This window comes from Ascidiella aspersa, chromosome 3 (genome assembly GCF_963924565.1).
Source record: "Ascidiella aspersa chromosome 3, kaAscAspe10.2, whole genome shotgun sequence".
In the NCBI taxonomy this organism is placed as follows: Eukaryota; Metazoa; Chordata; class Ascidiacea; order Phlebobranchia; family Ascidiidae; genus Ascidiella; species Ascidiella aspersa.
This window is the reverse complement of record NC_139449.1, coordinates 22,756,548-22,871,623: the sequence shown is the minus strand read 5'-3', so window position 1 is coordinate 22,871,623 and position 115,076 is coordinate 22,756,548. Positions and strand designations below refer to the sequence as shown.

Sequence of the window (115,076 nt, the reverse complement as noted above, 5' to 3'; positions counted from 1 at the left end):
TCATATTTTAACGCTGTTATAGTCGCAATATTTAAGTAAATATTATAATTCAAACTAAATAAGCGATTTTTTGCCCCTTGTGCCATTTGACTGGATTCAGTTGCAATTTGCTTACGAGTTCGCTGGATAACAACAAGTGTGCTTAGGTTTTAATGCTTTATGACGTCACGTCAAGACGTAACTTTGTGACGTCCTCTCTAAAACATTTCATGCTTTTCCTCTCTAAAACATTTAAGTTCACAATTTTTGTCCGCTTAGTGCGACTATTTTATGTATTGAAATATTGGGTAAGTAACTTGTCCCGGAAGGGATGTTGTTCTGCTAGCCAGCTCGTACGTAAGAGAATGTTTCTTTTCCGGTTCCTTTAAAATGTTTCCTAATGGTGCTGGAAAGTAAATTTTTTCAATAGAAAATATTTTTATAAAAAATAGCATTTTATAAGGTTCGCCTAATAATATTTTATTATTCGTTTGCATGAAACACTTCCAATGCCCAAGAAAGCTAATGTATTGCGTTTTTACATCACTTTCATAGGCTCATTGGACAAAAAAAATAATTCTATTTAAGAGATGATGGCAAACTTATTCGTCCGATTAGGAAAGAGTGTCAAGTTCTAAAAATCAGGGGAAAAAAGATTATGGAAGAACATACGACTATGCGTGTTAAGACAAACAAATATCAATAATTATCTTAACCTATGTATGTTGTTAAAAAAATGACAAATAGATAAGTGTAGTTTGCATTTCTGTAAAGCAGTTTGTGTCTTGTGTCTACGCCTGAATTAGTATTATTACACAACTAAAAGTTTAGAAAATGAATATTGGTTTGTTGCAGTTGTTTTTCACAAAAATCCGAATCTCTGGAATGAATAAAGCCAAAAAAATTTACTTGCCACAAATTATAAAATGCAGTTGGAATGCCAATTCTATTGGTTGCAATTGCTCAATCTAATTTACAAAGTTAGATTAAAAATTCACATCTATGAATTTCAATCTTTAAGATCTGATATTTTACTTTAAACATATCTACTTTTGATTCTTTATTAAAGAAGGGATGAAAATACATTCTTTAAAAAGTATAACTAAGGTTTTTATTGAATTCAACAATATTTTATTGTGACTAGACCCCTGTAGATACCATCTCTTTAAATGGTGGTTTAGGTAGAAAATAACAACTTGTATTAGGTATGAATTTTTTTGGATTTGGTTCTGTAGAAGAGGTTGAAATTCTTTTGGATGGAGCAGATAAAAGGTTTGCTATACTGATACCCACTCTAAACTTAATCAGTCTTCTTGAAACCTAACATTTAACTATTTCACTGTAGAAAGAAAGTGGAACATCGTGTATCTGAATCAAAGTATTCAGAACTTTCTGTTTATTATGATGGCGAAACCGTATCTGGAGCGGTTAGCGTATCACTTAAACCAGGAACCAAGATAGACCACAAGGGCATTAAGATTGAATTAATCGGTCAAATTGGTATGTGTAGTTAATGGACAGTTAAAAATCCAAGAAAATTAGCTTGGATATTGAACATTTTTTAAAAAGATTCCTGGTCGCAAACATGCAATTCATTAATTACTCATTGCAACCAATATGGAGATTTGCTATTTTTTAAATAGAAAGCTAAAATAAATACTATATTACAACAAAAAGTGCCTTCAAAATTATCGTTTATAGATTTCAGTATTTATAGTAGATTATATATTGGTTATTTTCAGAAATTTTGTATGACCGAACAAATCAGCATGACTTTTCCACTCTCACCAAACAGCTTGCAAGTCCTGGAGTACTTAATCAGAGTAAGGTGTTTTCCTTTCAATTTCCACATGTGGAAAAACCCTTTGAGTCATATTTTGGAAGCAATGTAAGGCTAAGGTAAGGTTCTATTTAGCAGAACTTAATTTTTAACCGGATTGTGTACACCCGTGCTCTTCAACCGGTGTGCCTTTGCACCCTAGGGTGCACCAGTACGAAAGGTATACAAGGGTGCATCACAAACTTTTTATGAACCAATAATATATGATTTCTAATGTTTTTTTGAATGCTATTTTTCTCTCAAGTTTGTTTGAATGCTGTTTTATGACATGCAAAGTACTTGCAAGCAGCCTGCTGCCATATTGAACTCCCACCAACAGTGTGTTAAACTTCGTCAGCTCCGCTCGGTTTAATTGACATGATGATATGCATAATGATTTTTCATGCCTTTTTTTACCTTAGTTTACATTTTAAGTAAACAAGGTGCACGAGTTCGTCACAACAACTTAAGGGCTTACCAAACCAAAAAAGTTTGAAGAGCACTGGTGTACACATTATCAAGGATCTGTAATGTAGGTTGATAAGAAGTCAATCCACTCACCCTTCTTGGCTTTGCAATTCATTATTAGCCACGTTGATTAACAAAAATAACATTAAAGATCATAGGATATATTATAAAATAATATAACAAGTTTGTACTGTATATATGCTTTACTGTGTATTGCAAAAAAATGTGCAATTCTTATTTTCTCTATCGTTTGTTGCCATCCATAGAAGTTTTTAAGAAATAAACCTGGTCTTACATGGGCACAAGGCACAATACTTATGTTTGTCTTTACTTTTTTACAGGTACTTTTTGAAAGTGACTGTTGGCCGACGGATATCTGACCTTACCAAAGAGCTGGAGTTTGTGGTTCACACTCTGAGCACTTATCCTGAAGCAAATAACAGTATTAAAATGGAAGTTGGAATTGAGGATTGTCTCCACATTGAGTTTGAATATAACAAGCAAAAGTATATTACTGAATGTTTATTTAAAAAATATCAATTTTTTTACTTAGCAAGTATTTTAGTATTATACAAATTATATGCTTTTTGTCGTTGTGTTAAATAAATAACAAAACACAGCATGTTTATGTGAAAGAATGTTTACAGTTAGCCATTTTTTTCTTTTTTTTAATAATGATGTAAAAGATTGAAAAATCTTAGGCCTAATTTTTTTTGAATAAAATATGGTGCAACTGCAATACTATGCAATAGGTTGTTAATTCTGTGTACCACGGCAACTTTAACAATAATGTAATATTTAAGTAATATGTTTTAATAAATTAGTAATTTTGTTTTTGTAAAAAGGTTAACTTTACCAGGAAAAGGGTTAACTTTACCAAGTAAAATGACTTTAGGTACCACCTGAAAGACGCCATAATAGGCAAAATCTACTTCCTTCTTGTGAGAGTGAAAATTAAGCACATGGAAGTGCACATTATCAAACGGGAAACAACGGGTACTGGACCTAATGTGTATCATGAAGATGACACAATTGCTAAGTTTGAAATTATGGATGGCGCTCCTGTGAAAGGTTTATCTATTTTTTCTTATTTAATTTTGCTGAATAAATAACTGTTAATTCACTGCTTTGAATATATGAAACATTGCAACCATCTATATAAATGCCATTAAATATAAATTTGTTAGGTTTTGTGTTTTTTTAACATTGTCACTCAAAAAGTTTCATAGTAGAATGCCTTGCTATCATATTAAAGTTTGTGCCTTGTTAAAGTGTTATTAAATATTGCATCTTGTTACACTATTTATTTACAGGTGAATCGATTCCGATCCGCCTGTTTTTGGCTGGGTACGATCTAACCCCGTCAATGAGGGAGGTTAACAAGAAATTTTCTGTTCGTTACTTCATCAACCTAGTTTTAATTGACGAAGAAGACAGAAGATACTTTAAACAGCAAGTAAGCAAATGTAACTTTTGATAATGTATTTTAATAAATCTTTAAAACTCTGTTCGTTTCGGTGAACCAAGCCCAACGTGAATCTGGACAAACACCTTACGTAGGTTTTTTTTGTTGTTTTTTTTACTTTTTGTTTTAAACCTCTTTTTTTGCACCTTATTTACACTTATTAAAAATTCGTATTGGTGAAAAAATCGCGTTTCTATGTACTGCATTAAAAGTTACGTGTCCATTATATAGAGACACTGACATAAAAAAGTTTTACTGGGTATTCGCTTTGTAGCATTGTTGTTCAGGGTCATCTGAACAGGGTTAGGTTCGAAAAATGTAGCCTGCAGTTAGGTTTAAATGTAAGAACCCAACCATTCGAGGACCAATGCTCTGCCAATTAAGTTACGTATTGAAGAAACAACCGTGGCACCCGTTACCTGACAAAGCCTAGTAATATGTGAACTATATCAAAAAGGGTCATTACAAAGGACAGACAACACAAACTAAACTATACTCATATGTTATTTGCGATTAAGCGCAGGGGGATGCAACCTGCAATCTGCGGTTTGCAAAACGAATAAATGAAACACAGACAGGCAATAGTTTCGGGTCCGCCACACAAATACTCGGGTCCGCCACACAAATACTCGGGTCCGCCACACAAATACTCGGGTCCGCCACACAAAATACCGACAAACAGTTTTATGGCACATCCAAGTAACACGTTTTAATTGCACAGTCAATACGTGCTTTTTATCTGCCTATCTACCTTTAATAAAATAACATCTTCAGTTTGATATGTTGTGGTTTAATTTGTTATTGCTTTAGTAATTGACCTCACAACTACCAGGCGATTTTAGATTGGTTTTGTGCTCATGCTTTACCTAAGCAAGCTAGTTAACAAAAACGTTATTAATTCCATTCAGGAAATCGTACTTTGGCGGAAGGCCGACATCCCCCACCGACAGGGTTCGAAGACTCTCGAAGAATCGACGCAGCGCTTCGAGAAATAAGGAAAAGTTTGCCCTTCAAAGCCAAGTTGATTTTTGCCTAATCGCAATTTAAGCTTTGGCGAAGCGTTGTCAGAGAATGCGCTGTAATCACCACGAATCTCTGCGCATGAGAGCTGGCCCGTCTCAATCGCTTGCTTTTTAGTGTCGTAATCTATTTCAAGTTGTGACGCATTGCTGCTCTGTCACTATTTTTAACAGACCGCCGTTGGATGATCAATCTTTAACCGGATCTGAGGAGCTTTTCCGACGTTTGAAACCCGTTAGAACCAGATTTAGTCGCTTGCTATAGCTACCTTTTTGTTAAACTTGTATGGTGAAAAATTAAGAACCTTTTAGCCGATTCAGGTACAAAATTGGCCTCACAAAGTAAACGTAAATTTTCAGCAGACCACATTATTTCATTTTGGCGCCTATCTGGCTTTTCATTTATAGTAGAATTGGCCTCACAAAGTAAACGTAAATTTTCAGCAGACCACATTATTTCATTTTGGCGCCTATCTGGCTTTTCATTTATAGTAGAATATTGATGAACATCTTTTACGTTCTATTTCTATCCACTATATCGCGTTATTTATGCAATGTACTACTCACTTATATACGAACTGATATTAACCCATTTTTTTCACATATACTACAAATCAAAACGAATCATTCAAGTTCTGTAATGATTTCACCCACATAATTATTATGAAGAACGAATTTTTTTTAAGAAGTTTTCAACGTTTCATGGACGGTTTGCCCCCAAAATTACAGCAATTTGGACCAAGGTAGTTGAGGTAGAACTTGGCGGCTTGGAGAACGCGGCTTTGTTATATTAAGCGTTATGACTTGATGTTTGCAATGTAATAGTATAAGCCCGGTTCTTTCATTGTTCGATGAATGTGTGTAACGAGATTTTTACCAGTTTTTCACCGATTCTGGTTCTATGGAGCTGATTTGACATGATAAAATCGTTTTGACTGTACTGTGAAAAAAAAAATTCGTACCAACCTCTACAATATTTGTCATTGAAAAATGTGTAAATTATATCTTGAAATATATATATTTGTTAATATTTCAGCAATCATCATCATTTTTTTGTGTAAGAGAAACTTCTCAATTTCTACAAAGCCAAATTGTTATATATGTGTGATCACGCTTCGGAAAAATATTTACTGACGTCTTAACCGCACATAAAGTTTCAAATCAGTACCTTTAAACTGAGGTATCTGCCTGTCTATAATTTAGTTTAATACTCAATCGAAAATAAGCTTGTGCTTATAGAGTTATTTTGATATTGCATTTTCGCCCCAATTATTTGCTTCAAATGTTCAATATAAACTTTGTTTTTGTCAGAACAAGGATTACCGTAAATTCATGGCAACGATTAATCGAAACCGTTGCAGTTATTGGCAAACCGGTGCTAAAAGTGCAATTTACAGATTGATCACTATTTTCACTCTATGTTTCCATCTTGTGGATGTTTTCGATTTCTATGTCTTTTGCGATTTGTCCGTTTCTGATTTTGTGGACGACATCGTCTTGTTTCATCTCATTATAAGTAAAAGTCAGAATGATGTTTTTTGTATTTTATTTGTAAAAGCCAGCGCAATTTAAACAAAATGCTTTTCTTGTGTGGACAAATTTTACCGTTTGTCACGCATATATTTATACAAGTAGTATTTATACAACATAAATTGCTGTAATCATTTAAACAGCGACAATTCCTGTAATAACTTAATACGACTGATCTTAGTCCCGTGATAGGAAACTTTTATATGCATATATGAATTTCTACGTTCCGGTGTTTTAAACCCTTGCGTTAACACCTTTTGAAACTCGTGTTAGTTCGGAACAAACATTAAACATCTGAGCAGAATCGGGGTTTATTTTAGTAAATAAATTCTACTTTTCCCGACTCTTACTAAAATAAGTTTTTTTTCCCGCTCACGGACCCTTTTGCCTTTATCACATAAAACCCTGTTTTTATAAACATCCCTAAACGTGAATACTCGGGACTGTTTTCGGATTACTAAAAGCAGTTTGCTACAAATGATTTGAATAGAAAAAAACTTGGGTATAGGCAACACATAACTTTACTACTCTCCGTATAATCAACATTATCAAAAATACATTTTACCCCTCACTGCTTTGTGCAAACCAAACCGGCCTGAATTTTGAAAAAAAGGAATATCAGTCACAGACCAGCAGGTAAATGGTGGTGTAGCAATTTTTTCGATAAAATTGAGAGGTTTGTTCTTCCCGGGGATCACTTTCACCCCGCTATTCCAGGCAAAGTTAAAATATGTGTACGCTCACATTTTTGATGTTCATTCTGCTTTAATACTGTTCTATGCTTCACATCCAAATTAGGCCTACACATGTGTATAGATAAGTAACTGAAAAAAAAAAGCTTCATGGTTTGCGATTTGGGAAGTTGGGGCTGCAAACTTTTAAAAGTTTCTCCGATTTTGTAGAAAGTTGACCACAATTGTTACGGCCGGTTTGGAGTATGTTCGATACAAAATAATACGGCTCATGAAGATCCATGTTGTGCAAAGGGGCCGGGTGCCATTCTTTAAACATAATTTGTCCGGTTTAACTGTTGTCCTATATAACTTAAATCGGAAGCGCACATGATTGTTTACTATGTGGTATGAAACTATGAACTAATCAAATTTGTACATTGTTATTTTTCTTTGGGTCAATGTTTAAGCAAACCCAACGAGCCCTAACCGTATTGCCATCAACAAATTAAGCCACTCGACCAGCCGTGATCTTAATAAAGCAAAAAAACACTTCAATTAAAGCATGCAGTTTAAGCAACGCTAAAACTACCATATTTTTAGCACCCGAAACGACGACATTTTCTGCTGGAAATTAAAACGAAAGTAGAATTGTTAAGTATGAGTGGCTAACGTTTTACATTTTCTTGGTACTTGCAGGCAAAACTTACAAAAACAACAGATCAAATTTATTTTTTCCGATTCAGCCCATGAATACTTTGCGGTTCTCTAACTTTTGCTAATAAGGAATGGTCATTTTTAACGAGATCGTAAAGTTGTTTACACGAAATCTCGGCATCAAAGAAAAAATGCGTTCAACATTAGTAAAATTGCGCGATCTTTAGTAGTTCACTAAACATTTCTTCGGTTCTGGAATGCTGAAACTATTGCTGGACATACAATGACACTGTTAGTAGGCCTACAAAACTCACACATTTGCTTTTTAATGGGCCTTTTTACGTGTGAGGTTCAATTTTTCTGGCGCAATATTTGCCCAAATGTTTGCAATAACAATCAATTGAAGGTAGGGCTGGTAGGACAATTTGTTAGAAAATCATTTTAAACCAGTTATTCACCATGTTTCATGGCTACAGTATTTTTTTGAAATAAATACAACGTCTCGCCTAAAAGTCTTGGTAAAAGTGTAAGCAACTAACTCGAAATACGAAAAAAGAGGACATTTGGTCATTTTTGTGCGTCCTCAATGGACCATTTACTTTTCTTGAGAAAAGAGAGGACAAATCCTCCTAAAAGAGGACAAATCCTCCTAAAAGAGGACAAATCCTTCTAAAAGAGGACAAATGGTAGGCCTAGGATAAATGTTTTTTACGATTAGGCACATTTTTCCACCACTTGTGAGCGACGCCCATCTGCGTAGCTGTCAGTTTGACATTTCGGACTGCTGGACCACAAAACCCAGGGGCGATGAGAGTGCAACGATAATGACCACCTTACGCTTACCGTGTAGTAATTGTTGCCTTTAAGCGAATTTCGGCTGGCGATTTAATTCCATTTGAAGTGCCATGTCAGGATATTTTCTTGCCTTACGCCGTTTAGCATATAGTCCTACGTGGGCGGCGCAAACGGCCGATTGGTTCTGTAACATAATTTTCTACATGAAAATTATAAACGGAAGTTTAAATTGTAAGTGAATGTTTAATTTGTTCAGGTACTTTTGGTAGCCTATACACACCATTGGTGTGACGTTAATTTGGCGTACCGTAAGAAACATTTAGTGTTTTACAAAGGCAAGGGTAAAATAAACCTGTTAAGGAAATATATTTTACCTTAAATAGGTTTTATGTTGTTTAAATCCTATTGTTACTTTTTAGCAATTTAAAATTTTGTTTTTCTGTAAAAATGCAAAATTATAAATTATGTCATTTAAAACACATAAAGAAATTGTATAAATAACTAAAAATGTATAGCAAAAATTTTAACATGTTTTAATGAAACATATAGCGTCCGAATTAGACTACTGTGGTAATAAATACACAAATATGTGATTAAAAATATTTCGCATGTTGGTAGGAAAGCAGAAAGAAAAAAAATATGGTGGAAAAAAAATAATCAGTTTCATACGTGCAAATACAATCTTCCGCGCTGAAATGTTAGATTTCTTGATTGTCTTAGGCCTAGAAAATATTGCGCACCAATAGTTGAAGGAGAACAGCTTTAATGTCAAAAACCGTTTAGTTTGTTCGAGTTATCATAAAACTTCTTTGACCCTCTCTAGTTAATCATAGTTCAATGATCGTAGTAAGTGCAGTCTTTTATGCTTTAAAAAGCCTACGGTTTTCGCTTGTTGATTTCGAACACGAAAATCTCTAGTTGAGTCGGATAGAAATGAGTCGTGAGTTAACATTATCATCAAGACACAAAATCGCCTTTGCTAAATGCACACAGTTACAAATATTGTAAAATGTTGCTATTCAAAAAAACAATTGTGCTGAAATACCTCACAAATCGGGATAAACGACAATTGTCTATAAAACTAATTATTGTGGCGTTTTTAGAATAAAAAAATTAATAACAAAATGAACAGTGTTTGTATGTTTGTTTTTTAAGAATTAATATAATATTGTTTTATATCTAAGCCATATAGTAATCTATACATTTTATTATAAGATGGCTGTTCATGTGATTTAATTTATTTGGTGTCTTTCTCGTATTCTGACTTTAATTCGTTATCACTTGAGACCCTATCGTAACAAAAAGAGACAGCATCAGCGAAATTGATCTGGAGGTTTGGTATTTTATGTGATCTTGCTTGACTGGAAATGTTGTACTTTTTAAAAGGCTTTAATGTTTGAAGCTGTTATTATTTTTTTATAGCGCGTGGACAGTATATAGTTGGGCTTGGGTTTATAGATTTTATAAGGCATGCACTTTTTTAATATTAGAGACCTCTTAAAAATATTTTTTATTAAAGTAGCAAAGCTTTTGATAAATTTACTACGCGGATTTGTTTTATTGCTAAAGATGAGTATATAAACACTGAACAGGAACCAAATGTTTTGCGGGAGCGATGAAGGGGTTCAGAAATATAATCCTCAACGGTAATTAGCACCTATTATCGCTAAAAATCGTAAACATGATGCAGTAACAATAAAAACAGATTTCTGATTATAAACACTATATACACAGATCGACATAGCCTACTCAACTATAAACAAATTGCATGGTTTGTATATTAAACTATATAAATTGGTTATAGTCAACCGAAGGAGACTTTTAAAAAAGGTTCATCCGACTGTTGTTCTATATTTTGTAGGGACGAATACTATTTTGGTATAGCACAAAGTCAGTATAGTTAGTATTTAACTTTGCGAAATAAAATTAGTTAAGTGTTTCATGTAATGTTATGCATTAGGCCTACTTCAATTTACTTCAAAAATTCCAGGTATAAGATAATTTTAAACTTATATGCGGTAAATTATTGTCCTATACCTGCACTTTAGGATTTACTGCAAGCCAGAAAAGATTAGTTTTAACGCCACACCTCAATTATTTATTTTGAATGTGTTTAATAATTTATTGTACAATACTTTTATTGCTATATGTTATGCGTTCATTCTTATCCGGTCATACTGCAAGCTTTAATCGATTGCTGAACCGTATGACCAATATAAGTTTGTGCAATATTTGAAAATACAATAAATACGATTTTTGATTACTCTGTATTCTTAGGCTGTAGATTTGGAAGTTATTATAATATTTGTAGTACAATGCCCTGCATATTTAAAGGCATATTAGTGAACCTCTGCACATCGCGCTGTGTACGCTGCTGTTTTATCGGTTGACCGTTTAAAACGTGTTATGGCATATTACTGATCGAAAATCACACAACATGAACGCGACCACGCGATTCAACATCAACGCCACAACAGAATCGGTCATCCTTATAAACGCGACCAGCAATGGAAGCTCGTCTACTTCACCAGACGGTCACCCCGGTTTTACCACCAGGTCAGCGGAGAAGATAATGGTAAGGGTGCTTATAGTAATGGGCGTTTACCTGACTGTAGTCGCTTCTTGGTACCAGGCAAAGCTCGGAACGAAAGGCCTCAAGTGGGTGAATCGCACGTGTACCCTGTGCGCCGCATGTTTCCTAGTTGAAACCGTCTGGTTTTTTCCCGAGGTGTACGGCTACTTGCTTACGTCCTCTCTCTGCTCGGCAGTCACGATCATCGGCCTTGTGCAGGCTGTCTGGAACCGCTGCTTGGTGTACACAGTGCTCTGGATGCGACAGCATGCGTTCAACCGCAAGCAAAGCGCTTCCAGCGGCTCTTGGCCTTGTGTAAAAGTTTTGAGCTACATTGTCCTGGCCGGCATTGTTGTCCTCTCCATTGCCCAACTTGCTATTCTTGCCGTGCAAACCTTCTACCACAGTCCGGAAGGTTGCAACACGCTGGGCCACAACGAAACTGGCAGGATAATCATCAGAATGGTCTACGTCCTGTACACTCTCATGCAAGTTTCCTTATTAGCATTGGTGCTCTATCCGATTTGCGTCCACGTGCGCAACAACCGAGTCCGTGGAAGGGAAAATCGCATCCAGGGAATCATTGTGCGCCTCTGCATTTGCACAGCAATCTGCGTCACAACGGATGTGCTATTTATCGCAGTGGCGAACGTCAGGCCGCCCTTTCCCAGCATTTCGTATATACCCATCGTATTTTCGTTCAACGTTGTCGTGAACATATCTGCTCTTTATTTTTCCTTTTCGGACTACGTTCAACGATTTCTTCCGTTCGTGACGAGGTACAAAGTGGAAAGCAGCAGTGGAGAGCAAGACGTTACGCCCGTATGACTGTCAATTAATGTACGGCTTATAAGTAGCCGATTGCTTTTGGATGAATATCAAATATTGCTGTTTGTTATTCGCTAAAATTAACCAGTGTACAAACAATAATATTTAATTTAGTTCCATTTTTAAAATCTTAAACTGTCTTTCCGTTAAACATTTGTGGTTAGTTTATTTGCGCAATTACAATTGTTTTTTTTAATTCAAAACTTGAAAATCAATTTATACAGGCCTTCTATTGCAATAGTTTTAGTTCTTCATATGAGACTGCTATTTTTCAAAAATTTTTGTAAATGCTTTGTTTGTAAAGCTTTGATGAGATTTTTTTCTTCTTATTATATGTTACAAAACTTGTTATTGATGATACTTGAAAGTTTTGGGGGGGGGGGCTTACCTGTGGTTCGAAATAGCAGACATTCGTTTGAGACAGCTAATAATGTTACATACAGCCACATTGCAGTTAGGTGTGATTTGTATTGTTATTTATGGTTAAATATTGACTAACGCCGAGGTATTTGAATTTTGTGTAGGTCTAGTTGTAAGACCAAACTGGTGTCGCAAAATGTTTTTTTTTCAGTTTTATGTTGATTTACAGCTAAATTATTGTGTTTAATAGTAATATTTTAGCTAATAATTTAAGTGTTTTGCAGCAATTTTTTATTGAAAAGTTGCTCTTCATAGATCCAAAACGCTTAGCTATCAATAATTTTAGTGTTTGATTTATAAAAACGCAAATGCTCCAAAACGAAATTACCGAATTTTAACGTTAATTTTAATTTGATTGCGTTTGAAATGCTATATCTTAGAACTTATTTTCTAAGATATTATTCTGTTTTGTATTTTGAGAACGAATTTATGTGAAAAAACAACGTATATATAATCATACCATCACAGGGGCGGACACAGGATTAATGTCAGGTTTTCCGACATGACTTCACAATAACCTAGCACTGGCCATAGGATATAAATAGGTAACATTTGCATATAGAGCCGTCAAAAAGCGACACAAAAACAACAAAAATATAGAAAAGAGCACAAAATTTTAGAGAATTTGGAACATCATAGCTCTGTGGTAAAGCGTTGTGCAAATCTGCATAAAACGTCTATCTAGTATTTTCATTATTTAAGTTGGCTCAACCATACATTTGGAGATTGCCATCCCACCATGTTTCAAAAAATTAGTTGATTGAATTGGAGAAGTAAATATGCTGTTGCTACCAGGCATAGTATATTTAAAAATAGGTTCGTCTTTTTTCTTTGTGTCATTTTATTTTGCGTCCTGTTGGCTGTGTGTGTCAGTACCTGAGGAAGGCTTGCCGTATAGTAAGCCGAAACGTTGGTTGAAGAAATATATGCCAGACGAACCTATTTTAAATATTGGAGAAGTAAATTGTCGAATTAAACGTAGTCAATCAGTTTCAGCCGACCACGTTGGGTAGTTTTTATGCTTCCCTGTATCTGTTCCTGTTTAGAAAACATAACTGAAACTAGTTTTAACAACAATAGGGTGTATCTTTATAGAATCGAAAACCATCGGCGGCAGGTTTTAGCCAGTCGATCACTGCTCCGCTGACGCGTATATTAACAAGTAAAACTCATAGTTAAAAACATGAGTAAAAACAGGATCAGACGTTTTGTTTAAAGGAAAATATATTTCGCCAAAGTGGCATCATCAGTTCCTGTAAGAGTACAAATAAATAAAATCAGAGCGCAGCCATCAACAAACCAATAAAAGTAAACAATAAAATATTAAAACATTATAATAGACTAAAAACGCAATGAAAAGCACTACAGCCTCGCAGGCAACACGACTGGGATAAATGAGTAGGCGACGCAAATAAGTGGAGGAAGGGGAAAAAAATACATATGAGCAGTGCGAGATGCTGACGGTAAAATGCGGCTCGAATGGGTAGCGATAGGATAGCGGTTTATCTTATTCGCGGTAGAACCATTTTTTGGATGTTAATGGTTGCGTTGACTACCTTTAGCCACTTTGCTTCACATATGTCCAACTTATTAAAAGGTGGTTTTTCTAACATCCAAAAAATGGTTCTACCGCGAATAAGATAAACCGCTATCTTATCGCTACCCATTCGAGCCGCATTTTACCGTCAGCATCTCGCACTGCTCATATGTATTTTTTTCCCCTTACTCCACTTATTTGCGTCGCCTACTCATTTATCCCAGTCGTGTTGCCTGCGAGGCTGTAGTGCTTTTCATTGCGTTTTTAGTCTATTATAATGTTTTAATATTTTATTGTTTACTTTTATTGGTTTGTTGATGGCTGCGCTCTGATTTTATTTATTTGTACTCTTACAGGAACTGATGATGCCACTTTGGCGAAATATATTTTCCTTTAAACAAAACGTCTGATCCTGTTTTTACTCATGTTTTTAACTATGAGTTTTACTTGCTAGTTTTAACAACGTTTGTTATTGTTTAAATATTTGAACACACATTAGTGCATTTGGTGTATCAGTTGCACTAAGAATATTTTTCAAAACTAAACGTTCCGTTGTATTTAAGACATAGGGAGTATTTTTATACAGAAATTTACTTTACTCTTATACATTAGTTGCAATTGCAACTATAATGATTTCCTGGCAGTCAATCTCTCAAAAAATATTCTCGCACGTTTGTGATCTCATAAAAGAATTCCTATTCCAGTAACTCGGGATTCAGTAATACTTTTGTGGGGATATAAGCCGCTTTTTATGGGAATAATATTGCATAATTAATGAGGTCGCTGTTGGCCTTTGTTGCTCGAAGATTTCGAAAGGTTATCTTCGAGAACACATCGTATTTTAGTCGCACAGTTTCCGCTCAGGCATAATATAAAGTGTTCCGTGGCTAACATAAATTAATTTTGTTTTAGTCAATAATGGAAAAATGGTCAAACTGCAGAAAAATTAAAAGAAAACAATAAAACTGCAGTAAAGACGTTTGCTAGAATAATAATGAAACGTTAGTAAGACACTATGACAAATCGTACTCTGTCTGAAATAAACGATTTGCGAAATGAAAGTACTACAATAATTCAGAGCACGACGATTGACCAGCAAGCCCCTTTCGGAAGTCGACAAACTGAAGAAATTTTGGTTGCTTTCGTAATAGCCCTATCAGCCTATCTTACATTAGCCGCGATTTTCCACCAGTGCAATCTCGGCCAACGGTCGCTCAGATGGTCCAACCGACTCTGTACTCTCTGCGCGGGAACTTTGTGCTTTCAGAGCTGCTGGTTTGTAACGGAAGTCTACGAAACACTCCGCCTAACAGATGCAAGGTGCATCGCATACCTTGTGATAGGAATCGCGATGTTGGTCTTTAACAGGTCTTTCATCTATCTCGTGCTTTGGATAAGACAGCGCGGATTCTACAAGGACCCGGTATCGGCACGCCTGTCGTCTTGCGCCGTCAAGTTTGTAAGCTATGCGACGCTTACAGGAATTGTAGCATTGCCCGTGGTTCAGATAGTTCTGCATGGGCTTCATCAAGTCTATGCAACCCCTGTTGGATGCATTTCAGCAACAGACCTTGGGTTCATTAAGGCTCTCAACCCGATCGCCTATGTGCTCTTTGCCTTCTGTCAAATTGCGTTGCTCGGATTGGTTCTTCTTCCAATCGTGAAGCACTGCAGCTTGCGACAGAGCAGCAGTCATCGCGTAAAAGGGGTCGTGGTGCGTTTGAGCGTCTGCACTGCAGTTTGTGTTGCAACTGACATCGGTTTTCTCGTATTCTCCGCCTTCCGTTCCAGCAAGTGGTCGTCCATCTCTTTCGTACCGATCATCTACAGTTACAATGCCGTCGTCAACATTGCCGCTCTGAATTTTTCCTTCGCTGATTACAACCTTCGGTTGTTTCCGTTTTACCGTAATTTGCATTCCAACGCGATTAATAACGAGCTTGTAATATCAAATTCTGGTAACATCCAGACAGTTACCACCACTGTCAGCACTTAGTGTCTTTTGTGTTTTTTAACCATTAAAGATAAACTAGAAGTTTTTGTTTTGTTTTTCTAATTGATACAACTTTAAACAAAAGTTATCAGGTTAAAAAGAATATATGTTTGTGTGTGTAATGCAGTGTGAATTTTGTGCACTTATGGGATACAACTCGAAATCGAACAAAAATACATTTGTGTAGCTTAGCTTATACGTTAGGTTAGATTAACGTCAGCTAAATAACTTTGACTAATATTAATACGTTGGCCTTTTTTAATTATTTAAAATAAACCCAAAATATTTTAGTTTCATAAATACTCTGAAAAGAAGTGATCATTTGCAGATTAATCATTTTAACGTCTTTGCTGTATGATAGTTTTATATTACATTCGTTGATCCTATATTCAATCCATTGATGTTGTGCTTTGCTTTGAAAGTTGTTTCCTTGGCTGTGTTTTATTCACAGAATAGCGCACGACAAAATACACGTTTTAAAAAGTAATAATTTCAGACCAAAAATAAAAATAAACACATTGCACTTGTGTGTGGACTTTTGCGGGAACACATTGTAAGAGGAAGTAAAGGTCAACATGCAAAAACTGCCTAAAAACGTTTCTTAGGCAGTCAATATCTCACATTTGATGGTACACGCCATTTGGGGCAGATTGCAATCATGAAACCAGTATATATTTTTTAATTTCATTGGCGTTCAGACCTTTCTCTATGTTTAAATATTAATCAAATAATTGCAATATGTAATACTTGAACTGTAATTCCGCATCGAGTTACTGTTGTACGCTTGGGCTAGTAAGTCACAAAGCGCGTCAGTGAAAACGAAACTCATGAAGACAATCGGCAACGTTTTTGTGTCCATCAGGGTTATCGAGAAACATTTATTAGATGCTTTGAAACAAAAAAGGTTTACTAAATTGACTGGCCATTTGTCGTTACAGTTTTAAACAAATTTACCAGTGTGTCGAACAAGATCGAAATTATGTTATAAGATGCCAATGATTTAAGCAACCACGAAATAGAAAAACTAATCGTGTTTGCCTGGAACGTGGTAAAATAAATAACACTTTAAAGATTTAATTGGTCGAATGCGTCAGCACCTTGTAAATCCACGCAAAGCCGTCCTCCAGTACGCGTCGTCTTTGGCTTTCTTCGCCTACAAACGGCCAACGGCTACTGCCGGGTTTGTCAGTGAGCTATCGGTCGCCACCTGGAAGTTAGACTGTTTCGAACCTAACAACTGCTTGGTAGCGCTGTTGAGGTGCGGTAGACGGTACGCGTTGTTGTTGCTGTTGCGTCGCGACACGGCAAAGTGGACCTGGGTGCTGGCAGTTGCGTAGCTGCTGTACGACGCACGGGACACCGAGCTCATCCGTCTTGGCCTGTTCATGCGAAGACAGAAAAATATTCAACACTGTGTTCAAACTATTTTTTAGGCTGAAAACTTTTAGATTGACTATAAAGAAGTTGTGCAGTCTGACTATTTCGTACATCTATTTCGGTTTAAAAGTGTATAATTATGATTGTAGTTTTTACCCAAAAACTTACTGAATGTAGAAAGCGAGTGACAATGATTGTTAACATATTTCTGTCGCTTTTATTTAATAATAAACTTAGGAAAACCAGCCACTCACGATGTGACCTGGCTGTACGCAATAAACCAGTCCATGCTGTATAAAACCACTGGAGCGATGAAACGATTTAGCTATTCGCGCAACATCTGAAAATCCCAAAGAAAATCAATTCAAAATCTCACTTGCCCGGGCTTAATGAAGATCTTCCTAAAGCACTGCAATTGGCGGAAAAAGTTGTCGCGAATTTCCTTCATGAAAATGCCAAACACAATCGGGTGTAACACCGGGTTGAGGTACATGGCAATGTACATAGCGGTGTCCACCTGCAATTACGTGTGTATATTAACATCTTATAACTGGGAAACAGGGATGTTACTTTTAATAAAAGCAAACGATTATAGCAGTGGTTCTCAACCTGTTTTCTTTCCTGGCCCATTTTCGTTGCACATAAATTTTGTTGCCCAATAATTTTTCATGAAAATACAAACTATAAAAAAGGTTTAGAACAAAAAATAGCGGAGCATATATCAAAACAGATTATTATTTATTCAACCGTGCATTAGTGAGGTTCTTGCTTCTGAACAATAAATTTACGTTTCATTTACATTCCAAAATCCAAACCATTATTGCTGTAAAATTAGGTATAGTGACACAAATGAAACTAAATTCTTCAATAAATCTAGCTTTTTCAAATTTGTCTGTGGCCCACCTAAAAGCTTCCGTGGCCCACCAGTGAGCCATGGCCCACTGGTTGAGAACCGCTCGGTTAGAGGGTCGCAAAATGTGCGAAAATTTATTGTAATGCTTTCCCTCAAATAAGATGGCCTTCCTCTAGACATGTGAACTACCAAAATGATGCTGTACCTTGTGACATGGATAGACATTTTGCACTATGTGTTTTACTGTAATTACCTTAAATGGCACTAGCTTATTCAAATCTCGTTTAACCACTGTATTCCTGTTTTCGAAATGGTTATGCAACAACTGGATCATTACAGTTCATCATATTTCCCTCTGTGCCCAATCGCTAACTAAATTGTAAAACGGCGGCAGAAATTGGCCCTCAATAGCGATAAAATGCAAAAGTTTCGGTGTTCTGGAAGATAGGGGCACACGCTAATCTTTCGCGCTTTGATTTCGCACCAATTCGTCCTTACAAATAAACAATGCTACTTGCTGATGTGCATTTGGTTGCGGATTACCATCTGCACTGCTGCGAACCCTGATGAAATATGATGATTCTAAGGGCGTTAGATCATTTTTTTAAACACAACTTATTTAGTTGAAATTTCAATTGTTTTAATTTGCTGGAGTTTTAAACAATAACAATTAAAACTTGTGTGTTCGACTGTTCGTTAAGGTTATAACATCTATTTTCTGTGTATTAACGCTATTAGAATAGCATTAAGTCACCCAAAAGTGTTTAAAATTGAACTCAAGAAAACGTGGGACACTTTTCATTTAAGATAATTGTTGGGCCACAAATATTAATTTTCAGTTATTGCCCGGCATGATTAGTATGCGAAAGGTTGCTGGTACCGGTATTGTGTTTTACAGCAAAAACACATTCTCGTAGTGCTGCACAGAAGACGTCTTAAAACAACATGTGACCCAAGACTAATTTGGTGTTTATTTAAAGGTTAAATAAATTGCTTGCAACACTGAGAAAAACTTTTTCAAAAATATTTCAGTAAACCATTTCCTAAATACAGTTTCTTTTATGAACTTTGTGACTCTTAACCAAATATGACGCCTGTCAATTAATGTTTTTAGACACTTCTACTAAAACGGCAAACCTGTTTCAGACAATATAATTGCCGAAAAGTTTGGCATATTTTACAAAGCGGAAATACATTTTAAGTGGCTCACTCGAACTTGGACCAGGGTCCGGTGTAAGAGGGGGATTGTCGACCACACGTGATGGTGCATTGGGTTAGGTCATGATCCCCAAACTATATATTTTGCGAACTCATTAACTTTACAAAGTTACTTTTGGTTAATAGACTATAAATACCGTATTTCGAGCATATGCATATTTTATTTTGTTCTTAACAGTCAATTATCACCTTAACTTAAAATTTTTTCCAACGTAAACCTATATTTATTCGCGCTGCGGGCGATTATGGGGGATTTACGTTGCATTTTGCGAACGAGTTCGCTGGAAAACAGCAGCTGATTTTCAGAATAGTTGTTATATGACGCCACGTTAAGCATAACTTGGTGTCTTTCCTTGTCATGATTCCTTTGAAAAATATCCTACATTTGCCTCTGCCTTTAACTATGGTCTAAAATATTTATGAATTTATAACTAGAAAAAAAATCTCATTTCGACTGAAAATTAACTTTTTTTACATTTTTACATTTGCCGCATAAATTTTTCACGCTTTTCATGTAATAAAAACAGATGTTCAACCGCTGCAACGCGGCGATTTCGGTTCGACTGAGTTCTTTGGCATGCGTTTATTTAACAATAAAAAAAGTTTAGACGTTAACTGATTTACCCAAAATTAATTATCGATAATGACCCACCAGACGGGTGATTTAAATAGTTTGCCTATTTAAAATTATCATTATAGGGTTGTAACGTAAGACAACTTTTTGTATATTCATAAAAACTGTTCATATTGTTTGCGACACTTTTAAGACCATTATTTTTTTTAATTTTAATGCTATTTGTTTAAATTAAGTTACTTTGGATTGTAAATCTCACCATAATTGGTCTGAGTATTTGCATGTTGGTGAACTATATTTGTATAAGCGAGGGCCGTGCATCAGCGTCATGATGTTTGCTTAGGAATATAAGTGGAAAATGTTCAACGTTGGTTCGTTTTCCAAATGTTGCGAGGTTTTTAATATAACAATATTGTCGGAAAATATGTTGATCGAAGATCAGTGTGACAAACCATAAAACAACATAATTTATCAAGGACATGTGTTTTGTAAATGCCCTTTTAAAATATCGAAGATTTGTTAGTACGCCCTGCTTAAAAGCTACGTTCCCAAGGGTGTTGATTTAAGATTTATCCAGGAAATGCAATCAAACCACAATTGCGCGATCCAGACAGATAACAAGCAAAAAAACAGATACCCACCATCTAGACAAGTTGGACGAAATACGTGAAACCATAATCGGATCTAAAATTATGCAACTTTTATTATCCATATATTAGGAAGCATGACAAGTCGGCAACCCAAACATATTCGTATGCGAACATGGTACATTCTGTTTTACATAATTTTCTTATTGTCCAAAAACTGATACCATGATGCTGGATTGCTTGTAACTCGTATTGTTTTCTCTTCGAAAAATCGATTCAGTCTTGGAATAATGCATTAGCCGTTCACTAATTACCTCTCACTTTGTTCGGCCTTTAATGACCAAATGTCCTTTACTTTTAAGTGTGCATTTTAACTCAATTTCTCAAAGCTTTGTATTATTGGGCCTGATTTGTGATAAATTTTCCTATTTGCGCGTTTTTACTTCGAAATATTGTGAATTTTTGGAAATTGGCGCTACTGAAAACACTTGCGAAACGGTTTATACACATGGAACTATACGATTTAAGAGGAAAGACATAATTTTTTATGTGTTTTTATTTTTTATATGATTTTACAATAGTTTTAAAGAGTGCCGTTTGTTAAACTTCATATTACCTATTTATTTGTGACTTTAGGTTAAAAAAGCATTATATGTTGTTCTCATCCACTCTATTTGTCTCTCATTAAAATTATTCCAAATTTAGAATACATCTCGTGAGCTGAAAAGTTTGCTCATCAACAGAATACAGTTCGAAAAAGTATTAAAATATGAATTTGGCAACTGAAAACAAAACAATGGGTACAACTGCCCAAATCCCGTTGTCAGTTTGTAAATATGTTTTAAAACGTATGAATTCCGAAAGCATCGTGACAAAAACATTTTGGTTAAATAAGCAATAAACCTACCGCAACAGGAGGTGTGTGATCAGTGGGCCGAAACCAATCGTAGATTCCCTTGCCATAGTAAGGTCCCCAGCAGATTAAAAAAGTCAGGGTGACGAGGGTGCGCATGAGGATGGTCTTCTGCTTGGCTCGTCGCATCGACGCCGTGTTCACGCTGTTTCGGCGACCCATCAACACTGCAAACGACGAGGCATAACTTAGATGATAGTTTCAGTTGGACAACTCGGTAACGTGCGGGTGGAAAGTATTACCCCGTTAAAAGCACGTGGAGACGTTATTGTTTGTTAAAAAACGTTTTATTTATAGTACATTCATTTCAGTTAGGATTAGAATTTTGCGAAATTCATTGGCTGAAGAATCAGTCCCCTAAAAATGAGAAGAATAGGTTTCTGTCTCTTGTTGCGGTTGTTCTTTAAGTTTTTTTGCGATGATAACCCGGGCCTAGATTTATTTGTCAAATCATCAGTTACTTATCGCATACTTGGCAGTTGTTCGAGTTGTTACGCTTCCTAATAGTTTCGCAGAAAAACACGTCATACAGAGCAACTCAAGAATTCGAAATTTCCGTGGAATTATAGACAAGAGCATCAACGTTGTTGCTTTCACCCCTTATACGTTCCATGTAAAGGTTAACAGGAAGCGTGTAGTGTCTCACAATGCACATCAGAGATTCAAGACGTAGGGGCGATGTAGATTATCACTTGAACGATCGCCTTAGTTGATGTCGTGGGAATACGATCAGGGCGATTGTGTGTCCCAAGTAGGCAAGGAAAATAAAGATATTATCTTGGCAAAACGCAGCGCCCGTCGGCAGGCATATAGTTGGTATCGGGACACCAGACTACACGACCAAATACATGAATGATTGTTCCGCCAATTAGGCTAACAGAGTCGCATCTTCAAGTCCCCTTTCTACATCATTTATCTAAATTTACGCACAAGCAAGATATTGGGTTCGATTTGCACACGAAACGTAAATGAAACACACATTTCACTTTGGGATGTCATTAAAAAACAATTCATGGCAAGAATTCGTAGGCACGGTGTTTTGCACGGACCATTTTGCGCGTTCTTAAACACCTCCAAAAAAGTGTAAAGTCATCGTTCAACGCTCAGCAACCGTAAACTGTGACACCGAAGGTCAAAGTAAGGGTCGATCGAGTCGCGTGAAAATAAACTCGCGAAGTAATCGCAGACCGCAATTCCTGGACGAGAGTTTGTTTTGGCAAGGGCCGAGGCGCCCCTGAGTGGCCGAGCAGTAGCGGTCATTTGCCGGCCACCGCACGCAACATTCGCGGCGAATTATAACTGGAGAATAGAACTTGTTGTCGCGTAAGATCGCGCGGCCTTGCGTGTTGGCTTAAGGAGGTCGAGACACGAAAAGAGTCTTTGAAAGCGCCCGACGATCGTGCGCACGCTACATTTTAAGTATATTAGAGTCTGATCGACATGACTTTCACATGCGAGCAGAGAATTTAAGGGGCGGGCAATTATTTGTTGTTATGCGTGCTGCAATTTTCGTCCGCAACTTAGCCCAATTATGACACAGCAGTCTCTATTATCTTGCATTTATAGTTGAACTTAGGGATAAACTAATGCAAATTATATGACCTAAAATTTCAATTTGGACTTAAGCGAAATAGCTATCTATTAATACACTAATTTGCCTGGAGTGCACACAGTTGAACAAATACTTTAAAACCGCGGATTTTGTACAAAGCGATTTTCCACCAATCTTAAGCTGCCTTATGGGCTTTACCTTTTTTAAACTTGCTCACCATTCATAGACCTATTCTGCCGAAAGTATAAATAATAATAACACTTAAAAAGAACCCAGAGCGAATAAATTATTATTTTCCTAGCACATGATGATTTGCGATGACCTAACGTCAAACTCACCTCTGTCACGCGCCTTCATGTTGGAGATTTCGCACACGATGAGCGAATAGCTAATGAGCGTGCATAAAAGAGGGAGCACGAAGCTCATGAGCATAGTGAAGAGGTAGTAGGGCGGGAGCAGGGATCGATCCTTCACCACCTGGAAGTCGACGCACTGGTACAAGCCCTTGTTCTCGCAATTGGGAACGTCGAACACCGAAAATATTACGCCCTGTTTACACAAAAGGAAATGAATTGGTTTATATTGATGTAAATGAATTGCAGAATTACGTTTATATAATCAAGAAAACCTTTAATGGTGAAAATAACGGCCCAAATAGACGTAAAAAGCGACATGCTTTATTGTTCAAACGTTTCGGCAAACGCTCATGCCATCATCAGTAATACGAAGGCCACATCAGTTACACCCGTTTATATACACTTGAGTCGCATAAATATAAACGGGTGCAACTGATGTGGCCTTCATATCACTGATGATGGGATGAGCATTTGCCGAAACGTTTGAATAATAAAGCATGTCGTTTTTTACGTCTATTTGGGCCGTTGTTTTCAGCATTATACTTATGAACAGATCCGTATATAGTTTTTCAAAGAAAACCTTTGCAGTTATAAATTATTTTTAGACATATAGTTTGATTACAATCATAGCAGTTTGTTTATATTTCCAGATCAAAATAGAGCAAATCTTAATATTTTTGCTAATGCTAAGAAATGCATCGTTTAAGCAGGTTAAAATTATTGATAGTATTCAAACTGGCGCGACTTTATTCAAGGCTGGCATGATACAAGGTGGAAAGTCAGCAGCGTAAGCCGTATTTTTTGAGCAGTTTGCTGGAGCCCGCCGAAATCAGTTGCCGGGAAAATAGTTTGCGTTTGGTCGGGTTTATTTTCTTATAGATTCCCGGAACATCCGAGCCAGCTAATTGATGAGACCCAAGTCGATTTTGTCGGTCCTGTCCGAAGCTTGAAAACAAACAAGCCGACTGAACAAAAACGAGAGGCGACAAGTCCACACTTGAGTCGATCGCCGGTTCCGCCTGTCAGGGCTAATTGCGGGGGTTTAATTTGGCGAAGTGCATTAGCCGGTTCAATAATTTCGAACTGCGATTTATTCGTTTTTTTTTTTGTTCTACTCGCCAACAAGGCTGAACAGAGCAGCGCGAATCTTTGGAATTCCTACCAACGCAACTTTAGCCAACGTGTTGTTGCCTATGCGCCATTTTTTTTTTTTTTAACCCTGATTTGCCACATAATGTTTGGAAGTTTTAAACACCCTGTTTAATCGCTTGATATTAGTATATGATAGTTTGGTCAGCATTTTTAAGGGAAGAAATTTATACAACCCCAAAAACTTTACCTTATTTTTATTTCTGAATTTCTATACATTATTTTACCAATAATTGGTATAACAATGCGGTTAGCAATTTTGAAATATAACAACCTGGACAGAAAATAAATATAGTTAGTTTGAATGAGACCTTTGCTATTTAATAGTATTTTACAAGCACGTATGTTTTTTCGTCGTTATCGCTGGCGTATAGTGCGCAACTTGTAGTCGTGCAATTTGTCACTGTTGGCGCAGGCGCCATAGGTTGGACTCCCCTGTACTAACAGGACTTAGAAAGCCAAAATTGTAAAGCTGTAAACATGATTTCCTTACACATACCTGTGCTCTTTAAACAAGGGTGCCTGGAATTACAAACAAATTGCTATTAAAGAGAGGGTTATTTGTACGAGGTTCTGCGTTTTTTATGGAGTAATTTTTTATTGAAAAAAATGTCAATACGATCGCCAACGATACAAATATACCTTTTTTAAGTATTTTAGGTAGGCCTATTACAATCACAATTTGCGCTGATGGCTGTGTTACGTTTCACAATGTCAGAGAGATCGTTTCACTATATTGCCCAGAGAAGATCTTAATGCATGTATTTTAGTTTGCTTCATGTTGTTAATGATGTATTAAATTTTGTCGCATATATGTAATATACGTTGTTTGGCCGCCCTGAGCAAATTGTCTTTCGTACAATTTACAACTCTCAAGATGCGGTAATTGCATTCAAAAGGAGTTTGCCACCCCATATAGAGTAAGCACAAAGCAAAAAACATACCGCTGGAATGCAGCAAACGAGGCTGGTTACCCATGCCACCGTCACCATCACAAATCCTCTCTTTCTCTGGCTTTCGCAGGGAAGTGGAGACAAAATGCCGGTGACGCGATCCATGCCAATCACCTGCGAAAGGTTTCACACAACAGAATAAATATAAACGGTAGAAGGATTCAAGGGTATGCGTTGATTCGGTCAGAGATTACATAACCGAGGCTCGCGCAACAAGCTTTAGGGTTTACGAGTTAACATACAACTATATATCACTGAAACGTTAAATAGAAAAAAATTGTGTTACTTTTCACTTTTAATATTGAAAGTTTAATTGAAAGAAAAACACAATCCCGACTGAGTTTGCACTTTAACACTTTCGAACCTGAGTGGCCGCAAAACGTAATTGAAAGGGTCACGGAATAAAACATTTCAGAAAAACTGAGTTATGCAAACCAACGGCTGAAAAACGCCACCCGAGAATGAAAATGTAATAAAAAAACAACGCTTTTATTATTGTTTGACGTTACTTTTAACATAAGCAAAATACATAAAAAAATAATGAATTTTGTGTTTGAATTGTGGATTCTCCTGGCATTATTGTACCCATTTTTCGACAACATGTCCGTATTTGCGCGTTTTTGGTTTGTAGGCGAAACATTTTTTTCCTTTTTTATTTTCTTGTTTATAAATTATCATAGTAATCCACGTGTTGCATTTTTACCATCAATATGTGTTTAAACAGCTATACTCCGACCCCCATATAACATACTATAGTATAGTTAAACGCAAGATTGAAGTACTTCGAAATGGGTACCTCCTGGTTAGTATTGTATACCATGTGCTGTCAACCCTGATGACCCAATGGTTATGTCAATGATCAGTCAAACATGTTGTGTGATAAGGCTCTGCTTGCATTTAATTATCAACGATAAAAAATTTGACCCACAAATATAGCTGCCCCAGTTTCTTTAAAGTCTCCAAACGTCAAGCAATCTCTATTCGCAAAAAATATACCAAACGACTGAAACGTTTACAGATCGTTATGCAATCTGTATATGATCGCGTAAGTTTGTGATAGGTCAAACGAGCTGTAGAACTGTACTGTATACAGATATGCCTGAAAATCCTTGCTTAAATGTCAACGCTGCCACAATCCGTAAATCGCGAAAGCGATCTACTCCTCTCACCGGATAAGAAGTTGAACACACGACGGCGCATTTAAAATTCAGGGTCATTTGTGTTGTGTAGACAATTGAACAGGCGCGTTAATTAGTCGAAAAGCGTTACAGAGAGAACGATATCGCCGGTAACATCTCCGCCAGCACGCGGTCTTTCAAAGGGTTCGAAAATCGATGGAGATAACAGTAACTGATGCCGGTTCTTGACAACTACAGAGGCAAATTGGCGATTTTACAGCGGCGATGAATCTTGGTTGGCGTAAGGCTTTTTAACCACGCGAATACGCCACTGGTTACGCATTTTAATTTGACAGTGTAAAGCGGTTTTAAAAATGAGGACAAGTTAAATTTGCTTCGAATTTTGATAAATTTAGACAAATCTTCAGCATGACCTCTGCACCCAGTAAGTTACGCAGAGCGTTGTTTCCAATCGAACGGCGATAATCAAATCGTGTTCGAGACGTTCCAAATAGAGAATTCTAAATTTGGAAGCATTAGGATCGGTTGTGGGCCGATGCCGGTTGAAAATCGCCCAAAGGGCGCCAAGACCACATTAGGCCGGAAAAATCAATGTCAATCAAAAATGGCGTCGAAGCACGTGAGGACTAAACTAGCTAGTTAGATTTCAATCTGGCAGTTCTATCGATCATGGCGGGCTGGTGGCAGAGCCTGATGGAGTTTGTGGTCGTCCTAGTTACTCGGAAGTTGATCTAACCTTTGTTTAAGCTAAAGTTATTGGATAGTTAGGTTTGGAGCCGTTTGATGAGACGAACGTATTCCACTAATTATATGGCTGGCCTTATCCACTCCACCCATTTAATCCTCATTTAGTTTGATATGTTAAACGTTGCAGACAATCTTTTCTCAGGTGTATTTGGGCTTTCCCCAACCATGGTATATTGACTTTTGAAAATAAAAAAGCTACTATACGAATTTCCGTTCCATGTCAAATTGTTAGCAAGCTAACAAAGCAATTTAGGCAATTCCACATTCCGCTACGCACTACAAGTATAGAATTAAGAGGGGTTTGCGCAACAAAAAATAGTTCATATTATATTTAATTACATCGAAATACAAAACAAAAATAACGAGCCACTATATTTGAAGTACGCATCAAGGAGGCTTGTTGGAGTCCACATCTGGCTCGCCAGCATTCGATAACAGTTTGTGACAATGATTGATGTAAGTTGATGTCGATAAGTTGGGAACTGATTGAATTCCCTTGCTGCACGAGCCACAAAGTACATGGCAAACACAAAGGCCCCAAAGAGCAAGTCGATAACCGAACCTAAACTAATCCATACCAAATTGGTGTCTGCGATACCAAAGCTTGGTGGCAAGTTAACGGTTAACGGTAGACAATGGTCTGATTTACAATGTTCTTGATTTTACAAACAACTCCAACTTGATTTTTGTCCATAAAACAAAAATCACGCTCAACAGCATGTTAAGTTCAAGCCAATTCCATGCCACTTATACGAGCAATATGTGTATATCTTCTTATTTATTAGCGATATTAAAACTGTTCTGTATACAAATCGTACAAGCATAATGTATAATTAGCTTATTTGACAACAAGGCTGTACAATTGTTGAACCAGCTAACGTATGTGAGCACATACAAAGTGAAAACTAGAAGCTAGACGAGATATGAGTTATTTAAAAGATACTTGAAGAATTTGAAACAAACATCACCGCGCCAGCATGTTTTTCAAAACAAGTTTTGTTTCTGCTTACATGAAGCAACTATATAGTCATACACTTACCGCAACCATAAACGAGCTGGCGTACATGGCAAACTGCTTCATCATTTGGCAAACCCTGCACATGAAGTCTCCTGCTATCCATTGCATCGTAGTGTTCCATATTGCATCTGAAAATATTTTCAAAATTAATGATGCAACAGAAAAATCTCAATTATCATTTTGTGCAAAGGCCCATTTGGCGTTAGTCATAGTCTTTTATAAAATGGTGTATCTTTCTGGGGTCCAAAACCATTGGCAGCGGGTTTCTATTGTAGGTTACTGCTCCGTTGCCGCGCATAAAAAAGAAAAAAACTCAAAGTTTAAAAACGCGAGTGAAACACAGGATCATACTTTTGCAAAGGTATATGTATTTCGCAAACACTGATTTTTACTTTTATTACTTTTATTATTTCTTTGTTATTCAAAACTTAGCATATTTTTTTTACTTCACATAAGATGTCAGTGTATTTGTCGAAATATACATTTCTTTAACAAACGTTTGAACCTGTTTTTCACTTGTTTTTTTTAATCTGAGTTTCATTGTTTATAGTCTTTTAGGAACAACCTCTTAGGAAACAGGAAAGCTATAAGAAATCCCATTTTAGTAATAGGTCTGATTCTGCCATACATTGTGTTTAAAGAAAATCTTTGCGTCTTAGCAAGATGTCGCCAATTAAAACGGCAAAATTTCTAATGGCTTACATATATAGGTCGGATATTATTGAAAATGTTTTGCACGACTGTGTCTAATGCGCATTCCTGCATAGCCAATGAAACATTTCACGAACATATTCTGAATTTTGTTAATGTACACACAAGTCTTTATAGTACATCATTGGGAAAAACTAAAACGTACGCGGAATAATCTTTCAGGTTTCGTTAAAAATACTTTGATTCAGTACCGTTGATAAAACAGATAATGCCGTATGGCGTGCGGCGAAATAAATCGCTTATTTAGCTAACAAAATTGCAAATCTAACAAAAACAATGTTGAAAAATTCTATACGTATAAAATTATGCGCGTCTCCTTTTACGTTGGCATCGGTTTGTGACTAATGGAAGTGGATTCACACAAAGTTTATAAACAGCATCTTAATAAATGAAGTTTTGGGGGTTGTGCCACAACATCCTAAAGGCCCCCGTGCCCAAGAGATCTTATCGAGATTTCTGAGCTTTCCATCAATTTTTCAATAGCTATCTTGCACGGGCCGCGATTTCGCACACCAAATAGCACATCAATTTTTAAAGTCGCTATGTGTCTGTGTGCAACGAAAACGTTAACGGCCTCTACAGCTCGATGCGACTTAAAGCGTTAACGGCCTCTACAGCTCGATGCGACTTAGTAAAATAAAGCGCAAAGAAAAAGTTCCTATTCTTCAACCATTCTTACCTGACGGCATTACGAAAAGCGTGTAGACCAGGTCACTCAGGGCCAGGTGGAACATGATGAAGTGTCTCGCCCTGCTGCGACGCAGTGACCAGATAACGAAAGTGTTGCCAGTCATGCTTAGCGCGAACAGAACCCAAGTAATGAGGACCCTGACCAGGTGCAGAGTATCGAAGTGAAACCACATCTGAAAACATAAACCAATGGGGTAATTCTCTGATTACCCTCGGTCACCGTAAATTAAACGACCTAATTGATTGCGCTACATAATATAGTAAACAATAATATCGGTTAATACAGTTTGTAAACAACATGTTGGCACATTAAAAGCGTTTGAACTGGCGATGACCGTCATATATTGACCAAGTAAGTGGATTGGTTGCTCTATCTAAAAGCTTGGTATGCTGGAAATGTTCATTACACGGGTGTTTGGCAAAACTATATTTACAATAATGTGTTAAATGTAGATTATGACGTGCACATGAATAGCTCCATTTCTTATATTAACTTCGACTGTACGTTTTAAACAACTCATTAAAAAAACTCAATAAGTCAATACTATTTACACCGATATTAAACCGCCTGTCCAGCGAAGGCGGTGCCCTTGACCATAAGACGCCGATCGGTCAAGGCAGGAGGTTGTGCGGGAGATTAAAAGCGGAACGTGCGTAAGTTGGATCACGATCTATTTTTAAGAGGGTGAATGAAAGCCTTCGACGTCACGCGAATAGTGAGAACGGGACTTAGAGGCTTAAACAATTATTAAGATGCTGGCGTTGGTCTTCTTCAAAGCTTATGCAAGCGAATACCACAAAGCGTCAAGACTAATCCAGTTTATAACTTGTGCGAAGTACCTATATGAAATGAAAGACACCATATAGTGATTCGTGCGGCAATAAACAACATGTTTTGCCTTCTTTTGTAATATGAGAAACAAATTAATGTAACCTTTAAAATCGCTGGAAATTTTTTTTTAATTTTTTTATCCTTTTTAATCATTTAAAACAGATAAAAATGTTATTGGCGGTCCCCAATAAAATGAGAGAATGGTTCGTGGCGCAATATATGCTTTATCAAGGGCAACAAGCGTGTTGTTGAAAACGAAAGCTAAGTAAAGCATTTTCTCAACGCACAAACCAATACACATTGGAAAAAACGACTTCTGCGAATGCGGCAATGTATGGGTGCACAAGGTGATGAAACGGTATATCGGTGAATGGTGTCCTTGATGGATGCGCTTGTAACGTGTCGTGTTCGCTTTTTATATGTCGATAGATTGGCGCCGTTTACATTGTAAATGTCGTTCGGTCGCCATCGCTTTTGCAAAACGTCTGCATGACTAAAAAGCATCACGTATGGAGCTCGAAAGAAAATATCAAGAGGCACCATTGTAGGGCGGGAAAACGCAGGAAAAGCGTTCCCATGTAATTTAAGAAACTAAGGTCTCGGTGATAACATACTGTGTTCAGGATATTTTGCTCAAAATGTATTTTAACCAAGATTCACGCTAAATAATTTTGTTTTATGCACTGTTTTCTTAGTTTAGATGTTAGTTACTTGATTTTCCGGGACACTTGACAAATAAAGAGCAAGCCCTCCAAATTGTAGGTTCGATAAATTATTATTAGGTCAGTATGCTATTAACAGAAACAATTCTTATTCATACAAATGTTTAACTTGTTATCGTAGGACAGTTTCGTTTTCTTTGATGTAAAGATGCGAAGGTATTTCGCACATATGACAAACTTTTATACAAACAAAATCCTATTGAACCCACGCAGGGATTAGTTAAAGATTACTTTAATGTTATTAAGAATATTAAAGCCTTGCTCATTTATTAATAAACACTTATATTCCATATTGGTATATCGTAATAAACAACAAAACCTTATTCCAATACCCATACGACGTTGGCTATTTGATGGTCAACAATTCCGAGAAAATTATTAACACGCTATACCTCCCCTTTTAAATAGGCGGCTTTGTTGAGGTCGTGTATGTATTAATAAACGACCTAAAACCCCTCGTAATCTGGACACGCGATGTAATAACAATTTATTCGCTGACGGTTTGAAGAAAGATGAGCGAAGCGAGACGCCGGTATCGATTGTAGCATCGATAAAGCATTAGTAAATACACACTCGAAATGTTGTTGTCAGAAAAGCCAATTATAGAAACAGCCAAATATTTGTATAAGGTTGTTTTTTGTTATGACTTTGCCTTTGTTAACAAAGACGCAAAAAATTGAAACCTTATATCCCTTATATTATAGTTTAACGATGGGAAATATGTTGGTTGGCGTTGCTATTGTTTTCAAACATTAAATGAATATATAAGCACCGTATTTTAAGATATGTTAAAGCTTGTCAAGTTTTCTTCATGTAACTTTTGAATATTTTCACAGCGCCACAGGCGCATGTCATACACAAAACCAAAACCACGAAGGGCTCATTCAGGCTCGTTGAAAGCTAAGGGTCGGGCCGAATTAACAATCTCTACCCGACAGATTGCATGGAGGGTGAAAAACAATAAAGGCAAACTATGTTGTTGCACCAGAACTCTTAAACACGGTTGAGTCTATATTTCATAGAAAGTAGTCCCCTCAAGCAATTGAAAGTTCCGTGAAATAAATGTGCTGGATTCGAAACTAAATTAAGATCATTCACTTTTAGTCCTGGGTTAGACTTAACTTTACTTATTTGTAGTACAAACTTTAAAACCCAGAATAACGTTCCTTTGGCAATGTTATTGATAACAAATCGTTTTTGCTACTTGAGGAGACTGGGCCATCTTTTCGTATGAATTTGATTACGATTCTGGAGACAACAAATTGTTCTTTGTTGTCGTGACATAAATTGTTTGGCCGTGGAATTTTGGCCGCCAATAGTATTGCCATTGAAAAATAATTGCGTGCTAATGTACCCTGTAATCGATAAATATCGACCAAGTTTCACCAACAGTTATTTTATCATGGCACTTATTGGTTTTATTGCAATCGCAGAAATCAATCCTTAACAATTGAGTTCATTTTGTTTGCATTTTAAAAGCGTAGCAAATAATAAGGACAAAAGTCAACTTGACATGCACGTATCCAGCTTTATTGGCAAATGGCGACATGCGATCCTATTGAAGTTCAGCAGTCCCGTTAGCATTCGCATACGATCAGATAAAAATAGCAGTACCGCTATATTGTTTACAAGCAACTATACTCACTTTAACTTGAAGCTCATGTATGCGATTCGAAGGCTATGTTGCTTCGTCAAACACGATATGGCATAATGAACATTCAATAAGTAAACCCTTAACCACGCCATGTTGGAGATATTTGACTGATATATTTTGGGAGCAATATCAGGTAATTGATTTTTAATTGGTTGGCGTTGAGCGAACGATATGATATCGTCAAGCAGAAATAAAAAGCGTTTTTTTCTATTTTAGTCACCAAGTGACCTTTATGCGAAAATCGATTATCGTTAGGCTGTATTTTATCAGTCACTTTGAACAACCCGAGGCTGTTTAAATTATATCAACCAAGTATAATGCAATTTGCAATACACTTAGTTTAAACACTGCTTTAGCGGCATTTTCCAACATTTAAGTTGCGTCCTAATATACAAGGTAAAAACTCACTGCTTTTGAATTGTATTTTAACCAGCCATCGGTCTACTAATCTCTAAAGTATTCAAGCATACAAAGTAGTTAAGTAACAATAGAACCCTCGCCGAAAATAGGAAAGTTGTAGCCTACCATAAGGGCAATTAAAATAAACAAAGAAGTTACTGTAGGCAAAGCATTAACAATACAAAAATACAACAGAAAAACAACAATGCAGAAATTTGATAGCATTTTTAGGTGAGTTTGATAGGGTTATGTATTGCATAGCACGTTTGTACACTTCCAAAAATCTAAATTCGCATGACACTTACTTGTATAATGTGGTCATAGTGGGCGCACGCGGGCATCTGAATGGCTGTTTGATGGGTCGAGCTGGTCGCGTTGATAACCGCCGAGCCATTCTGGTTGCTTCCAGTCGGATCCAAGTTCGAGTAAACGGATGTGCTGGTCATTTGTAGGTTTGTGAAATGACGCACTTGTGACAGTCGATGTATGAAGTATATACCCTCGTCGTTGTTGTCTCGCTTTAAACAAATTCCGGCTGCTGGCAGCGGACGTCAACGTGATTCGGTCGCGACCCTTGTAAGCACACACGCGTTTTTACAAAACTTTTCGCTCAGTCAAAACCTAACCTGCTCGAGGTAAACACACCGGGTTGTGCCATGCCAGTTTACGTGATCAAGTTGCGAGACTCCAGGCTCCCTTTTTTGACCACGGAAAATTAAGGTTAAATAGATTATTAAGAAAACATTGGCCTTCAAAGAAAGGTTGAGCTTCTCAAAAAACTTTGTTTGTTTATCGGCCCACAGTTACTCCACATAGTACACCCGACGCATTTATATAGTCTCTTTGGGAATAACAATAAAAGTTATCCATTGTTAATTGACAGCTTTCTGAAAGTTTACACTGTCGTTTATTTTGTAACTGGAGAATAGGTCGACAAGACCTGGCAGACACCCGAAACCGCGCGCCATAAAAGCACAAGCGGTTTCTTAAAGTTCCTATTTCAATAAAACGTTAGTTGAAAAGTACTGTTCCATATTCAGTGAAGCACGTAAGTGCTTATGCCCTACCTACACAACTCAACTACAAGTCTAAACTATTACCGCGTTTTGTTTGGCCTAGTATTTTAATCTCGTAAACTTCAACGTTATTCACAGTCTTTATTTGTACGTCTCATGACAATATATAGCAATGCTTTTCAACGTTTTTTCTAAATTTAAACAAAAATAACATATAAGCCCTTGGCCACCAACTTACAACATTGTGACAACAGACCTACAGTTACAACATTATAGAAAGCTTATAAAAGATTAGCTGCGGCGATGCTTGCACTTAAACAGGCTGAAAACAACTGAAATAGTAAATCGTATACAAACAAAATCAGAAATCTTAGTATCCTACGATTCAACATTTGGTTGGCACCTATTCCTCTCTGAAAAGCTCTTTGCAGTTAGAACTGACCGTCTGTGGTTAACGATAATTCACGTTGTGGTCGACTGCAAGCAGCGTTTTTTTCTTGCTTCCAAAAAAACCTAGGCGTCAATGTTGACATGGTCGCGCTTCAAACGTTGGCCAGTGCGCTTATTTTTGTAAGAGCTTTGTTGCGCTGTCGTAGCAGCGCTGTGAGAAACACCCTTCCAAATTGCGGCACAAGTCAAAGATCGGCCGCTGACGTGATACGTTTTACCTGGTGCTTGTTTGCGCAGAAATAGACTCCCATGCCCGACCCTATGATCGCGGGTTCTTGAACGCAAACCCTCGTAACATATATATTTGTTTTGGCCTTTAAGTAGCGAAAAGATAAACAACCAACCACGGCTCTCTTCTATATTCTGTGTCAGATACGACGGCAATCGAAAAGCTTGCGCTCAAATCAAACCTGCTCGTAAAACATTATGCTTGCCTAATATAATTTACTTCCAGCTGCCAAAAGTTTAATTAGAAATGCGTGGCACTCGAACTTGCCTGATAGGCCAAGTCGCAATTTCGCGGTGGTCGCTTAACTACGTTTCAACCTGGCCGCGGCGAAGGCGAAACGAATCTTCGGTGTACAAAACACGCAAATCTTTCGACTTCTGTTGGCGCGCCTCGTCGCCCCACGTCAATCGCAATGCCCGATGACGTAACGAAGCGCGGATTTACCAAAATTCCTGATGTTTCCTATCGTTCGGACAACCTCAGTAAAACAATATGAACGCTAATGTATAAATTTTATTGGATTGTATTTATTTGTTGCAATATAATTATTACAGAGTAGCTTTTTTTTATACACCTATTGATCATCACAGCCATGCGAAAAAATTTAAGAAAGGCTTTTATAAGTATTGAGCAAATTTAATGCACATAATGGCACATCCGCCCGCTAAAATAACAGTATCACCGTATTATAGTAAGGTGTGCAATCAAATCTGCGAAACGTCGTTCTATATTTCGTTAACCTTCACCACAGACAAAACAACCGACTCTTCTCCCCACAGTTTGTTCTATTGTCCTCAAAATCGCATTAGCTGCGAAGAACACGCAGCCCTAACCGACAGATGTCCTTGCTTGATTCGATAACGGACACAACTGCCTTTTCCTGTGGGACTACACAAAGCCGTAAGGTTATAGGATCTCTTAAAGCACAAACAGTCCATCCTGTTTGGTGGGCACGGCAGAATTAAATTGCTTCGTCCCATACGTGGCCGGTAGGTTATCCACATCCGAAATGATCTGCACACTTTTTCACTCTTAGTCCGGCAAGACGAGTAAGATCGACGGAGCAATGTCTAGCATTCTTAATTTCCCTCTCGCGCTATCTGAACTTTGACTTACGGCAATCTGACACAATCAGGACATCTCGATTCGCGGCCAGCGCTGGCAATCAAGGTCGCTTGTGGTTTGTTTGTCCAAGCCGAAATCCCTTTAGATACCGATGCCCGGGGCTGAACCTCGCGAACCTTTTCGCACGAAGTGTTTGTGCTTTGTCCGGTCGGGCGTATAAGAGAGAGATGCCGAACGGAGAAAGCTCTTTAGGTTGCCCAAGGTTTTATTGGCAACAATTACCCTTAAGAAAGCGCTCACGGCACAACGGAGCACAACGAAATACTATATTGAACTGTGCTTATTCTACAGGCGCGTTCAAAGTCGAGAAAGTGGCCTGATGCAATAATAATTTACGGCATGGTTCCAACCGGATAAAAACTACGTTGCGTTACATTGAACATCTAAAAAGTTACAAATTAGGCTTGACAATGAAATATTACTATTATTATCACAACGAATCCCTGGCTAACAACGCTATATGTAATTTGACATGGGATAAGTTCACAACCGTCATACATCACCCATTTTTAGATTCCGTTACCCAACAGTCAGTTCTCTGAAAATCGTTAAATTTTTTGTTGTACATGTTCGTTTGTTGTTCCTTAGGGCTGAACACAAGTTGCAATCGTCATGTCAATTCTACGTCGGGGTTTCTCTTCGCTTTTGAAAAATCCATTGCGTCACCGCCTGACATATCGTCTACCGCGCGACAATAGCACGCGGGGGAAGCTTGTTAATGCGACCCTAAACTCGGCGCGACGCAAAGAGATGGTGTCGCCGCGTAAATGTACGAAGCAAATACGTTAATTAAGACAAACAACCTTTCGGCCCCGGGATCGATTCAGCTTTAATTACTGCCGCGAAACCGATGTCTAATTTGGCAGGCGCCCGCCCGTCCGTGTTCCCGTGATCACGTGTTGTCAGGCAAAGGGGCATCAAAACGCCGACGCACGCTCGCCCGGCCACCCCAACTAACCTCTATGATTGCTGGGCGCCAACATCATCAGACGCCATCGCGGAGGCAGCGCTTCCATCCAGTAAGCAACCACGGCGACTTTTGAAAGGTAGTAAACTTCTTGCTTCATGCGCCCGTCCAGTTATGTATCACGGAACTGAATCCCTGGTCTACTCGTGCTTTAGATTTTTCAACAGTTTCGGTTTATTAAATTTTCGCTATATAAAGCGCCAAAACCGCCAAACTAACGCCCAAGCAAAATTAGACGTTACGCGGAAATCATCAGAATCGCGGACAAAACGTGATAGTGGCTTGTCAAAATTCGTTGTCCAACCTAAGACCACATGTAATTAGTAATTTGTGATGAATATATATCTCACTACATTAGACCTATGGGACATTGAAATAAGCTATTGCTGCCAGGCATAATGTATAACCGAGTGTTGCTCATCCAGCAGTTTATTATAATCAACCGACGTTTCGACGTCCTACACAACAGGGGTCGGCAACCTTTTTTGCAATGCGGACCGGTTTAAAACTGAAATTTTGTCGCGGACCGACAGTATTAAAAACAACAAATGTTCTGTTAGGGAAATTTATTACAACTTTTTTCAATGTGAACTTTCAGCTTGTTTTGCCGCAAAGAGGTAAGTAGCCTACGTTTGAACATAAAAAAACATGTAATTTTGACCCATTTTATAAATTATAAGTACTAAGTACTAGACACACTGTCTTTTTTTAACCTCACGAGAGCTTGATACTAATTGTGTTTTTTTTTATCATACCAATCAACCATGTAGTACATTTAAACGAAAGTTGATGTGTTTTAAATATACATTTAATTGTCTGACTTTTTTTCTTCATTTTACGGGTGTAAATCAAAATTTTATCTGACAACCCTGCTACGGACTGGTAACAAACTCCTCGCGGACCGCTGACCACTGCTATGCAAGACCTCATCAGGATAATGCCATATCATGTACGACAGATTTCTTATAAAGCGACAAGTTGCAACAGATTCATAGGACATTGTTTTGGATCTTATTCTCAATGTCAACACGTTCTCGTTCTGCCTTTAATTTTTTTTTATTTTTAAACTACAATAAAGCCATCCAATACTGGTTAGAACGAAACCTAAAGCAACAGATATCTTTGCTCAAACATATCGTCAATTTTATGGACAGAAATTAAGGAACTTATAACACTTAAACAATTACGAAAAGTTAAAATCAAACTGCTGTAAAAAACAACTGTATATTATATTTTACCTCATCTGCTCACACGTGGTAATCAAACCAATGATATTGAAAAAGGACTTAATCCTTTCAACTAAACTGATCCATCTTTTCGGATTTATTCTTATCCCTGGTTTTAAGTCCCTCCCCCAGAGACTCCAGACACATATCTTCCCAAGTCCGCTCCCGATACCCATTTAAAAAGCGGCGTTTGAGGTCCTTTTTTCTTTCAAGTTTATATGCAGGCATAAAACCTTACCAAGAAGTCGTGCGAACTCGTGTTGTTGCTGCTGCTTTAAGTGCATAGCAATCCGTAGTACAGGGTTACCGGACATGTCAATACGGAAACTAAACAAATTAAGGAAAATAACGTTTATACATCACCGTGAATTTTAGTCTCATTTTTATATCACATCAATTACCCGAGTTGTATTGACTCAATACCTAATTATATTATGCCTAATTTAGTGCCAGTTAAAATTAAATTTTTCTGCAAGTTCAGTTCCATCTTGACCGGCTTTATCACAAGAACGTGTAAGCCAACTTCATTAATTATCTGTTCTGCCCTTAGTTGTCATTCTTTTTCCGAACCAAAGTAGGTAATTCTGTTTTAACAAACAAACTTTTTTAAATCGGTTTAGCATCACCCCTACGGCCGACTATAAGCAACAAGTACACGACTATTTATAACTCTGGATTCATCTTTTATATTTTGTTCTTAATAAACGATAGAAGCTGACGACCAAGGTTAAAATGAAAACTGTGTGGTTAAACATTGCTTAGCAACCTAATCATTAAATTATTACTAGCGTGCTGATTTTCTCACAATGATATTACTGGCAACCGGTACGTTTTATTTTTTGCTGACAATGCCCTCTATACTGAAAAATATCGCTAAAAAAGTACTTCAAGTGAAGCATACCCATATATATTATCATATATTTATTTTTGATTTATAAAAAGAGAAGTATAACAGTACTAATTTGTTTTTTCTTAATTTGTAGTTGGCGTCCTAAACGGCCAGACTTGATATAGCCTATATATTTACTGTTAGGTAAGCTTATCTAAGGTTGTGTGACTCGTTGGTGTTCGATTTTTAAGAGGAAAGCGCACAGCTGGACGATCATGGCGCTCTGTCAACGGACAACAAATACTGTATAAGCCTTGCAATCCATTTTTACAGAAAACATGCCTTTCAAGCAATTGTGACATCTGAGTCCACCATACTTCAGCGGACGAAAGCGTTTGTCGCTAAATAAACAGAACTTATCGTAATTTAGCGGAAAAGGATGGGCACCAAACTCAAAAAGACCATGTAGCTTCATTTGAGCTAACACCTATTGGCTTCTACATTTGTAAAGAATAAAAATCGTATCCCAAATTACCTTAGCTATTACCTTAGCGCCTTTACATAAGCGCCCCTCCCAAAAAATAATGTTTTGCATTTTACGGTAAGCCGTGGTAACAGGCTCGTCTTAATTAATTTTTTAGGCAACTAAAGCAAAATCTCTAACACATTTTACAGTGTCGCCGTATACCTCTGTGGGAACCATGGTGATATTAACTCCCTTTTAGAGTTTAGCCAACCCAAACCTAATCTACAATACGGCTTTCTTTTTATTCTCCTCGTGTTTAATAGAATAAACTTCGTTTTTTCCATTTCAAATTAAAGGTTTGTCAACTTAATGAAAGCGCTTTCGAATATCTAATTACAAACCATCAGAACCGTTCTGCGTCTTCCATAGCTGGTTAATTTCCTCGTATAATAATATATAAAACGCTGAAGTTTATAAAACTTTTTCGGACCTGTTTCAAAAGTTTTGTAATGTCCCTATATCTATTGATTTTTTTAATTTTAATTTTAAGCCATGACTTGTTGTCGTCTTTATTAAGTTGCAATATTGGTTTGACGGACCGTGATGGGCATTGCTTATTATCGTTTAACAGGTTAAGAATTGCAAAACTGCACAGCAAACATTTCGAATGTAGGCCATCTCTTCATTTACTTGATATGACGCATTTGACACCACACGTGCTTGTCCATGAATGTGTAAAGAGAACACGATGGGTGTAACATATGTACTCAAGTTGGACATTTGTTGTCCCTTGTATGTAAATGGCGGTGATTATTTTGGGATGACGAACGGTGGTGTGCTCATATAATTATGTTGTGTTTTCCTTTATCGGAAACGGCTTATTATTAGCAATATAATTCTTTACCACAAATTGAATACTGTTCCAAGAAAAAACATCCCAATGCGTTGAATTTGTGTGAAATGCGCGATAGTCAGAATTTTGCTTGACGGAGACACTTTACACAGCCGGTTATATCGACCTGCACGACAGCTTGTGTCAAGGGAACATGCGCGGTTCCTTAACACTTAAAGAGCAGCTGCATAACATTGTTGTATGGCCGACATCAAACACATCAATTCGCACTTGAGGTGCTAGGCTATATATAAGTCAATGTCACACCACGCTGTTTGCCACCTTGGTACGCATAAGCGTAACGCTGTTGGTTGGTAGGGGATTGCATGTACTTCCGATTTTTCATAACCATTTGTAAACTTTGCCAAAATTCTGCTGTTGAAAAATAACCCTTTTTGTATTCCATGTCACAAACTAACCCCTCCCTCCATAAAACTGGAAAATGTCCCTGTGACAGACTATACTACGACAGCTTCCTTTCAAGTTTTTTTAGGTTTCGTGGCGAGGCCTTTCCTACACCTCAAATATGACAAACGCTCGCCACTCTTCCTGCAAAATAACATGGCGAACGCTATGGAACGTCCGTCGTATTGTGTTTTCGACTTGCCGCGCTTATTGTAAGAGATAAGGCCGTTTAAATCAATCAATCGATCATTCAAAATTTGTTTGTGCGGCAAGTCACCTTTCACGACCTATATGTTGTTCCGCGTAAAATGTCCTGACATTCCAAGGTTTTGAACTTGGATCAACAACGCGACCAGACCCTGGGCCGCGGGCGGTTGTCGTTGATTCACGTCACGCTGATGCTTTTCAGGTGGCATCACAGGGTATACGTCGAATATGGTATCGTTAATTTTAACGGGAAGTGTATTGCCGCCGTTTCTTCTCCCCAGTACTATACGCAAAACAACAAGTTTGGAAAATCCTTCATCCAGTTTTCCTCGTGTGTCACGTAAACCAAGAAAGCAAACAAAGCACGTCCGTTGCTTCAAACGTTCGTAATATTTTGCATCAGTGGTTTTCAACTTCAGTCTTTTATCAAATAGAAAGTATATACATTACCACCTCGAAGCAGCTGATTTCTTTTTCACTTTTTTAAGCATTTAAAGCGCACAAGTACTGGCGGCAATGTTATAGAAATTCCACTTTTTGTTGGTTTTAAAATAGTTAAACCTTGTTACAACAATCACAAGAAACTATTAGTACCTCTTATGGCAATTTAATTTGCATCGTAATCCAGCAGAAGGCATAGGCGCAATTTACCCATGTTCAGCGATAAATTGAACACCAAAGACAAATACAGTAGCGGTAAGTCAAAATAGCCTTCCCGAATGGAATGTGCGCCTTGTTGTCAAACGTGGAAGTATAACCTATTCAAATGCAACGCGATACACGTGCAAATCGTAAATGGCGCATTGCATTGCCGCACGGCAAGTCGTATTTTGTCAAGTAACTCTCCCGAACAAAAGAGGTCCAAAAATAGCAGCGAATATGCCATGCTCGATATCACGCTTAGCGAATCAAAAAAATACCAGACGGAGTAAGACGACGGGGGGCTTATCAATCGTTGCACAGATATCGCTTCGATTGCGGGCCAGCGGTTTGCTTGCGTAACATTCTGTGAGGGGCCGGCTGTGCAATCGTCTTAAGACAACACGAGGCGAACAAATAAATCAGTTCCGCTGCACAAATAAACACCTACCTTATCATCGGCTATCTGCCGAGAAGGGTCGCAGGTCGAGCGCCGGTGATCGACTTTAAATATCGCACCAACTCGCAAATCGCCATCTAAAAATACCGCCGAACGGCAATTTGCAATATTTTAGATCGCACGGTAATCACAGGTTCTCATCAAATAAATAGCGCTTCATTTTTGGCGCCATCATCTGTGCATGGCTGAAGGGAGCACGAAATTATAGCACCGCGGTAACTTTTGGTTGCTATGAAGGCTTATAGAGTTAGGAAGCCCAATTGGTCCCTGACAAATATACTTTAATCAGTAAATTTGACATAAAAAGGCCCACAAAGTACCTACAATTATACTTAAATCGTCCCATTGTATCAGTCACTTAAATTTGCTTAAAATTGTTTTGGCTACGCAAACCCATAATGACTGTTCGCCATTGGGTTCATCTTACCACTTAAAAACTCACTTTTAAGCCGTCCGTTTTCGTCGTACATTGCCGTTTTCGCCTCTTGACATACTATACACTCGGTTAAGATGCTTTTATTGTTTTTTTTAATTTCAAGCCGATTCTTTTTCCAATGGTACAATTTAAGAACAAGTTTTGGAAAAAAATACTTCGTAAACTGGAATGTTTAAATCTACGATGACAGTAAACGGACCATCCAATTCAATTTTGGGTCAAACAGTACGCCATTCTAATGCACCACATTCTTATTCTAAAATCTGCTGGGATTTCCCACACTTGTTATCAAACTCCTGCGGTCCTTAAACAGTTGTAATAATAGACGAGCACATAAACGGCTTTCACGTTCTGGGATTCTTTCGACTGAATTGCGAATTACTGCCATTTTTGGTTTGCAAAACTAGACTGGCTTATGCCTTAATTCGATTTTCCCTGCCTACGCGGCTTTCTAATGACAGGCTTTACCCATTTCCAGGCTAATCGCCCATAACAATAAAACAATATAGCGATAACTGACAGTTAAGCTGATCACGAATGCAATATCAACAGCAACTCTAGTGCCGTGCGTTCTGCGACGACGCCGGACTGCCTTCCTTTGTAGGGACGGAGCTTCCTTCTAATTAAAACGCAGCACATAACCCGAAGCAAAACTTATAGCTTGCTTTGATATGGGCAACTTTGCGAAATTCCAGCATCGCTTAAGGACGGTGCCGCGAGAAAACAAATTGCCATATCCGGTTACGCTGTTTCGGCGTATTCCTTGGGTCCCAGCAGCGTAAACACCTGTCTAATTTACGGTGTCATGCTTTGTGTAATCGACACTATCGTAAATATGTGCCATTGTGGTTTGGCCAATATTCAGATAGCTAGAGGCACTACATATGATATTTTTCGTTCTTTTCATGGAACAGCTTTTTGTCGCGACAGCCCTATATGTTGTATTTATTATGTTTGTATTTATATTTAAACAATATTCTGTTTTTTTTTCTCTTGTTTCGCGGTCATTTTAAATAGCCGGATTAAGAAAACATTTTTCTCGTTGTGAGTATAGTTTAACAAGTGAAGTAGCCTTCATTGCGACCCTTAAATGTATGGCTATGTTGCGATGGTATGCTTTGTTGTTTTTATATATATAGCCTTCTCAAAATGCTTTAATTCCGCTATAACTTACGGATCAACGCCCTGTTCCGATTAACACATTAAAATCATTGGATTTAACAACAGGTTAATAGTAAAGTTGAGCTATCATTTCTTCTCAACCGATTGGCCCAACAAACCTACCATTTCAATACAATTATCTTGGTGATAATTGCAACAACACCATTGCTTTGCCTCACACAGATTTTACAGCTTATACCCAACTGCGTTTCCTCCATTTTAACTAAAGCCTGTTACAAACTACAAATAAACATTGGTGTGACGTATACCAATTAAGGTTGGTAAAAACTATAATTTTCTATGTACATCAACTATCGCGTTGTTCAACTACATTTATAATACGTTAGTCCTTTTGAAAAACAGTATCTTCTTTTTCTCGATGAACGAAGCTTTTTTGTGGATAGCCAATGGTCCAATATGTCTATAAAAGCAAGTATCACTGCTTGGCAGTGATTGATGACATGTTTTTTGTGAAGCGCGTTGCTTTGACAAAAACTTTACAATCCCTACAACGCACAAAGTGAACTCGGACACTAAAAGTCAGTACATGTTGACCATAACATAGCCCATGGGTCATAGCCTTTTTCGAAAGGCGATTTAGCGCATAAGGAGGACTTGTCCACTTTTAATATGTCACGTTTGAACGCCGCCGTACTGACAATTGTAAATAAACACGACATGCGGTTAAATTTTCCTTAGTGCACGGCGAAATATTTTCACTTTCAACAGCAAGAATTAAAAAATTGAAAATAGATGGAAATATGAGTTCCCAATCGCGATGTAACGGGTTCACATGAAAGTTTTGTTTGAAGTAATTTTTATGCAAACGTATTGCTACAGCAACTTATAAAACATTGTGAGGCATTGCGTTTCTCAAACGAGTCAGACATCATATCGGCTCCTAGTCAGTGAGCGGCCATGAAGTCGTTTGAGGTGGGTTGCTCCGTTTATTACAAACGTTTTCGATTGAAATCGTCTGCATCCAGGAATAAGTTTAAGCACCACAGTTTACCATATTTGTTGTTTAAATAACATGCAATTAGGCTATAACCATTTGTAACTTGATTAGTATACGTGTTATAAGCCGACGTATGCTTATTGCTTAATTATGGTCAATGTTTTTATTTGCGATATTGCTTTGCAGAGAAAACTAAAAATGCTGTAGGCTTACAACTGAGAATTTTGCGTAGGAAAACTGTAGGCCTAGTAATCTAATACCGTGACCTGTCTTGTATAACGTCCGTAATTTACTGGTAAGCTATCCACCCATGTTACATACAGAGTAGCGCAATATCGCCTCTGGTTGATATTTTACTCTATATGTTTTGTTCAGTTAGATTTACTTCAATTGTAACAAACTAAGCAGTATATGTACCGATTGCACCGTATATGTTATTGTATAGGGATATGTGTGGTCTGTGCGATGTGTTTATTACTGCGAATATACGACAAGACAAGAAATAGCAATTGACAGATTTCATACACTTAAAGCTTGGTCTTTTGTAGTCGAGTTTAAAAAATATCAACCCAACATTATGTAAGAAATTCAGCAAATTTTCCAGCGTTGTCTCTATGTCCTTGGAACACTGATCTCTATGAAACCCGCAAGGCTTATTTAAAACATTGAAATTGCAAAAATTATTTAAAAGTGATTATAGGATTCGATCGCGTGAAACAAAAAATATGGTCAACTGTTCCCAAGTAACACTACCAAAAAAGTACAGCTGTGACATAATAATGGATTAAATAAAACTTGCCCCTTTCAAAAAGTATTTTTTCTCTTCCTTGTACGGTTAGCGGCCAGCTGATTGACAAGAGAGATGTTCGCGGATTCTTTGTGACATGTGCTGTAGTTGGGAAGGCCGATTGTTCTGCGATTACGCAACTTTTTGCGGTTTAGTACGGTTTTTAAACCAGTTTATTTGGGAACCTTAGCAATAATACAACTGATCGTTCGTAGTAAGATCTTGTTACATCAATAAGGTTTAATTAGTTAAATAAAATCGCTTGTTTATTCCCATTTAACTTCCAGAAGCCGGTAATTTTTGAAAAGGCGATAAACGATTCGGATATAGAAGGTTTAGCAGTTTTCAGAAAAATTATGCCTTTAGAGTTGGAATTAAATGTTAAATCTTGATTTGAGGAATAATATGTGTTCAAACACAAACCCTAATCCAAACGTCCCTACCTTGCATAGTCAAAATGACAAATAATAAAAAAAATAAAATGTCAGTGGCTATTTGCCCCGATACTTTGGGTTTACATGCACCAATTATTATTCATTGATTTGGGTTGTAGTATTACTCAATTTAATTGGTCAATTAGTGCATTATTAACCCGAGTTATTCCTTTAACCAAATTGAATGGCTTCATATGTACACCTGTTTCCGTTAGTGATGTATCAATTTGAAATTCTTTGTTGTTTGGATAAATAGCCAGTTCCAATAAAAATTCTTGTACTGCATTAACAAATTTGTGTTTTTTAACTTTTAAGGTTGTGTGTTTTAATAAATTTATTTTGGACAATCATCATAATTAATAAACTTCCCAAGACTAATTTTTGCAATCTAACTTAAAAAAAGCATGCCTTCAGAAGCTGCCAAAAAGCGTGCCCAGAAAAAAAAAGAAGCAGCCAAAAACAGGCAACGACCGAACAAGAAAAATATAGTTGACCAAGAAGAAACAAATAATGACTCTGGTGGTGAGTAGTTATCATTATCAAAAACGGCTGAAAAAATTGTGGGGCGGTGGTCTAGAATCCTACCACTATCATTAAATCAACGCACAATATTTGGGTTAGGGTGCGGGTTAGTGTTTGGGTGAGGGTGGGTCAAGTATTATTATATTAATTAATAATAATACTTGACCCACCCTAACCCAAAACGCTAACCCCCACCCTAACCCAAATAAAGTGCGTTGTGGTAGGATTCTAGACCAGCGCCAATTGTGGTGATAGAATACACCAAAGATGAAAACTGAACCCCGTTTGTGTAACATAGGAACATGGGGGTGCATATTAGATTTTTTTGGAAAGTGGTTGGCCGTCTGGAAGATATGGCAGATCTCGACGAGATCTTGCGTGTGCACCAGGGCTTTGGAGCAGGCGTAAATGTTAAACGGCTCTGGCTCCAGCTCTGGAGCTCTCTTTTATCATAGGTTAGCTCCAGCTCCGGAGCTTATTGATACCACTGCTCCAGCTCCAGCTCCGGCTCCATTACGTCAAACACTGAGGTTTAAGGCTGAACGCTTAATTGGCAATATCTAGCGTTTCAAAATATTCACTAACGAAACACCACAATGGTTATTTAGAAAAGGTGCGCCAAAGAGGCAACAATTCCTAATTTTGTGAAGGGTTGCTGTTAAGGATGTTCAAAGTAGAATATCTAATCCTTGGATTCGAATCCAATTCTGCCGTTTATTTCGGGTAATTGGAACCGATATATAATTTAATGTTTTACCGCCGATTGTTGCGCCTAATTGTATTAACGCGTGTGGTAAGTTGGCCTGTTGCTGCGGCGACCAATTTATAGTGCTTGCTTTAAATGTAACATGGTAGTGCAGTGTCAGCGTTTTTTCGGGCGATAACGTTCATATAATAATTAAGTGTCAATCAATTTATTAGGCGAGCCGTCTCACGTGTAATGTCTGGTGTGGAGTTCGCAATTGCCCTAAATGCGTTAAGTAGCAAAAGTAATATTACGTTGTAAAAGACTTCTGTGTGCAGTGTTTCATTGTACTTACTATTGGCAAAAATATAAGTTTTGACAACAACCTGGACAGTTGACATAATACAGTTTACAGAACTGCTTCAAATGACAGTTGTTAAGAATGTTAAACATATGGGAGATTTTTTTATTATAATGTACACATGTTAGCAAATTGTTTGGGCGATTTATTTCTATGATTGTAGGCCCTGTCCTGTGGGGTAGTGATAATTTAATAAAAATATACTAGGATTCGCTATTCTGGATTCGTTATTCTAGATTCGAAACCTATTATTCTAGAATACCTTGGGATTCTACTTTGAACATCCCTAGTTGCTGTTAAATTATGTGAATTCAGATATTAGTGGAAGGCTAGTAGCATATCATCTTATCAAATACATCGGAGCCGGAGCTATTTTTTAAACAGCTGGCTCCTGCTCCAGCTCCATTTAAATTTCATGTAGAGCTCCGGCTCCGTTAAAAATGCACGGCTCCACGCTCCGGCTCCAAAGCCCTGGTGTGCACGGCAGAAAAAACCCGGGTGACAGGGTGCAACAAAGGTGAAAAAAGTGCACTTTGGGTGCAATTTATGATTTTTCAAAGCTCTCTGTATTGCATACATTGCACTGTAAACGTATACTCCAAGCGTTTTATATATTTGAGTTGCAGTTTCAAATTTTTTCGAGGTGCACTTTTAAAAGGTTGAAAAAAACTCGCGGGTGCACTTGCCACACTTTCCACGGTTGGTGGTTGGGTTTGTTAAAAAAATGCCTTGTGCACTTACCATACACACCTGAGGTCTTGACGTGAAGTGCATGCTTGCCATGCTTAACATTTAGTTCATGTTTGGCACTAACTAAGGTTTTTATAGGAAAATCTCATGTTAAGCAATTTTAAACTTTGCTATGCTAGTCTAACTCTGGAAATTAAAGTGGTGAAAACAAAATTTATAGATAGCGACCTTGTGAGTCACCACTCACCACTCACCAGGCTGGTAGAATCGTGCAAGCATTTTTCACTCTATTGACCAGCATTTTTCACTCTAATTCTTTGTTGCTTTTTTCTATCCCTAAATTTAATGCTGTGTTCGCCTTATGAATATATAAACCTTGCCATGTATAAACGATAAACAAGGGAATAATCAAGTGATGGTCATCTAAGAGTTAAAAATTATTGATTGAAAGGGAGCTAAAAATGAAAATAATGAACCTTTTATGACATAACAAATAAATAAGGGAATGCAAATGTACAACCTGTTGGCCATATGTCTGCTTTTTGAACGAAAATTAAATTTCTGCTCCAATTTCTTTGGTTTTCTTACCGACTCTTAGGCCCATGTGGTCACCAAGGTGCCAGCATTTTGATTAGGATTCCTTTTTTTCCCGGATTTTTTTACTCCTGGGAATCGGGATTGAAAAATAAAAATTCCCGGGAATCCGGAATTCCTGACAAAATAATTATACCTAAAATTCTGTCATTATGACTTTTAAAATTATTTTATATTAGCTCCAAACATTTAATTAAGCTTATTTATGTTCTGTAGACTTGCTTCTGCATTCTTACAAGACCTTCAAGTATAAAAGTCAGCACCCTTGTATGTTTTTATTTAAAAAAGCGCATTTTTATTGGTAGAATAAATTTAATGAAGTTTTTCTGCTGGCAAGTGCAAATAAAGCAACTCAGGCAACGACTTTAACAGGATTTATAATATTTTTTTCTTTATATCAGTCAAAAACGATAATTTTTTTAAGTTTTTCTATGTTGCTGAATAACCGGGATTAAAAAAAATTACCCGGATTTCGGGATTGTTAATTCGCGGAAAAACCCGGGAATTTCCCGTCGCAACATTCCTGGAGGGGAACCCTAATTCTGATATATTGTAAGGGCATGTTGCAGATTTTTTCCCAATTTAACCAGTCCCTATAATACTATGTGATTTTTTGTAAGGCATTTCCATAGCAAAAAATCTCTCATAAAACATCCTTTAAATTACATATATGCTAAGCAAAAACTCTGTTCTTATACCCACTGTAGAGACTGCCCTTTTTTTCAGGTTTTAAGAAAAACCAGCCAATTTTTTTGCACCCAAAGTAAAAAAGCACATACACTATGCATTAATCAAATTAATTATCCAGGCGATCAAACTAATGGACTGTCATTAAAGTCTTTGAAAATCGAAGCTTTAAGTAAAGACCGCGATGCTAGGTCTTGTACTGGTGTTTTAGCTTCCCATCCAATCTCATCCGATCTTCATATCCACAACTATTCCTGCACATATCATGGACAGGTATAATTTATACTTTTGATGAAAAATTTAAGAAATAAAATAAATTATTTACAACTAGTGTAAGTGTAATTTCTTAGGCAATATGATCCATTTGGCTTTTTGTTATGTCTAACAAAATATTATTGAACCAAGTTTTATGAAGAAGATATGACAATTATGACATATCTGGAAAAATAATTAACCTTCACTTTTCAGGTTCTCTTTCAAGATACAAACTTAGAGTTGAATGCTGGAAACCGATATGGATTAATTGGACCCAATGGCTGTGGTAATCGTTTATATATATGTGTATGCCCAGTTGCCCACCTGTCAATATTTATTCCCTATTCATATTTGAATGACCTATTCATAAACACTGCCAATCATAATTATAATCATTGAACACTTTATATATATAAAATTAGGATTATAGTGCTTTAAGTTCAGCATTAAGAACAACTAAATGTATTACATAAATCTTTAAAGTTCCCATTTATCCCATTAGGATTTGGAACACTTATTTATTATATATTCTAATTTCTGTCTGTTTCTTCAGGAAAGTCAACAATGTTGGCAACACTAGGAGGGCGGGAAGTTCCGATACCTGATCACATAGACAGTTTTCATTTGAGCCATGAAGCCCCACCAATAGAAAAGACCCCATTAGAGTTTGTCCTTGAGGTGGATAATGAAAGGCACCGACTTGAAGAGGAAGCAGAAAGAATAATGGCAGCTGAACGTAAGTTTTCTGTTGTCATAGCGTGTTCTGCTTTCAAGATTTTTTTGATACCTTACATAATTTTTTTTTAATTTAAAGCACTACCGAGTTTTTTTGGAAGTTAATTTGGATTGGTTTTAGTTCAGAAAATAGATTATCAAACAGATTTTACTGATCAAGTTTAAGTCTTAAGCATATTTAGTCTGCTATAGAGGAAATAATAGGACTAATCACTTGGTTGGCAGATTAAAACTTGATTGCTGTTTAAATGTAGCTCTGAGAATATGCCAGTTATTTGTATCTGATGGGCGATATATTTATAAATAACAGTTTGGTGGGTTGGTTTGGTGCTACTAAGACAAAAGCAGTTGTTAAACCCGTTCTCCACACTCACACTAAACACTAAATTTATGAAAATGCTGTTGTAAACATTTGAAATGCTGTTGTAAACATGCTGTTGTAAACATAAAGCTGACAGTGAAGAATTGATGAAAATTTATGAACGCCTTGATGAACTTGGAGCTGATACAGCTGAGGTCAGTGCAGCTCGGATCCTACATGGTCTCGGATTTACTGGAGAGATGCAGCGTAAACATCTGTCAGATTTTTCTGGTGGTTGGAGAATGAGAGTTTCCCTTGCAAGGTTGGCATTATTGGCCCTATCAATCCATTTGGTTAATTAATAATAACCTAATAATATTACTACTTTGTCTGATTCTGTGTAATATTATTACTTCGTATGATCACTTGGGTTTTAAACTTAGAGTTTTATTGTATATCTACATATTAGCAGCTCCCAAGGATAAAGGTACTGCCAATTGTTTTGGGTTTCATAAAGATGCACACCCTTTTATAGTCCATTAGAACAGGGGTCCGCAAATACTTTTTCCTGCGACCCAAAATTACTACTAACAAGGCCTCGCGACCCAAATACTTCTTGAGATGTTTTTAATCAATAGCAACACGGTAACTCATTGTGTCTCTATGTTTATTAGGACAACTCTGTGTTATGCGTTTTGTTTATTTTAAAAGTGAAAGGGTTCTGTAACACAACTAAATAGAAGCCTTATGTCTCATTTGTATGACAAATATAATTTAGCAACCAATATGTGTTCCTGGGTTTCAGCCCCATTAACTTCCACATATTGATCTCCTAAACAATATTTACTTAAGACCAATAACATCTGTTTAGCTTGGTGGTTGTACTATGCTTTGGTTGAATATGAAAAAGTTATGTAAAATGGGACTTAATTATAGACAATGACTCACCTCATGACTTGTGGACCTAGAACTAAAGCACAACAACTAGAATGGTATGTTATAACGGAATTTACTTCCTACTTTTTAGGGCATTGTTTCTAAAGCCATATCTGTTGCTTCTCGATGAACCCACGAATCATCTTGATTTGGATGCCTGTGTGTGGTTAGAAGAAGAATTGAGAAAGTAAGTCTTTTTTTAGTCTAGTTGATTTAGTTAAATATTTTGTGTATATTAACTGAAAATTTAAATAAAATTTTTTTTATGCAGGTTTCAACATATTTTGGTATTAATTTCCCATTCACAAGATTTCCTTAATGGAGTTTGTACTCGAATCATTTACATGAACCAGAAGAAACTTCATTACTACACAGTATGATTTTGTGCTACATACATAATATATTTGTATCATTTTTATTGCTTCGTTATCGATGATACAACCATGCCAAACAGCATACTTATTAGTAATATGCTGTTTTAAGGGTAACTATGATGCATTCATAAAAACCAGAAGTGAACTTGAGGAAAATCAAATGAAGAGATACAAGAAAGAGCAAGACGAGATTAACCACATGAAAGTAAGTAAATGTCATAATGAAAACATTTTTCTACCTCATTAAATTTCCTCATTCTATAAGAGTTAAGTATAAATTTTGTGTGAATTGGATGTTACTCACTAAAAACCTATATGGTAGCTAACATCTTAATTTGTTAGAATTTTTAAGCCTGACCTTGCTTGCATAAATATTTTACGTTGATTGAGTGAATCTGTTCACCAGCAAGATAACTGTGATTATTAACTATTGCAGAAAACATTAAAAATTTTGTAAGAACCTTCATTGGCCTAATTATTAGAAAAGAAGCAAAAATAAAAAATATTTATTAAAATATATAGCAAGCATTGTTATAATATCGTTTAGTTTAGAATTTTGTGAAAATTTAGCATACTGTTGCATCTGACGAACATTTATAATAATAAAGTATTAATAGTACTTGGGGATCATTATGGAAATCTGACATGGGCCAAGAGAATTAAACTGACAGGCCTGATCTGGTCTGTGGGCCATAGTTTGGTGACCCCTGCACTATTAAATGTTACTGAAAAAATGGTTACATGGTTGAAAGCCACACTGTTCACTTTATTACAGGATTACATCGCAAGGTTTGGGCATGGAAGTGCAAAACTTGCAAGGCAAGCGCAAAGCAAGGAGAAGACTTTGGCGAAAATGGTAGAAAAAGGTACTGGTTCTGGCACCCATGGATTTAAAGTTATAATTAAAAATATCACTCTTTAAAGTTTTTCGCTTTAATCTCCAGGTTTGGTTGAAAAAGTTCAAAACCAAGGTTCTTTTTCTTTTTACTTTCCGGAGTGCACACCACTTGCTCCACCGGTTCTCATGGTCCAGAAAATTAGCTTCCGCTATAATGATGAAACTGTGAGTCGTAACTTGAATATAAATTTGGACTAATTAGCATTCTGTTGTTAACTAATCTTAAATATAATTTATCATCAACACACTGAGTTTTAGTTATGGAATCTGCTCTTTGTAAAAAGTGCGTTTGACTAGAAGTTCAATTGTTCTGTCTCGTCAAATGTATTACAAAATTTACAATATTCTAATCACAACACAGCCGTGGATTTATCGCGATCTTGAATTTGGCCTTGACTTGGATTCGCGTTTGGCCCTGGTTGGTCCAAATGGAGCTGGGAAATCAACCTTGCTTAAACTTATTACTGGAGAGGTTTGTATGATTAACACACTTTCGTTCTGAATTAGATTTAAACGTAATTTGAAGGGGCTGTTTAGAAGTGTTACACTGAAAAAGTGATCTGCTTTGCATCTCATGCCATGTTTTTTTTGGTTTTAAATTTCAAACTGTAATAATGCGGGCGTTTATTCCTTGCTATATTCTAGTTGTCTTTTTTAAACAATTATTTTGTTATACTTGCAGTTGAGTCCCTCCGATGGAATCATCAGAAGACACAGTCATTTGAAAATTGCACGTTATCACCAGGTAAGGAATATTTGGTGGCCTGAAACGTTGTCCTTAATGATTTGGGGTTTGATATATTTGTCATGTAGCATTTCTTTCATTTATTTGATTATACACTTCACTGTTCTGTTCACTAGTGTATTATTTTTTAGCACTTATCAGATCATCTCGATGTAAAGCTCACACCAGTAGAGTACATGTCCAAATGCTACCCCGAAGTCAAAGACCTGGAGCAGTTGCGAAAACTTGTTGGGCGATATGGCATTACTGGCAAGCAGCAGGTCAGTTTTGTTTAGGCTGAAATACAATATTAACAGTTAGTTGCATTTCGACCTGTGTTTATAAAAACGCCATTCTGTGGTAACAATATCAAATCGGAAAGACGAGTAGCCCTGCTGCTTTGCAACTCTGGCTTTGTCCGAAATTTTTCGTAGTAAGTTGTGAACCTTCAGACACTCGCTTTGGCAAAAGGAGTCATTTAGTGAAGTGCAACATTTATTCTTAAACCTGAAATAAGAAATCGTAAATTCAAATATAATCTCATTTCGGAACACAATACACGTTTTTTTTTTAAGTAATTTAAAAAAAATATGAAAGTAGTAGTATTAAAAAAATCGAGATTTCGCACTTTACAGACGTTTAATTCCTCATGCCATCATCAGTGTAAAAATCCTTGGATTCCCATTTCGATAGTAAAAAATTAAATCTTATTTCGATAGTACAAAAAAAATGTTGTTCTAACGCACATATGGCCGCCGTTTAACCGCCTTTTCATTTTCCCTCAACGTCGCAGCTCTGTCCGATCGAAAAGCTGTCGGACGGGCAGAAGTGCCGCGTGGTGTTCGCCTGGCTCGCTTCGCAAAACCCCAACATGTTGCTGCTGGACGAACCCACCAACCATCTCGACATCGAAACCATCGACTCGCTTGCCGAGGCCATCAATGAATTTAACGGTGGCATGGTGCTCGTATCTCACGACTTCAGACTCATCAACCAGGTATCGTTAATCGTCTTGCCGCCGGTTCTCAGTTGACGCTTGTGACAACGATGTTTACCACAGGACTTGTTCATTTGCCAATTTATATACCATCGCTTTTAACAAGTCAATAGTCGCTGTAGATGTCGATTTTTAGATTTGAATTTACATCTTTTAATTTGTGATATATATATATATTTTTATTTACGACTGGTAATGCTCGATAAAAATAGAGTTTGAACATTAGGGTTTTACGCAGAAATCACGGTAAATATACTACTGTTTGGATATGTTTAAACGCCCAATGACTTGTGAAAATGCGTCAAATTAAAACGACTGGCGGTATTACCACTTTAAATCGGATATCGGTACCGACCGAATGTTATCGACAATCCCTAGTTCAGAGTGTTGTTTAAATTGCTGTTTTCTGAAAGGTAGTGCTGTATATTAGGCCTGATAATATTATACCATGTGTTTAACGTTGAACCAACTACATTTGATCAGGTCGCGAAAGACATCTGGGTCTGCGAAAACCAAACGGTGTCGCCCTGGAGCGGTGGAATCCAAGCCTACAAATCTTCGCTCAAGAAGAAGGTCCTACGTTCCGAGAAAAAGATCATGATGTGAGTGCCGCCATTCATTGTTATTTCGAGGCACTATATTTTAAGTTGGCTTTTCTGTATATTAACGTTTGTGAGAATTATTGGTTCCGTTTTTTGATGACGATAATTATATATGATTTAATCGTAATATTAATAACAATTTATTGCCATACTTTTAATTTGTCATTTTTACATTACAGGGGACGAAGCGCCGACCACGCCGTTACGTGAGTTGCTATCTGTAATGTCTTTCTACAAAACATACGCGGTAACAATCTTTAAATTTAAAATCGGAATCGGTCGTGCGCGACATTGTCTTTACACACTTTTGACGGTTAGCCATACCCAAATCGACGTATTGCTTGTTGTGAATAAGCGACCCTATATGATGTAGGCAGGGGCGTATCCAGAAATTTAAAAAGGGGGGTCCCGAATTTTCAACTTGGGGAATTCCCCGCTTTTCGTCTGACGTTAATGACGTCATAAAATAGTGACTGATATGACGTCATAAAATAACGATTGTGATAACGTCATAAATAATACCGCTTAGTGTGCAATCGTTAACCAAGTAAATCGAAAACAAGACCGTGAAATATATGTGATTGATTTTGGTAGATCCATGTACGGGACCACGCTAAATTACAAGCGTGTCTCTCGCCACCTGCAATACTAAATGGAAATCGTTTTCCCGGGTGTTATTCGACTATCACAACATAAAAACAACACTTAAATAGTTCTAAAATCAGTGTTGTTAACATTTTTAAGAGAGGGCACAACTGGCGAGCGAAGCGGGCGCGATTTTTTTGATATAATGGCATTTCCTTTAAATTTATTGCAAGTTTTATCACATTGCCGAAACTAAAAAATAAAAAAATATGTCCAATATTTTTAAATACGTTTTCCATTTGTCCGCGACGCACTTGGCAGCCCTCCACGGCGCAACGGAAAAGCAGCGCTGTTCAAAAGACAGCATTAAATTGTAAACAAAACGGACGTATAAAAGTCATTCGCGCGAAGCGCGAAAATTTTTCGCACCTACGTAGTTAAAATAGTCGAAAAGTATATGAAATGGCAAACTGCGAGAAACATCAGCACCGCCTAACTCGACGTTATAAGCGAGAAAAAGGTGGAGACCGCTTGATTTATTGTTGTTAATTGTCGAACACACACTTGCTAATCAGCCAACCTGAACGAATAAGGAAATGCGAGAGAAAAAATATATAAAACGGCGTTTTGCGTTTGATTTTGGTTTCGCATTAGCTTAAGACGCGTGATCCAATTCCATTGAAAAACACGCAGCTTCGGACGGTGAGTTTAAACGCTGCCAAAAACGAAGAAAAGACGATATTGTCACTTACGAAAAGGGGGGGAGGGGTCCGAACCCCCACCCCCCCCCCTGGATACGCCACTGGATGTAGGAATGCTTTTTGGTTCCAAGTCAGACCTTTGCAACAATCAGTTGACGATAACCGTTGCTCCCGAAGGGAAATAAAAAATACATTCAATAACATTGCGCATACGTGCGACAGTAAAATGTATCGGCGAACGCCCCTTTCACACGAACATGCAATTAAACTCGTCTCACTTCGAACTGATCGTGACTCACCTGTATTGTGTCAGAAATAATTACTCTTCGGTCGTCAACCGAACGTCGCCAAATGCCTTTAATGTCACCTATGCCGTTGCGCCTTCCGTCCTGATTTTTCGTTATCGATTTTCGCTCTCAAAGAAGTCGTGACTGGAATCCACATCGGGATATGATCGATATTATGCTGGCCTTACCAACGTTTAAAAGTCGAGCGCGCCAATAGCCTTTGATGTGAAATAGTCTAAATGTGCGTCGACAACCGTCGCTTAACACCGTCTTAATTCGTATTTGATCCGGATAATTCCAGTTTACCCGAGTCGGTGAATGTCATTCTGAGTTGGGATGTCTATACTTTCGGATAAAAAGTATCGCGAACCGATCCTAAATTACGTTATTGATACACCTAAACAGTCAAAAAAGACGGAATTAAAAAGTAATTTTTTCAAGTTACTAAGCCAAATTTGCTTAATAGAGTTAAGAAGTTTAGTTACATAGTTGTTGGTTTGTCAATTTTGTGATAAATACAAAGCATTGTTTGTTAAACTGGGGTACATAGACCCCTTAGTGGGTCCGTGTTTTTTTGCTTGACAGCGTTTCTCATGCTACAAAAAAATGACAGCGTCGCGAATAAACTACTATATTGAGCCGTTCGGGCGGGCCATGAAATTGCGCTTAGCCGAGAGCAACACAGCGTTTTGATTAGATGCCAAATGGTTAATTGCGGAACAGAATATTGAACCAAGTGCCACTGCGCATGATTAAGACAAAAATAGGCTTGCGTTTTCGTAGGAATCGGCTTTTATTCCAATCAATACCCTGACACGACGTAGTGCATTTTCTCTTCAAAACGTTTAAGGGCATTGGCTGACTTTCGATGTCGCTTCAATAGATTCTTGAGATTTACTGTCATCCGCCAAACTCAGTCCAGTAGTCATTGTTGAATGTGATATGCTCGCCTGACATTTATTTTAACAAATGCCCGGCCCATAGGCGTAGCCAGGAGGGGGGTCTCAGGGGCAATGCCTCCCCCCCCCCCCAAAAAAAAAAATATAACTATTTTTACCCCTAATAATTTGTTTTTTTATCATTTATGAGCGGTACCACCACAGTCGATTACAGGCACGCCACACCTTCAATAGTCATGCACTGTTGGTTGTTATACATTAATGTGGTTTTACTACTTCTAGAAGTTGTTGCTCTTTGACTGGTTTTTAAGTATTGCGTTAACACTCAGTCAGTTGCTGCTCAAAACGGTTTGCTAGCATATTTATTTGTGTTCGTTACGGCAGTTAATAGAATGACATAAGCTAAACAAAAAAGTTCAAACTTTTTGCCCCCCCCCCCTCCAAAAAAAATTTGGCTCGCTACGCCACTGGCCTGGCCCCTGCAACGACCAGGACAGGTGAACCTGTGTGACGCGCCGATAACATTGTATTTTCAAAGCGTTGACTAGTCAGGAAAATCAATGCATCGATGTGGGTGTGCCGCGCATGCGTGCCGAGACTATAAGGTGGAATTGCGTTTCTTCGCAGGAACGGCAAAGGCGCCGCTGTCAAAAAGCCGGCTGCGGCCGCGCCAAAGACAAAAAGCAGCATTGTCGGCTTTGTCTTGCCGAAGAAGGCCGCAACAAATGGAAACGGACGATCCTCGCCCCAAGATCCATGGGATTGCCAAGACTAATAAGCGCTGGCGACACGACCCACACACTCGACACGTATAGGAAAATTTCTCGTTTTCTTCCTCTTTGTTTGTTATTTATTATTTAGGAAATGGTATTTTAGCCGTTGGCCGGCGTTAAGGCGTCTTTTCTCCGAATGGCAGCGCTTTACACTGCAAAGTCGGCAGTTTGTCCGCTTTGCACAACTGCGCTGCGCGAGTTCCTGTTTTAATCGTCAATTGTCTAGGCGAGTTTTTAGATTTAATTCTGTTGATATGCTCGAAACGCCGTGCGCTCCAACTCTGATGATGAAATTCTGGGGGAATCTACAGCGCGATTTGTTTGGAGCAAATACTCTCCCCTGATAAGGCAATAAATTTGTACAGATGAAGTACTTTGAAACTTTTGCAAATTTTTTATTTGCGTTCTCAAAAAATATACTTTGTTGTCTGACAGAGCGAAAAATTTACTGTATACACAATACTTTAAATATCTGCATTTTAAGTTATTTGAAAGACTGGTTTTCCTACTAAGTCATACGTTATCGCCGGATTGTTTTACCAATGTCGTTAACTACAAGAGTAACTTCGTTAAAATTGGAATTTTGCGATGTGACTGTTTAGTACTCTTATCGTCGAATTTGTTTGTGCGCGAATGATGACATACGGTCTATTTCTTTCGTTTATTTGCTACTTGATCCAGTGCATTTTCTTACTAACGCACATGGACCATTGTACATAAATACCTACCGAATGGCTTGGTCACTGGTAAAACTGATTGTGGCTGCAAGTTAACCAACAATGTAAAAAAATCTGCTCACATCATTGAATTAACCTCGATAAAAACATGCTTTGTCTATATTTTACTGTCAAGTTCAACGGTTTGTACGCATATCTGCATTTGAACTTTGAGAATAAGTTTTGTCGGCTGTATTTTGCTTTGTCTTGGGACCATCGAAGGATTATGAAGAATAAAACGCGAACCACAGCCGCTTGACTGATTTTTGCATGTACGGTAGTTTTTCCCGGCGTATAGGATCGCGACCCAAAGGATTTTTGCAAAGGGTAATATGAAGAGTCACTGTCGATTTACTAAAAATTAAACGAAAACATATGAACTTAAAACTTAAAGGTCAAAAGCTAAAGCTTTCATCAATCTGGCAATGGTGTTTATAACCTTTGCTGTAGTAATGCAATCCTAATATAATGTCAACATTGCGCTTGTTTCAAAAAATATCTGAAGGACAGACTCCAGCAAAATAAAAAGAATAACCCTGGTCAATATCCTGTATTGCGCCATCCGACAACAATTTATTTACACACTTTAACTCTCGCTAGCAACATTTTTCCCATCTAAACCAAAGCGAAATTGCATATAACCATATTACCTGACCTGTATTTCACAACGAATTGTGATGTAATTATTTATTTACACTATTTGTTGAGGCCAGGGTTTTTTAAACTTGGGTACATCGACCCCTTGGGCGTACGTGAGCTAGCTGTTTTTAGGGGGTCCATGAAAGCCTAATTGAAATTGAAGTGTAATTTAAAAAGTAATCAATTTATCAAAAAAAACAGTTTAATTAAAAATAAAACGGGTTTGCACTGAATGTATTTAAATTCCATTTCACTTTTTTGGACCATCAATTTGTGACGTCACTTTTGACATTTTTTGACCTACAGTGGTCCACGCGAGGCAAAATAAATTTCAAATAAAGTTTAAGATTTCGGCAAAATAAAGTTAAGAACCCCTAGTTTAGGCCTATAAAATACCACCTTAATCTTTTTCAGGTCTTATTATTAGTTTAGACTTATTGTTAACAGTTTAAGTAATTATTATAATTTGCTTGGTCTATTTTTTCATTTGTTACCTCCATTTTCCATTGTTTTGTCATAGGCGCAAAACACTTTTCTATTACAGTACATATGGTTTAAAAATCCTGAAATTTTGTCAAATAAAAAGGCCCATCCGGGTAGAAACAGCAACGATTTGCCAAGTTAAGTACGTACATTTTGGATTATGCCTATTTTTCCGCAATCGGTGTAAACCTTCGAAAACTATGAAATATGGGTGGCGAGATGAATGTGTTGGAACTGCCGCTTATAGATTGATAGACAGCAGTGTGTGTTGAGTATCCCGATCTGACAACAAATGACGTCATTACTATGCTAAAACAAATAAAATGGATGAAAAACATTAAAACGTATTTTTTACAATTACCTATGCTAAAATTGCTTTGACGTTATCAGTATTTTTTGATAAATTTACAGTTTACGAAAGAAATCACTGGGTTGAATAAAAAATCAATGGCTTCAATTCGTTGTAATATTGGACGTCCCAATAGTGCGGGTTATGCAGTCGACCGACGGCGACAGGCTTTCAAAACGGCCACAAAAATATCTGATAACAGATTTGACGTTAATGTATGCGTGAATCTGACGACACGAGACCCGTTTGTCAATCACGACGCAGTTTCTGATGCGACTCGAGTCCCAAGGGGCGAAGTCTTTCATACCGGGACACCGTCTTGAATATCTCAAAACCCGGTGATGCTGAGTAGAGAAAGACTGGTTCACAAACTTATTTCTCGCATGAGTAGCTTGAGTTGAATTCAAAACTGTTCCTGTTTTTGCCCTGTCCGAAGATTTCATTTGTAAGTTATTCAACAGTTATGGAATATATTCATCGCCAGCGGTGAAACTTTGGATCGCGTATATGAAACTCATAACGAATGTATTGATTTTTAAAATGCTTTCGCGTTCTAACGCTGGAGCGTGCTTTTTAACAGATTAAGGTTTGCAGACGTCGGTTGGGCAAGAACACTGCGGATTGGCAAAGGATGTACCGTGGTTTATTGCTTTGTAAAAAGATTGTTTGCTTTTAGGAGTAGTATGTAAGAGGTTGTGCAATCTTACAGAAATTTATTAAAAGATGATATGAGTGGTTGGAAGATGTATAAGTTGTAGTTGTAACCTTATTCGTTAGAATGGCCAGCCAAAGATTTTGATTTTACTTCTAGTCCTTTAAACAAGCTAATTGAAAAATCAATTTGTTCATATGCAAAATGTAATAATATTTTACTTTCAATCAGAGCGTCATCAAAATGTTAAAAATTAAATTAGGGTATCAATAGTGGTCGCAAAGTAAAATACATAATACTTTTCGTCTGTCGAAGCAAACTGAATTGCCCCTACGGAAACCTGCGCAACACTCAATTTTGGTGTATTGCGCATAAACCTTTTAGAGCCAAATGAAATTTTATTGTAGATGGCCTACAATTCTACTTTCCTAAGAGGATGGTTTCAGAATTTTGGTAAGGATGTCAGGATTTACCCTAGAATATTCTGTGCGCTTATCTAACTTCAAGCCTCCATTCGCTTCATAACCACTTTTTGTTCCTAATAGAGAAAATAGTATAACAGCTTATGACGTAAACATTGATGAAAAAGAAGTAAATTCGAAAAGGTTACTCCGTAAGTCTCAACGTTATCTTGTGAGCCAGTTGTTTTTTGATACGTTTTTCGTCTTACCTAATTATAATATTTCGTTACAGAGAATTTCATTGTGTAAAAAAGTTGTTAAAAAGAGTTGCAATCTATACTAAAAACACAATTTAATTAAATATGAGCGTCAACTATTGATCTGTTAAAACAAATTCGATGGTGACAAATCGTGAACACAATTACTTCAAAAAGAGAAAACTCCCTAAACACATTTTTTAGGCTAGGTACGCACTACTGCTTGGTCTTATGCCAATTTTGTAGTTAAAATTAGTTGTTTACTAGGTAGTTTTATTTAAGCTAAGGAGTTACTAACCATATATTCAAACATATTTTTGTTTGGGCAAACCACGACATTTTGCCCGTCTGCTGGATGTTTTGATTTTTCAATTGATTTCTTTCTCATCGATCAATACTAGGACAAAAGATGTACCTGTTGAATGCATCGGACGTGAAATGCATTGGGCGCTAAGAAAATAATAATACCAACATTTTGGCGCCATCTGTTGTCAATTACAAAAAATATTTTCTCAACTGACAGGCTATTCTTGTTTCGACTCGCCAGTTACACATTTCAAAAGTTTTGTTTTTTGTTTATAATAAAATTTAAACATACTACTGTATCTTAATACCACTTTATTAACGGCATTATGAATATTTATATAGTTGATTGAAATTTCGGTATTTTAAGTAACCTGAAACATCCGTTTGGGTTTTGCAGGTGCGTATACATATTATATTGAACTTGCTGTAACAGTTGTAATCTTTGGTGTGGTAAATCGACTTCATTCCGCAATGAACTTCGCTTTGCGAAAAGCACAGTTCAAGTGTTTTCTAAATTTAAACGGTTCAGGTAAGAGGATTGTTTGTTCTTTTTTTGTTATATAAATATGATTCTGCGTACCCTTAACTTGGTATGATGTATTGTTTTATTTTAGATTCTTTGACATAAGTAAAACATGTTGTGATTTTTTTGTAAATATGACACGCAATTTAAAACTAACCATGGTTATTTTTTACTTTTGGGGTTTAATCGTATGTTGCGCCATTAATAATGTTAAAATAAATCAAAATGTCCCATAAGCCCTATGCCAGGGGTCGGCAAACCCTGGCACGCGTGCCAAAAGTGGCACGTGAGATGATTTTTCAGTGAACGCCAAATGATTTAACGCGCACGTTATATCACCTTGATGAAGTGCAACCTTTACATCACTACTACATCACTAACACTAGTGCTAACTAAATGGTTGCCTACATTTTCAATTCGTGTTACAAATTACTGTCTTAACTGTATTTAGCATTTTTGGGGGGTCGGTAAACTTGTTGTTTACGACTAACCGTTCGTATTACGTCACAATGCCCTAAAGTTGGCGTGATGTTTATAGCTTTAAAGAAGGACATTCTACATTAAGAGTAAGAACTTGTGTTTATTTGCGACTGAGAAACCAAGCTAAAAGCAGTATAAGTAAAGCTACCCGAGTCCGACGTGTGCGCATGCGCAGCACAAAATTTCGAAACTGATAACTGCAAATTGTTAAGGTGGAATAGCATATGGTGGCATATTTTGCATGAACTATATGAGTGGATTGCTGAATATCCATCTAATTTACGTATATCGGTAAAATACAGGTTGAACAGTCTGAGCCGGTCTCGGGACTCGATTTAACCGACTCCGCAGGTTGTTAGTGCAAAACCAAACATAGAAGAACGTTTGGCACGCGAGTTGTTGATTTATTAACATTATTCATAAACTCGCACACTACATACGAAAGGTTGCCGAACCCTGCTCTATGCTATACTTGCAAGCCAAAGTCTAAATCGCGCGATAAGGCCTCAACTTCAACATTAAGAAAAATTAACATTATATTTATGTTTGCTGGCAACAAAACATTGTGCTTTTTTGTGGCAAATTAGTTTGAAAAATGTCAATGTTTCTTTCACAGAAAAGGCCCCACGAAAAGTCGAGGGCCACAAAATATTTATTCATGAAATGAATATTAAATTACTGTTTTCGACTTGAATATCAAGAGACAGCTTGTCCAATTTCTGTCAAATAACATACCTTTGGTAGACTTTAAAGTTTAGACAAAAATGACACAAGAGTTTAAGTTGGATTAATTGACGACCTTGTCCTTAAAATCCACCTAATGTATAATAGGCGTTTATGGATTCCATTGTTTTTAGTATCTTAACAGATTTCAGCTTGAATATACTAAACTGTTAACTGCCATAACTCTTTCATAAGGCCTTTGCATCAATTTCCTTAAGAATATTTTTTAACCATTTAAACAATTTTTGACGGTTCGTTACAGAATCAATAATAGCAATAATATTAATAATAAGGTTCGTATCCCAAAGGGTTTACGCGTATATTGAAAACACGTCTTTCAAGGCGCACATTTTTATGGCACCTGTTGCCACCTTAAACACAGAAAAGAATGCAGTTTCCCAACGCTTTGTTAATGTAACAAACAACACGGCAAAACGAAAATTGACACGAAAAGGAAACGTTGGCATGACGGAAATTTTATTGCGAGGTAAAGTTAGAAGTCAGCCCAAGTGATCGCGTTGTGGCTTTAGAAACTGCATTCGTGAACCAGGCGTTCAGGAATCTGTGCTTAAGGGATAACTGAAAACGTATAAATCAACAGATCCTCTTGGCGGATTCCGGTCGCGTTTTGACCAAGATGACCCGGTATCCTCGGGGAATTTGGCGTCACAAAAAGCACATTAAGCCTTTTCGTCGAAATATTCGTGGCTTGTCGCTTGACCAGGATATGTAAACGCCAATAGCAAGTGTATAAAAAGCATGTTTAATATTCGTACTACTCAACCGGGTCTCTCACAGGGTGCTACAAGTCTATAATATTGTAATTATTCTCCAGTTAAGTAAAAAATTGTGGTTTCCATCACTATATAATTTTCTATATCGTGAACCAGGGAGACACTGCTTATGAAATGGTGAGAACCATAATGTCGGGAAGTTCGACACACCGTTTAAGAAATGCTTGCAAATAGATGATTGTCATCAGTTTCTAGATTGCAGAAGATATAGGATTTTGTTATCACAAAACATTATTATCAGAAACAAATAGTTTTTTTGGTTAATTTTTTTGGTAGTTCCGCTATGACTTCCATATCCCCTTTAGATGGATCCCAGCTTGGTTTCAAGACAAATCAGATTGTTGTAAGTTTTTAAAAAAATGTCTATACGCTTTTCAGAAGATTTCGGAGGTTGCCCGAAAGTGTGGGACGGGCTGATGTGCTGGAACAAACAGGACCCGTCTGTCGTCAGCACCGCTCCCTGTGCTTCCTACGTACATGACTTTACTACTGAAGGTTGGTTTAAGTTGCCGTACTAAAGACTAGGTGCGTTACTTGTAATTCGAGGTAACACTTGCAACAATACGACATATACCAGCTACCGCAAATATAATAAATTGCTCCTATTTTGATCTATTGTTTAAAATTTTGATCAAAACGGCTCTGGCATCCTAATGTTAGCAAATACATTGATAACTTTTGAATTTACTTTTTATCATATTTTTTTAACTTTGCGAGTTTATGTGAACATTATGACATCCCTAGACCTTGCTGTACAATTGAATTAGCTCTGCTCTATGTCATTAAGTATATAGTTTTGAAGTATATGATGCGATGCTGTGTCAAAGATGTAACCCGTACAAAAGCATATAATCTTTAGCTGTTGTAAAAACTGTTAAAAAGTAATTGGTACTGATGAGCTTTTAGTAAAATGTAAACACACGTCTCGATCGATGTCTTAAGCATGTCGTAATAACGTGACGTTTCATACGGCCAGGATTGTCATTCTGTGCGGGTGAAAATCAATTTTCTGACGAGGCTGATAAGAAACAGAAGTGTCCTATAATCCACGGCAATCTTTCGAAGAACAGCGGAAACTTATTAATTGGCGTTACCAATATTATACTGGTGGTCGAAAGATGTACTACATGACACGAACATCGTACGCATTTGGGGTTCTTTATGACACCTCGCAAGCCTAACCGGGCGTTTTATCGATGCGCCCATGTCTTAAAGTGAAGTTTTATCTCTGCTGTGTTGCACGTCACTGCGACTGCCGGGAATACGTTGTTACGCGAATCGCGGCAACGGCTAATTATAGAAACTAGCGAAGAGCGGAACCCTGGTATAGTACATGTTTCTTGACACGCCACTTATACAACAATATAGGAATAGGGTTGCGTTACTTTTTGTTGGCAGCTTGGCACAGTTAATTTCCAGCAGTCGGACTTTGTTACTTGACCGTATTTTATGATGACTTAAATTTGGTTCAGAATTTGCAAGAAAATCGTGCACTGACAAGGGCCAGTGGTATCGTCACACAATCTCAAACTGGACTTGGACCAACTACTCATCGTGTAAAGTCGATTTGGATAAAATGAGGATGGTTAGTAATTAGTATATTCATGTTAGTTTTTAAACTGAAACTCTCAACTGAATAATATATACAACCTTATAAGGGAAAAGTGAAGATGCTTCGTTTTAAATAAAGATGTCGCTGTGTGTTTTAACTTGGTTCGTGAAAAAAAAAATCGATTTGAGTGTAGATCCAACAAATCCTCCTTGAGGCCTACACATCAGTTGACAAAATTCACTTTTTCTTACATAACACTACTTTTAAGTAGTTATCAACGCTTGTCTTCTTCTTACAGATTTCCAAGTCTCAGTTCTACCTGACGTTAAGCGGATATGGTTTGTCGGTGACGTCTCTCGTTGTAGCCCTGGGAATATTTTTCACATTCAGGTGATCCTGCTATAAAATGGATAAAATACGGATCTTAACAAACACGGCGAAATAAATATTTTGGCAAATTTGCTTTTACTGGCTGCAAAACAAGAGCACGGTAGCACAAAAATAATTTTTCTGTATGTTTAACACTTCGATTTTATTAATTACCTGAATGCCCAAACGCTTCCGAACCATTTAGGTTTTTTGTATGTTTTGTTAATTGTATGTTTTTTGATTCGGATAAATACGAACAATTTCAACATATATGTGTTAAGGCCCGTTTACCCTACAGCTGCACTGAGCTGAGCAAAGCGTACAATTGGCATTTAAATTCTATTGTGGTGAGCGTTTTAAGCTTTGCTAAACTCAAACCCCGTGCAGCAGCTGCAGTGAGCTTAAAGTTACGCTTTGCTAAACTCGAGCCCCGTGCAGCAGCTGCAGCTAGCTTAAAGTTACGTTTTGGGGCGATTTTTACGCCAAGCGCAGCTCACTGCAGCTGTAGTGAAAATAATTTCACGCCCAGTGCAGCTCAGCTCCGTTCAGCGCAGCTGTAGTGTAAACGGGCCTTTAGTGTTAAAGTGCAATGTCATACCATGGCATGGCTCCGAATTTTTTTCTGGTTTAAGCCACTTTTAACTAGGCCTATACTGAGTTTGGCGATTACTGCAGACTAATTTTTATTTATATAATGCCTAACGTAAACTCGAGCAATAATTTACAACCAGTTTAGCGTCCAACGCGAAAGTCAATTTATGTAAATATTTTCAACAAACCTTCTTCCGTACGTCGTTTTCAAGGTTTCGTCCGATGATAGACGAGGCCAATATCATAATAACGTTAGCGAGACGAAACGTGTCATTATTTACCGTTTTACTTAAATTGCCTGTCGTGTTAATTTGATTAGAAACGAACGCTTAAGGTTTTATCAATTTTCACTCGGTTCTATTTGTTAATTTTAACATTTAATTCTACCCAACCTCTAACCTCAGTCGTGGTTAAATATGTTGGTATCGTGTATTGAGGTAAACTCTTCATCGGTGTAATAAATATAAAATATTATGTTTTTAGTTGACATGTTGTTGCTTGGCAGGTCATTGCAATGCCAGCGAATTACCATCCACAAGAATCTCTTCTTTTCCTACATCTTTAGTGCTGTGGTTGCTGTAATGTGGCTATTTTCTTTATCTGGTACACCAACAGATAACAAGGTAAAATCTTGCTGACAAAGAATTTCATGTGGCATGTTAAAAATAAATTAAGATTTAGCGGCCTTAGCCGATATATTCACATAATGCTACCACGCGTCAGGTTAAAGAAATCTTAAACATTTTCCCAATAAAATTTCACTCGTTTCGCCGAGGTATGTCGATTCAGTTGCGCGCATCAGTTTATCTATATTTGCTGGTTAACATAGAATTGACGCAAATTTAAATAATATATTAAACAAAAAAAAAGCATATTGTACTTCGTTTTTGTTCAAATTACTTAGTTGTGAAATCCAACTATCTATAGATGGTGTACAATTGTGGTATGTCCTGCTTTCTTAAAAAAAGAATGATTTGGTTCCATTTATTCACTATTAATGTTTGAATCAGATTTACTGCAAGGTGCTGGCAGCATTACACCAATACACAACATTGTGTAACTACTTTTGGATGCTTTGCGAAGGGATCTTTCTCTATAGTTTTGCCGTTGTTGCCGTATTTCGAGACAAACAAAATATGTGGCTCTTTTTGCTGCTCGGTTGGGGTAAGTTTCAGTTTCGTCTCTCAACTAAAACTTCGGTTCAATATCATTTTTCGTAAAGTTGTATTGATCTACAATAAGTTACTGTTCTGGCCTATGGCATGTGGGGTTTTTGGCACTTTTACCTAGATCCTAGACTGAAATGTGTTGGACAATTTCGGAGAAAAAAACGACGTTATAAGGAAGCAATAAAATATGCGGCGATTTTTATAGGGCCAACTGTTAGCATACTGTCCTCTAACTTCATCATGAATGATGCAAAAAGTATTATTTAATTGTTTTTAAGAAAACCGTTCTGTGTAACAAATAATTATAGTTTGCCGGCGCTGTTTTTATCTTTGTCATCAGCTAATAGTGTTTTATCCGAAAACAATAAAATTGTTTCTAAAGTCAAATTATTATTTTTTCAGGCGCTCCTGTCATTCCAGCATTGCTTTACACCATGAGCCGTCTTGTGTTCGATAGCTCAGGGTGAGATTTTAGCAATTAATTTATTTTCTTTGCGTTGGGCATACGACAGACGTATGTCTTATTAGAGCTTTTCAAACTGGGGGTCGATATCAGACAGGTGGTCGTACCGCAGGCTAACGAGTTTTGGAAGACCCTGGGACCCAATATATTTACAAATTGTCTATATATTATAGACATTTTCATTTATGCTACAATCAAATTTCTGAAATATTGGCTCGTGTGGTTTGCAATCCGACAAACACTAGAATAAGTCGAACACACAACACAAAACTTCCGCTCAGTTATGCAAACTTGTAGCCGTAACCAGCATAACACATAAGATGCAGCATAACACAGGATTAAAGCTTTTTTGGCTTGTCGTCCGTACTCTAGTTTGATAATATTTTATGATTTTTCTATGACGTAACTATATGTTGTCTTATTACATACTTTTTGGCCTTGTTTCGCCAAAACAAGCCCGAGTCAAGGTTATCCTTGAATCAAAGTGGTATTAAATTTCCATTACTGGACATTTGTTATTTTTTAAAGTCCAGTCCGTTTCGGTTTTAAACCGGTCCGCAGTGCAAAATTTACCGACCATTTCCAAAAACTACTTACGGCGCATTTGTGCTGGGGAGCTTTTTCAACAGTGGGCTTAACATTTAAAGAGTAGATGAGACTCGCCAAAACGCAAACAATTTTTGCCATTAGGTGAACTTAGCAAAAACGTATGTCAACTCCAAATTAAAAAAACCCTTTTGGGCAGAGAAGCACCGGTTGCGTACCAGGGGTCCACAGCACAGTTATTTTTAAGTAAAAAGTCGGTATACTCCTTAACTCCACACACATTTTGCCCAAATTTAATTCCGCCTAACGCACAAATTAATCTATAGCTACTTGTTTAAGTTCTTGTTAGCTTTGTAGGATTTCACGACCCGAATGTTCAACAAGGATTGAGGAGAATTTTTATAGTTTCGGTGGGCGAACTTGTTTTACATTATTTTTTTAGGTGTTGGGTGTTTTCAAGATCATCGATCGTTTTGTACATAATACAAGGACCGGCTATGGTCGCCTTGCTGGTAAGACGAACACATCGCATAATAATTTACTATCTGGTAACAACATAAAAACTGGGACTACCATATAAATTATAAACAAAATAGATAGTGAGGCGATTACCAATTTATTTATCAACCATAGACACAAAAGCGCGCATAAAAAGCAACTTACAAGATTAAAGAATATAATATTCAAGCGATGTTTAGCCCGCACTGTCAGCCTGTTATTCTATTTTAAACGTTTTTCAAATCAACTTTTTGAAATAAAATCCTCAAGTTACTCCCGTTAGTCAATTATATTAAACATCATTTTATGGGACATTTGTTTAATCTATTACCAGCAGGCTGAAATGTACGAATTAGAGGATTAGGCCTACATCATTTTCACGTATGCGCAATATAGGCAATGGAACTTTGTTAAAGGCTTGGCGCTGAATCAGACGTGGAATGACATTTCGTTTTTTAATCGATAATAATTATCAAAATAAAAGTTTAGGACAAGCTTGATCAAATCCTGAGCCAGTTTGACTTCATTAGTTATTTATTAATCTCTCGGGTTTTTTTCCAACAGCTGAACTTTGTTATTCTTATACATTTGCTAAAAGTTCTTCTGAAAAAACTTCGTTCGGGACCAGGACGAGGAAACGATTACAAACGTTACGTGTAAGTTGATCTCAAACACACATTTTGTTTGTAACAAACAAGTCTGCGTGCGCTTTTACTTAACTAAACCTTCTCGAAACTGATTGTGGGTTGAGTTTACGTATCTTATAAAATTCATGATCGTCAAATCCAGTGTTGTATAATGACTTCAGTTAAAGCCTTAAATGACTTAACTCAACTACTTGAATGATTTAAGTCAATAGCAATGACTTGATCTTACGGTTTTTTAAAGGATATGACTTGACTCGAGTCGTTTTGGTAAAATGACCTGACTTGACCAAAGCATTTTAGAAATATGACTTTACTTGGAATTAAGTCATTAAGTGAAGTGACTTTGGGTTAAAATTAAGTGTTTTCATTTAAGATTTTGTAAGATTAAATCAAGTACAGAACTCAGTAAACCGAAAATATGTTTGTTTGTTTGTATGTTATGATAAATATATTTCTCTCCTAATAGTAATAGCATGGTAAGTATCCTAATGATTATAATGCTCTAATAATAAGTTGCGTTGCTTTTTTTTGCCTGACTTAAACTCAAGTTATTTTGCAAACGATTTGACTGGGCCCACGTCATTATTTGTGAAACACTTCTAGGTAAAAGTAAAAATATTTTGGAAAACTAAATGCCTCGAGCACGCCAGGACTCGAACCTGGAATCTTCTGATCCGTAGTCAGACGCGTTATCCATTGCGCCACGCGCCCGGCGATCGTATTTTGCGATTTACGTATTATACCTAAACATATCGTAAATAAATAATGTAGAGATCATTATTGAATTTTAATTCGTATATAATTTAAGTTTCGTAACGTAATAAAACAAGAAAGTTTTATTTTAATGAATATTCATTTTATTTATATAATTTCAAGCATTCGATAACTTTGAATCTGAAATACAAGTTGTTAAGTCAAAACCGCGTTTTTGACATGGTAAGTTTCAGGTTCTTTCAAATGATTTAGTTCAGTTCCGGCTCCATAAAATATTACAAAAAACGATTCAGGTTAGGTTAAGGTTTGTGGAAAATTTGCCTAAAACTGGTTCATAAAGCTCCTCTTGAGGATCGGTTCCACTCCCTGGTTTTATTATATTGTATGTTTTATAGCAGGGATGTCAATGTTTTATAGCAGGGATTTTGCCACATTTCGCTACTAAAATCATTACACTTATGATGCTTTTAGTAGCAAAATATTGTTATATTATAACATCAAATTCCAAACAAACTGATTTTCGGATTACCAAGTTCTGCATTTAGTTTATTCTTCAAGACGGCAAGTAATCAATATTTTTAATGTGCAATGAAAGTGTGGCCGTGTTAAAAGAGTACAACATTAGCCGCCATTATGCGACAAAACATGCAAGATTTGGCTTGATTCGGCCCGCCAAGTACTTCATTTTCCCTTATCTTGCCCGCCAACCTGAGAAGTTGCCCGCCCCTGACCTATAACGTTGTTTCTTGCAATGTCTCTCATATCGTGTACTCCTGCTGTGTTTACAACGATGTGGTATGCAAAAAATGCCATCATTTTAACAGCACTTTTTGACATTTGGCCAAGTTTATGAGCTACTAATATTGGTTTTGAACTAGGCTTGCTGTTCGGGCCACCTTGATCCTCGTTCCTCTTTTGGGTGGACAGCACATTTTTTTATCATTTTCGGCGTTCATCTCCAATCCCACGGCTAAGCTGGTCGGGAACTATTTGCAAATCGTCCTCAATAGTTTGCAAGGTTTCGTGGTAGCCTTGATATTTTGCTTCTGCCACGAAGAGGTGAGGTGTAGCGCTTTATGTGGCCTATATACTCTTTTTAGTGTATACTCTTTAGTGTCACCTTTAAAAAAGCGAACAATAAAGTCAAATAAAAAAGTTACCGATTCGTTTAGCTCAATAATATTTTTTTCGATTTTCGAGCAATTGAAATTACATTTTTTAATTGCACAACTCCACAAACTTTTCTAAACAACTTTAGTGTAATCACATTGACTATAACCTGGGTTTATTCTACGCTATGCGCATTCACTGTGCGTGGAGTATTGCTGCAACTGGAATTAACTCCGTATTGTAATGTAGGTTGTTGCTAAAGTTCAAAACCTTCTTTCATTTCGATGTGTACGCTCGAGTAAGTCGAACAATAATACAGGGAATAGGATTTATCACAACCGACGAAGCACACCAGGCACTCAAATGGAAGCATTTTCGCAAAGTTGGTTTTAAACTATGCTTATACTTTTTATTAGGCTATACATTTTTTCTTTCATTCTTTTTGTTTATTTATGTATTTTAAATCAGAAATCCTTATAAAAGCAACAGATATATGAAAATGCTGTACTTTTTTTGATAATGTTGTTGTCATGTTTGGCATGCTAATAATTTAATAGTACATCGCAATCTGTATTTAGTGGGAGAAACGGACCAAATGTTCGCAACGACTTGTTCTTAAAATACACAATGAAGTTTACAACATACTGTACCAAAAGCATATGGGTGGCAATCCAGGTTGTTCAATATATTTCACCTGCATACCATGGAGGCGAATCCGTCACTTCTGCGCTCTTTTCATAAAGTTTCTCACTTTTTGTTTACGGGATTCACTTTTTTCCCTTAAGGTTTTACACAGTTTGCAATATTTTACTCTAGTAATTCTTTATTGCAAAGTTTACCTGTTGTAGTTCAAATTTTGAACAATGGTAATGATATTGTGTACTATTATACGATAATTTTATGTAGGCTATTGTATACGGTTTAGCAAAAGTTTTAGGTGCGCATTACAATTTTCTTTTTAAAATTTATAGGTTTTTTGTTTTGCTTCATTCTTAGTAAAACGGTATCAGTTTTGTGCCACATATTCATTTTAATTAAGTAAATATTTAACATAAGTTTATTGGCGTACAACTATTGTTGACCTTTCAAAAAGCGTAATCGGCAGCTAAACACACTTGACGATATAAAGTATTCTAATCTAATTAGATGCATGTTCCTACATGACGTCTGCGTGTTAGATATACCTGTTTTAACACTACAGATTAACCTATATACTTTCATTTTTGGCCAGAATCTAACATGGCTCGTGTGTCGAGTGTCGTTACTAACACCTCTATGTAACAACCTATATAGCCACATAAAACATTTTTGAACTCACAACAAACGTGTACGACTTATTTGCTATATATGTTCAACACGTCCCGTCTCCACTGAATAAAATGTTTGGCAATTTGGACAGAATAAAAGTCGTATCTATTTTATTTGCACATTTGAGTTTGACCGAGAACAGCAAGATTCTGGAGTGTGACATTTATGCATTTTATACATATTCGTCAGAACTTAAATCGTAAAAAAGTAAATCTGTTATGTTTTTTAGGAGAAAATTCGACTTGTATTTTATGCATAAATTGCATTAATTGCTCAATTGTTTTGGCGGATGACTTTTGTTTCTTTGGGAGTAACTGTTGTTCGGTATCTCAGGATTTCTGTAATGAGAAAAATTATTGTGAAACCCATATTTGTTTTTCTATAAATTTATAACAAAAACTCGTTAAATATGTCGAATTGCACTTTCAAGAACACCTTCTATACTTACGAAGACATATAATGCTGATGAACAGCAGTGCGATTTGAATATAGAGCTTTCCTCTTACACAGATTAGCGTACTCCATCCAAATTGCGTGGCAAATCCTATTGAAAATAGTGCACTCCACATTGTGAACGACAGTTCCCGACCACTTAGAAAAGATTCGGAATATACATCTGAAATTGGCAAAATCATAAAAGCATAACGTTGATACCATAATATAAAAAGTTCTGCCAAGCTAACTGTTTCTAAAAAAAAAGCCACTTTCTTTCTTCCTCTCTCTCTCTTTTCTTCCTCTCTGTTTTTCATTGGCACCTAATAATTAGTTACGTTTGACACAGACACCATTTCTTTCTCTAGTTGTTGTGTTTCGCGTGGTCGAGATCGAATGTCAACAGTCAGGCTGGACAAGACTGGGATTACCACCCGTTTAGATCGTCGTCGTTTACGCCCTATTTCAATCACTGGTCGCTTTTTATTACGCGCTTTCATTGTTTTATGTTTTGTATGTTAGTTCGCCTCTGTCGTCCTATATTATATGCAATATAGATAAGTCTCGTGTAGTGCTCAGGCATCCGACAGGCCGGTGAAGTAGGGAGTCCTGAAATAGTTCAACGTAACAGTATAACGATGTTTTATTACTGCCCTTTAGGTACAAATATGTAACTTACTTGTAGTAATGATGTTCCACATGCCCGCCGCGCTTCCTAGCATGACAAAGATCAAATATACAACCCACGAACTGCCTTCTGTCGGAATCCAGAACAAACACAGGAGATAGAGACTTAAATCCAATATGGCGACGACAATGATTACTTGATGCAAACTAAACTTGGACGCCACCTTTCCAAACACGAAAGCCGAAAGTCCACTGGATGCTGCATAGATAATGCTGCACACCCCTACCTATAGCAAAGAAAAAAGAATAAAAAACTTCGGTGAACTAATAATAAAAGTCCAGCTGTTAAAACGGCCTTTTGTTCAAAAAAATATGTTAAAAGATAAAAATTAACGTCGCCCAGGTGTTTAACAATTACAATTCATTTTTTTTTTGTAAAAGGTTAGCACGGTAGAGTTGTTTTTTAGACCTAATTCCTCCCTCTGAGCCTGCGTAACTCAGTTGGTAGAGCTACGGCCCCGGTATGGCCGAGGTTGTAATATAGCTCCGCTGATGTACCATAATGTGTGTGTCGTTATCGTTGGTCAGATACGACTTGTGAAAGGCTAGATCGCAGTTGTACATACGCACTTGTGTATATGTGAATGGTTCACTGACTTGTTTATACACATTTATCAATCCAATATTGCAAAAAGATAAGCCAATAAGATATTATGTTTTTGCGGTTACTTCTACAGCGCTTTCTACGTCTTCCTAGAAGAGATCAAATGGTTGTCATGTTATTCATTTCTCTAGCTAGCGAACTACCGTATAAAACTTTGATTACAAAAAATAGTCCACAAAAACATAGCTTCGAAATGTGAATTGACCATAACAAGATATAGCTGAAAGGGGAAATCCTGTTTACTGATAAGCTACGTCAGAAGTAACCTTGTTTTAGAAACGGACGTATGTTAATTTCGAAGCTGAATGCATTACTTGTGGATATGGCACGTTTATTTGTGTGGCAAGGTAGTGCTAGCCTTGTTGACCATATTAAAACCACGAAGCATAAGCAGGCTATCAGATGTGAAAATGAAGCTTCATCTTCATATAAATAAAGCGACCGATTATTTTGGAAAAGTTGGCACAAAGTCCGGTCTATTAGTTGGATCAGTTTCGAGCATCTTGACGGTTGTATATATTTTCAATGATATTTCTTGTAAACAATTTCACGATCTCGTTAAAAATAATCAATCCTTATTGGAAAAAGTTAGGGAACCGCAAAGTACTCATGGGCTGAGTCTAAAAACTAAATTTGCTTTGCTTTGTTTTTGCAAGTTTGCCTGCAACTACCAAGGAAATGTGAAACATCATCAAACGTAACACATCTACTTTTGTTTTACTTGTCGGCAAAAAATGTCCTCTTTTTAGGTGCTGAAAATATGGTAGCCTTAGCATATTAGAATTACTATTTCTCTCGCATCGCCTGGTTTACTGTCTGATTGAAACGGAAAACAATTTACCGAAAACTAAGGAAATAAAATCTATCGCAAAGGTAAATTTAAACAGTACCACAACATACAGCCTGCACTTAACAACGAGTGTTTTCAATACCATTAGTAGAAGGGCGATTAGACAAAACTTTTAATTGAAAAGAATAGTCCTATGTTGCTTGCATTCGTAGTCTCATTTCACGGAAAATACATAAGCCTTTTGAGTTAAATAGATTTTTAAATAGCGGCCATGAACACATTAAAAACGGATAACGGAAGATAAAAAAATAGTCTTTACCAAAGTTTAGCAAAAACATAGTTTGGTGTGGGGACATGACCCGGTTGCCCTAAGATCCGTCCCTGTTTTAACCATTTTTAGCAAACACCCCTGTATTATAAGAATGACTTAAGTTATGCGCTTTGTTGTTTTCGCCAATCATTCCAGCAATTTGAGACGGGAACATTTCTTCCACATTTTTGCGCGCACATTGTGCAAAACAACGCCAAGTCCCCTGTTGAGTAATTTTGTGATAGCGCAATCCTCAACAGGCGCAGATATAGGATTTTCTAGTTTTTTAGCTGCAGACATGCATTTCGCGCAAAATGCGCCGTTTTTTGTTTAGCTTACCTATATGTTTGCTAAAACGATTTTTGCCCATTTTTTTAGTTTTAAAGTTGCGATGAGACGCACTACGCCTTTAAGCTAAATAAATTTTACGAAGAAGGCGTAAGCCATATTCCAAATGTATAATCCTGATTCGCGCGTAACATTTTTCATTTACGTAGTCCAAATAGATAAAAAATACAGTTTTAGGGGGAGCGTATAGCCAAATCTCTTCTTTTTAATTTTGCGTGGTTCTCACTTATTTTAAAAAGAAGCACCGAAAAATGTTATTATAACTGTGGCCGCACGCGGGCCGCTTTAAAAGGTTGTGCAAAATGTGCAAGCCTGTTTAACACCAATGTCATTCCGACATAAATAATCCTGTTAAGCTGTTACAAAATACGACACAGCAAATGTTAAAGCTATTTGCAACGGTTTGCGAAGTTATAATGTAATCTTTTTACCTGACTCACACCCTTTACACACGAAGCGTATGTTCGCGTAGCTTCACAGAAAGAGAATCCGACAAGCAAACCATAGTAGATGGAGGGCGTGTAGAGCAACAATTGGTTCAAAGTCAGAGCTCTCCAAAAAATATCCTTGATGCCTTTCCACCACGAAATAGTAAACTATAACATATTGGTAATTTTACCGAGCTGCTAGACTATATCGCTTGCACTTCGCTTTAACTACTGGGCCATGACTTACAGAACATTTGTTTTGGCTTTGCAATGCTACAGGTTGACAGATTTCGTTTCTTGTTTCGTTCTTCACCAAAGTCATTTCGGCCTCTTTAAATTTTGTGTTGCCAGAAACGAAATTGATGGGTATGTTTGGAGTAACGCATGCTTGTAGAATAATACCGTGAAAATATACTTTTTATGCATAATATAATATGTAAAGTTTAATTGATTAATAGCGTTTATCAAGGTTAATTACATTTATTAAATTATGAGGATATGATTAACAGCAAAGCCGTGACCAAACTGTGGCTAGCGAGCCGTAGGCCAATGTACCTCCTCAACCTTTTTTTATGTTGGGGAAGGCTTTTTGACGCTCTTATAGATCTGTGCTACCTAATTTATAAAATTGTATTTTTTTTCTAATTGAATGGCTCGCCGACTGTATTTCAAACGGTCCGAGGACCTCCACCCTTAAGACCGAAATTAAAGCAACATCAACGTCGGAACACGACACAGTTCGGAATGACGCATAAATAGGACTATACTACCTAATAGTCGTACATAACGTTCTTATCGGAATAAGACCTACTCCCGTCATAATACGACGAAAATGACAAAATAAGCCCGGTACAACATTTACCTAACCCCAAACCACATCACTAACTCAGTTTCATTTTGTCCATTAGGCCTTATCTTAATTAATTTAGGACTTAATCCTAAATCTTTGGGATTTATTCAGACAATTTGGATATTTTTCTGTCGTAGTTACTACTGCGGATTTCGCTTTATTACGTTCTTCGCAAAAAACAAAGAATGCTTTTATAAAGTAATAACATCAATTTAAGTTGTCCGTGCTTTGTCCGAACAAGATCTCACCTGCTATCATTATTGCAACAAAGGCTGCAATGAGCGCGTATAGAGCAACAGGGTCGGAAGGGCGGTAGTTTTCCAAGTTCTGGAACGTCAGGTTGGCATTTTGACAATCGTTTGCCCCAAATAAGTGAAGATGATCGTTCTCCGACTGGAAGGCGGTTATATTAAACTGAGTTAGTCTTGCCGGCGATGTTGTGGTTGCATTATGAAAATCACCAGTTTTTGTGTTTTCGCTTTTCTTCCAAAAGTGCAATATCGCAAACACTATAGTGTTCCCGATGATCTATAAGTTTATTGGTACCGGTTAACATGTGTTGAATAAATTTTTTTATTTTTTCTAATTCAACTGGGTTTTGCCATCGATGCAAAGTGTAAATCATTAATATAATTGACGTAATTCTGTTACATTTACCAGCAAGCCCATTTTCTCCCAGTTCATTTTTGTTGATACTATAAAGGAACACTCTGAATGTATTTATCACTTAACGAGCCAAAGGATATACCTTTTTTGTAAGTAAACTTACACATCGCCCTACTCTGTCGACTAAAATATTTATTTGATTGGAAATAAAAGAATTTAAAAACTCATATAAAAGAAATTTAAAAAATGATAGAATTTAAAAAAGGTTACCGGATTCAATTGATAGGTAGAAAAAATTATTCCACTGAACTCCCACACACAGGATTCTTTCGTCCTGTTGTTTGTGTGCTTGTGATAGAGCTGTCCGAAATGGACAAAGATTATTCCAACCATCACCCAAAATAACGCTTCACCAATTCCAACCGATACAGCAGCGATCATGAAAAGCCACTCGACTGTACAATTGGGAAATTTGTTCACGGTAATTTTAATTAAATTTCTTGGCGAACAAAAGACAAGTGTTACGTGAAATTACATCCAAAATCCACCGCAAATTATAGTTGTTTTATTATACTAACAATTTATTATACCAACCTGGGTAACAGTTTGCTATGACGTAAAGCAAATAGCATATTTCCGAAAACAACAAGGTCCATTTGACTCCAGCTAGGCGAACAACAAATGGTGAAAAAAGCAATCCGAAGACCACTGAAAGTGAATAACTTACAGAAGTTGCAGTTGCACCTTAACAAAAACGATTATGTGGTCTCATGGTTAAGCATTTTTGTTTTTAGTCGTTTTACATAGCTTTGTTAGAGCTATCCTATGCCGTAATGCTTATAACGTTTCACATGATTTATTACAATCTTTGTAATTGAAAATGGCCGTATTTGTCGAATCCTAAAATATAAATGGCCGTATTTGTCTAATTCTAAAGAGAAATCAGGTGGCACTGTACAAAGACAAATTGTATTGAATTCTTGACAAGAATATGACCACATCAAACAAAAAAATCGCTTCTCTGAATGATTCTATGCAGCTTGAAAATTGACCCATGGTTTAAAATACACTTTGTTTACATGTAGTTACCTAATCCATCCACGATGTTAATGCTTAATTGTAGAAGCAGCATGGAACTGTAGCCAGTAAACAAAAGCACCAGGGAAAAACAAATTAGCAAGAATTTTCGTTTTATCTTACGTTGCTCGAGATTACCGTTGTACGTCTTTACAATGTCCTCGCCACTTGCCCGTTTTGTCTGATCCATTTATAGGTTTCTGTCAAATACCAGCTATCAACTGTTCTCGTCTTCGATGAAACCAGTTTGTTATTTTTTAGACGTTTATTTATCAATTATCTCTGATAAAAGACAATTTTCGCAACGAAAACCCGGAAACAATTATCTGGCAAATAAGCAGTATCAATTAGGATATTTAAATCTTTTCAGTTATAGCAGAAAAACAGAGCTGACAACGGGTAGTAATCCATAAACGTTTAGCAAGGTTGTATAGGCTAAAAAACGATTTTTTTTAAACACTTTGTTATGCCAAACAATGTAGCTGCTAATCCTTCGCTTAAATAACATGGGGTCCAAGGTTAATCTTTTTCCATTACATTACCCCCAGTAGCTGAACATTAATTCTTTGGCTCTGTACTCCAACCTAGCGGTAGCAATATTTCCCAAAAAGGAATGGTTAAAACGTTACTGACAGACTGTCTCGCGTTACGCGACAAAGTGGCACTGTTAAATCAGCGAAACAGATTCCGCCAAGGGAGTACATTCTGCTTTGAAACACCAGACACAAGTATGTCAATACTTACAGCCGAAACCTAAACATCTTCCCTGCCATCGGCTGTTATCTGCAATTACTACATACCGTAGTACGGGTTTTTAGAGCAAACCGCTAGTAAACCATAAAAATGATGCTACGAATCCCTTGTTTGTTTTTCAGGCCTAAGCAACCCAACATTCGGGTGCTTTTGTGGGAAATTAATAAAAACAGTTAATTTGAATTTAGATAGATGATGAAGAAGGTAGATTTTTGTGGTTGTGGCCCAATTTTTGGGGTTGTGGCCCAAGGGCGTTTGAAAAAAAAAATTAAAATATTGTTTTGTTAATGAAATATTTACTCCCGGGTGGAGAATGCTAGTTTTGTTTATCGTTTACTTTGGGTTCGGGAGAATCAAACATATTGTTTAATGGATTGCCGTTTGTTTATTAATAGAGGGGAAATCATTTTTTTTTGTTTTAGGGGAAGGGTTAAAACAATAGGCATTTTTGTTTTGTAAAAATATTTGCATCTACGTCAGAGGTAAAGACGGGAAATTTTCGGCCCATATTTGTTTTTGCTTGCAGAAACAAAACAAGAGAAAGTATACAACTTAATGTAAAGCGTAAAACGAATAAACCAAAGTATAATACGTAATACTACAAAAACTAACCTGGTAGAGAACTCTATTTATAATGACCCAATTATTGAATCACCCATGAAAATAAGGCCCTGAAAAATACCCCATGACATAATATACAACAACCTCAACCCCGTCTAGTTATTTTTGGTATAATACCAACTTTTGAAATATCTTAGTTGGGCGTACGACCCTTTACCAACATAAAAACGTGCTTAAAACGAAAATAACTACAGCCAAATCCAACTTTGCCGTGTGGCAGATTCGACATTGATTATACTGTAAAACACTTTATTAGGCATGTTGCAAATGCGCACCTTACGTATTCTTGAATGGCATTTTAAATATGTTACGCCAAACCAAATACAATTTCACTGCAAAAATACGATTGACCTTTGTATGCATAAAAAGGACGACCTATCCTGTAACCCTGTAATACATAGCCTATAGCCCTGATAAAAATTTGTCATAACTCTGCTCTACTATGTGTTTTCATAAGCAGTACCGCCTCCGTTGAGTGGTCAAGTACAGGGTTATGCTGCTTTTAAGTGCAACGACATCGAAATCGTTTTTCCTATCTGCTGCGTTTAGCATATGGGGTACGCAAGAATATTTTTGTGTTCGTTAATGTATTTTTATGTCTTTTTACCATTATTGTTTTTTGTTGTTTCTGTGCATCACATATTTGCTTTTATGTCTTGTTTAAAAAGTGTTACTAACAATGGCCTTAAGACAAACAGTCTGTGTCGGAACCGGCAATAATAGATAACCTTATTAACCAAACGAAATCGACACATTCTAAAAAAATCATAAGTGAAACATAAATGTGAGAGCCACATATAACTGGCTGAAGAGCCGCATGCGGCTCGTGCCACATGTTAATATAAAGTCCCACAGATCAATTTGAACCACTACAGAGAGTCGGAAGTGGAATCTTTAGCGATATCTACAGCGGGATTACTTGAAGTGGTGCGTCACTGTTCTACTGTATATATATATTTCGGTAACTAAAGTCTGCATTACACAACCTTGCAGGGGTATATCTATAGAAAACATTAAAACTTCCTTATAATTCTTTGTCGCCCGTGCTAAAAAAAAAAAAAAAAAAAAAAAAAAAACAGTAAAACAACCAGTATACTCACATATAGGAAATTGCGCACGTACAGATCAGTTAGCCAAAACAACCGTTTACATTCTAAAACGCTTGTAACACAGTTCTACAACGAAATACAACGAACATCGACACTTTGAGCTGTAGCGCCTGCACCAATTGAAATTTGAAAAGGCGGCAAATATATATTAGGGGATTTGACGTTTAAATTCTTCTCCGAAAAAGAAATTTATTTTTCTCGAAAAAACTATTTTTTTCTTGGAAAACTAGCAACACAACTGATACTCCCTGGAACCCAAGATACAGTGCACAATCTGTTTTTCTGAAACGCAATATAACGCAAGGAGATTATTTTTTAACTGTTTCTTTAACTCGGTATAGGGCGCAGCATGATATATAGGCGAGTTGGACTACATCTTGCATGTCATATATTGTAGTAATTACAATAAATATTGGCATTTTATTTTAGCAAAACTGCTATTGACAATTTTTTTTAGGATTGTATGCAAAATTGGCCTGAAGTTTTTTTCAATTATTACAACGGCTGATATATTCTAATGGCCGAACAGATAAAACATAATATATACAGTAAATTTACTGCGCTTCCAAAACGTGTTTTGTGGTTTATTTCAAAAATTATACCACAGTTAAACGGTACTTAACTGCTTTACTCGCATTTCGAGGCAAATTTTATGTTTTTTTAGATTCTGTAAAAAGTTCGACCCCGGGACCGATAACTGTAAAGATTGAAAATCGCGGTTTGAAAACAAATGAAATTGTTTGTGTTGGCTAGGCCTACCATATGTCCTCTTTAAAGGTGTGTGTAAAATGTAGGCTTTTAAATCTTCACTTATAACTCTCTTTGTAGCCACCAATAGCAAAAACATTGCGCTGGCAACAAATAGAACAATATTTGCGCTCGAGTCGGCCAGCAACACCGAATTTTCTATCGAAAATGAACCCGAGAATCCCAAACCAACCAAACATCCCGAAATTCAGCATAAAACATCATTAAACTTAAACGTAACAATTCTACTTTCGTTTTTTCTTGCCGGCAAAAAATGGCCTCTTTTTGAATGCTGAAAATATGGTATCCCTAATGTTGACCTTGTTTAATTTTAATTTAAATATACAAAGAAACCATACCAAAAAATATACAAATTAATTCTATAAAATATAGGCCTAATCAAATTGTATTTTAGGTTGAGTCTTACTAAAGCTTAGCTTATAGTTATGTATTTGGCAAACATTCCTGTTAGTAAACTACAAAAATCGTTTGGAAAAATGCTGCGGGCCGAATCTGGCTCGCGGTCTGTAGTTTGATGAACCCTTTGTTAACACAATGGAATTACACAAACTGTTTGCATCACGTAATAAGAATACCAAAGCCCTTACAGAAGTAGGTATCATTTTAAACGTTTGAAATGACTCTTTATTCCAATTTTCAACACTGTATGCATCATTTTTGTTTACTTCAATAAAATAATTTCCACAAAGGTGCGACTGGTTAAGCTTACTTTGTTGATTGACCAAATATAGTTCTAGGAACCACTGAACACTGTTTTTTTAGTCATCAGAAAATATCCATTCAATGTTTAACAAATAATTCATAAAGCTTTAAAATCAAAAAACAACAGCGTTCCCGCAGTGATTTTTGTGGGACGCATAAGATTGGAAATCAGGTCACATATAATTTAATTTAATTTAACAGTTATATTTTGGCTGTGGAGTCACGTTTCTTACATAAAGGGCCACAACTTATAAATGGTCAGTTTTAATAGCCTATTTAATCGCTTATCACTTGGTTTAACCAAATTTTTAGCTTAGACTTTTGGCACTGTCACGACGATGTAAAATAATTACCATTGCAAACACGCAATATTTTACAAACTCTACTCCAAAGACAAACGAGCATGAGCAAGCGTTTTCTAGATTTTTCATTTCTTGTATTACGTTCCAGTGACCTCAGTATGACAGAATACTTGCTATACACACCGTACACTACATTGTTGTCAAGGGAAATGGGTCATTCCTTGAAACTGGGCGACGCACATTGGAAAGGAAGGCAGTGCTAGACATATATTTTGTTTTTATTTTTTAAAAGTACCCAATTTCAAACAAAGAATTGTTGAGAGTTTGCGTAGTACTTTGATTGACAGGGATTAAAGACTTCTATATTGACCTAAAAGGCAATAATAATATTCGTATTTTTAGTTATCTAAACAAGTAATGGGGGCATAGGGGGGTACCAGACCGTGATCCTCTACCTAAACCTAAACTACATTATTTTTCTGCTTTAATTATGTAAATGCAAATCACATTAGCCCAAATGTCAAACATTTTGGTTGCAGAAACAAGTTGAGGAAACTTTTGAGCATGCAACGTTTATACTAAACCTCAATCCAAAGGCAAATTAATACTATTTGAAAGTAACCATAAAAAGTAACGATATTTATACCGGTACGATAACACAAAATAATAAAATGAATAAATAATAAAAATAAAAAATAAAAAATGAAATAAAAAATAAACACTAAACCCCGAAAATATACCGCCGATAAGTTATACAAGAACCGCACCCCCGTGTAGTTATAAAGGCCAAAAAAATATTTTGGGGACATATCATGTTTTGCTTTTGTTGTATAGGCCGAAAATTCTTTGTGACGTCATCCTTTTACCTCTCTGTAACTATCGACTACAATCTAGCGGTGAAAAACGTTCTATACAGAATTCGGTCATATGGCTTGCTTTGATTAGCTCGCGAAGCGAGGATCGACTGAACGTCTGCTGTGCTTTAAAGATTCGCGGTGCTACTTCCATTGTGCGCAGTGGCTCGTCTTATTTGATTTAAATTGGAAAAAAAGGTTGCGTATTAGGCACATAAAGGAGTTTCGAAAAGTATAGCAAACCATAGACGTTAAACCATTTTAAGAGAACGATTATATTTGCTTTTTAAACGTGTTAGCCGGCCAAAATTAAATAGCATGGGTCGTGCGGCGTTATACGGTAAACTTTCGAGCAGCTGGTTGCTTCCTTTTGGTATATTATGGGATACACCGACACAACTTTTGCACAGGTTTAATTTCTCTTTGATGCAAAATGCATTTGCAGTTTAGAATGACAACAAAATATACCAATTAAAAGATATGATGAACCCAGGCCCACCGAGCTGTGGGATAACTTGGCAAATCAATCATTTGGTGACACGTTCCATAAAACTGATAAATTTTCTGTTATCATTTGATAACAACTATTGTGCGGTATTCCGTTGCAATTTCTAGTAAAAAATTGTCGGTTACTAGGCCAATATCGTAATAGAACGTTAGTTTATTTGTTATTGAATTTATCTTTTAGGTTTAATTACCCCAGTTAATAATCCAATAGCAAAACATCAGTGAATTTAAACTGGCAACTTCAAAGCAATAAATACAAAGTAAGGAACATTAAACACGGATCTGTTCATAATCTTCAATAAAAAGAGAGTGGCCCAAATAATAGATAAAAGATTCATTCTTTTATTAGCAAACGTTTCGGCAAGTGCTTTTGCCATCGAAACGTTTGCTAATAAAAGAATGAATATTTTATCTATTATTTGGGCCACTCTCTTTCTATTGAAAAAAAATACAAAGTAAATTTATTATTGAAAAAACATTATAGGTTTTTCAGTATACAGGATTAAATAGAATTTGCTCTTTCATATTACGTGTTTTTTGGTATTTCTAATCTAATTTTAAAAAGCTAAAATAAATCTAGTTTTCCAAGTCTGGCTCATATCTCGATTAATAACCGATGATTTAAAAATTTCTTGTGGCAATTTTGTAAGTAACCGAACGGTATTGTGTCTAAAATAGGTCGTCGAAATTCACATTTAAAATAAAACCTTTTAGTATACAGCCAGTTTTTCTAGTTGCAACACCAATCGGTGTTAAGCCCTAACAAATAAGTATTTCCGGCGCCACTTTCTCGAAATGGTTTAGTGTTTGTTTTTTTGCATTGTCAGTCATGGGAAACATGTAGCCTAATTTTTTATACAGCATATGTGTTAATCGTCAAATGACTATTTTTCGATTTGAAATGGAACGACTAAATACCTACCGGCTAAGCATGTCAAACACTTTACGTTACAAAACACTCGCAAACCTAAAACCTTAAGTTGTAGCAGCAATTGTTCGCATTGCGTGATATTTAAGCAAATACGTAATCCCGGTGCCGTACTGCGTCCAACGAAAGTAATATTTGGTTAAAACTGAAAAAATAAAACTGAAAATTGGTTACTTTTTTGGCGAGACGAGTTTAGCCAACACACAACATTGGCTAAACAAGTCTCGTATACTTTCGTAACGACAAACCGTTACTTTAGCGAAGAGGGTCGCAGCAGCAATTGTTTAAATTGCGCGAAATACAAGCAAATGTGTAATCGCGATAGGGACTATACTGCGTCCAACGAAAGAAAAACCCGTTAAAAAAAATAAAAATAAAAAAAAGCAAATTTGCTTTGTGTTCAAACCGCTGCAAAAAAACGGCGATATTTTGGAACTCAGTCCAAATTTTGCTTAGTTTATACTCGGTTGCGCAATATGAGCGGCCTTCGCCGGACAGAGACAAAAAGAAGCGGCGCGCGTTTAAATGGGTCATGACAATAACCAGAGTTGTTTAAAGTTAAAACTACTGTACAGTGTAAATGTGTATGCGATTTTTCGTTTGTTGGTTTTCATTTCGTGATCTTTAAAATTTGTGTTTTGAACTGTATGTATCATATGGTTGATTTTAAGAGAGGTTAATATCGCCAATGTACGCGTATTTTCTAATACTTTTGTTTTAATTTTGATGGTTTTCTTAAATTTGTGTCTCTCTAAAATGTTTACATCGCAAAGTTGCTTATATGGGGGTTGAATGTGGATTGTAGTTTGTTCTGAGTTTTGCTTTTTTTTGTTGTTCGCAAGGATTGTCTTTGCCAATCGCAAGGATTGTCTTTAAAAGGGGGTAAGTGTCACAAATGTCATTATTGTATCCCTTTTGGTGCCGAACTAATTTTTCATTACTTAATTTCGTTGTGCTATAATGGCTAATAAACAAAAAACCTAAACCAAATTATTAGAAACACATTGCAGTTTGTCATGTTGCATTTTTAAAAATAAAACCCAAAATACACAAAACGACGTGTTCTTCAATAGTAGCAGCAACACATCATCAAATATGTTAGCGCAAACAAAAAAAATGTTTAAATGCACCCATTTTTTTAATGTGGGACAAACGATCGCCAAAATGCCAACTTCACGCAACTTAACTTAGAATTACAAGTACAGTATGATCGTGGATTTTTAGGTCCACATTTTACAGTATCAGCAATGGCATGACGATTTATCTCAGGGGTGTCCAACAAGCGGCACGCGTGCCAAATGTGGCACGCCACGTAATAAAAAATGGCACGCAAGCCCCCCAAAAATACTTCATTTTTTATTCGGCCAATTGTCAAGAAATACTAAATTTGTTATACAGCCAATTACCATTGTTTGTTCACATTATATAACAATCGCGGGAATTACAACAACTAACAATTGTAGTGGACGCAAGCCTTCACATAATTATAAAGCTTGGTGTAAACTGTAAAGAAACAAGTAGCAAAGTCAGCTCACCGACACTTAGATGCAATAACGCGCACTGCTACTACACAGCTAAAGGTAATGTAGTGGTCGGCAATCTGTTGAATCGTTTAGTGTTATCGTGTAGTTGTGTTGTGGGCCGCGTGATAGCCATACATTCATTGCACTTTGTTTTAAAAGTACATGTGGCTTAGAACATGTTGTCTCAGCGTGGTTCAGACCCACGTGCCAAATGTGGTCCTGAGCAGCCTACATGTCGAACTATATTTTTTGCCAACTTGAACTATATGTATACGCCAATTTTTCGCGCTTCGCGCGTATATTCTTCGTTTTATAGTATGTTTTACATCATGGTATGGCAGTGTTATGGCCATCCAGGCGCCGTGTAATACTTCACCTTAAAAATAGTACTTTGGGCCGCGGCAAAAAAGGTTTGCCCACCACTGCCCTAATGGTTTGCTTGATTAAATAAGGAAATGTTTTCCATGTGCTTATAAACCTTTAAATGTTAGAAAAACAAATAGTTACTAAACTTTGGCACGAGAAGAAGTTATAAGATAAAAACTGGCACGCCGGCATGTTTGAGTTGGACACCCCTGATTTATCTGTATCCTATATAATCCATATAGACCAGGGGTGGGCAAACTGCGGCTCTCCGGCATGTTTTTTGTGGCTCTTCTAGTTAAAAAGTTAAATTTCGAAAAAATTGTAAAGATTGCCGAGAGTAACGTTTGTAAACTTTTCTCTCTTTTTCTTTCTATGCTAGGCCAGCATTTCGTTTATGACGTAACACTATAGATAGAGTCCGAAGAATTAATTAACAAAATACTGAAATTAATAAATATTGTGCGTGTTAGTTTGCTATTACCGTTATTAATGTGTTGATTGTTGCCGTTTTGTTATATTACAATTCTGTTATTATTGCGGCTGGCCTTGCATTATTTACCGTTTTTGTATTGAAATAATTTTGAGGCTCTTTGGTGCTTGTATTTTCTGCTCATGGCTCTTCCATTGAATACATTTGCCCACCCCTGATATAGGCCTATCAAGTTGTTACTTATAGTTTTCTCTGTAACTGCTAGTTTGGACAACATTTACCAGGGCTATATGAACTATAACATAAAAAGTCAAATTGTCGCGTTTTATTTTATCGTTTATAAGTTTTATTTGATTCGTTGATTACATTGCGCATTTGCAAAGCGTTAAACAGTATTAAACGGCAAATTTTGCCATATCTAAAAGAGTTGCTTCATATTTGTCGGCTGTATAAACTGATTTATGCGTGTTTAAAACCAATAACAAGTCTTGTACTGTCTTTTGGCATTAACTGTGTAACAACTTGCACCATATAATCGGGTCCAATTCTGGTCATTCTGTGTGAATAGATTGTCCGACTGTATCGCTTATGCTGGCATTTTGACTTCCCACCGCGTGTTGTAAATTCGTTTGTCGAATGGCTGATTAGCTAGTCGTTTTATGTGTCGCTTTTTCTCACGAATAAGTAACTAACTAACATCAGGCCGATGTAGGCTACTTAAGAAACAGTGAAATTCGTTAAATTGAGCAGTCTTATAGTACTGTTCCATCGTGGAGTTCTGAACGTGCACGTTACGGAGATTAATATATTGAACGTACCGCAAGTAAATCAAGTACAAATTTTCGTTTGTTGATACGCAATGAATATAACTTTCTGTGGTCAAACCCCACAAATGTTAAACTTAAGCATAACGATGAATGAAAAATATTACGAAACGTTCATTTAAATTTTAGGTAAATTAAAAATATACGCGATTTTTGTTGTTAGTTTAAATTTTATAAGTTCGTTACTTTATAGGACGCCATTTAAAGCTTTTGACAACTGATTGAATTTATGACATTTTCTTTACATTTACAATTTTTCGATATCCTTATCTTTCAAATTAATCTAAACCGAAAGTATAGTGTAAAGTGTTTTTAAACCACTACACCGGGCGATTAGCTTGTCTAAACTATAGAGCATTGGTTTCAATTTTATATATTATACACATATGCTAGAAATCCAAAATACGACACTGCAATATGAATTGAACTTTTTTACTTATTTTATCATCGTCAAGCTTGAAATTGTATCAATTAATTTGAGTGCTGATCGAAAAATAAAATTAACCAAAAGCTATAAAAAATACAGATTTAAAGATTTTGAAGATTATTTTGTGCCTTAGATGCCTTTAGCGTAGAACGCTAATTTGCTCTCGATTGCCTGGAAAAGCGCCATGTGTCTATTGTGGTCTTTTATTTTTTTTTGTATAGGTGTGTCGCCAGATTTTTGTGGCTCTTCTAGTGATGCGCAAGTAAAAACAGGTTGCAGAGCACTGCTGGTATAGACAGGTTTCTATTAAAATTTATTCGCCGTAAACTGTTCGCACTTGCAATATTGCTGAAAGGGCCAATTAGGTAAATATATTTTTCTCTATTTTTGCATTTCCGAAGGTGAACATTTTCTAGATGATGCCCGTAAATGAAACACAAACGCTTAGTGGCCATGGTACAAAAAGTGAAAATCTGGATGAGCAGCGTAAAATCAAACTCCAATTCCTTCTGATATGTCTTGCTGTTGTACTTTTGTTTAGTGGATACAATGCTACACTGGTACTTCAATCCAGCATCAACATCGTTGATGGCGTAGGTAATAAATTTGTTCTAAATACTGTGGCTACCAATTTCTTAGAATACCTATTTTAAAAATTGAACCTAAACTCATTCAATAGTGAGTATAGTATTAGCAAACAAGGATCGGGCTCTGAACCAAAAAACGAATGTAGAGGATCCAAATGTAAGTATTTTCTTCAGCGACGAAATAAAATCGACTACTATACGTTAATTAAAGTAATCATCTCGAAAAAAAAATTTTTTTTAATACCATTCTCTCTAATAAATTTCTTAAAAATAGCGTTAAAACAGGTCAAACACTGCTAAGTTTAGTAAACAATTAATGATATCTATGCGATATTTCAGGTGCAAGTGCAACGGTTGTAGGTTATACGATTTCGGTAATATTCGGATTGTTCTTTGTCCCGTTCGTTGTTCGAATAGCTGGAGTTAAAACAACATTGTTGGCCTCCGATCTTGGCTATCTTTTTTACATATTGGCAAATTGTTATCCAAGTAAGTATAAATTGGACTTGAAGTGTTAAACTGAGATTTCCATAGAGCGTTTATCTTGGGTATAAACAGGGTTGCCTTAGGCTTCGATCACAATAGAAGGACAACTAAAAAAATAATTTTTTGTACAACAATACACGTTATTGAACAAATCTTTGCATTTATACGAGCCATTACAGATCATTTGGAACACAATACACGGGTTTCTTTAGTAATTTCAATAAAAATATAAAAGCCATAATATTTGATAAAATATACACAACCTCGGCACCTTTATACCTTTTTAACACCTAGCTAGCTATATGAACTGACCAATACATCGCCTTTTTTTCGCTGATATTATTTGTCCTTTTTTCCTTTCTTTTTACGTTTTATCGCTTTTATCTTCACTTGATTTTTACACTGATGATGGCATGAGTTATTGCTGAAACGTCTGTAAATTGCGAAATGTCGCTTTTATGAAATATTATGGCTTTTAGATTTTTATTGACATGACAGATCACATTTTAGAAAAATTGCAGTGTGTCCCAACGGAATTTTTAGTCTCTCAGTCGTAATAAATTTAAGTTACTCTTTGCTAGGAACGAGTTGTAAGTGACTTTTTGTAGTCAGAAAAGCATGTAATTATAGTGCTAATATATTTGGAAAAAAACTAAAATGATCTAACTAATTATAATCTACTTTCTAAAAAAATGAAATTCTTAGGGCTTAAAAATAAATTCTCTAAGAAGTCTTTGTGTAGTTGAAAATAAGACAAAATAAGAACTCAAGTCACAAAAAAGTCCTTTCTTAAAGAACAATATTATTTCAGATTTGCCCTTTAAAATTAGAACAAATCTGAGAAGTAAGGACGGTATGGCAACCTCGGGTATAAATGTGATATCGTAAATAAAAATTACACCCCGTGTTTAAAAAATACCTCATTGAATTAATAAATAATTCATAAGAAAATCATAAGAAGCTCTAAAATAAATAAAACCTTTTAAAACTCCCAGTGAAATGGCTCATGATCATAGCAGCTGCTATAGTTGGTATAGCGGAAGCATTGTTTTGGGTGGTGCTTGGCATAATATTCGTTTACTTCGGCCAGCTCTATCACGAACACACTATCAACAGAACAAAAGAGTCTTGTGTGGGAGAGTTTAGTGGAATCATGTTTTCTACTTTTCAATTGAATATAGTAAGTTCGACCTGTCTGTTATATGTTGTTGGTTAAAATAGCTTTAGCAAACTTCGTTTTGAATATACAACCAATCATAATAATAAATGAAAGACAGCTATGTGTAATAAATTATTTTCATTACTTAATTACGTGGTGCTATGATATATATAACACTCCTAAACCAGGTTATTGGAAACATATTGGAGTTTGCCATTTTGCATTTTTGGAAGGAAACCAAAAAAATACACAAAACGACGTGTTCTTCAATAGTACTAGCAATACATTCTCAAATATATTAAAGCAAACAATGAACTTTCAATCTGAAAATGGACGTCTATTTTACTGCGGGGCAAACGATTGCCAAAATGCCAATTTCACGCAGCATAACTTAGAAAGTTACCGCCCCTCCGACCTAGTGGCACTGTATGTGCTCCTTTCAGGCTTTGTTGCATTAATAATGACAGGTATGATCGTGAATTATTAGTAAATCCTTCACTTAAACGCCACAATTTAACTCATTTATGGAACTTAAATATTTTAAACGCTCGATTAAATGATAAGCTTTCCCAGCGCTTTTGTATGAATTCTTACTTTTTTCAGCCATTGTTCTACAAGCTTGTGTTACTCCCTATGTGTCAGTTAACTTAGTTTCTGGTTACGCTAAATTAGAAGAAGAAAAAGCAGAAAACAGTGGCAACAAGGCTGAATTCGATGTTGTATCGCCGGAAGGCCAAAACGGACCTTCCGTACGTAATGACGTTACTAATAACCAACAACCTCGTAAATATTTTAATTTCACATGTTGATTTGTTAGTTTCATGTTATGTGGTGGAATGGCATCAAGGATATTTTTTGGAGAGCTCTAACGTTTCAGCAAATTATTTCATACATACCAACAATCTATTATGGCTTGACGATCGGATTTGTTTATTGTGAACTTACAAGAACGTACGCTTCCTGCGTAAAAGGTGTCTGCCAGGTGATTTGGAATGTTATCTAGCAAACATCATCTGTAAAAACGAATTTTATTCATTTAGCTATACATAAAGTAAAAATGCATGCAGCTGGGTAAATTAATATTTATATCACTGGTATGCCTATATTAAAAAAGTATTTTATTTGAAAAATATTTGCTACAAAAGGTTGGTATATGTTTGATCATCTATGGATCGGCGAATAGTGCTTCGGCTTTCATCTTTGGAAAATTAACTTCTAAATTTACTGTTCATTCCATTATCGTGGTCAGCCCAGTTTTGGACTTGTTTTGGTATCTATTATGTTTGTTCCGGATACCTGAAGAAGAAAGCTCATGGATCGTCTACCTTATCTTTATCATGTTTGGTATCAGCGTAGGGATGTGGAATGTCTTGGCTACAAGTAAGATATTATTTGCTGTTATGACGCCTCTTTGAGATAATCCCTCAGATTATAAAGACTTTGTAACTGTACGAAAAGCACAAATGAAACAACTACGAATGTAAATTAAAAAAAAACATTTTTTTACCAGGTTATCAGATTTAAGAATATCGTTACACTACACGTTGGAAACAAACTGCTGTTATTTTCATATATATATTCCGAATCGTTTAAATCAAACAAGAAACTTACATTTACGATGTGGTGCGCTGTATTTTCAACGGGGTTTGCCATTCAGTATGGTTGGAGTACACTGATTTGTGTTAGAGGAAAGCTTTACATGCAAATCGCCCTCTTGCTCAGCAGCATCATTTGCTTGCGTATGTAAATTTGTTGATGTTTTATTAAATTGCCGTGTAGTTTTCCAAGTAAATGACATGCCACCAGCGTGACTGCGTGTCATACTTATAAACATTGACTTTCATCCAAAACAAAAAAATTCCAATTTTGGGCTTTTACCTATTCAATACAAAGTAATATAGCTTGACCAGCCGTTGATTGCCTTATCCGACCCTGAAACACCATAAAATTAGCACGTACGTCAGTGGTCGGCAAAATGTGGGCCATTGACATTTCTTAGGTGGACCATCTATTTATTATTATTTCAGTTTTATCATGTATAGTAGTTGTGACAGACGTACGTTCATTGATCTGTGTTTTAAAATATTGTTTTCCAATGTAGCCTACATACAAAAAGTCGACCTCCGGGACAAAAATTGTTTTCCGACCACTGACATAAGTGATTGTTTGTCTTCCACGTTTGATAAATACTTTGATGCTTCCAACAGGCCTTTTTTACACCAAATGTTTGCTTCTTCTGTTGTATACTCTTCAACTTGAAATTAATTGAACAATTTTACCTAGAAATGCATTTGCACTAACAATTTAGCCGATTCCACACTTATAATTATACTATCGTTGCTTTTACAGATATCTTGAGAAACAAAGCAATAATTGATGTATAAAACAGGAAACTTTTTGGTGTATGAACACAGGAAATAAAATGGGGAAAGTGTGTTGATATATGGATTATTTAGGATACAGATAAATTGTCAGGCAAATTTTAACAGTTTTGTAAAATGTGAAACGCACGTTTAAGCCTTACAATAGAATCTCATTATTATTATATTTTTTATAATGAGTGATTACTAACTGGGTTGTGTACTGATTGTAACAAGAGTGTGAACAGTGCAAAACAAAATAACATGTTTTCACATCAAAAACGTTTATGTTATACGTAAAAATTATGCGCTGAACATGGTGGATTGATGGTACACAACTGAGAAGTACTAAAGCGAATGATTGATATATATATAATAAGTTACACACAAATCGTTTTAAACTAGAATAATACATTGTGATAGTGACAACAGGGATAAACTTCAAAAAATAAAAGTGTCAAAATGTCGCAAACGGTCCTACTGACCAAATTATCGACCAAATAGTGCCAAACTCAGCACCTTCGGCATTGTAAGCATTTGTTCTCCATAGAACTCGGTCCGCGCGAACCCTAGTGTCAGAAACCATCATATTACCAAGCCTAGCGAACCAATACACTGAACGTTTTGTAAGTGAATAAAACATAAGAATATTATAAATATTGCCTTCGTATTGCTTCCTCTATTTCCTATACGGTGGTCTTTAGCCGGATCACTGTGGGGGTTTGTGTCCTGGCATTTTTTTCCCCGGGTAAAATCGTTTTTTTTTTGGTCAGTATAAAAACTAAAATTAATACTTACTACTGACACTATACTATTACATGCACCACAACCAAAAAGGCGAAAACTTGACCTTCTGCCGATGCACAGTTATAACTCGGGCCCTACCGTCATGTGGCGGCAACATCTCCCTTTGGGATTGGTTTTCCTGAGGACTGGGCCTGAACTACTACTAACATTTCAGGCATTCCCGGCCTCAATTTTGGCCAATGGGAAGAAGAAGCCACTACCCCTTTACCTTTTACTTTATTTGCTTTCTTTTAGTTAGCAAAAAAAAAGAAAAAATTGGAGAAACCTTGCCTAAAACCAATCTCAGTACATCTAACTATATAAAGCAATTACAGTCGGCGAACCAAGCAAATCAAACGGCGACTCAATTTCGGGTTGCGACCCATATGTTGAGAAACACTGCTGTAAATGATTAACAGATTGACGTGTTTTGTAGACGATAAAGATGACCAAAGTAAGTCATCATTTGGTGTTACCTTTCGACAATTCAGTCTAGGTTACACATTAAGTTTGAGATAAAATAAAACTGTTATAGTGCAAAACTTGTCGACTTTTACTACTAAGTTGTTTGATATCGAAATATTGAAGGTCATAGTATATCATTTATTTCAAAATGATAATCTAAACTTAAAGTGAAGATCAACTGTCCAATAAGGTTTCATTATTTGAATGTGGTTTCATGTCATTTTATCGATCATTTGACTATATGGGTTTCAATTGACACGGACTGGTAAGGCATATTGATTTTATTATGTGTTTTACCTTTTATATTCTTCTTAAATTTGGTAATAATTTCTAGCTAAATTCGTTACAAGTGAATTTGATTGGTATTGACTGGTGATAGGAAACAGTTAAGGTGCGTTTGTTATAACATTTTTTGTATACTACAGGTGTATGCAATTTGTGTATAAATGCATTGCACTGTTGATGCGTAAATCAGTCGCTAACTCGGTAATATATTTGCCTTTTTTTATTCTTGTTTACCATATAGTAACTTAGGTAAACTGAATTCGTGAATTATTTACAGTTTGAACTGTGGTCGAGCAAACATTTAATACTTTTCGTTGTATTCCTGCAACGTTTTTGGTGAGCTGAAAAAGAGATCGACCGATATCATTTTTGGACCGAAACTAATATGCATTTTTTTGTATTTTTGCCTTACGATACCTGGTGCAGATAACGTTTAACCTATAAAGTATGCGTTTTAAGTATTGGTTTATCTTACAATGCAGATTGTAAGATACATCACACCTTACTATCAAGAAAAAACTTTTACGTTGTGTTTTTAACACAAACAGACTCCATAATACTGCAAACCAGACTCAAGGTAATAAGCTGAGGTTTAATCACAAAGCGTATAGTCAATTAAAGTAACGCAGAGAGCACAACTTTGTAATACAGAAAGCACAATTAACGTTCCTGCATGCTACGAAACGCTAGGCTTGAAATGAATGGTAATGCTGACAAAAGCAGAGTTCAAAATTTATAATTCCTTTGCTAACCCAAGGCTTAAATTGATTAAGGGTTTTGACAGAATTATCATTTTTGTGCACTTCTGCTGCCATTATTCACTATCCTGCACCATTTGCAATAGTAAACGTCTAGTTGTCAGTTGCTATCACCTTGTTAATGATTTCAGCCATGTTTCTAAAATCCTTATCAAACTGCAATTATTGCTCAACAAGCATTTTGATTTCGTGTGCTGCTAACGCACCAGCCGCAACTTGGGTACTTCAGCTTGACAATACCGTGTTCAGTAAAGCGAAATAATTATGTAGGAATTAACCGCCTCGCGTAACAAGGAGGGACTATATTGTCCAGCGTCGTGTTTCATAAAAAGTAAATCGCAAATTGGCAATAAACAAAAATTTATAAAATATATAGTTATTCAAAACTTTATTTTAAAGTTTACAGCGAATTATCGGTAAAAATATCTGATGGAATTTAACGTTATCAATGTATCGGTGGCAACAAATATTGGCTTTTATTTTCGGTCGAACTTGTAGTTGAGTTGTGTATTGTGACGTCAGTTTTGCGTTGTGTTTTTTGGAGCTTGCTGCGCTTTAGATTAGAATTAAAATTAGAGCATTTGAATTTTCTCAAAATAGGGTAGAATAAAAATTACCGAATTCTTCAAAAACGAATTTGAACTAGAATTACATGTGATTGGTCACAATCAATTTCATTTAAATCGCGAATTATTCTAATAAGAATGCAAATGGCAAATATATGTGTGCTAATTTTGATGCCTTTTAGCATAACATAAACTTTTCAGGCTGTGAAATTACGTTTCAACCAAATAGTTTGAATTCCAATTCTTTGTTTTGACCAAGAGACTAAAAATGCCGTTGGACAAAGTAGCATTTTTGGTAAAACTCGAATTAGATTAGAACTAGAATTAGCTGCATTTTGCTCTATTTTATTGAATTAGAAAACTAGAATTATCTAGTTGTCCAAGTCTGATACCAGGGCTACTCAACTGGAGGACCGCGGTCCGAATGCGGTACTTTTTAGTTTTGAATCCGGACCTTATCTTTCTCAGTATTTACTTAGCAATGCGATCTGAGTTATTTCTTAAGAAAATAATTGCCGCTGTTCTTTCTAAGTAACAGACATATGTAAATTATACCTATTACATTTTGTAAGACTTTTAAGTGTAAATTATTCCATGAGAGCTATATAAACTTTTGTAACTGGAGCTGTGCTAAAAATAGTTGAGTATAGCCCTGGGCTATAAGGACAAGGGTTTAAAACTGTTCGTGAATGCTTTGATCAAAGTAATTCGGTTTTCCGTGGAGACTCGACCACGGTGTTATACCTTAAAAGCAGAGGCATCGTGTGACGCAGACATGAGCATATAGCCACTTCAACAACAATTCCCTAAAAGGATGTGTGTGGACTGAGTTGGATCAATTGTAATTTGTAATTGATTACAGTTTTTAATGTAATTGTAATGTAATTGAGGCTTTTTCATTCTATGTAATTGTAATTGTAATTTGCTAAAATTTTGGCTCAATTGATATCAAGAAAATTGAAGTTTTAATAATGTTCCACGTTGTTTATTTTTTGTTGGGAAGCGATGAGACTTAAACTGTTTTCCATATTTCAGCAGCAATGGTAAATTTAGATAAAATGTCATTTGTAATTGTAATTGATGTATTAATAACAGTCTTTTAAGTACCAATTGTAATTGTACTGCAATTAAAACATTTAAGGAAGTAATTGTAATTGCAATTGAACTGAATTAATGGAATTAATGTAATTGATCAAACTCTGGTGTAAACAGGGGTCACCAAACTTTTTTCCTAAAAAGCTGAAAAAAACTGTAGACATTAAATGTCGCGGGTCGGATATAAAATTTTAAATTGACCTATTACAATTGATAACGAAGAAAACATACACAGTTATTTACTAATATATATTATATAGCCTATATATGTAAGATTGTTTGTTTAGTTTGACATTTCATCGAAATTTAACTTAGTTTAGCATGTGTCAAACATTGCTGCTTTTAAACTATTATTATCGACCTTATTTTAGGAAATGTCCTGCGGCCGATAAAAATAAACCAAAAGTTTGGCCCGTGGGCCTCGTGTATAAACAAAAAAACCCTGTGTATAAACAAAAAAACAAATTGAATGAAAAGCATTCAATTGTAGTTGTCTGTCTATATAGGTGCTATAGTGCAACAGCCGTCTTGACACTAAGGTAGAAAAACCATGCAATGTTGTTAGGTTTAGAGTAGAATTAGACCTACCTTTCAATCATGGTGTGGGGGTATGCGTTAACCACATTTAGCCTCTTTATATTTGAACGACATCCAGGGCGTAAGATCATTACCGCTACCAGATTAGGCTTAGTCACTTTAAGATTCTTCCCATTCTTTTAGTTGAGTCAAATATAAATAACTATATTTACTTAGGAGCATAATGGTTGGAAGTTGTAGTAAGACGTAATAAGAATATGAAAGCCCATACAGAACAGAAGTAAATATATTTACTTTTCATGTTTTCCGCTAAAGTTAACTGAGCTATAAGCCGCGTTACAGCTTCAACTGCATATTCAATAGCCTTATTTTAGTACTATTTGCGATACATTAAAAGTTATTTCTGAAAAATGGGCTGCATTTTGAAGTTACTCTATAACCTAACATGGCTCTCCGACGAAATAATATGTTTTACGATCTAAAGCTCCAGTCAAAATTTTACCAATTGAATATTTTACCAATTATAAATGTAAAATAGCATCGAAAAATGCTTTCAAAATACTCGTCTTGATGTAATAAGCAGTGCCGGAAGAAGCTCAAAATATATATGTAAGGAAAGTAAAGCTCGCGTTTATTTGTACCCACTTATAGGCGTTAAGTTTAATAACATTCGCCTAATACCGTGACAGCCATAAAACGTGAGAGTTTTTTAAAAATATGAATAGGCGAAATGTTTTATAAATTCTAGTCGTGTTAAATTGTTTTAACCTATCCAACCTCTAATATGGTTAGTTGATACAAAGATTGCAGTAAACTACTGTAAAAGCAAAAAAAAACACTGTAAATTATACAACATTTTTTTATTAATTTGGATGTATTTTATCTCAAACTTCTTTATACCTTGTATAAATTATATTATACAGAAAAAAATGTTTTAAAATGCTTTTGCTTCAACTTTATCATGACGTCGCGTATACGCACTCTGGAGAGTGGATTTATTGTCAGCAGGCGGCAATAAGTTTATTCTGACTTGTTCAATTTTAATTGGCAAAAATCTCATCATAAAGACGTAATTTCGGCGAGATTAGTTCTTCATTAAATTTTAATGGGATTTAATAACTTGGTTTATACATTTAAAACGGCTATACAATTTATTATTTATTCTTAATGTAAAAAAATATAGATATATGACCATGTCACCATATAACATTTTATGAAACAGGATTTACACTTTTTTAGACTCCCTATATAGGAAGTATAGGAAGTTTGGCTGCGAGGTAATATGGATGAAATCAAATCACTTCAAAGCGGTGATACAAAGTTGGACCATTCAGTAGAGAGATATAACGTAAAAAAACAATTTCTGCTGATATGCCTTGCTTTGGTTCTCTTGTCTTGCGGATATACCGCGATGCTGTTGCTGCAATCCAGCATTAACATTGTAGATGGTGTAGGTAAGACGATGAAAGTAATTGGACATTAAATTATAGGCTGTATCACAATTGTCTTAATGCGGAAAATACCAATACAAAGGCAATCTTCCATTCAGGTACAAATGCAACGGCTGTAAGTTATGCACTTTCGGTGGTTTTCGGACTGTTCTTTGCTCCATTTGCCGCTCGACTGGCAGGTGCCAAATGGACCTTGTTGGGCTCAGAGCTTTGTTACCTGTTTTACGTCGTAGCAAATTTCTACCCAAGTATGAACAGATTTCCTATGAAGTTAATGTCAGAAATGTATAAGGATATTGTTTAAATCTTATCTGTTACAAAATAAAAATAATTCCTAAAAATATTTGCATTATCCTATAATGTGTTTTTTCCTTAATGGATTTGGAAAATCATATAGTACACTTTTGTGATTTTTCATTTTCGCGCCTCGTCTACTTTTATTAAAAGAGTTTGAAAACCTGATGACTAATTAAAAATTTAAAACCCCAATGAACGGCAACCATTTCTAGCATATATATTATTTTGTTAAATGTATTTAAAATGTATTTTAGTTGTCAGTTTGCACCAGGTGTCGACGCATAACTGTAAGTTTCTTGGGGTTACCTGCTTTATGACGTTAGATTATTACCAGGTAACTTTGTGGCATTATCCATTAATCCATGCCCCCACCAAACGAACATTATGTACCCGCCGCTGTTAAGTTATAGCACATTGTAATCGTTTATCACGTATGTTTTGCACAGCTTTACCTTTTAATGTTTCAGGGAAGTGGCTAATTATGATAGCAGCAGCATCGGTTGGAATTGGTGAAGGGTTGTTTTGGGTGGTTGTTGGCATACTATTCGTTCACTTCGGCCAGCTTTATCACAAACATACCCTTAACAGAACGAAAGACTCCTGTGTGCGAGAATTTTCTGGAATCCTTTTTTCCACTTTTCAAACGAATACGGTTGTTGTTATATTCACACCCATTCATCTATTCTTTGTAGAAAACTGAACAACAGAACGCTTGATATAGGTTACACAAGCTAACCAAATCGATGTCCATTAACGAAGATACGCGGTGTTGGAATAATTTAGCTGATAAATTGTGAATAACTATTGCAAGTTATCTTTGTATATGCCCGAATGGTGACGTCTTATGTGCTTTTACGTGCATTTTAATTGTTTTCATTTATACTTTGACCTGATTAAGCACGGTTGTGGGAAAGCTTGTCGAGAATCTAATACAATTTGTCTTTATACATTGCCACCTGATTCCTCTATTGCAAGTTATTACATAAGTTACTATCTTTACACTAATATCTCGTCTCATCATGAAATATTGTTCACCGGATTTTACCAAATAAATCATTAATTAACTTTTAGTTGTATAATTGTAGTAGCGAATATATAAAATCCATTATTCGGTGTTAGCAGTTATAATCGACTAATGCAACTAAATTTTTATACCAGATTATCGGGAATGCATTGGTGTTTGTCATTTTACATTTCTGGAAGGATCCCAAAACAACACAAAACGATTTGTTATACAATTTAACCAGCATAACTACCATATCGCCAATGGTGCAGCCAACAGCAGCACACCAAACTGAAAACGACCGCTTGTTCTACTGCGGGACAAACGATTGCCAAAATGCCAATCTTACGCAACAGAACTTGGAAAAATACCGGCCCACCAATCTGGTAGCTCTGTATGCGCTTATTTCCGCCTTTGCGGTTATCATGTTAGCAGGTGAAAACATAATTTTCGGAAGAATCATAATGCAAAATGTGTTTTTTTAGTAGCATTGCAATTTTTTTCAGGCATTATTCTACAAGCATGCGTAACGCCGAGCATACCTGGAGATATTTTTTTGGAGAAACCCAACATGGAAAACAGCGCAAGCAATATGAACAACGACGAAAATGGGACTGATTGTGATATTGAAGTTACACGAGCAAACAACGAAAAATCCGTACGTAAAAAGTTAGTTAGTTAATCGGCGATGGTTAAATTCTTCTATTTTAATCAAAGAACTCTTTGGTTAGATGGCAGTTATTTGGTGGAATACCGTGAAAGGAATATTTTGGAGATCTCTATCTTTGAAGCAGATTTTACTATATCCCATAACCATTTACGTGGGCTTAGTAACTGGATTTTTGTATTGTGAGGTCACAAGAGCATATGCTTCCTGTATAAACGGAGTCAGCCAGGTTATTCGGGACGCTTTTCATATTAAAATATTTTAGTACCTAAAATGTTGGACCGTTTCGATTGTTAACCAAGTTGCTGTAAGTCATAGAACTTTGAACATAAACGAACTCCAAAATTACCTGAAATATTAAAATATTACCAAAATTAGCAAACTTTTTATGCAGGTTGGTGTGTGCAGCATAATTTATGCGTCTGCGAATTGCGCTTCGGCATACGCTTCTGGCAAATTAGCATCGAAGTTCACTTTGCAATCCGTTATTGCGTGCGCTACAGTTTTGGACTCGTTGTTGTATCTCCTGTGTTTGTTGTGGATACCGACAGAAAATAGTTCATGGATTGTTTACATTCTTTTCATCATGTTTGGAATTGGCATAGGCATGTGGAACATTATAGTTTCAAGTAAGTTTTTACTCCCTCGTGTAATTCTGCGAGAAAACATATAAATTAACTGCTGGTCAAGTAATAAAAATAATCACATAGGAGACATATGGCCTACGTCTGGGGTGTCCAACATGCTGCACTCGAGACCATTTTGTGCGGCCCGCGAGACCTTTTTAAAATTGTTTTTAACGTTCTGTGGAAATGTAACCGTCTCAGTATTATCTTTGCACATCGACAAGCCTGTAAATTTCTTAACGCAACAATAGCTGTTTTTAACACTATTGTATTGTGCTAGTGCTAATTTACTGTTACTAAACCTAAATTATACGCCGGCAAATGCAAAAAAATGTACGGTAACCATATATTTTTATCATTTTATACTTTTTATTTTCTTTCGGCTTAGGTCATTGAGCATAAACAGTACTTAATAGGTAGGCAACTAGAAATCCAATTGATCGAGAAATTAAAATAAATTCAAGATAAATAGTGGTATACCCCAAAATTGGCATTTGCTTCGCTTTTCATGTGCCCAGACGTCAAAAAGCAAAGAGCGCAGCTGTTAACCAAGCTTAGTGCACATTAATGATAACAGTGCACATACATGACACATGATACAGAAAACGTTTTTTGATTTTCAGGTCTGTTATTTGCGGCCCGCTGAGTATGTTACTAAAATACGACCCTCAGTAAAACTTGAGTTTGACACCCCTGGCCAACAGGATTTGAAAAAACCAAAGAACACATTCAGATTAATTGATTTTGATTGAGTTTTTACTTGGTTAGTTCAACGGAATAATTTTAATAAATTGAATTTGCACATATATAGCCCCCTAAATATGTATCCCAAACAGGTTCTGTTCTCTTATATTAAACAGAATGTGTAAATAATTCATTCGAATAAATAGATAGCCATACGAAACCACTGTGCTGTACTAATGTCATTGCGCTCATTTTTAGATATGTATTCCGAAACGTTTACTCAAAATAAAGATCTTTCATTTACCATGTGGAGTGCCCTTTCTTCGATTGGATTCGCGACACAGTACGGATGGAGTACACTAATTTGTGTAAGAGGGAAGATCTACATACAAATCATCCTACTTCCAATTAGCATGATTTGCCTGCGTAAGTAAAGTTTGTAATATTTAACAAAATATGTAAGCGGTGTAAGACATTTTAACCTTGAAATATAAATCGCCATTCTGCTCATCAGCATCAATTACATACGTAAGAAAGCTGTTAATACTTTAATACTTTACACAACTGGTAACTTCGGCGTATCAGAATTGTTAAAGGGTGTACCACATTGGTGTACTGGGGTGTACAAAGTACCACATTACAATAAGCCTATGAGGAGGTATCATAATGAATAAACAGGTTTAATTATACCAGACAGACTGGAGTGTACAATACATGGCAATGCTGGCACAACATGTATTTAAGCGTACGAAGCTTGTAAGGTATATTCTACTTGTGACATTATAACCAAATACTTCTCTTGGTAATCTATATTGTGAGGTACCAACTAGTTCTTCGTAACGGTTAATAGTTCTTTTTGCAGCACAACAGGGTGTATGCTTCAGATGCTTCTATAAGTTTAGTGAATTGCGTGGACTGGGGTGTACAAGTTCTTCAGTAAACTTAAAAATGTGTACTGTTCCTAAAAAGGTTGACAAGCGCTGCTTTATCATTACTCCCCGTTTGAGGATTACAGGAAGGTTTTTATTACAACCGACCGTGGAAATAGGCGTCACCAGTCATTGGATCCTATTTGTCTAACTTGATACATGTTACTATACGGATACTTTTATTTTACAGAAATCTTGAGATACAAATCAAACAAATGATGAACAATTATTGCACAAACTCTTGAAGATTTGATCATACTAAAAGCATTTTTTTGTAAAACGTTTCTGCTTATTAAACTTGCTTTTTGTTATTGCAACTTGTTTATCTTATTGCAACCTTTTTAAGAAGATGTTCTCAATTAAATTCTTGAGGTTGATCCTTCGGCAAAAACGTTAATTAAAAAAAACGTGAAAGACATATAAATACGACAAGCTCAATCTTTTTGGGATGAACTCATTTAATACACGATATAATTTTTTTGTCATTCAAAAATTGGAAAATAAGTGGCATTGTTGACAATTGTATATTACTCCTGACGAGTTTTGCACAATCGGGCTTCATATCAGGTCAGAGTCTCGTCGAAAGAACGCAAAAATCTATCATCAGTATAAAATGAAGTGGCGGTACTTATTCTATAATAAAATATTGACAATGGTCACATCTTAAACAAGTCTGATTCAGTGTAAAATTAAATATTATGCTCACCAATTTCAATCAGTCGGACAAATTGGAGTCACGACATGACAGATGCTGCCTTCTATCCTGTATTTGCTAGAGATAGAGTCTATGATTCAATTATTCAACTACACCAGGGGTCGGTAACCTTTCGTACGCAGTGTGCCAGTTGATGAATAATGTTAAAATATTAACAACTCGCGTGCCAAACATTTTTCTATGTTTGGTTTTGCACTGGCAACCAGGGCTGCGGAGTTGGTTAAACACAACCCGAGTCCGACTCGGGCCGAATATGATGAGGTTTCATCGCGTCCCGAGTCCGACTCAGCCTCTGTATTTCACCAATAACTAAATTAAGGTGGAAATTCCGCAATCCACTGATAGGGTCATGTAAAATATGCCACGGGCATATGCTATTCCACCTTAACAATTTACAGCTTGCGCTGCCTTATCAGTTTCGAAATTTGGTACTGCGCATGCGCACATGTCGGACTTGGGTAGTTTTACCTGGTCTTACTCGAGTTCCGAGTCCGACTCAGCAGTCCTGCTGTGATCTGACATCTAATTTACGTATCTTTTCTGCAATATACTTCGATGCTTTTAAGCTGATACCAAGAAGGGGTAATTCTAATTTACGGAATGATGAATGGTCGGAATGGTCGGAACGCTCACTAATTTAAGTGTTACCCCGTTAAAACAATTATTAAACAAACGTACAATATTTGAGTTAGGGTGGGGGTTAGCGTTTGGGTGAAGGTGTGTCAAGTGTTATTATATTTAATAATAATACTGTGAGCGTTCCGACCATTCCGACCAAAAAAAAAAAAAAAAAAAAAAAAAAAAAAAAAAAAAACTTAACAAGGGTTAGGGCAAATGTAGTTAAGAAAGCGTGATATCTATATCTACAACGCTTTAGGAAGCAACAAAAATGTTGTATAATGCAAAACAAGGGCAGTGTAAATACTACACAAGAAGAGGTTATCATTATATTGGCAAAGCCTAATACTAAATAAATTTAGGTAAACTAACATGACGGATTAACCGGTATGTTGCTAGTTGGGTCTTTTCAGTAAATCCTTCGAGTCGCCTTGCTAACCATTAGGGGTACACGTCCACTATTTGAAAAACTACTGCTCTTTCAAATGCATGTTTTCGCGATTGTGCGAATGTAAAATATCTTTGCTAGATAGCCGATGTATCGTAAGCAACACTTCTCCAACTCGAAAGTTTATGAACACAGTGTAAGCTGTTTTCATTAAGCGCAAACTTTGTACATCATTTTTTTTACCTATTACCTGTGGAGTAAATGGCGCCTACAAATTGCTTGCACAATCACCTTAATAAATAGCATTCTATCGAGCAATGTGGACTTTTTTTGTATGCCAATGCGTCATGTCTATTCCCTATAAAAGTTTTTTTATAATATAAATCCCATTTTTTTGTAAATAATCAAAAACATATTTTTTGCTACAAGTTTTGTCGACGTCTCCTTTAATGGATTCCGCACGAGTTCGACAAAGAACAGCAATTAGTTAGGATTACTTTCTCACGCTACAGAAATGGAACACAAATGTGCTACATGATTCAAAGTTTTAAATATGGCTCACATTTGCAGACTTGTTTAATCATCATTTTGTCAGACTATATAGCTATCTGCCTATCCGCAAATCCGGTAACTCACTGGCAAGTCCTAGGGCAGACTTTGCTTTCTTAGGCGGTCGTGTGTTATGTAAATTCTGTTATTTATGTCCTAGATTTATTCACGTTTGCTAATATCACGTTATTTATGGCTACCTATATGTTCCTTTTTTAAAGGATTATCCTATTTTCAAAAAAAAATAGATGGCCCAATGTCCTCCTTTTTGAATGTTCTTGCTTATCCTTTCAAAATAATTAAACTTTTGTGTTACGTTTTCGGCATAAATGACATTCGGCGACACAATGAATTCTAACCGTTTATTTTGTGAATGTTTCTATAGTTAAACTATATGACAAAAATCCAAAATATTCATAGAGTAAATTGTTCATACAAATCAGTTTCGTTTTTCTGTCTTTTTTGCTGTTAATTTTCAATATTCGTATAATTAACCTTTTATATACAAAAGCGTTTTGAAAAGCAGTTAAGTTAACAAGAAGTGTAAAGTAATGCACGTTGTGTTTTATGAACAAAAATCGTTTTTTTTTTTCGTAGTCTTCGCATGAGTACCGTAGGCCAAACACACAATGTTTTACATTTGCCAAAAACAAGTAAATATTGGGAAAAACTTTTAAAACGTTTAATTTGGATTTGCTTGTTTAAGGAAAATCTCGGGCCGTCATATCATGTAGATTAAGCGTTTCAATATATCACTATTGAAAAGGCTTATACGAAATTAATTTCTTTAGGGAAATATAGGCGATAACATGCTGTTTAGTTTCTGCAATATAGATATTGCAGCTTGACTTACAACCTATTTTACAACTGCGAGTGTTTGGATTTTTGGAATTCTAAGGATAGTGTCAATAATGGAGCATGTATAGCAGTAAAACAAGGTATTGAATAAATAATCGTCGAACACAAGTCGACCACTTTTATGATGTGAGAATATATGATCAAATTTGCAGTCAGTGGAACAGTCAGCGCCACACATTGACTTTTGATACAACATGGATGAAACCAAAAGCTTTAGTGACTTAGAAACAAGTGGGAACAATGTCACCAAAATGCGGCAAATCAAACGGCAATTCGTTCTGATATGTCTTGCTGAGTTGCTTATCTTCAGTGGTTACAGTTCAACGTTGCTCCTACAAACCAGTATTAATATCGTAGATGGCGTTGGTAAGTGATATATTAAATTGTCCCTAAATGTTTGTGCTTTACCAAGAAACTGTAATTTCGACATATATTCAGTCCAGTAGAAATATTTTTGTGAATATACTTTATGGTTGATCCAAAAAAGTGCGTTCACTTCTAGTTAAATTACGCTACATATATTTTTGTTATAACAGGTTTATCGATTCCTTTGAAAAACATATTTTTATGTTTAAAAATAAAGAATATTCAGATGTTAATCCGTGTTGGTTAATATATTTATTTAGGTGCCAGTGCAACAGCTGTAAGTTATTCTGTTTCCGTGATTTTTGGATTGTTTTTTGCTCCATTCGTTGTAAGACTAGCTGGAGTCAAATGGACCTTGTTGGGCTCCGAGTTGTGTTACCTTTTTTACGTCCTTGCAAATTGCTATCCAAGTATGTATTGTATCGCCATTTAATTTTGTTAATTTAATGCCTTGATGTACGATACAGATTTTCAAAATGTTTTGTTTTAGCAGAAAAACGATGTCTAAATTCACAAACGTAAACTTATCCCCTATTTAATCATTATTATTTTGACAGCAGCACAAAACGAACAATATGTAGCCTATATTTACAACAGGAATGTCGGTTAGTTATCACTGGAAATTAAACGGTATTAAGTAAAACAAACATTTTAACCTTAATGTGTACGCGAGTAATCGAAAACAGGTTTGTGCAAAATATAGGATTTAGACCAGGGGGTCGGCAACCAGACGCGGGCCAGAACCAAAATTCTTGTTGTTTGGCTGGCCATAATACATTTCCACTAACAATTAAGTTACCATGTGTGGCTTTTCTCAAATATTTTATTTCTAATAACTTGTTATCACGAACTGGATTCCTCGAATTGTATACAAATGAGAAATTATAATAATTTCCTCGCCTTCGGGCTGAGAAGATTCTCTCAAAATGTAAATACATTTCAAAAAAAATAAGCATAAATGTGTAAGCCTAGACCAGGGGTGTCCAACTCAAATGTACCGACGTGCCAATTTTTGTTTTATAACTTCTTACCGTGCCAAAGTTTAGCCATTTTTTAGTAGGTCGCGTGTCACATTTGGCACGCGTACTTCATGTTGGACACCCCTGGCCTAGACACACAACAATATGAAAGCTGAACAATGAATAACGGTGTTTTACTTGGCATATATGAAACATTAAACAGCGTATAGAATAATATAGAAAATAAATTAATTTACAGACTTTTCAAACGTCGAAAGTATATTTTATAACAGGGATTGACAACCTAAACGGTGCGCAGACCGGATCTTACGCCAATGTAGCCTACATTATGCGGCCCACGACCCATTTATCCTACGTTTTTGGCTATTTTAACTGTACGAAAATGGAACAAATTTCGTGCGTGCTTGAATTGATGGACAGTGGCTTAAAAATATTGTCGCATCCTACTAAAGCGGTATAAAATAGATTTTTTTAAACTGAAAAATTAGCACTTTTTATATCAAAACTGTCAGTGGAAATTTCTAACGGCCTACAAGGACTTACTTTGGGTATGTTAAATTTCTGCTATTTTCTGTTAGTTTGTATCATTTTTCAAAGGGAAATGGCTAATCATGATAGCAGCTACGTCAGTTGGTATTGCGGAATCTTTATTTTGGATGGTCGTTGGCATATTATTCGTTTATTTTGGTCATCTCTATCAAAAACATACAACCAACAGGACCAAAGAGTCTTGTGTGCGGGAATTTAGTGGTATCTTGTTCTGCATGTTCCAAATAAACTTGGTGGGGCAGCTTTTAAGCAATGTTTTTATGAAGAACTCTTAAAGCTTTTTTTAAATTAAAACGTTTTAAAAACAGATTGTTGGAAATACGTTGGTGTTTGCCATTTTGTATTTCTGGAAAAAGGCCGAAAATCAAAAAAGCGTTGTTTTTGAAAATATAACCAGCAGTATTCCAACATTTTCAAGTACATCGCAGACAACAATAGGGGTATTCAAATCAGAAAACGATCGCCTGTTTTACTGCGGAGCGAACGATTGCCAAAATGCAAACCTTACGCAACAGAACTTGAAAAATTACCGCCCTTCAAACCTGGTAGCCTTATATGCACTTATGGCAGCTTTTGTCGCCGTAATGGTAGCAGGTAAGATCATGAATTGTTTAAAAAATTAAACTTTCAGATAATATGATTTAATTCGAAAATAATGACATATTTTCCTTTGATTGTATAATTTACTTTGAAACCCCCGATTGTTTACTTTTAAGTTCCACACTTTATAATAAACTAAATGTGTTTTTTTTTTCAAAGCACAATTTTTGAGACTTTTTCAGGCATTATTCTACAAGCATGCGTCACTCCTAACATGCCACTTGATTTCATCTCTCGCCAAACCAAAACGAAAAAAGATGAAAAAAATATAAAAAACTGTAAAAACGACGAAGATTGCGATTTTGAGGTGACCAAACGTAAAAACAGACCTTCCTTATCTAATATATCTTATACCGAACTGTGTCACCAATAACATTTGAATGGAATTTAATTTTATAGATTCTAGTTATGTGGTGGAAAGGTGTCAAGGACGTTTTTTGGAGAGCTTTATCATTAAAACAGGTTTTATTATACATACCAACAATCTACTCCGGCTTGATATTCGGTTTCTTGTATAGCGAAGCCACAAGAACATATGCTTCTTGTGTTAAAGGTGTCAGTCAGGTAAAAATGCCTGTAAACATTACCGTTACAAGGTTGCAGAGATCCTACTGCGGTTGTTGTTTGATATCTACAGGTTGGCATATGCAGTATCATCTATGCGTCAGCGAATAGTTCTTCAGCATTCATTGTTGGAAAATTGGCGTCTAAATTTTCTCTTCAATTCGTATTAGTTACTTCTGCAGTGTTGGATTTGCTTTTATATCTTTTGTGCTTGTTCTGGGTTCCGACAGAAGAAACGTCGTGGCTCGTCTACCTGATTTTTATTGGATTTGGAATCAGCTTTGGATTATGGAACATCCAAGCTGGAAGTAGGATATGACTTAAAAATCGTTAAGGTTAATAAAAACGAAAAAACTCAAAGTTTAAAAACCCGAGCAAAACCAGGATCAGACATTTAAAAACAAAGCTAAGACAGATAGGCCTATACACAGCTGTTTTTTTGCAGGGTTGCATATGGAATCTAAATAATCCTCAATCAAATATTGTCTTTGTTTATTGAAGCGATTTTCAAGCTGGACATATAAAACTTGTTTTTATAAAATATTAGGTGTTTTTAACAATAATTATAATCTCCCACACACAATTCTATAAAGATCAATTTTGGCTTTGTCAACATAACGTAACTAACTACATTAGCAAATTATAATTATCTATATCAAATCTTCACTTATGTTATGCAACTGGCAGTCGGTTATGGGCCTAATGCCTATCGCTGTGCTCAGGTTTAATACTATTGATCTACTTTTCAGACATATATTCCGAGTCTTTTAAAAGCAATCAGGAACTCACATTTACGTTTTGGAGTGCCATTTTTGCAATTGGATTTGCGACGCAGTACGGATGGAGTACCCTGATTTGTGTGAGAGAAAAGCTCTACATTCAAATCGCCCTGCTGTTTGTTAGCACCGGTTGTCTGCGTAAGTCAGTGTTTCTCAACCTTTTTTACTTGGGGCGCACCTGGAGACATCTGAAAACGTCGTGGCGCACTTTGCGATCGTAGCGAGCGCGAAATTTTTAAGGTGTACCCCTATTTCTGTTAAATTGCTTGCAATTTTTTATAATATAGGCTTTACAGTTGTATATTTTTAAAGAGATTCCATCCCTTGAGACCAAAATAAGAACAATATCATATTCGGAATAAAAGACAGTTAGAAATAAGGCGCAAATAGGACTAATACCTATAGTAGGACGAAATCGGAATAAGACCTAAATGGCCAAACTAAGGCCTCTACAACCTTTTATCTAACCCCAAACACCATCCATAACTTTCACTAAATCCCCCAATATTTTCAACCCTAACACAATTGCTAACACCACCAAGTCCCCGCCCATAAGTCCAAACAGGGGCAAAAAAATGCAAACGGCCAATGCCAAACAGTCCCCCAATCATCCTATACCCCAGGGGTCGGCAGCCCCTGGCACGCGTGCCACTTGCGCAACGAAAGATGGTTTTGCGTTGCACGCCAAATGATTTAATGCGCACGTCATATCACCTTAAGAAAGTGCAAGCATTACATCACTACCACGTCATTAACAGTACTATTACATCACTAACACTAGCGCTAAATAAATGGTTGCACACACTGCCAGTTCGCGTCACAAATAAGTGTCTTAACTGTCTTGTACTGAACCATTATTTGTGGGTAACACTAATTTACGGAATGATGAATGGTCGGAATGGTCGGAACGCTCACTAATTTACGGAATGGTCGGAATTGTCGGAATGGAATGAATAGGGCCGAAACTAATTGAGAAGCGCTGGCGTAAGTAATAGTATTTTTTTAATTGCACTGACAGTCGATCGAATAATTTTGGATGGCTCTTAAAAACTCGCCTAAAATCTTTAGATTTTGCCTTTAAGCCCGACAGTAGATATAACTGCCATTGGCATATCCGGTCATAGAATAGTTAGACAACACAAAACTATGTCATATTTAAAAAATTACATTAACATTTAGCAAAAAATCTATCTTTATACCAGTGAAAAAGTTTTTCATTATCAAGTTGTATTGAATGTCGTCCAAATCGCAACGTAAATCATCCGTTATTTGCTTAAAAAATGTTTTTACTGGGTATGGCACTTCGATTTTTTTGTTAGTGTTGATAAAAATAGAAAAATCCTTTTGCAGACCGGTAACCAGAATTTCAAAGGTAAAACTGTTTACTGAGACAGCTATAGGCAAGTCATTACCAAACTAATTTAAAGCTAGTTAGCTATACGGTTTTGTTCTAAACAGGCTTTCCCACTATACATATAATATGTATTATATGACTTATATTTTGCTTTTTAGCGTAGGTAGGCCTACTTAGAAGTGGCTACTGTGAAGCTAAAGTCCACAAAATAGTTGGTAGTTACAATCAGGGCCGGATTTACCAATAGGCTAATAAGGCTATAGCAGTAGGCCCTGGAAAAATTCAGGCCTCATTTTTTAGGTGGAATTTTTATAAGGCTGATAGTGATACAGATCCAGTACCGGAAAGTACAGTTTTTGCCTAAAAACGAATGACTGAGTCGAGTCAATATGTGTGTGAGTAGATAAATAAATTGTTTCATTTATGCTTCAAACGAGTTCTATCTACCTTCTGTGCTATTACTTTTAAGGGAAACACACAATAAAACCTAAAAAGCAATAATACATAAAGCAGAAAAATTTACAAACTCATAGTATTGAGACCAATGACACAGTAAAGCCAAATACGCAGATTACTGCCCAGTACAGAATATAGTCTAAATCGACCTAATTCTGTCAAAATACGCCTTAATGAAATTCATCGTATTATTGCCTAAATGGCCAAAATAACGACTGAAACTGTAGGAAGAAGGTATGGGTCGATCGGGCGCCGTGTTAGGTCTAACATGGGCCAGATTGGTGACGAAGTTTTGGTGTCGAAGTTTGGCCGGCGCCATTGGGGCGCCGCTGTTTTGCATTTGGATTTTTGGCCCTGTTTGGGGCTATTGGTGGGTAATGTGTGGGGTTAGAAAATCAGTAGGGGTTGAAATTATTAGGGGAGTTAGTGATGTACTTAGGGTGAGGTTTGAGGTTAGGTAAAGGCCTGATTCTGGCCATTTAGGTCCTATTCTGACGGCTTTTGGACTTATTTCAATTTAGACGGTACTACGACTAATAGGTATTGGTCCTGATTTGATCTTATTCAGAAGTGTGTTTTATTGCGACGTTGATGTTGTTGTTATTATTTTGGTCCTACATAGCAGACTTGGACAACTAGATAATTCTAGTTTTCTAATTCATTGAATTAGAGCAAAATGCGGCTAATTCTAATTCTAATCTAATTTATGAATTGCCTGTGTGCTCTAATTCTAGTTCTAATCTAATTCGGATTTTTCCAAAACTGCTACTTTGTCCAACGGCATTTTTAGTCACTCAGTTGAAACACAGAATTTCAATTAAAACTCTTTGGTTGGAACGAGTTGTATGTAATTTTTACAGTATAAAAAGCATAAAAAGGCTTTACCATTCACATTCTTATAAGAATACTTTGCGATTAAATTAAATTGCTTGTATGTGATTCTAGTTCAAATTCGTTTTTTTAAGAATTCGGTAATTCTAATTCTAATCTAATTTGAGAAAACTCAAAATGATCTAATTCTAATTCTAATCTAATTTAGAAAAACTAAAATGCTCTAATTTTAATTCTAATCTAATTTTAAAAAAGCTAAAATAAATCTAGTTGTCCAAGTCTGCTACATAGCTGGTAAGCTGGAGTACCTTTTAAGCATAGACAGTAACGTTGTTAGAGGTTTGAATGTCGATGACATCATTCATAAGGTTGGTTTACACTAGACGAGTCTGGCGTTAACTTAAAACGTTTTTACAATTTAGGGTGCGCTCCCTTGGGGGGCCACGGGCGTGAAGATTGGATAAAGAAGGCCTGTCGCTGTGGCGAAACAACTAAAATGCTGCTTTATATATATGTAGCCATGCGGTGTGGCGTCAGCGGGCTTTATTTGACGATAACCCTCGCCTAATCTCTAAGTTTCCGTCAAATGCTGTTGGTCAAGCAACTATAACTTGTAATGCCTGGTCCAGCGATTTCCCAATTTCCTTAAAGAGTTTGCAAAAGAACATTCCATCGTGAAACGCGCAAGGTGTGCTAAGGGGT

The 115,076-nt window shown here is 36.4% G+C and overlaps 4 protein-coding genes and 1 non-coding gene across 6 annotated transcripts; 3 read left to right on the top strand and 2 right to left on the bottom strand.

The window, feature by feature from the left end:
- Positions 1–1,114: 1,114 nt before the first annotated feature.
- LOC146160913 (vacuolar protein sorting-associated protein 26B-like) lies at positions 1,115–5,136 on the top strand. The gene is made up of 7 exons (XM_083383447.1): positions 1,115–1,251; positions 1,325–1,479; positions 1,722–1,878; positions 2,608–2,772; positions 3,162–3,337; positions 3,580–3,722; positions 4,640–5,136. The coding sequence occupies exons 1-7, from the start codon at positions 1,187–1,189 to the stop codon at positions 4,724–4,726; spliced, it is 948 nt and encodes a 315-aa protein (XP_083239573.1). The 5' UTR covers positions 1,115–1,186; the 3' UTR covers positions 4,727–5,136.
- An 11,699-nt stretch (positions 5,137–16,835) lies between these two features.
- Positions 16,836–33,643, bottom strand: LOC146160912 (gonadotropin-releasing hormone receptor-like). Its single transcript, XM_083385047.1, has 8 exons — positions 33,503–33,643; positions 29,580–29,763; positions 28,211–28,317; positions 25,277–25,399; positions 23,166–23,376; positions 21,270–21,442; positions 17,511–17,647; positions 16,836–17,132 (listed from the first exon to the last, which is right to left on the bottom strand). Exons 1-8 carry the CDS (start codon positions 33,641–33,643, stop codon positions 16,907–16,909), a joined length of 1,302 nt encoding a protein of 433 aa, XP_083241173.1. The 3' UTR covers positions 16,836–16,906.
- Positions 33,644–46,202: 12,559 nt separating this feature from the next.
- On the top strand, positions 46,203–59,450 carry LOC146160911 (ATP-binding cassette sub-family F member 2-like). 2 transcript variants are annotated; one of them, XM_083385683.1, is made up of 17 exons: positions 46,203–46,403; positions 49,545–49,696; positions 49,892–49,964; positions 50,232–50,414; positions 50,865–51,036; positions 51,742–51,837; positions 51,922–52,024; positions 52,134–52,229; positions 52,800–52,890; positions 52,969–53,087; positions 53,284–53,394; positions 53,605–53,667; positions 53,799–53,927; positions 54,440–54,643; positions 55,127–55,245; positions 55,425–55,451; positions 58,345–59,450. In XM_083385683.1, exons 1-17 carry the CDS (start codon positions 46,289–46,291, stop codon positions 58,490–58,492), a joined length of 2,001 nt encoding a protein of 666 aa, XP_083241809.1. In that variant the 5' UTR covers positions 46,203–46,288; the 3' UTR covers positions 58,493–59,450. The 2 variants fall into 2 exon arrangements, with proteins under 2 accessions (XP_083241809.1, XP_083241808.1); XM_083385682.1 differs by having other exon boundaries at positions 46,203–46,406.
- Positions 59,451–65,172: 5,722 nt separating this feature from the next.
- On the top strand, positions 65,173–75,001 carry LOC146160909 (calcitonin gene-related peptide type 1 receptor-like). Its single transcript, XM_083385046.1, has 11 exons — positions 65,173–65,308; positions 66,286–66,398; positions 66,664–66,755; positions 67,831–67,948; positions 68,336–68,489; positions 68,897–68,957; positions 69,946–70,015; positions 70,566–70,657; positions 72,241–72,421; positions 72,722–72,854; positions 74,898–75,001. Exons 1-11 carry the CDS (start codon positions 65,173–65,175, stop codon positions 74,999–75,001), a joined length of 1,254 nt encoding a protein of 417 aa, XP_083241172.1.
- Trnar-acg (transfer RNA arginine (anticodon ACG)) lies at positions 71,287–71,359 on the bottom strand. The gene has a single exon. It is a non-coding gene; the product is annotated as a tRNA-Arg (tRNA).
- Positions 75,002–115,076: the final 40,075 nt, after the last annotated feature.

Bases quoted from the DNA above. Each gene is read 5' to 3' on its own strand.
- LOC146160912 (XM_083385047.1), bottom strand. From the start codon at position 33,643: ATGACCAGCACATCCGTTTACTCGAACTTGGATCCGACTGGAAGCAAC. The intron at 21,443-23,165 runs GTGAGTTTGACG...CGTCGTTTGCAG, and splicing joins CATGAAGGCGCGTGACAGAG to TGTTGATGGGTCGCCGAAAC. The intron at 17,133-17,510 runs GCAAGTGAGATT...TCGCATGAACAG, and splicing joins AAGATCTTCATTAAGCCCGG to GCCAAGACGGATGAGCTCGG.
- LOC146160913 (XM_083383447.1), top strand. From the start codon at position 1,187: ATGAATTTTTTTGGATTTGGTTCTGTAGAAGAGGTTGAAATTCTTTTG. The intron at 1,252-1,324 runs GTTTGCTATACT...ATTTCACTGTAG, and splicing joins TTGGATGGAGCAGATAAAAG to AAAGAAAGTGGAACATCGTG. The intron at 1,879-2,607 runs GTAAGGTTCTAT...ACTTTTTTACAG, and splicing joins GGAAGCAATGTAAGGCTAAG to GTACTTTTTGAAAGTGACTG.
- LOC146160911 (XM_083385682.1), top strand. From the start codon at position 46,289: ATGCCTTCAGAAGCTGCCAAAAAGCGTGCCCAGAAAAAAAAAGAAGCA. The intron at 51,037-51,741 runs GTTGGCATTATT...CCTACTTTTTAG, and splicing joins ATGAGAGTTTCCCTTGCAAG to GGCATTGTTTCTAAAGCCAT. The intron at 55,246-55,424 runs GTGAGTGCCGCC...TTTACATTACAG, and splicing joins TCCGAGAAAAAGATCATGAT to GGGACGAAGCGCCGACCACG.
- LOC146160909 (XM_083385046.1), top strand. From the start codon at position 65,173: ATGTCTATACGCTTTTCAGAAGATTTCGGAGGTTGCCCGAAAGTGTGG. The intron at 70,016-70,565 runs GTAAGACGAACA...TTTTTCCAACAG, and splicing joins CGGCTATGGTCGCCTTGCTG to CTGAACTTTGTTATTCTTAT. The intron at 72,855-74,897 runs GTTGGTTTTAAA...ACTTACTTGTAG, and splicing joins AATGGAAGCATTTTCGCAAA to TAATGATGTTCCACATGCCC.